Source organism: Urtica dioica, chromosome 5 (assembly GCF_054948205.1).
Source record: "Urtica dioica subsp. dioica isolate 48M chromosome 5, U.dioica_male_clone48M_v1_H2, whole genome shotgun sequence".
NCBI lineage: Eukaryota > Viridiplantae > Streptophyta > Magnoliopsida > Rosales > Urticaceae > Urtica > Urtica dioica.
Genome location: NC_142760.1, coordinates 22,429,639 through 22,573,817, shown reverse-complemented (window position 1 = coordinate 22,573,817; position 144,179 = coordinate 22,429,639).

The following is a 144,179-nucleotide window of genomic DNA, read 5'->3' as shown; positions in this document are numbered from 1 at the left end:
ACGGAAAATGAGCCAAACATGATTGCCTACTGGAAAAAAACAAACTCAAAGCTCGACACCTTCTCTTGGTTTGAGATTTTCTAGATCTCGAGAAAAAAAACTAAGAGGCGGACGCTCTCGTACACCTCGGGTCTGGCTTTGACAAAAGAAGAGTTGGGAACTGTCCCAAACGAGTCAATATCTCGACCGTCTATCTCACGAAACGAAGTTGGGGTACTCGAAGATACACCTCAGCATACTTGGATGAGCCTAACAACAGAATTCATGCAAAGAGGGGGAGTCCTTGAAGACCACAATGAAGTCGATAAACTGAGACACCTAACATCTAAGTACACACTTAAAGAAGACGCACTCTGTTGTCGCTTGTTTTTGGACAACTATTTAGGAGCCCCTAAAGAGGCCGGCACCGGAAGAGGCGCGCCGGCCCTGGGCGGCGCCGTCTGAGTTGAGACCGGCACTGGAGGAGACCCCTCCCTAGCAGGGCGGGGGTGTTTGGCTGCACGTGGGCAGCGCCGGCAGAACGCGCGTCTTGGGCGGAGCCGCTCTGGGCGAGGCGGGCACCGGAGGAGGCACGCCGGCCCTGGGCGGCGCCATCTAGGCTGAGGCCGGCGCTGGAGGAGAACCCCCCCAGCCGGCCGGGGGTGTTTGGCTGCACACGGGCCGCGCTGGCAGAGCGCATGGCCCGGGCGAAGCCGCGCTCGGTGAGGAGGGCGCCGGAGATGGTGCGCTGGCCCTGGGCGACGATGCCTGGGCTGGTCTAGGCGTCGGGGGAGGCCCCAACCGTCCGGGTGGGGTTGTTTGGCTGACGGCGGGCAGTGATGAAGGCCCGAGCGACTTGGGCCTGGCCGTGCCCGGAGAGACGCGCGCCGGTGGAAGGTCGCCGGCGCCGGGCTGCACCGTCCATGAGTGCGTCGGCGCTGGGGAGGAGGCGCGCCGGCTGGCTGGCGCCGGTCATATGGTGGTGGCCAGCCTGGCCCCCATGCTAACCCTAGATCTAGGCGGGTCGGGCCTATGTGAGGGGGACCCAACTTGCCATGGGTTGGGCCGAGCTACTGGGCCGGATACAGATAAGGAAGGGAGCCCGACCGGCCCAAAGCCGAGCGGACGCGAGGAAGGCCCATCCGGGCTGAGCCTATACGAGGGTGGCCTGGTCGCCCAGGGGCCAGACGCGCGCGAGAGGCCCGTGGCCGGGCTGGCCATACGGGAGACGAGCTCCGCCGACCCTCAATCGGTTGAAGGCCATCACTTCCACTTACCACCTGATGATGAAGTTCCCGACTGACAAAGGGATAGCCATGATGTTGGGAGACCAATCAATGGCAAGGATGTGCTACATCCAAGGCGTGGACGGGAAAGAAAAGGGAAAAATGGTGAGCACCGTCTTCCAACTCGGGGACAAGTTCCCGTGCGAAATAGAGAAAGGAGGAATCTTCGGAGAACTGGACCAGAGGGACGATATCGAGCGTCGAAAGGTGGAGACACCGGACGACCTTGTTCCCATCGTTTTGGACGACGCCAAACCCGACCAGGTAGTCAAGGTAGGCGCCCAGCTCCCGTCCGAAGTCCGAGACCAGCTCGCCACTTTCCTTCGCAAGCACAAGGACGTCTTCGCGTGGACACACGCCGACATGCCGGGGATCGACCCCGCGATAATGGTTCACCGTCTCAACGACGACAAGAGAGTAGCCGAACGCGTTCAACCGCGGCGGGCATTCAGCGGAGAGAGATACCAAGCCATCGGTGTAGAGGTCGACAAACTTCTCGCCGCCGACTTCATCAGGGAGGCGGAACACCCCAAGTGGGTCTCCAACGTGGTGATGGTCAAGAAGCCAAACGAGAAATGGCGGATCTGTATCGACTATAAAGATCTCAACAAGGCCTGCCCGAAAGATAGCTTCCCCCTCCCGAGGATCGAGCAGCTTGTGGACGCTACGGCGGGCCACGAGTTGTTGAGCTTCATGGACGCCTACTCAGGCTACAACCAGATCCGCATGCACGAGCAGGACCAGATCAAGACCACCTTTGTTACGAACCGCGGACTCTACTGTTACAAGGTCATGCCCTTCGGCCTCAAAAACGCGGGGGCGACCTATCAAAGGTTGGTAAACCGAATGTTCGCCAATCAAATTGGCAAAACCATGGAAGTCTACGTAGACGATATGCTCGTCAAAAGCCTCAAGACCCACGACCACGTTCGAGACCTGAGAGAGATGTTTGCGATCCTGCGGCACTACAAGATGAAGCTCAACCCCAACAAGTGCGCTTTTGGGGTCGAGTCCGGAAAATTCTTAGGCTACATGGTTAGCCGCCGCGGGATCGAGGCTAACCCTGAGAAGATTAGGGCGATCTTAGAGATGAGGTCGCCGCAGAAAGTGAAAGAAGTTCAGAGTCTGACAGGAAGGATCGCCGCCCTGACGCGATTCGTGTCCAAGGCCACCGACAAGTGCCAACCGTTTTTCAAGGCACTAAAGAAGACCGACGGGTTTGTGGGGACGGAGAAGTGCGAGGAAGCTTTCCGCGAGATGAAAGCGTATTTTGCCTCCCCCCCGTTCCTTGCAAAGCCAAAGAATGGCGAAACCTTATACATCTACCTCGCGGTTTCCGACAGGGCCGTGAGCGCGGTTCTCATACGCGAAGAAGACAAGGTACAATGGCCGGTCTATTACGTTAGCAAGGCGCTCCTCGACGCCGAGACTCGATACCCAGAAATCGAGAGATTGTCCCTCGCCCTTGTCATGAGCGCGAGGAAACTCCGACCCTACTTTCAGGCGCACCCCATTATGGTCCGCACGGGGCATCCCATCGAGAAGGCCCTTCAAAAAGGACCTCCTCTCGAATGGCCGTGTGGTCCCAAGAGTTAGGCGAGTACGGGGTCGAGTTCCAACCGAGAACCGCCATCAAGGGCCAGGCCCTCGCCGACTTCATCACCGAATTCACAAGCGCGCCCCTGACCGACGAGGGCGACGAGAGTAGTAAGAACACGAAAGACAAGGAGGACGACCACAGCGAGTCGTCAAAGAAGAGGACCAACGGCCCGATAGGGCCGGTCTGGGACTTGCACGTAGATGGCGCGTCAAACGCCTGGGGGGCTGGCGCCGGCGTTGTACTCACAAATCCCGATGGGGAAAAACTGAGATATGCCCTGTGGTTTGAGTTCAAGGCTTCCAACAACGAGGCGGAGTACGAGGCTCTGATCGTTGGCTTGGAGCTGGCGAACAGGCTAGGCGCCCGAAACTTGCGCATCCATTGCGACTCGCAGTTGATCGTGAACCAAGTTAAGGGCGACTACGCCGCTAAGGAGCCGAACATGGTCGCGTACTTATCCAAGACCCGAAAGAACCTAGAGGCACTGTCATGGTTCGAGATCGTCCAAGTTCCCCGAGAAGCGAACATCGACGCTGACGCCCTAGCTCGCCTCGCGTCCGGGATAGACGAGGAGGGCGAAGGCAGCGTCCCGATCGAGGTGTTGACCCGACCCTACGTCTCGAGAGGCGACGTAGGGGTAGTTGACGAGGCTCCGCCCCCCTCATGGACGACTCCGCTCGTGGAATTCCTTAAGTGAGGAGTCGTCCCCGAAGACAAAGAAGAGGCCAAGAAGCTGAGAAGCTTGGCGCCGAAGTACACGATGAGGGAGGACAACTTGTTCAAGAGAGGCTACTCTATGCCCCTCCTCCGCTGCCTGACCGAGGTCGAGGCGAAGGAAGCACTCCGCGAAGTGCACGAAAGGGGTGTGCGGAAACCATGCCGCCGGGCAATCCTTGGCATTGAAGCTTCTAAGGCTCGGATATTTTTGGCCAACCTTGAAAAAGGACTCCCACGAGTGGGCCAAAAAATGCGACAAATGCCAAAGGTTCGCTCACATCCCGCACCAGGCGCCTGCCCCGCTATGCCCGATCATCGTGCCGCGACCCTTCGCAAAGTGGGGAATCGATCTCATCGGCGAGCTACCTATGGCTCCGAGGCAGTACAAGCATGCGATCGTGGCGATCGACTATTTTACGAAGTGGGTAGAGGCGGAACCGCTGGCAAAGATCACGGAAACAAACACAACGAACTTCATCTGGAAGAACATTGTCTGCCGCTTCGGGATCCCCGCGTCGATTGTGACCGATAACGGAAAGCAATTTGACAACGCGCGCCTCCGAGAAGTATGCGAGTAGTTGGGCATTAGCAAGACTTTCTCTTCCCCCCGCCATCCTCAAGCCAACGGTCAGGTAGAGGCGGTCAACAAAACGATCAAGGAGAATCTGAAGAAGAAGCTGGAGAAGAAAAAGGGGACTTGGGCCGACGAGCTCCCCATGGTCCTATGGGCGTATCGAACCACCGCGTGAAACGCGACCGGCGAAACCCCTTTCGCTCTCGCATTCGGCGTCGAGGCCGTGGTGCCCGTCGAGACCAAGTTGCCGACCCTGCGCATCAAGGAATACGAAGAAGCCACTAACGACAACGCGATCAGGCTCGAGCTGGACCCCATAGATGAGAGGAGGGCGGACGCGCTCACCCGCCTTGCTGCACAAAAGAGGAAGGTCGAAAAGTACTACAACTCCAAAGTCAAGCTGCGGCAGTTCGCCGACGGAAGCCTCGTCCTCAGGAGGGTGTTCCAAAACACCAAAGTGCAAGGGGCGGGAGTCTTGGGCCCCACTTGGGAAGGTCCGTACCGCGTGCGCCGGGCCATCCACAACGACACATACCAGCTCAAGAACCTGGACGGACTCGTATTCACGCACCCTTGGAACGCGGAACACCTTCGGCGGTACTATCAATAGATGCCCATTCCCGCTTACCCTATGTTTTGTTATGTCATTTCATTTTCAATATTTGCAATGAAATTTTTAAATCTCAATTATGGCCAGACGACCGGGGAATGTAATCTTTTAATTATTCAACGTTGTAATAGAATTACACTTCGCTTCGAAAACTTTGCTTTATTTTGTAACAATTTCTCGTCTTCTCTGCGAGTACCCGAGAAACTCGGGGGGCTAACGGATTGTTGGGACTTCGACTTCGCCTGGCCGAGCTCGTCACTTCGCCCAGTCGAGCTCGTCACTTCGCCCAGTCGAGCTCGTCACTTCGCCTAGTCGAGCTCATCACTTCGCCTAATCGAGCTCGTCACTTTGCCTAGTCGAGCTCGTCACTTCGCCTAGTCGAGCTCGTCACTCCGCCTAGTCGAGTTCGTCACTTTGCCTAGTCGAGCTCGTCACTTCGCCTAGTCGAGCTCGTCACTTCGCCTAGTCGAGCTCGTCACTTCGCCTAGTCGAGCTCGTCACCCCGTCTAGTCGAGCTCGTCACTTCGCCTAGTCGAGCTCGTCACTTCGCCTAGTCGAGCTCGTCACTTCGCCTAGTCGAGCTCGTCACTCCGCCTAGTCGAGTTCGTCGCTTCGCCTAGTCGAGCTCGAGTTCGTCACTTCGCCTAGTCGAGTTCGTCACTTCGCCTAGTCGAGCTCGTCACTTCGCCTAGTCGAGCTCGTCACTCCGCCTAGTCGAGCTCGTCACTTCGCCTAGTCGAGCTCGTCACTTCGCCTAGTCGAGATCGTCACTTCGCCTAGTCGAGCTCGTCACCCCGTCTAGTCGAGTTCGTCACTTCGCCTAGTCGAGTTCGTGACTTCGCCTAGTCAAGTTCGTCACTTCGCCTAGTCGAGTTCGTCACTTCGCCTAGTCGAGCTCGTCACTTCGCCTAGTCGAGCTCGTCACTTCGCCTAGTCGAGCTCGTCACCCCGTCTAGTCAAGTTCGCCACTTCGCCTAGTCGAGTTCGTCACTTCGCCTAGTCGAGTTCGTCGCTTCGCCTAATCGAACTGACCACCCAGCTCACACACGCCGACAGGCGACGACTCACGAATGGATGGCCGAAGGTCGCACCCTCCAGGCGAATCTGGTCTAGCCAGTGTCCGCGGAAAGCTTCGCCGCCAAGTGCGGCAGTAAGCCGTGCAAACCGGTTACGCTAGGTAAGGCAAGCCGGGCTCGTGAGACACGCACCAATCACAACACGCGAATCGACTACGCTAAGCATAGCAAGTCGAGAAAATAAGACGCATAACAGATGAAAAAGCTTTAACTAAGGCAAACGATGTTGTACGAGCAACCCAAAAACAAAAGTCCGGAAGAAACACATAACAAAAGTCCGGAAGAAAAACATGACGCAAGCGCTAAACAGGTGCGCGGAAAACCGAAGAAAACTCGGCTACTCCGAGCCAAAGTCGATCTGCTCTTCATCTTCCTTGGGGCAGGGGGCGCCAAGTCCGCCGATGGCTTCTCCGTCGAGTTGATGGTTCGTCGACTGGGCGGCTTCCGCGGGGGCTTGGGGGCGCAGGTCGTCCTCAGGCGGCTCGTCATCCAGAGGAGGAAACATGGCGTCAAAGAAGGAAAACGTGGGCCCACGAGACACGTTCTCCCTCACGGTCGCATCTCCGACCCGTTTGGCTGCCTCATAACGGGCCGCCTCCAGCGCGAGGTCCCAGTCATCCTCCAGGTCCGTCTTGGACTGCACGGCGTCGTCTTTCTCCTCGGCAAGGATCTGCACCTCCGCCCGCAAAGTATCCCTCTCCCTCTCGGCCTTGACCCGGGAGATCTCACTCACTGACAGCCGGGCGTGGACGATGTTCAGCTCCTCGTCCCGGCTCGAGAGCGCCGCCTGGAGCTTCTTCGTCTCCCCTAAAAAGGTGTCGGCCGCCTGCTCCGCCTTCTCCCGAGACGCCTGCCCGGCCGTGCGAAGCAATTTCTCGGTCGCCAACTACTCGCGAACTCGCTTCAGCTCCTCCTCGAGCGCTTGAAATTCTCGAGCGGTGCGGGCTCCCGCTAGAGCGTCAGCGTGGGCGGCCGCCGTGCTCTCCTTGTCCTTCTCCATAATCTGCATGCGCCGCAGCAGGTCACAGAGAATGCGACCGCTTCGCTCTTGACGTGCGAGCATCTGCAGAGACAAGTGATATACGTATAATCGAAATAAGCATAATGGTTACGCATGAGATAAGCAGGCGTATCATACCTTTCGCGCATCGCCGATCCCGTTTTGGAAATGCTCCAGATCGCTTGCCGTCAGCAAACCTTTGAAGTCCCGCAGAGAGGTCCCAAGAATCCCTCAGGAGCACTGATCCCTCAGCTCCGCCGCCTCCGTCTAGAGCATCGAATCCACGCTATCCGGCGCCGTCGATGTGTGGGCGCGCTTGTGGCCAGAGGGTGGCCCGAAGGAAGTCGACGACGATGATCGTTTGTTAGAAGAGATCGCCTCGTTCCCCGCCCACGGTGGCGACCCTCGGTGGCGAACCTCAGCTCGGGGACAAGCCGCGGTCGTAGCTTCAGCGATAGGTGCCACTTTCAGCACGTGTGTGCGCGGCCGATGTCGTCTGGGCATGGTATCTGAAAGAGAGAGAGACGAGAGTAAGTTAGAACACACACGATAAGCGTAATACGACGAAAAGCGCGATAACGCGAGAGCATGTGAACGGCTAGTACCCCCCGCGTCGGGGGGAGGGGTGGACGAACCCCCCGCCTCTGATACAGGATCCTCCATAACCTCCACGCCGAGGCCAAGACACGGAGGGACGTTGTCACAAGGCACGAACCACCCGGTCCTTGCCATCAGGTCCGGGGACTCGAACAGTGACCCCTGCTGCCTCAAATCCGGGATCGCTTTGATCACGGATACAAGTTCGGAATCTTCTACGTCCCCGACGGAGGGAAAGTCGACCGCGGGCCCAAACGTCAAGGGCGCGGACCCGAAGGCCGACTCGGAAACCCACACCCAAGGGTACCGATGCTTCGAGGTAACCTTGGTAACGATGGAGATGTGTTTCCGAGGGCACGCGCAGTAGAAGCCCGGTTTCCTCGGGACCCCGCGAACGACCACGAGATCCTGGATATCGTCTGCGGTGACTGCCCGTTTCTTTGCTCGGTAGAGCATCATATGGCACGCGGCGACCGCCCGGTAGAAGGACGGAGACATCTGCGACGCGTGCACCCCCAACCGGATCAATAGCTCTTGGATCACCGGTTGAAAGGGTAACCGTAGCCCCCCGCGAAGACTCGCCTCGTGAATGGCCGCATGTCCCTTCGGAGGGCGAGTCGGGCGATCGTCGGGCAATGGCCTCAGGATCGACACCGAATCCGGGATGCCGTAACGCTTCCTCAAACTCGTGAAACTGACGATCGAGAGCGATCTCGGGACATCAACGCCCGAGCAGTCCAGGTCACCACAGATTGCAGCCTCCTCGCGGCGGCCGCCCGAGCCAGCCGGCCCTGTCTCCCCCTTGTCCGGCCCGGTAGCGGGCCCACCGTCGGCGCACGGCCTGGCCAGAGAGTCCCCTCGCGTGCCCAGGTCACCCGGGCTCCTTGGGCTCTCGCCCGGCCCGTTTGCGCTTGCGCCTGGCCCGGCGGCATGTCCCGGCTCGCCAGATGGGACGCCACCGACCCCTAGGGCTAGGGCAACCAGCGCCTCAGCCGCCGCCCCCTAGCCGGCGCTTTCCGGCCGGCGCTCCTCGTCTCTAGCGCCGGCGCTGCCGCCAACGACGCCGCCCGCAATACGAGTATGCCATTATCGCCATTGACTACTTAACTAAGTGGGTAGAGGCCGAGCCGCTCGCCAGAATAACTGAAGCAAACACGACAAACTTCATCTGGAAAAGCATCATATGCATGCACGGTATCCCCGCCTCGATTGTGACCGACAACGGAGCACAATTCGACAACGCGCGAGTAAGAGATATCAGTGATCAACTGAAGATTAGCAAGACCTTCTCCTCGCCGCGTCATCCTCAGGCCAACGGCCAGGTCGAAGCAGTCAACAAGACTCTCAAGAGCAACCTTAAAAAGAAGCTCGAAGACAAGAAAGGCGCTTGGGCCGAGGAATTGCCGTTCGTCCTATGGGCTTACAGGACGACCGCGCGAAACGCCACTGGAGAAATGCCATTCTCCCTTGCATATGGGGTCGAGGCCGTGGTTCCGATAGAAACCGAGATACCTACGTTCCGAGTCGACACGTTCGACGAAGCGTACAACGACGAGGCCATGCGCCTTGAGTTGGACCTGATCGATGAAAAGAGAGCGGAAGCATTTAGATTCCTCGCCGCACAGAAGCGCAAGGTCGAAAGATACTACAACCCCAAGATCAAAAGGCGAACCTTTGACGTCGGAAGCCTCGTACTCAGACGAGTGTTCCGGAACACACAAGTCCAAGGCGCCGGCGTCCTAGGCCCGAACTGGGAAGGTCCTTATAGAGTCCGCAAAGTCATTCGCGACGAGACATACTACATCGAGCACACGGACGGAACTCCGATTCGCTACCCGCGGAACGCGGAGCACTTGAGGCAGTACTACCAGTAGCCAGCGCTCCCCGCATTTTTATCGCTTTTGTTGTCGGTCGTTTTCGGAAAACCCGAGACGCCAAGAAGGCACGTCGCTCAAAGGGCCGATGGTCAGGCCGGAGGTCCTGAGGAGCGGTAAATCTTCAAGCCCTCACCCAAACTCTTGACTTCTCGAGTCGAGCTTCGCTCCTCGAGTCGAGCCTTGAGTCAATCTCCTCGAGTCGAGCTTCGCTCCTCGAGTCGAGCCTTGAATTGTTCCTCGAGTCGAGCCTCGAGTCATTCTCGAGTCACTCCTCGAGTCAAGTCGCTAGTCGCTCTCGTCAAGTTGGGCCTTGAATCGAGTCACTCTTGTCAAGTGAAAATCTTCATATTTCACGTGGGAAGAATGATATTCGAAGGCCCGCAAGAACCCGGCAAGACGAGCCGTTCATCACGCACACAACACGCTACGCCGGCCGGCCGTGCAGCAGACGGCGCGCCACGCCAGACAGGCGCGCGCCGCGTGACCTGCGCCGCGCCCGGTGACCCTCGCGCCGCGCCCGGTGACCCGCACGCCGCGCCCCCTGCGCCGCGCGCCGCGCTTTGTGCGCCGCACGCGCCGTGCGCCTCCACTTGATGGCATGCGCGTTCCTAGTCCCACATGGACGAAAAAGGGACCTTCTAAGGCTCCCAAACACCTATATAAACCCCCTCCCATTGAGGGGAAAGCCATCCCATTGAATCCTATTCAATACACAAAAATTCTCTTCATCTCCTATCGACACGCTCGATTTCTTACTCTTCTCTGCTTCTCAGGATGCCATATTTGGCCTGAAGCAGACTCTCTTCTCCCTCCCTCGTTCTCAAAGGTTCCGAAGCACTCACGGGGACTTCCCGGACGTCGCTCCCTTTGACCGAACGTTCTCCGGTGCTCAAGCACGCCCCTAGGGTTCTCAACTAGAGCTACCCTCACGCGTCTAACACGCTAGACGCCTACGCGATCTCCGAAGTTCTGGGACGCTGCCGAGGACTCCTCGCGCCCCGTCTCCTTCGTCGAGCACGCCTCTCCACCAAGGCCCCGCGCCTCATACTGCGTCCTACACGCTTGAACTACGTTCTGACCTGATCCCATACATGGGTACGTAGGCAGCCGACAACCAAGGCACGGTCACTCCTCCTCCTCACCCCCTACCTCTCCCGAGAGGCGGGTTGATCGGAGAAAACCCTAGCTCGAGACTATCGAGTTCACACTCTTGGCCCGGGTGCGATCACTTGGTCCGGCCTTGGATCGAACCGCCCGAGGTTTTAAATAGTTTTTCATTTTTGTGCGACAACATTTTGGCGCTAGAAGGAGGGGACTTCCCGACCTATTCAGCCCAAAATCCCTTCTATTCATCTTCTTCTTTTCTTCTGCAAACTCAACCTACTCGAACTTGAGAAACGATGAGTAGCCAACCACCCGTACGTTCTGAGGGCGTGAACAACCCCGAAAACGTCGCTAGGACCAAGAAATACTTCTTGCGCTCCCGAGCGCATGGTGACGAAGAGTCGCTCCACGAAGAGAGCTCGACCCGCTCACCATCTCCATCTCCTGATAGCAGGGACGACCGCATCGTGGAGTTAGAGGAGAGTATCCGCCGACTGAAGTCGAGGAACGCAAGGTACCACAGCCGACTGGCTGCGAAGCAACCTATGCGTGACACGACGATCCCCAACGGGGATCCTGAGAACCTCAACGAGGAAAGCCGCGACCCTGATTACGAGGGTACTGGTGAGTCGGAGGATGTCGAGACTTCTCTCACGAAGGACGGGGAACTCCCCGCCGTGTTTGAAGCCGGTCCGTCGAATCCCTTACCCCGAACACGATGCGCCGGTAGCTTCTCAAGAGGGGAATTCCCGACGTTCAGCTCTCGACCGACTAGGTCCGAGGGAGAATGTTGCGGAAAGTCAGGGCGCGCGGAGAGCGCACCGCCGCAAGCAAAACCGACGCCTCCGTACGGCCAGCCCTGATCTTAGGGACCACCTCACTGCTCAACGCATTGGGCGTGGCAATGATCTGAGAGAGCGACTAAGCTCTAGACCCAATATCCTGCTGGCAGCCCCAACTAACGGGAACCGCCGCGCAGGACAAGGGTCTAACGAGAGGCTACAGGTGACTCCTCCCGATCAAGGGGTTACTCCAACGACCGGTCTCGATGTGGTCACTATGATCCACAACCTTCGAAATGAGTTACGAGATCTCCGAGAATACGGAATAGGTGGAAGTGCCTACGGAGTCGTTGAGGAGAACTCATCGCCTTTCACTACTCAGATACTGGCTGAGGTTTGTACGGGGAATTTCAAGCTCCCGAACCTCGCTCCCTATGATGGGAAAGCAGATCCTGCTTACCACATCCAGCACTATGAAACCTGGATGACGATGCAGGGTGTTTCTCCTGGCGCCATGTGCCAAGCTTTTAGTTTGACCCTCGCCGGACCCGGCTTTGAGTGGTTCAAAAACTTTAGGCCAGGAAGCATCCACTCGTTCAAAGACCTGAAGGACATATTCCTAGCACGGTTCGCTACGTCTATGGTAAAAAAAAAACCAAGATGTACCTGTGGTCAATCAGGCAAGAGAGTGGCGAGTCTCTTAGACGATACCTCGCCAGATTCACTGAAGAGTCAAACAAGGTCGACCGCTTTGACGACAGTGACGCAATTGCCGCTATCATAGAAGGCTTGCGCACAAGTGACTTCCTCAAGTCTGTCGTCGGCCGTGTCCCTTCCACCATGGCCGAGTTAATGACTCGAGCTAAGACCTTCATGGGAGTCGAAGACTACCTCGACGGCCGCAAGAGCACTAATCAAAGCTCTCGCCGTCGAGAAGAACCTAGCCGCGAGCAGAACGAACCTCGTAAAAGGCGAAACAAGGGGAACCAGGTTCCTAGCAACCAACCCCCTGTACCTCAGAAACCGCGACTTGCGGAAAACTTCAAAGGGTACTCGTCATTCACACCGCTGAACACGGCGCCGGAAAGGATCTTGGCTCTGGCACGTGACAAGTTCACGCCCCCGGCTCCAATGAAGAAGGATCCCGCAACTCGCGATCGATCCAGGTATTGTGAGTTCCATCGGGAATACGGTCATTTGACCACGGAATGCTACAACCTCAAAAGGCAAATCGAGGCTTTGATCCAACGGGGTGAGCTGAAGGAGTTCGTGTTGCGCATGATTGGCGCTGCGGGCCCCACCGCGAACAGACAACAGTCTGGTCAAGGAGGAGGAACAGCCGCTCCTGCCGACCGAACCACGGCTACTACCAGCGCCAACCCACAACTGCACGTGGTAACCACCATACTGGGAGGTCCACAAGATGGAGATTCAGCCCTTCAACTTAATCATCGGGCGACCCACGCTGAACCGGCTAAGGGCAATCACTTCCACGTATCACCTACTGGTGAAGTTCCCCACCGAAGGGGGAATTGGCATCATGGCTGGAGACCAATCCCAGGCCAGAATATGCTACGTGCAAGGAGTTGATGGCAAGTCCGCGGGAAAAGCGGTCAACACAATCTTCCAACTGGAAGACGATTACCCATGCAACCCAAGGGATGCAAGGAAGTTCGGAGAACTTGACCCCCATGATGAAATCGAAAGACTTAAGGTGGAAACCTCCGATGATCTTGTTCCAATCGTCCTGGACGAGTCGAAGCCTGATCAGGTTGTAAAAATCGGCACCCGACTTCCACTCGCCATCAAAACTCAGCTTACCGCCTTCCTTAGGGAGTTCAAGGATGTTTTTGCATGGACTCATGCGGACATGCCCGGAATCGATCCCGAGGTAATAGTGCACCGACTGAACGACGACCCAAAAGTCGCCGAAAAAGTGCAGGCTAGACGAACGTTCAACCCAGAACGATACCTGGCCATAAATGAAGAGGTCGAGAAACTCCTCACCGCAAACTTCATTCGAGAGGCTAAGTACCCCAAGTGGGTCGCCAACGTGGTAATGGTAAAAAAGCCCAACGGGAAGAGGCGAATTTGTATAGACTACAAAGATCTTAACAAAGCCTGCCCTAAGGACTGCTTTCCACTCCCGCGCATTGAACAACTGGTGGACGCCACGGCCGGCCATGAACTTCTAAGCTTCATGGACGCCTATTCAGGCTACAACCAAATTCGAATGCACGAGCCCGATCAAATTAAGACGACCTTTGTCACTGATCGAGGTCTCTACTGTTACAAGGTCATCCCCTTCGGCCTTAAGAATGCGGGAGCAACATACCAACGCTTGGTAAATCGGATCTTCGCCGATCAAATCGGCAAGACGATGGAAGTGTACGTGGACGACATGCTCGTTAAAAGCCTACTGGCAACCAATCACGTACGCGACCTTAGGGAGATGTTCACAATCCTCCGCCGATATAAAATGAAGCTCAACCCCAATAAATGCGTATTCGGGGTTGAATCCGGAAAGTTCCTCGGTTATATCGTCAGCCGACGAGGCATAGAGGCGAACCCGGAAAAAATCAGGGCACTCCTTGAAATGAAGTCGCCAAGACGAGTTAAAGAGGTACAAAGCCTGACCGGTCGGATTGCCGCTCTGACACGCTTCGTGTCTAAAGCCACCGACAAGTGTCAACCGTTCTTCAAAGCTCTGAAGAAGACGGACGGCTTTGAGTGGACGGACGAATGCGAAAATGCCTTCCAAGAAATGAAGGCTTACTTTGGGTCCCCACCATTCCTCTCTAAACCGAGAGAGGGCGAGACGCTATACGTGTATCTCGCCGTCTCCTAAAGAGCTATAAGTGCTGTCCTTGTCCGCGAAGAAAACAAGGTCCAGTGGCCGATCTACTACGTGAGCAAAGCCTTACTCGACGCGGAAACGCGCTACACCGAGATTGAGAAACTTTCTCTGGCTCTCGTAACGGCAGCTAAGAAGCTACGACCGTACTTCCAAGCTCACCCAATTGCGGTGCGAACTGAGCATCCAATCGATAAAGCTCTTCAAAAGGGAACCTCGACTCGAATGGCGATCTGGTCCCAAGAATTGAGCGATACGGGATTGAGTTCCACCCAAGAACGGCTATAAAGGGGCAGGCCTTAGCCGACTTCGTGGCAGAATTCTCCTACGCTCCCGATATGGGAAGAGCGGAAGCCGACCTTAGCGACAATACGCTAACTCGGAAAAGGAAGGTAGACCCAACGGGTCCCATCTGGGAGTTATACGTAGACGGAGCATCTAATGCTCGGGGGGCTGGCGCCGGAATAATCATGATTAACCCCGACGGGGAAAAGCTGCGATACGCCCTTCACTACGGCTTCCAAGCCTCCAACAATGAAGCTGAATACGAAGCGCTCATTGTAGGGATAGAGCTGGCACAGAAGCTCGGCTCCCATAACCTGCGAATACACTACGACTCGCAGTTGATCGTAAATCAGGTTAAAGGAGATTACATCGCCAAGGAGCCTAACATGGTCGCGTACCTGGCTAAGACAAACTCCAAACTCGATGCCTTCTCTTGGTTCGAGATTCACCAAATCCCGAGAGAACAAAATTCAGAGGCTGACGCGCTTGCTCGCCTCGGATCTGGCATCGACGAAGACAGATTGGGGACCGTACCCATTGAATCTCTCCCACGACCATCCGTCTCCTGAGATGAAGTCGGGACCATAGAGACGGCATCTCAGCCTACTTGGATGGACTCAATTGTCGAGTTTTTGCGAAGAGGGGAACTCCCCGAAGACCGCAAGGAAGCCGATAAACTGAGGGCCTTAGCATCCAAATACACGCTCCGCGAGGGCACACTCTATAAGCGCGGTTACTCGACACCGCTGCTCCGATGCCTCGATAGCGTTGAGTCGACCAAGGTCCTCCTCGAAATCCATGAGGGCATCTTCGGGAACCACGCCGCTGGAACTTCCCTTGCGCTCAAAGCGCTTAAGCAAGGCTATTTCTGACCTACTATGAAGCGAGATGCTTGCGAATGGGCAAGGTGTTGCGATAAATGCCAGCGCTTCGCGGAAATTCCGCGACAGCCCCCGACCCCATTAAGCAGCATCGTTGTCCCACGTCCCTTTGCTAAGTGGGGCGTGGACATCATTGGCAAGCTCCCTAGAGCGCCAAGGCAATACGAGTACGCCATTATCGCCATCGACTACTTCACTAAGTGGGTAGAGGCCGAGCCGCTTGCCAGAATAACTGAAGCAAACACGACAAACTTCATCTGGAAGAACATCATATGCCGGCACGGTATCCCCGCCTCGATTGTGACCGAGAACGATGCACAATTTGACAACGCGCGAGTAAGAGATATCTGCGATCAACTGAAGATCAGCAAGACCTTCTCCTCGCCGCGTCATCCTCAGGCCAATGGCCAAGTCGAGGCAGTCAACAAGACAATCAAAAGCAACCTGAAAAAGAAGCTCAAAGACAAGAAAGGCGCCTGGGCCGAGGAATTGCCATTCGTCCTATGGGCATATAGGACAACCGCGCGAAACGCCACCGGCGAGACGCCATTCTCCCTTGCATATGGGGTCAAGGCCGTGGTTCCAATTGAAACCGAGGTACCCACGTTCCGAGTCGATACATTCGACGAAGCGGACAACGACGAGGCCATGCGCCTCGAGTTGGACCTGATCGATGAAAAGAGAGCGGAAGCATTCGGACGCCTCGCCGCACAGAAGCGCAAGGTCGAAAGATACTACAACTCCAAGATCAAAAGGCGAACCTTTGCCGTCGGAAGCCTCGTCCTCAGACGAGTGTTCCAGAACACACAAGTCCAAGGCGCCGGCGTCCTAGGCCCGAACTGGGAAGGCCCTTACAGAGTCCGCAAAGTCATTCACGACGGGACATACTACATCGAGCACACGGATGGAACTTCGATTCGCCACCCGTGGAACGCGGAGCACTTGAGGCAGTACTATCAGTAGCTAGCGTCCCCCGCTTTTTTATCGCTTTGATTTCCCATTTTCAATAAGGCCTACGAGCCAATGTTTTAGGATTTAAATTTTCTCGCAAGTTTTTTCGCAAAAGTAATAAAACTCAAGTTTTCCGTTCCAAATTTTGTTTCATGCAAGTTTTCTGGTTATAGAACAATTAACTTATAACCCAAAAACTTGGGGGGCTAGCTATGGTAAGGAAACTCTCAAAAGAACACGCTCCACCAAAAAACGTAAGTCGCGTAAAGGCGCAACCCATAAGACGCCTACATGGCGCACTTAAGACGCCTACATGGCGCACGTAAGTCGCGTAAAGGCGCAACCCGTAAGACGCCTACATGGCGCACTTAAGACGCCTACATGGCGCACGTAAGACTCGTAAAGGCGCAGCCCGTAAGACGCCTACATGGCGCAACGTAAGACGCGTAAAGGCGCAGCCCGTAAGACGCCTACATGGCGCAACCTAAGACGCCTACATGGCGCACGTAAGTCGCGTAAAGGCGCAACCCGTAAGACGCCTACATGGCGCACGTAAGACGCGTAAAGGCGCAACCCGTAAGACGCCTACATGGCGCACGTAAGACGCGTAAAGGCGCAGCCCGTAAGACGCCTACATGGCGCAACTTAAGACGCCTACATGGCGCAACCTAAGACGCCTACATGGCGCACCTAAGACGCCTACATGGCGCACCTAAGACGCCTACATGGCGCACGTAAGACGCGTAAAGGCGCAGCCCGTAAGACGCCTACATGGCGCAACCCAAGACGCCTACATGGCGCACGTAAGACGCGTAAAGGCGCAACCCGTAAGACGCCTACATGGCGCAACTTAAGACGCCTACATGGCGCACGTAAGACGCGTAAAGGCGCAACCCGTAAGACGCCTACATGGCGCAACCTAAGACGCCTACATGGCGCACGTAAGACGCGTAAAGGCGCAGCCCGTAAGACGCCTACATGGCGCAATCTAAGACGCCTACATGGCGCACTTAAGACGCCTACATGGCGCAACTTAAGACGCCTACATGGCGCAACCTAAGACGCCTACATGGCGCACTTAAGACGTCTACATGGCGCAACCTAAGACGCCTACATGGCGCAATCCAAGATGCCTGCATGGTGCGCTTAAAACGCCTACCTAGCGCGGCCTGATACGTCCACTTGACGCAATCCGGCACACGTAAGGCGCCTACGTAGCATGGCTGACCCACAGTTGAAAATACTGAAAAACGCGAACCATCCAAGTGACTGGCGTGTTTGAAAAGGTACCCTGCTGGGGTAAAAGGATGGGCAAAACCATTGACACAAACAAATCGACCATCCAAGCATGCCACAAAAGATGAATGTGCGAAAACATTCGTAAGAATAAATAAAAAACTTTTCATAAAAGAAAGAGGCAATTGCCTCAAATCCTAGAAAACATGCGCTAAGACAAGTGCGCTAAAGGGAAAAATCCTAGTAAGCAAGCGCTAAGACAGGTGCGCTGAATGGAAAAACCTAAAAAGCATGCGCTAAACACTTGCGCGAGAAAAATAAATAAAGGAAAAGGTCACTCGGCGGGAACATCGCCTACAGGATCGGCCCCGTCGAGTGGTGGGAATAGCGAGTCGAAGAAGTCGAAGGTGACCCCCAGAGAAACATTCTCGGTAGCTGTGGCGTCCCGACACTCCACCGCCGCTGCATGCCTTGCCTCCTCGACTCCGACATCAAAGTCGTCTTGGAGGTCGGACGCAAGCTGTTCCGCCGCAACTTTCTCCTCGGTGACCCGAACCACCTCGTCCGCCAAGGAGTCGCGCTTACGCTCCGCACGAACACGGGCAGCCTCACTCGATGTAAGCTGGCCCTGAAGAATGCTAACTTCTTCCCTGTGCGATTCCAACTGACGTCGAAGGTCCCGCGCTTCGCTCCGGAAGACCTCCGTCGATCGAGTCGCCACTTCGAGGGCTTGACGTTCCGTCGTTAGCTCCTCAGCCATCTTCGCCACCGCCGCCTGAGCGCGGTCGCACTTGCCACGGGTAACTCCCAATTCCACGCGAGCCTCCTGAAGCTGCTCGCGGAGACTCGCAAACTCCGCCTTTGAGTGAGAACCTTGCTCGGCGTGGGCCAGTTGAGACTTCGCTTGAGCAAGCTCTTCCTGGGCACGGCTCATCCGCCTGATGAGATCGTGAAGGATCTTCTCGCCACAGGTCGCTCGAGCAAGCACCTGAGAAGGCAATAAGATAATTTAGCAAAAGAAAGGTTCATCACAAACGAGGCAAGGAAAACTTACTCTCTGTGCATCGGAAACGCCGTGACGAAAGAACTCCACGTCGCTGCTGGCCACGACGCTCTTCCACATCTTCATCGAAGATTGAGCGAGGCCCAGGGAACATTCCCCCCTAACCTCCGCAGCCTCCACGTCGACCATCGAGTTTACGCGCTTGGAGTCTGAAGATGTGTCGGGTAAAGCCGAGGAGGAGGGTCGCTTCAAAGAAGCGCGAGGACCACTCCCCGTCCGATGATCAGTATCGGGTTTCTCCCGACCGTTCTGAGCGGCAATCCGACAACGGACCGCCACCAACGACTTCGGGTCCCGAGAAGCCTTCGCTAGGCGCGCTCGAGCCCTTGCCCTAGCCGAAGAGACTACAAAAGCAACAAAAGTCAAAAACCTAAGCTAAAAACAAGAAGCAAGAAGTGTGAAACATCGATATACCTTGCGGATCGCCACTCGAGAGAGATGAAGCGGCACTAGGGACACTCTCGGTCCGCTGGCTAGGTGGAAATGGCGGGAACCACCCGGTAGAAGCCATCAGCTCAGGGGAACGAAATCGTTCGACGGCTTTCCGAGCCTCCGACATTCCCCGGATCTCCTTCACAAATTCGAGGTCATCGGCCCCTACGTTAGCAGAAAACTCGGCCAAGGGGCCGAACCGGAGCGGCGCGTCGCCAAAAGCCTCCGCCGAGACCCACACCCATGGTCGTCGATTATACTTCTCTGAATCGACGATCAGCTTAGTATTCCGGCGATCGCGGGCAACAAAGAAACTGGGTTGCCCGGGCGCAGGGAAGACCGCGATGAGGTTGCGAAAATCACTCACGGTCATTACCCGCTCAGTCTGGCAATGCCACTCCATGTGGCACATCGCCACTATACGGTAGAATGCCGGGCTCATCTGACATGCGTGCACCCCCAGACGGGCGAGAAGCTGCTGAACGATGGGTTGAAACGGCAGCCGTAACCCGCAGTTGAGACTTGCAACTGAAACTGCGGCAAATCCACGACGAGGCCGGAAAGGACGGTCGTCCTGTAAAGGACGGAGAAGCGCCACGGACGATGGAATGGCGAATGCCTCCCGGAGACCAATGAATGTCCGGTAGGTGAGCGAGCTCGAAGCATCGACCCCCGAACAATCGAAGTCCTCGGGAGCAGCGAAGCCCTCCTCGGGATACCACTCCGTCCTAGCAAGCGACCTCGCCGATACTAACGCCTCTGCGTCAGGGGTCTCGGGCTGAGAACCCCCTGGCTCCACGGAAGGGTCCCTGCCCTCCGACACGACCGCGGCAGCTGCCGACGGTACGTCGGGACGCTCCGATACGAGGCCTTCGGCCCCCGGACATGTCTCTGACTCACCTCCGGGATCTTCAGACTCGGGACCAAAGTCGTCCACGCAGTCTATCTCGTCGAGAACTGACTCTAGCGGAGTCACCGCATCCGCGTCCGTAACATCTCCCGGCACGCCTTGAAAGTCCAAGTCGGACGGCGGCACGTCGAGGCGGACTTTGTCGCGGACCCCCCCCCCCCCGCCAACTAAGTTGATCACGAGGCGAGGGGCAGGCTCCCCGGACGCGGGATGATAAAACCCCCCACCTGTATCGCGCCCAGTTGGCGCGCACTCTTCAAGAGGCTGAGCAGCGGGCACGGTCGCACCCAGCTCGCCTTCCTCCAGCCACTGCTCTACTCCGCTTAGATTTTCTTCCACGTGCAGAGGAACTTCCCTTAATCCCACGAAGAGATCATCCTCTGCGTGTTCAGAACCCTGAAACAAGAGAGAGAAATCAATCTCGGGACTCTCAGCTGAGAAAAGGGGAGGGACACCCATAATGCAAGCGTAAAAAAAGAAAACAAGCGTAGAGAAAAGAGAAAAAATAAAGTGAGGAATAAAGGGAAGGGGGGAGGTCTATTGATAGACTTCTAGGGGGGTAGGAGTCGAAATCCTACTCCCACAAGGAGCAAAATCGGAGTAAAAACTCCAAAAAGTCGGAGTTCTCCCGCGCGAGGCGAACCAGCCCCGCGCACGGGGCGCGCCGCGCGCCAAGCCCGCGCGCCGCGCGGGTCATGCAACAAAGACCGCACGCTGCGCCGTCCAGGGCGCGTGCCGCGCGGCCCTCGAAAAAAAAGGAAAGAAGAAAAAAGAAGAGGAAAAGACTTTTCCTCGGGGTCACAAGACACGGGAAATATTTTCCTCAAACACCCAACTAGAACAATAAAAAGTTCATCGCTGGGACGCCTCCCGAGCGACGAACTTGGGGGGCTAATGTTTTCGGTCGTTTTCGGAAAACCCGAGACGTCAAGAACGCACGTCGCTCAAAGGGCCGATGGTCAGGCCGAAGGTCCTGAGGAGCGGCAAATCTTCAAGCCCTCACCCAAACTCTTGACTTCTCGAGTCGAGCTTCGCTCCTCGAGTCGAGCCTTGAGTCAATCTCCTCGAGTCGAGCTTCGCTCCTCGAGTCGAGCCTTGAATTGTTCCTCGAGTCGAGCCTCGAGTCATTCTCGAGTCGAGCCCGAGTCATTCTCGAGTCACTCCTCGAGTCAAGTCACTAGTCGCTCTCGTCAAGTTGGGCCTTGAATCGAGTCACTCTTGTCAAGTGAAAATCTTCATATTTCACGTTGGAAGAATGATATTCGAAGGCCCGCAAGAACCCGGCAAGACGAGCCGTTCATCACGCACACAACACGCTACGCCGGCCGGCCGTGCAGCAGACGGCGCGCCGCGCCAGACAGGCGCGCGCCGCGCGCTCCATGTGCCGCGCGACCTGCGCCGCGCCCGGTGACCCTCGTGCCCCGCCCGGTGACCCTCGCACCGCGCCCGGTGACCCTCGCGCCGCGCCCGGTGACCCTCGCGCCGCGCCCCCTGCGCCGCGCGCCGCGCGCCGCGCGTTGTGCGCCGCACGCCGTGCGCCGCACGCCGTGCGCCTCCACTTGATGGCATGCGCGTTCCTAGTCCCACATGGACAAAAAAGGGACCTTCTAAGGCTCCCAAACACCTATATAAACCCCCTCCCATTGAGGGGAAAGCCATCCCATTGAATCCTATTCAATACACAAACATTCTCTTCATCTCCTGTTGTCGCAGTTTTTCGGACAACGATTTAGGAGTCGCAGACGGTTAGACCCAAGGCCGGACCAAGTGGTCTCGTCTCGACTCGAGCGTGTCGGGCTTGGTATCCCAAGCCGTCCCTTAGCTGTAGATGATCTCTGTCTCGTCCAAGCACCTGAAAAGTGAGCAAAGAAGGTGTGAACTACAAAGGGGAAACAGAGGGGTTGCCTTTGTTTACCTCTCCGACGCTCAACATTAGTAGGATTGAGGTGGTTTGTAGAGGGTTTAGTGTTTAGAGATCGAGACTTGAGAGAAACGAGCGAGGTACGAGTTCGACAGCGTTTCAGTACTCAAATTCGGATTACCTGGACCAAGGGGGGTGCCTTGTTATTTATAGGCAGCCAAGGGGTGGTATGGAGACCCCTTGGCCGAGTGAGCAAGGTTGGGCCGGCCTTGGAGGAGGGCCGGCCATGGACAGCCGGCCATGGAGGAGGGCCGGCCATGGAGAGCCGGCCATGGAGGAGGGCCGGCCTTGGAGGAGGGCCGGCCTTGGAGGAGGGCCAGCCTTGGAGGAGGGCCGGCCTTGGAGTGCCGGCCATGGAGAGCCGGCCATGGAGGGCCGGCCTTGGACGAGGGCCGGCCTTGGAGTGCCGGCCATGGAGAGCCGGCCATGGAGGGCCGGCCTTGAAGAGCCGGCCATGGAGGAGGGCCGGCCTTGGAGAGCCGGCCATGGAGGAGGGCCGGCCTTGGAGAGCCGGCCATGGAGGGCCGGCCATGGAGGGCCGGCCTTGGACGAGGGCCGGCCTTGGAGTGCCGGCCATGGAGAGCCGGCCATGGAGGGTCGGCCTTGGAGAGCCTGCCATTGTGGAGGGCCGGCCTTGGAGAGCCGGCCATGGAGGAGGGCCGGCCTTGGAGAGCCGGCCATGGAGGGCCGGCCATGGAGGAGGGCCGGCCTTGGAGAGCCGGCCAACTGACCTTTGGGCCGGCGACAAGCCGGTCAAGCATATGGCCGGCCATTGGCCGGCTGAGCATATGGCCGGCCACTGGCCGGCCGACCCTCGGCCCGGCCATTGGTTTGGGCCGGCCAAAGGCCGAGGCAAGGGTTCGCCCCTCGAGGCCTTGCACCGGTCGCGTGGGTCGAAGTGACGACTTAGTCCCCGTCGGTCCGAGACGGACCGACAACATTAGCCCCCCGAGTTTCTGGTCGAGCGTAGATCGAGTGGAAACTCAAAATCCACGCTTTCATATGGATTGGGTTTGTGTTACCGGTCCGTCTCGGTCCGGTAGATCGACGACGGCCACGCTGGCGGCCGTCCTGAGCCCGGCACTCGTCCGGGGCCGGCACTCGCCGTGGCCGGCGCTCCAAGGTCGGCCCTCCTCGGCCGGCGCTCCAAGGCCGGCCCTCCTCGGCCGGCGCTCCAAGGCCGGCCCCCCTCGGCCGGCGCTCCAAGGCCGGCCCCCTCGGCCGGCGCTCCAAGGCCGGCCCTCCTCGGTCGGCGCTCCAAGGCCGGCCCTCCTCGGCCGGCGCTCCAAGGCCGGCCCTCCTCGGCCGGCGCTCCAGGACCGGCCCTCCTCGGCCGGCGCTCCAAGGCCGGCCCTCCTCAGCCGGCGCTCCAAGGCCGGCCCTCCTCGGCCGGCGCTCCAGGACCGGCCCTCCCCGGCCGGCGTTCCAGGGCCGGCCCTCCACGGCCGGCGCTCCAAGGCCGGCCTTCCAAGGCCGGCCCTCGGCCAAGGGGTTCCTCAAACACCTCTTGCCCGCCTATAAATATGAGGGTCTCTCCCTCGACCCAGGTAATCCGAATTGGAGTACTGAAACGCTGCCGAACTCGTACCTCGCTCGTTTCTCTCAAGTCTCGACCTCTAAACACTAAACCCTCTACAAACCACCTCAATCCTACTAATGTTGAGCGTCGGAGAGGTAAACAGAGGCAACCCCTCTGTTTCCCTTTTGTAGTTCACACCTTTCTGTTCACGTTTCAGGTGCTTGGACGAGATAGAGATCATCTACAGCTAAGGGACGGCTTGGGATACCAAGCCCGACACGCTCGAGTCGAGGCGAGACCACTTGGTCCGGCCTTGGGTCTAACCGTCTACGACTCCTAAATCGTTGTCCGAAAAACTGCGACAACATTTTGGCGCTAGAAGGAGGGGATCTCTCGACCCTGACGACGCATTCCCTCTACCAGTTTTCTCCCTTTGTTCTCACGACTCTCGAGAGATGAGTCACATTCCCACTACCTCTGCGGGTACCCGAGCGACTGGCTCGAGGTACGGTCTTCGGCACCTCGCACATCGTCTTGAAGGGCAACCTCGCGATAGCGAGAGCCAGCCCCAAGACCCGATGGTTGACCCCGAGGCCGCGCTCCGAGAGGACACGGCCCGGCGGCTTGCGGAGCTCCTTGACCGCCCCGGCGTCGACGGTTCGCTCATAGCCGACCTCCTCGGCTATGACGTTGAGGATAGGTCCGCCAAAGACTACTCCGACTCCGAATATGTGGGGGAGTCGAGGACCAACGAGGCAACGCCTAGCCTCGCCCCTTCGCGGCCCGAGAGGCCCAACGACGCTTTGGCCGGACCGTCGCACATAGTGCGGCAGCAGGCACGGTCACATTCCCGGGGACTCACCCCCTCGGTTTCAAGAGGTGGCCGGACACGGCCCCTCGCCGAGGAGAGAGCGACTCTGGTAGATGATGGGGCCGACAGCCGAAGCGCCCGCCGGACGGCCCGACCAAGGGCGACCTCACCTCGCCCCGCACCGAGTGCGGACCTTAGAGAGCGCTTGACGGCGCAGAGAAACTCCCGAGGGGAGGATCTCCGCCAAAGGCTAAACTCTCGAAGGGACGCGCTCCCCGCCGCAACTCTCGGCCGACCGCAGGCCAATGTCGTGGACCAAGCGTCCAACGAACGCCAACCGGTGACTCCCGTGGCCCCGACGATCGGCCCCGCTAACGGGCTCGACATGGTGACGATGATTCAAAGCCTCCAGAATCAAATCATCGAAATGAGGGAGTCGGGGAGGCAAAGGCCGTACGGAGGGATCGAGGAATCATACTCTCCCTTCGCCGCACAAATCCTCGCGCAACCATGCGTGGGGAACTTCAAGTTACCGTCCATTCCCCCCTACGATGGACGTACGGACCCCCACTTCCACGTCCAACACTATGAGACGTGGATGACTATGCAGGGGCAGGCGGACGCCACCCTCTGCCAAGCCTTCAGCCTGACCCTCACAGGCTCGGGGTTTGAGTGGTTCCGAAGCTTGAGGCCGGGAAGCATCCCGTCTTTCCGGGCCTTGCGAGAGGCTTTCCTCGCCCGATTCGCCACCCTCGTGGCGCAAAAGAAGCCGAAGACCCACCTCCTCTCTATCCGACAAGGAAGAGACGAGACGTTGAGACAATACCTCGCTCGCTTCACCGAGGAGTCTCACAAGGTCGAAGGGTTCGACGACAGGGACGCCATCACGGCGATCACCGAGGGAGTGCGCACGAGCGACTTCCTCAAGTCTATTGTTGGCCAAGTCCCGCGTGACATGGCGGAGCTGATGACAAGAGCCCGCACATACATGGGAGTCGAGGACTATCTCGATGGCCGAGATGGCCGAAAGGCAGGAGGACAGGGGAGTCGCCGCCGCGACGATCGAGACGAAGATCGTCCCGACCCCCGAAAGAGGAGGAATAAGGGAAGCCAGGCCCCTAACGGCCGTTCCCTCCCCGGGCCAAAGCCGTCGCATGTCGACAGCTTCCGGAGGTTCTCGCCATTCACTCCTCTGAACACTTCGCCGGAGCAAATCCTAGCTCTGCACCGTGACAAGTTGGGGAGCCCGACCCCGCTCACGAAGGATCCCGCCAAGAGGGATCAAAGCAAGTACTGTGACTACCATCAAGATCACGGGCACCTGACATCCGAATGCTATCAACTCAAGCGTCAGATTGAGGCCCTGATTCAAGATGGGAAGCTGAAAGAGTACGTCCTGAGAACTATCGGGACGGCCGCGGCGCACGGAGGTCGCCCGCGGCAAGGGAAGAGAGGCCCGGCGACGGTGACCGTCACGGACCGAGCGACAAACGAAGAGCCGGAGAGCTCGCAACTTCACGTCGTGGGTGCAATCTTGGGTGGCCCGGAGTTCGGAGACTCGGCTACGCAAAGGAAGAAGTACGTGCGCGAAGTTTCCCAAGGGAAAATAGCGCACTACATCAACCACACGTACGAGGTCCCTCCTCCAGCCCCCTTCGAGTCCATGTTCTTCACCGGACAAGAAGCAACGCGAGTTCTCCATCCACACAATGACGCGATAGTCGTCTCTGCCCCGGTCGCCAACAACCTCGTCCGGAGAATCCTGATCGACAATGGGAGCTCCGCCGACATAATCTTCAAATCTGCGTTGGACAGGATGAAGCTCTCCGGGGTAAGACCGACCCCGATCTCAACCCCGCTCTTCGGCTTCTCTGGGGAGAGGGTTATGACAGAGGGAACTATCGACCTCCCGGTTACCTTCGGTACGCCGGGGGGGCTCGAGGTTACCCACATCGTGTCGTTCCTGGTGGTGGATCAGCCTTCGGCTTGCAACATCATCGTCGGCCGCCCGACTCTCAATCGGTTGAAGGCCATAACGTCCACGTACCACCTGATGATGAAGTTCCCGACCGATAAAGGGATCGCCGTGATGTTGGGAGACCAATCCATGGCGAGGATGTGCTACATCCAGGGCGTGGACGGAAAAGGGAAAGGGAAGGTGGTGAGCACCATCTTCCAACTCGGAGACAAATTCCCGTGCAAGTTAGAGGAGGGAGGCACCTTCGGAGAGCTAGACCAAAGGGACGAAGTCGAGCGTCGAAAGGTGGAGACACCGGACGACCTCGTTCCCGTCGTGTTGGACGACGCCAAACCTGATCAAGTGGTGAAGGTAGGCGCCCAACTCCCGTCTAAGACCCGAATCGAGCTCGCCGCCTTCCTCCGAGAGCACAAAGATGTCTTTGCGTGGACACACGCTGACATGCCGGGGATCGACCCCGAGATCATGGTTCATCGTCTCAACGACGACAAGAGAGTGGCCGAGCGCGTTCAACCGCGACGGGCATTCAGTGGGGAGAGGTACCAAGCCATTGGTGAAGAAGTTGACAAACTTCTCGCCGCCGACTTCATCAGGGAGGCGGAGCACCCCAAGTGGGTGTCCAATGTGGTAATGGTCAAGAAGCCAAACGGGAAGTGGCGGATCTGTATCGATTACAAAGATCTCAACAAAGCCTGCCCAAAAGACAGCTTCCCTCTTCCGAGGATCGAGCAGCTCGTGGATGCCACGGCGGGCCACGAGTTGCTGAGCTTCATGGATGCCTATTCAGGCTACAACCAGATCCGCATGCACGAGCCGGATCAGATCAAGACCACCTTTGTTACGAACCGCGGACTCTACTGTTACAAGGTCATGCCCTTTGGCCTCAAAAACGCGGGAGCAACGTACCAAAGGTTGGTGAACCGCATGTTCGCCAATCAAATTGGCAAGACTATGGAGGTCTACGTGGATGACATGCTTGTCAAAAGCCTCAAAGCCCACGACCACGTCCGAGACCTAAGGGAAATGTTCACGATTCTGCAGCGCTACAAGATGAAGCTTAACCCCAACAAGTGCGCTTTCGGGGTCGAGTCTGGAAAGTTTCTGGGCTACATGGTGAGCCGCCGCGGGATCGAGGCCAATCCTGAGAAGATTAAGGCGATCTTAGAGATGAGGTCGCCACAAAAGGTCAAAGAAGTTCAAAGCTTGACGGGAAGGATCGCCGCCCTGACGCGATTTGTTTCCAAAGCCACTGACAGGTGCCAACCGTTCTTCAAGGCACTGAAGTAGACCGACGGGTTCATGTGGACGGAGGAGTGCGAGGAAGCATTCCGCGATATGAAAGCCTATTTCACCTCCCCCCCGTTCCTCGCGAAGCCAAAGAACGGCGAAACCCTGTACCTCTACCTCGCGGTTTCCGATAGGGCCGTGAGCGCGGTCCTCATACACGAAGAAGACAAGGTGCAATGGCCAGTCTACTACGTTAGCAAGGCGCTCCTCGACGCCGAAACCCGATACCCCGAGATCGAGAGACTGTCCCTCGCCCTCGTCATGAGCGCGAGAAAGCTCCGGCCCTACTTCCAGGCGCACCCCATCGTGGTCCGCTCGGGGCATCCCATCGAGAAGGCCCTTCAAAAAGGGACCTCCTCTCGAATGGCGATATGGTCCCAAGAGCTGGGCGAATACGGGGTCGAGTTCCAACCGAGAACCGCCATTAAGGGTCAGGCCCTCACCGACTTCATCGCCGAGTTCACAAGCGCGCCCCCAACCAATGAGGGCGACGAAGGAAGTAAGACCACGGAAGACAAGGAGGACGACCATAGCGAGTCGTCAAGGAAGAGAACCAACGACCCGATAGGGCCGGTCTGGGATTTACACGTGGATGGCGCGTCAAACGCCCGGGGGGCTGGCGCCGGCGTTGTGCTTACAAATCCCGATAGGGAAAAGCTGAGGTACGCCCTGCGGTTCGAGTTCAAGGCTTCCAACAACGAGGCAGAGTACGAGGCTCTGATTGTTGGCTTGGAGCTAGCGAACAAGTTGGGCGCCCAAAACCTGCGCATCCATTGCGACTCGCAATTGATCGTGAATCAGGTTAAGGGCGACTACGCCGCAAAGGAGCCACACATGATCGCCTACTTGTCCAAGGCCCAAAAGAACTCGGAGGCCCTGTCGTGGTTCGAGATCGTCCAGGTCCCTCGAGAGGCGAACGTTGACGCCGACGCCCTAGCTCGCCTCGCGTCTGGGATAGACGAGGAAGGCGAGGGCAGCGTCCCAATCGAAGTGTTGACCCGACCCTACGTCTCGAGAGGCGACGTAGGGGTCATTGACGAGACTCCGCCTCCCTCATGGATGACCCCGCTCGTGGAATTCCTTAAACGGGGAGTCGTCCCCGACTACAAAGAAGAAGCTAGAAAGCTGAGAAGCCTAGCCCCGAAGTACACAATGAGGGAGGACAGTTTGTTCAAGAGAGGCTACTCCATGCCCCTTCTCCGTTGCCTGACCGAGGTGGAGGCGAGGAAAGCACTCCACGAGGTGCAGGAGGGGGTGTGCGGTAACCACGCCGCCGGGCAATCTTTGGCATTGAAGTTGCTAAGACTTGGATATTTCTGGCCGACCTTGAAAAAGGACTCCCACGAGTGGGCCAAGAAGTGTGACAAGTGCCAAAGGTTCGCCCACATTCCGCGCCGAGCACCGGCCCCTTTGTGTCCGATTATCGTGCCGCGACCTTTCGCGAAGTGGGGAATCGACCTCATCGGCGAGCTACCTACGGCCCCGAGACAGTACAAGCACGCGATCGTGGCTATCGATTACTTCACGAAGTGGGTAGAGGCTGAGCCGCTAGCAAAGATCACCGAGGCGAACACGACAAGCTTCATTTGGAGAAACATCATCTGCCGCTTCGGGATCCCTGCGTCAATTGTAACCGACAACGGAAAGCAATTCGACAATGCGCGCCTCCGAGAAATGTGCGAACAGCTTGGCATTAGCAAGACTTTCTCCTCTCCCCGCCATCCCCAAGCCAACGGTCAGGTCGAGGCGGTGAATAAGACGATCAAGGAGAACCTGAAGAAGAAGCTGGAGGCAAGAAAGGGGGCTTGGGCTGACGAGCTCCCCATGGTCTTATGGGCATACCGCACCACCGCCCGAAACGCGACCGGCGAAACCCCTTTCGCTCTCGCGTTCGGCGTCGAGGCTGTGGTACCCGTCGAGATCAAGCTGCCAACCTTGCGCATCGAGGAGTACGACGAAGCCGCCAACGATGACGCGGTCAGGCTCGAGCTAGACCTCATAGACGAAAGGAGGGCGGACGCACTTACCCGGCTTGCCGCGCAGAAGAGGAAGGTCGAGAAGTACTACAACTCGAAGATCAAGCTGCGGAAGTTCGCCGACGGAAGCCTCGTTCTTCGAAGGGTGTTCCAAAACACCAAGGTGCAGGGCGCGGGAGTTCTAGGCCCCACCTGGGAAGGCCCGTACCGTGTTCGCCGAGCCATCCACAACGGCACGTACGAGCTCGAGAACCTGGAGGGACTCGTGTTCACACACCCGTGGAACGCGGAACACCTCCGGCAGTATTACCAGTAGACGTTCATTCGTCCTTTTTCCGCTTTTTGTCTTCATGTAATTTTCAATTCTAGCAAAAGCAGTTTACAATTTCAAGTTTGGCCAACGGCCTGGGATGTAATTTTTGAACCACTTCGATAATTTAATAAATTACATTTCACTTCAAAACACTTGGTATCTTAGTTTCTAGCCTCCTCTACGAGCACCCAAGAAACTCGGGGGGCTAAGGGGAGGATATTTCCATGCGCCAAACGGCAACAAAACACCCATAAATCGGATCCGCGCTATGGACCTCCGACTTCGTACCCTCCCCGTGCGACGCTCTCGCACGGGTTGAGGCCGTATGCCGAGAGATAGCGAAACGTCGATGAGTTGGATCCGCGCACCGGACCTCCGGCCTCGCACGTCTTTTGCTGCGACCCTCTTGTGCACCGATGCACCTTGCGCACCAATAGGCGGCGAGTCATCGATGGATCACGTCCGCGCACCGGATTGTCGATCTCGGCAGTTAAAACCCAAAACGTGACACGCGTACCAACGAGTACCACGCTCACTGGGAGCTGCAAACCTATCCCGAGACGCACGCCGATAGGTAGCGTACTCGCCAAAGGATGAACGCGACGGCCACCCAGCTCGCGCGCGCCGATAGGCAGCGAGTCACAAATGGATGGCCGGAAATCGCACCCGCCGGATGAAACTGGTCTAGCCTGCGTCCGTGGGAAACTTCGCCGCCAAATGCGGCAGTAAGCCGTGCCAACCGGTTACGCTAAGCATAGTAGGCCGGGCTCGTAAGACACGCACTATTCAAATTGCGCAAATCGATTACACTAAGCGTAGCAAGTCGAGAAAATAAGACGCACGATGAAAAGAAAGCTTCAATCAAGGAAAAACAATATTGCGTAAACAACCCAATAAGAAAAATACGAAAGTACGACGCAAACATAGCAAGAATCCGAAAGAAAGCATAAAGCAAGCGCTAAACAAGTGCGCGAAAAAACCAAAGAGAACTCGATCACTCCGAGCCATAATCGACCTGCTCTTCGTCGTCCTCAAGGTGAGGGGCGCCCGACCCGCCAACGGCCTCCGCCGGATCGACAGTTTGACGACTGGGCGGCCTCCGCAGGGACTTCGGGAGGCAGCTCGTCCTCCAAGGGAGGAAACATGGCGTCGAAGAAGGAAAATGTGATCCCTCGAGACGCGTTCTCCTCCGCAGTCGCATCTTTGACCCGCATGGCCACCTCGTAACGGGCCACCTCTAGCGAGAGATCCCAGTCCTCCTCCAACTCCGTCTTCGATCGCACGGCATCATCCTTCTCCTCGATGAGGGTCTGCACCTCCGCTCGCAGGGTTTCCCTCTCCCTCTCGGCCCTGACTCGGGAGATCTCGCTTGCCGACAATCGGGCGTGGACGATGTTCAGCTCTTCATCTCGGCTCGAGAGGGCCGCCTGGAGTTTCTTGGTCTCCCCTAAGAAAGTCTCGGCCGCCTGCTCAGCCTTCTCCCGAGACGCCTTCTCGGCCGCCGCCTTCTCACGAGCTCGCTTTAGTTCCTCCTCAAGCACTTGGAACTCTTGGACGGGGCGGGCCCCCGCCAAGGCAGCGGCATGGGCGGCCGCTGTATCCTCCTTGTCTTTTTCCATGATCTGCATGCGACGCAACAGGTCCCGGAGAATGCGGTCGCTCCGTTCTTGGCGTGCGAGCATCTGTGGAAACAAACAACGTACATGTAATCGAAATAAGCACAACAAATCGCAAATGAGGAAAACAAGCGAGTCATACCTTTCGGGCGTCGCCGATCCCGCTCTGGAAATGCTCAAGGTCGCTCACCGTCAGGAGACTCTTGAAATCCCGTAGTGAGGTTTCAAGGATCCCCTGAGAGCATCGGTCCCTCAGCTCCGCCGCCTCCGCCAGGAGCATCGACTCCATGCCATCTAGCGTCGCCGACGTATGAGCGCGCTTGTGGCCGGAGGACGAGACGGGAAGGATCGTCGACGACGGTCGCTTGTTCGAGGAGTTCGCCTCGGTCCTCGCCCGCGTTGGAAGCCCCATATGGCGGGCCTCAGCTTGTGGTTGAGCCGCGACCACGGCCTCGGCGTCGGGCGCCACCCTCGGTGCCTGCGTGCGTGGTCGGTGTCGCCGGGTCATCGTATCTGAAAAAGATGAAAAGGTGACAGGTTAGAGTGCAATACAATGGAATATACACTAACTAGAAGCTTGTGTGCGGTTGGTACCCCCCACGTCAGGGGGAGGAGCAGACGAGCCCCCCGCCTCTGATCCGGGGTCCTCCGTAGCCTCCGCGGCGAGGCCCGAGCTCGGAAGGGCGTCGTCTCCAGGCGGGAACCACCCAGTCCTTGCCATTAGGTCTGGGGACTCGAAGTGCGGTCCTTGTCGCCTCGATTCCGGGAGCGCCCTGATCACCGCGTGAAGCTCAGAGCTTTCGATATCGCCCATAGGTGGAAAATCAGCCGCAAGATCAAAGAAGAGAGGCGCGACCCCGAAGGCTGATTCGGATACCCATATCCAAGGATATCGGTGCTTCGAATTAACGTTGCTGACGATGACGAAGCGCTTGCGATGTAGCGCTTGGTAGAAGCCCGGCTTCCCCGGCACCCCTCGTATCGTCATGAGGTCCTGGATGCCGTCGGCAGTGACAACCCTCTTCTTCGCCCGGTAAAGCATCATGTGGCACGCTGCGACCACCCGGTAGAAGGCCGGAGACATCTGTAAGGCGTGCACCCCCAGTCGAACTAGCAACTCCTGGATAACCGGCTGGAAAGGCAACCTTAGCCCACCGCGGAGGCTCGCTTCGTGGACCGCGGCGTACCCCCTTCGAGGGCGGGACGGAAGATTGTCAGGCAACGGTCTGAGGATTGACACAGAGTCCGGGATGCTGTAGCGCTTCCTGAGGCTCTTGAAGCTGACGATGGAGATCAAGCTCGGGACATCGACGCCCGAGCAGTCAAAGTTACCCCGCACGGCTGACTCTCCTACCGGGAAGGACGAGGTCCGCGTTTCCTCTTGCGCAGTAGAGGAAAGTCCCCTCGCCGCGGGTGCTGCACGACGGCTCGACGAGTCGCCGGAGTGCCCAGAGTCCGGGGCGGTGCCCGGGCGTTCGACCGGCTGCCGGCCGGCCGGGTCACTGTCATCGGGTCGGCTCGTCCTGTGGCCGGCGACGTCCTCTCCTGCGTGCGCGTCAAGCCCGAGGACCCAGCCCGCCTCCTGGCTAGGTGGCTCCTCCACGCGCGGCCCCGGCGACCTCCGGCCTTCGGCGCACGCGCCAGGCCTGTCGGCCCGGCTCGGCTCTCGGCCAGTCGAGCTTCCGGCGTTTGAGGCTTGCCCGGGCGTCCCGGCGTTCTGCCCAGGCGCGTCCTGCCCGCCGGCCTGGCCCAGCTCGCGGGTTGCTGGGCCCTCCTCGCGCGTCTGTCGCCCAGCGGCCCTGTCCGGCGTTCGGCCGGTTGGGCCCTCCTCGCGCACGTCGGCCCGGCCCGACTCCCAGCCGGCTGCAGTCTCATCACCTAGGCCCGGCCCATTGGGTCCTAGGGTTTGCAGGGCCACCAGGATGGCCGCCTCCCCCTCTCCAGCGTTGGGCGGCCGGCACTCCTCCTGTCCGGCGCCGGCGGCCCCTCCTGCAGCGTCGGCCGCCGCCGGCGGCGCCCCCCCGACGTAGACGCGCTCCAGCTCGGCTGGGGCCGACCCGCCTGGGCTCCCACGGCCGCCGACCACCTGCAACGCAGCCCCACCCGAGGGGGTGGGGTCCTCCCTGATGCCAACGCCGCCCCGGGCGGCGCTCCTCTGAGCCAGCGCGTCCTCGCCGGCGTCGGCCTCGCCAGACGCGTCGCCCGCGTCCTCCACGACCGGCTCGGTCCCCCCGGGATGGGGGACGTCTCCCCCAAGTCTGGGTTCGCCCCAGACGGCGCCGACTCGGCCGGGCCCGGCCTCCTCCACGCCGGCGTCGGCCTCCTCGGCCTGGTCGGCGTGCTCCCCGGTCGGGATCGTCGCGCGTGACTCCTCTGGCGCGATCCCGGGGCTGGGTCCAGCGCAGACGGCGCCGACCCAGCCAGGCGCGACTCCCCCGGCGTTGGCGGCGGCCTGCGCAGCGCCGCCGGTCTCCTGGGTGGTCGCCCCCGCGCGCGCGGCCTCCATGGCGCGTCCCTCGGCCAAGCCGGCCTCGTGCTGGTCGGCCCGGCCGTCCCCGGCGGCTGGTGTCATCAGGCCGGCGCTCTCCTGCCGGCGCTGGCCGTCTCCGGCACTCGCGCCCTCACCCTCGTCGGCCAGCCACGCTTCAACCAGTGAAAAATCCTCTCCGGTCATCTCAATAGCGTTGAACGAACGCGATGAGTGTCGAGTGTTGGGTGGTGTAGATGGTGGCGAAAATTGAGCCCAAAAAGCATCCAAATCCACGTGGTTTTCCTCAAACAAATCATGTAAGCCATCGTCAACGGTCCCACATCCCGGGTCAATGGGGTCCATGGCGCGAATAACGATGCGAGCACGTCGACAAAAAATATAATAATAAAAACAACATGAAAGGACGTCGGAGCATACCTCTTGACGGCGGGCTTCTCCGATGGGCCAACGTCGGACTCTGAGTTTACCACACGATTTACAATCGATGATAAACTCGGGGGGCTAATGTTACCGGTCCGTCTCGGTCCGGTAGATCGACGACGGCCACGCTGGCGGCCGTCCTGAGCCCGGCACTCGTCCGGGGCCGGCACTCGTCCGGGGCCGGCACTCGCCGTGGCCGGCGCTCCAAGGCCGGCCCTCCTCGGCCGGCGCTCCAAGGCCGGCCCTCCTCGGCCGGCGCTCCAAGACCGGCCCTCCTCGGCCGGCGCTCCAAGGCCGGCCCCCCTCGGCCGGCGCTCCAAGGCCGGCCCTCCTCGGTCGGCGCTCCAAGGCCGGCCCTCCTCGGTTGGCGCTCCAAGGCCGGCCCTCCTCGGCCGGCACTCCAGGACCGGCCCTCCTCAGCCGGCGCTCCAAGGCCGGCCCTCCTCGGCCGGCGCTCCAGGACCGGCCCTCCCCGGCCGGCGTTCCTGGGCCGGCCCTCCACGGCCGGCGCTCCAAGGCCGGCCTTCCAAGGCCGGCCCTCGGCCAAGGGGTTCCTCAAACACCTCTTGGCCGCCTATAAATATGAGGGTCTCTCCCTCGACCCAGGTAATCCGAATTGGAGTACTGAAACGCTGCCGAACTCGTACCTCGCTCGTTTCTCTCAAGTCTCGACCTCTAAACACTAAACCCTCTACAAACCACCTCAATCCTACTAATGTTGAGCGTCGGAGAGGTAAACAGAGGCAACCCCTCTGTTTCCCCTTTGTAGTTCACACCTTTCTGTTCACGTTTCAGGTGCTTGGACGAGATAGAGATCATCTACAGCTAAGGGACGGCTTGGGATACCAAGCCCGACACGCTCGAGTCGAGGCGAGACCACTTGGTCCGGCCTTGGGTCTAACCGTCTACGACTCCTAAATCGTTGTCCGAAAAACTGCGACAACAGTTTGCGTCATGAGGAATGGCCTTCGCGCGTCGCGAGGGACGACTTTTTGTTTCGGGTTGATCGTGCGTGGCTCATTTTCTCGATCTACCAATGAGGGCGTGATCGATTAGCACGGCTTTATCGCGTTGTGCGCGTCTTATTTTCTCGACTTGCCAACGAAGGCATAACCGATTTGCACGTCTTTGTTGTCTTGTGCGCGTCTTGTTTTCTCCATTTGCCCACGAAGGCATAATCGATTTGCGCGTCTTCGTTGTTTTGTGCGCGTCTTGTTTTCTCGATTTGCCGACGAAGGCATAATCGATTTGCGCGTCTTCGTTGTTTTGTGCGCGTCTTGTTTTCTCGATTTGCCAACGAAGGCATAATCGATTTGCGCGTCTTTTTTGTATTGTGCACGTCTTGTTTTCTCGATTTGCCAACGAAGGCATAATCGATTTACGTGTCTTTTTTGTATTGTGCGCGTCTTGTTTTCTCGATTTGCCAACGAAGGCATAATCGATTTGCGCGTCTTTTTTGTATTGTGCGCGTCTTGTTTTCTCGATTTGCCAACGAAGGCATAATCGATTTGCGCGTCTTTTTTGTATTGTGCGCGTCTTGTTTTCTCGATTTGCCAACGAAGGCATAATCGATTTGCGCGTCTTTTTTTTGTATTGTGCGCGTCTTGTTTTCTCGATTTGCCAACGAAGGCATAATCGATTTGCGCGTCTTTTTTTTGTATTGTGCGCGTCTTATGTTCTCGATTTGCCACCGAAGGCATAATCGATTTGCGCGTCTTCGTTGTTTTTGTTGAGCGAGCGAGCTCTAGTTTCGTTGAGCATTGTTTCCCATTAGCCCCCCGAGTTTCTCGTGTACTCGTAGAGGAGACTAGAAATTATAACGCAACAAGATAAAGACTTCGAGGTGAAATGTAATCTAATTATCATGTAGAAATAGTCAAAAATTACATCCCTAGGCCATTGGCCTTATTGAAATTCGAGATTTTCTTAAAACTGGAAATAAAATGACATAATGAGAAACGGGAGCGGGCTTCCACTGCTGTGCCAATTTCTGCAGCTTGACCGAGCTAGAGGATGGCGCTCACCATCTTTTCCTTCCCTTTCCCGTCCACGCCTTGGATGTAGCACATCCTTGCCATTGACTGGTCTCCCAACATGATGGCAATCCCCTTCTCAGTTGGGAACTTCATCATCAGGTGATAGGTGGACGTTATGGCCTTCAGCCGGTTGAGAGTCGGGCGGCCGATGACGATGTTGTATGCCGAGGGCTGGTCCACAACTAGGAAGGATACGATGCGAGTGGCCTCGAGCCCCCCCGGTGTTCCGAAGGTGACCGGGAGGTCGATGGTGCCCTCCGTCATGACCCTCTCCCCGGAGAAACCAAAGAGTGGGGTCGAGATTGGGGTCGGTTTCAGTCCGGTCAGCTTCATCCTGTCCAATGCTGATTTGAAGACGATGTCGGCCGAGCTGCCGTTATCAATCAGGATTCTTCGGACGAGATTGTTGGCGACCGGGGCCGAGACGACTATTGCGTCATTGTGCGGGTGGAGAACTCGTGTCGCCTCTTGGCCGGTGAAGAACATGGACTCGAACGGGGCCGGAGGGGGGGCTTCGTACGTATGGTTGATGTAGTGCGCAACTTTTCCTCGGGAAACCTCGCGCACGTACTTCTTCCTTTGCGTGGACGAGTCCCCAAACTCTGGGCCACCCAAAATCGAGCCCACGACATGCAGCTGTGAGCTCTCCGGTTCTTCAATCGCCGCCCGGTCCGTGACAGTCACCGTCGCCGGACCCTTCCTTCCTTGCCGTGGACGGTCTTCGTGCATCGCGGCAACCCCGACCGTTCTCAGGACATACTCTTTTTATTTCCCATCTTGAATCAGGGCCTCGATCTGACGCCTGAGATGATAGCACTCGGACGTCAGATGCCCGTGATCCTGGTGGTACTCACAGAACTTGTTTCAATCCCTCTTCGCGGGATCCTTCGCAAGAGGAGCCGGACTTCCTAGCTTGTCGCGGTGCAGAGCTAGGATCCGCTCTTGCGGAGTGTTCAGTGGGGTGTACGCTGATAATGCTCGGAAGCTATCAACGCGCGACGATCTTGAATCGGAGAGGGGGTGACCGTTAGGGGCCCGGCCTCCCCGGCTCCTTTTCCTCTGAGGGTCGGGACGGTCTTCGTCCTGTTCGTCGCGGTGGCGACTACTCTGTCCTCCCGACTTTCGGCCATCTCGGCCATTGAGATAGTCCTCGATTCCCATATGTGTGCGGGCTCTCGTCATCAGCTCCGCCATGTCTCGCGGGACTTGCCCGACAATGGACTTGAGGAAGTCGCTCGTGCGAACTCCCTCGGTGATCGCTGTGATGGCGTCCTTGTCATCGAAGCCCTCGACTTTGTGAGACTCCTCGGTGAAGCGAGCGAGGTATTGTCTCAATGTCTCGTCTCTCCCTTGTCGAATGGAGAGGAGGTGGGTCTTCGACTTCTTTTGTGCCACAAGCGTGGCAAAGCGAGCGAGGAAAGCCTCTCGCAAGGCCCGGAAGGACGGGATGCTCCCAGGCCTCAAACTCCGGAACCACTCGAAGCCCGACCCTGTGAGGGTCAAGCTGAAGGCTTGGCAGAGGGTGGCGTCCGTCTGCCCTTCCATCGTCATCCACGTCTCGTAGTGTTGGATGTGGAAGTTCGGGTCAGTCCGTCCATCATAGGGAGGGATGGACGGCAATTTGAAGTTCCCCACGCAAGGCTGCGCGAGGATTTGTGCGGCGAAGGGAGAGTATGACTCCTCGATCCCTCCATATGATCTTTGCCTCCCCGATTCCCTCATCTCGATGATTTGGTTTTGGAGGCTCTGGATCATTGTGACCATATCAAGCCCATTGGCAGGGCCAATTGTCGGGGCCACGGGGGTCACCGGTTGCCGTTCGTTGGACGCTTGGTCCACGACATTGGCCTGAGGTCGGCCAAGAGTTGCGGCAGGGAGCGCGTCCCTTCGAGAATTTAGCCTTTGGCGGAGATCCTCCCCTCGGGAGTTTCTCTGCGCCGTCAAGCGCTCTCTAAGGTCCACGCTTGGTGCGTGATGAGGCGAGGTCGCCCTCGGTCGGGTCGTCCGGCGAGCGCTTCGGCTATCGGCTCCATCGTCAACCAGAGTCGCTCTCTCCTCGGCGAGGGGCCGTGTCCGGCCACCTCTTGAAACCGAGGGGGCGAGTCCCCGGGACTGTGACCGTGCCTGTTGTCGTGCCGGGTACAAAGGATCAGCCAACGCACCGTTGGCCCTCTCGGGTCGCGCTTGAGCGAGGCTGGGGGTGGCCTCGTCGGTCCTCGACTCCTCCACGTATTCGGGGTCGGAGTAATCCTGAGCAGATCGATCCTCGACGTCGTAGCCGAGGAGACCAGCGATGAGGGAGCTGTCAACGCCGGGACGGTCAAGGAGCTCCGCGAGCCGCCGGGCCGTGTCCTCTCGGAGCTCGGCCTCGGGGTCGTTCACCGGGTCTTGGGGCTGGCTCTCGCTATCGCGAGGTTGCCCTTCAAGACGGTGTGCGAGGAGTCGGAGACCGTACCTCGAGCTCGTCGCTCGGGTACCCGCGGAGGTAGTGGGTAGGTGACTCATCTCTCGAGAGTCGTAGGAGTGGTGAAAGTGCGGAATGGAAGGGAGAGCGCGCTAAGGTTGGTGGTGCCCTCCTTCTAGCGCCAAAATGTTGTCGCAGTTTTTCGGACAACGATTTAGGAGTCGCAGACGGTTAGACCCAAGGCCAGACCAAGTGGTCTCGTCTCGACTCGAGCGTGTCGGGCTTGGTATCCCAAGCCGTCCCTTAGCTGTAGATGATCTCTGTCTCGTCCAAGCACCTGAAAAGTGAGCAAAGAAGGTGTGAACTACAAAGGGGAAACAGAGGGGTTGCCTCTGTTTACCTCTCCGACGCTCAACATTAGTAGGATTGAGGTGGTTTGTAGAGGGTTTAGTGTTTAGAGATCGAGACTTGAGAGAAACGAGCGAGGTACGAGTTCGACAGCGTTTCAGTACTCAAATTCGGATTACATGGACCAAGGGGGGTGCCTTGGTATTTATAGGCAGCCAAGGGGTGGTATGGAGACCCCTTGGCCGAGTGAGCAAGGTTGGGCCGGCCTTGGAGGAGGGCCGGCCATGGACAGCCGGCCATGGAGGAGGGCCGGCCATGGAGAGCCGGCCATGGAGGAGGGCCGGCCTTGGAGGAGGGCCGGCCTTGGAGGAGGGCCGGCCTTGGAGTGCCGGCCATGGAGAGCCGGCCATGGAGGGCCGGCCTAGGACGAGGGCCGGCCTTGGAGTGCCGGCCATGGAGAGCCGGCCATGGAGGGCCGGCCTTGGAGAGCCGGCCATGGAGGGCCGGCCATGGAGGAGGGCCGGCCTTGGAGTGCCGGCCTTGGAGGGCCGGCCTTGGACGAGGGCCGGCCTTGGAGTGCCGGCCATGGAGAGCCGGCCATGGAGGGCCGGCCTTGGAGAGCCGGCCATGGAGGAGGGCCGGCCTTGGACGAGGGCCGGCCATGGAGGGCCGGCCTTGGACGAGGGCCGGCCTTGGAGTGCCGGCCATGGAGAGCCGGCCATGGAGGGCCGGCCTTGGAGAGCCGGCCATGGAGGAGGGCCGGCCTTGGAGAGCCGGCCATGGAGGAGGGCCGGCCTTGGAGAGCCGGCCATGGAGGAGGGCCGGCCTTGGAGAGCCGGCCATGGAGGGCCGGCCATGGAGGAGGGCCGGCCTTGGAGAGCCGGCCAACTGACCTTTGGGCCGGCGACAAGCCGGTCAAGCATATGGCCGGCCATTGGCCGGCTGAGCATATGGCCGGCCACTGGCCGGCCGACCCTCGGCCCGGCCATTGGTTTGGGCCGGCCAAAGGCCGAGGCAAGGGTTCGCCCCTCGAGGCCTTGCACCGGTCGCGTGGGTCGAAGTGACGCCTTAGTCCCCGTCGGTCCGAGACGGACCGACAACATCTCCTATCGACACGCTCGATTTCTTACTCTTCTCTGCTTCTCTGGATGCCATATTTGGCCTGAAGCAGATTCTCTTCTCCCTCCCTCGTTCTTAAAGGTTCCGAAGCACTCACGGGGACTTCCCGGACATCGCTCCCTTTGATCGAACGTTCTCCGGTGCTCAAGCACGCCCCTAGGGTTCTCAACTAGAGCTACCCTCGCGCGTCTAACACGCTAGACGCCTACGCGATCTCCGAAGTTCTGAGACGCTGCCGAGGACTCCTCGCGCCCCGTCTCCTTCGTCGAGCACGCCTCTCCACCAAGGCCCCGCGCGTCATACTGCGTCCTACACGCTTGAACTACGTTCTGACCTGATCCCATACATGGGTACGTAGGCAGCCGACAACCAAGGCACGGTCACTCCTCCTCCTCACCCCCTACCTCTCCCGAGAGGCGGGTTGATCGGAGAAAACCCTAGCTCGAGACTATCGAGTTCAAACTCTTGGCCCGGGTGCGATCACTTGGTCCGGCCTTGGATCGAACCGCCCGAGGTTTTAAATAGTTGTTCATTTTCGTGCGACAACAGCTTTTATTCCCTATTTTCAATAAGGCCTACGAGCCAATGTTTAGGATTTTAAATTTCTCGTAAGTTTTTCGCAAAAGTAATATAAATCGAGTTTCCCGTTTCAAATTCCGTTTTGTGCAAGTTTTATGGTTATCAAAAATTAACTTATAACCCAAAAACTTGGGGGGGCTAGCAATGGTAAGGAAACCCTCAAAAGAACACGCTCCACCAAAAAACGTAAGACGCCTACATGGCGCAACCTAAGACGCCTACATGGCGCACGTAAGACGCCTACATGGCGCAACCTAAGACGCCTACATGGCGCACGTAAGACGCCTACATGGCGCAACCTAAGACGCCTACATGGCGCAACTAAGACGCCTACATGGCGCACGTAAGACGCCTACATGGCGCATGTAAGACGCCTACATGGCGCAACCTAAGACGCCTACATGGCGCAACCTAAGACGCCTACATGGCGCACGTAAGACGCCTACATGGCGCAACCTAAGACGCCTACATGGCGCAACTAAGACGCCTACGTGGCGCACGTAAGACGCCTACGTGGCGCAACTAAGACGCCTACATGGCGCACGTAAGACGCCTACATGGCGCAACCTAAGACGCCTACATCGCCTACATGGTGCACTTAAGACGCCTACATGGCGCACCTAAGATGCCTACATGGCGCAACCAGGACGCCTACCTGGCACGACCTGAGACATCCACGTGGCACAATCCGGCGCATGCAAGGCGCCTACGTAGCATGGCTGACTCACAGTTGAAAAAACTTAAGAACGCAAACCATCCAAGTGAATGGTGCGTCCGAAAAGGTATCCTGCTGAGGTAAAAGAATCGGCAAGACCATTGACACAAACACTTTCCTATCTAAACACGCCATAAAAGATGAATGTGCGAAAACGTTCATAAAAATAAATAATATCTCACAAAGAAAAGGGCAACTGCCCCAAAACCCTAGAAAGCATGCGCTAAGACAAGTGCGCTAAAGGGAAAAATCCTAGTAAGCAAGCGCTAAAAAAAGTGCGCTGATGGGAAAAAACCTAAAAGAAAGCATGCGCTAAAAAAATAAAGAAAAAATGTCAGTCTGCGGGATCGTCGCCTACGGGATCGGCTCCGTCGAGTGGTGGGAACAACGAGTCGAAGAATTGGAATGTGAGCCCCCGAGAAACATTCTCGGTAGCTGTGGCGTCCCGACACTCCAACGCCGCAGCGTGTCTTGCCTCCTCGACTCCGACATCAAAGTCGTCTTGAAGGTCGGACGCGAGCTGTTCAGCCGCGGCCTTCTCCGCGGTGACCCGAACCACCTCCTCCGCCAAGGAGTCTCGCGCGCGCTCCGCTCGAACACGGGCATCCTCGCTCGATGTAAGCTGGCCCTGGAGAATGCCAACTTCTTCTGTGCGCGATTCCAACTGGCGTCGAAGGTCCCGCGCCTCGCTCCGGAAGACCTCCGTTGATCGAGTCGTCACTTCGAGAGCTTGACGTTCCGTCGTTAGCTCCTCAGCCATCTTCGCCACCGCCGCCTGAGCACGGTCGCACTTGCCACGGGTAACTCCCAATTCAACGCGAGCCTCTTGAAGCTGCTCGCGGAGACTCGCAAACTCCGCCTTTGAGTGAGAACCTCGCTCGGCGTGGGCCAGCTGAGACTTCGCTTGAGCAAGCTCCTCCTGGGCACGGCTCATCCGCCTGATGAGGTCGTGAAGGATCTTCTCGCCCCGTGTCACACGAGCAAGCACCTGAGAAGGCAAAAAGACCATTCAGCAAAAGATAGGTGCCTAACGAACAAAGCAAGAGAAACTTACTCTCTGTGCATCAGAAACGCCGTGACGGAAGAAATCCACGTCGCTGCTAGCCACGACGTTCTTCCATATCTTCATCGAAGATTGAGAGAGACCCATGGAACATTCCCCCCTAACCTCCGCGGCCTCCACGTCGACCATCGAGTTCACACGCTTGGAGTCCGAGGACGTGTCCGGTAGAGCCGAGGAGGAGGGTCGCTTCGAAGAAGCGCGAGGACCACTCTCCGTCCAATGATCAGTATCGGGTCTCTCCCGACCGTTCCACGCAGCAATCCGACAACGGATCGCCGCCAACGACTTCGGGTCTCGAGAAGCCTTCGCCAAACGCGCTCGAGCCGTCGCCCTAGCCCTAGCCGAAGAGACTACAAAAGCAACAAAGTCAAAACCCTAAGCTAAGAACAAAAACGAAAAGTGCGAAACGTCGACATACCTTGAAGACCGCCGCTCGAGAGAGATGATACGGCACTGGGAGCACTCTCGGTCCGCTGACTGTCACCCCGGCTAGGTGGAAACGGCGAGAACCACCCGGTGGAAGCCATCAGCTCAGGGGAACGAAATCGTTCGACGGCCTTCTGAGCCTCCAACATTCCCCGGATCTCCTTCACGAAGTCGAGGTCATCGGCCCCCGCGTCAGCAGAAAACTCGGTCAAGGGGCCGAACCGGAGCGGCGCGTCGCCAAAGGCCTCCGCCGAGACCCACACCCATGGTCGTCGGTTATGCTTCTCTGAATCCATGATTAGCTTAGTGTTCCGGCAATCGCGGGCCATGAAGAAACTAGGCTGCCCGGGCGCATGGAAGATCGCGATGAGATTACGAAAGTCGCTCACGGTCATCACCCGCTCAGTCTGGCAATGCCACTCCATATGACACATCGCCACGATGCGATAGAACGCCGGACTCACCTGACACGCATGCACCCCCAGACGGGTGAGAAGCTGCTGAACGATGGGTTGAAACAGCAACCGCAACCCGCAGTTGAGACTCGCAACGGAAACTGAGGCAAACCCACGACGAGGGCGGAAAGGACGTCCGCCCTGTAAGGGACGGAGAAACGCCACGGACGATGGAATGGCGAATGCCTCCCTGAGGCCGATGAATGTTCGGTAGGTGAGCGAGCTTGAAGCATCGACCCCCGAACAATCGAAGCCCTCGGGAGCAGCAAAGCCCTCCTCGGGATACCACTCCATCCTAGCAAGCGACTTCGCCGATACTATCGCCTCTGCGTCAGGAGTCTCGGGCTGAGAACCCCCTGGCTCCATGGAAGGGCCCCTGCCCTCCGGCACGGCCGCGGCAGCCGCCGACGGTGCCTCAGGACACTCCGATGCGAGGCCTTCGGCCCCCGGACATGTCTCCGAATAACCTCCGGGATCTTCAGACTCGGGACCAAAGTCATCCACGCAGTCAATCTCGTCGAGGACCAACTCTAGCAGAGTCACTGCATCCACGCCCGCGATATCTCTCGGCGCGCCTTGATGGTCCAAATCGGACTGCGGTACGCCGAGGCAGGCTTTGTCGCTAACCCCCTCGCCAACCAAGTTGATCACGAGGCGAGGGGCAGGTCCCCCGGACGTGGGATGATCAAACTCCCCACCTGTGTCGCGCCCATCCGGCGCGCAATCTTCTTGAGGCAGAGCAACAGGCGCGGTCACGCCCAACTCGCCTTCCTCGAGCCACTGCTCTACTCCGCTTGGATTCTCTTCCACGTGCAGCGGAACTTCCCCTAATCCCGAAGAGATCATCCTCTGCAGGTTTAGAACCCTGAAACAAGAGAGAGAAGTCAATCTCGGGACTCTCAGTTGAGAAAAGGGGAGGGACACCCATAATGCAAGCGTAAAAAAAAAAGGAAGCAAACGTAGAGAAAGAGAGAAAAAATAAAGTGGAGGAATAAGAGAGAGGGGGAAGTCTATTTATAGACTCCTAGGGGGGTAGGAGTCGAAATCCTACTCCCACAAGGAGAAAAAACGGAGAAAAACTCCAAAAAGTCGGAGTTCCCCCGCGCACGGGGCGCGCCGCGCGGCAGCGCCAAAAAAAAAAATTCCTTATATGACGGGACTTGGAAAATATTTTCCTCAAACACCCAACTAGAAGGACAAAAAATTCATCGCTGGGAACCTCTTGAGCGACGAACTTGGGGGGCTAATGTTGTCGGTCATTTTCGGAAAACCCGAGACACCGGAAGGGTACGTCGTTCAAAGGGCCGATGGTCAGGCCGGAGGTCCTGAAGAGCAGCAAGCCTCCAAACCCTTGCCCAAGCTCTTGACTCCTTGAGTCGAGCTTAGCCCCTCGAGTTGAGACTTGAGTCGGTCTCCTCGAGTCGAGCTTCGCTCCTTGAGTTGAGCCTCGAGTCGGTCTCCTCGAACAAAGCAAGAGAAACTTACTCTCTGTGCATCAGAAACGCCGTGACGGAAGAAATCCACGTCGCTGCTAGCCACGACGTTCTTCCATATCTTCATCGAAGATTGAGAGAGACCCATGGAACATTCCCCCCTAACCTCCGCGGCCTCCACGTCGACCATCGAGTTCACACGCTTGGAGTCCGAGGACGTGTCCGGTAGAGCCGAGGAGGAGGGTCGCTTCGAAGAAGCGCGAGGACCACTCTCCGTCCAATGATCAGTATCGGGTCTCTCCCGACCGTTCCACGCAGCAATCCGACAACGGATCGCCGCCAACGACTTCGGGTCTCGAGAAGCCTTCGCCAAACGCGCTCGAGCCGTCGCCCTAGCCCTAGCCGAAGAGACTACAAAAGCAACAAAGTCAAAACCCTAAGCTAAGAACAAAAACGAAAAGTGCGAAACGTCGACATACCTTGAAGACCGCCGCTCGAGAGAGATGATACGGCACTGGGAGCACTCTCGGTCCGCTGACTGTCACCCCGGCTAGGTGGAAACGGCGAGAACCACCCGGTGGAAGCCATCAGCTCAGGGGAACGAAATCGTTCGACGGCCTTCTGAGCCTCCAACATTCCCCAGATCTCCTTCACGAAGTCGAGGTCATCGGCCCCCGCGTCAGCAGAAAACTCGGTCAAGGGGCCGAACCGGAGCGGCGCGTCGCCAAAGGCCTCCGCCGAGACCCACACCCATGGTCGTCGGTTATGCTTCTCTGAATCCATGATTAGCTTAGTGTTCCGGCAATCGCGGGCCATGAAGAAACTAGGCTGCCCGGGCGCATGGAAGATCGCGATGAGATTACGAAAGTCGCTCACGGTCATCACCCGCTCAGTCTGGCAATGCCACTCCATATGACACATCGCCACGATGCGATAGAACGCCGGACTCACCTGACACGCATGCACCCCCAGACGGGTGAGAAGCTGCTGAACGATGGGTTGAAACAGCAACCGCAACCCGCAGTTGAGACTCGCAACGGAAACTGAGGCAAACCCACGACGAGGGCGGAAAGGACGTCCGCCCTGTAAGGGACGGAGAAACGCCACGGACGATGGAATGGCGAATGCCTCCCTGAGGCCGATGAATGTTCGGTAGGTGAGCGAGCTTGAAGCATCGACCCCCGAACAATCGAAGCCCTCGGGAGCAGCAAAGCCCTCCTCGGGATACCACTCCATCCTAGCAAGCGACTTCGCCGATACTATCGCCTCTGCGTCAGGAGTCTCGGGCTGAGAACCCCCTGGCTCCATGGAAGGGCCCCTGCCCTCCGGCACGGCCGCGGCAGCCGCCGACGGTGCCTCAGGACACTCCGATGCGAGGCCTTCGGCCCCCGGACATGTCTCCGAATAACCTCCGGGATCTTCAGACTCGGGACCAAAGTCATCCACGCAGTCAATCTCGTCGAGGACCAACTCTAGCAGAGTCACTGCATCCACGCCCGCGATATCTCTCGGCGCGCCTTGATGGTCCAAATCGGACTGCGGTACGCCGAGGCAGGCTTTGTCGCTAACCCCCTCGCCAACCAAGTTGATCACGAGGCGAGGGGCAGGTCCCCCGGACGTGGGATGATCAAACTCCCCACCTGTGTCGCGCCCATCCGGCGCGCAATCTTCTTGAGGCAGAGCAACAGGCGCGGTCACGCCCAACTCGCCTTCCTCGAGCCACTGCTCTACTCCGCTTGGATTCTCTTCCACGTGCAGCGGAACTTCCCCTAATCCCGAAGAGATCATCCTCTGCAGGTTTAGAACCCTGAAACAAGAGAGAGAAGTCAATCTCGGGACTCTCAGTTGAGAAAAGGGGAGGGACACCCATAATGCAAGTGTAAAAAAAAAAGGAAGCAAACGTAGAGAAAGAGAGAAAAAATAAAGTGGAGGAATAAGAGAGAGGGGGAAGTCTATTTATAGACTCCTAGGGGGGTAGGAGTCGAAATCCTACTCCCACAAGGAGAAAAAACGGAGAAAAACTCCAAAAAGTCGGAGTTCCCCCGCGCACGGGGCGCGCCGCGCGGCAGCGCCAAAAAAAAAATTCCTTATATGACGGGACTTGGAAAATATTTTCCTCAAACACCCAACTAGAAGGACAAAAAATTCATCGCTGGGAACCTCTTGAGCGACGAACTTGGGGGGCTAATGTTGTCGGTCATTTTCGGAAAACCCGAGACACCGGAAGGGTACGTCGTTCAAAGGGCCGATGGTCAGGCCGGAGGTCCTGAAGAGCAGCAAGCCTCCAAACCCTTGCCCAAGCTCTTGACTCCTTGAGTCGAGCTTAGCCCCTCGAGTTGAGACTTGAGTCGGTCTCCTCGAGTCGAGCTTCGCTCCTTGAGTTGAGCCTCGAGTCGGTCTCCTCGAATCGAGCTTTTCCCTCGAGTCCTATCCGTCGAACGAACATCTTTGTCATAAACCCAAAATACCATGCCCACAATGGCTCAGCGGGCCCGGAAGCGAGACGATCGCGAAAAGCCCGTAGAGACGAAGCCCAGCGCGCGCCGCCCCGGCAGGGCCGCGCACCGCGCATTGAGCAGCGCTGCCCGCACGCCGTGGGTCGCGCGCCGCGCCCGGCCAAGGCCGCGCCGCGCGCTTAGCGGCGCAGACGGTGCGCCGCGGGTCACTCGCCGCGCGTTGTGCGCCGCTGCCTCTTGTGCGCCTCCTCTTGAAAAGGGGCGCGTTCCTAGTCCCACATGGACGCCAAAGGACCCCCTTAGGGTCCTCAAACACCTATATAAACCCCCTCCCATTGAGGGGAAAATGATCCCTTCATCTCCTATCGACACGCTCGATTTCTCACTCTTCTCTGCTTCTCTTGATGCCATATTTGGCTTGAAGCATCCTCTCTAGTCCTTCTCCCATTCTCAGAGGTTCCGAAGCACTCACGGGAACTTCCCGGACGTCGCTCCCTCTGACCGAACGTTCTCCGGTGCTCAAGCACACCCCTAGGGTTCTCGACTAGAGTTCCCTTCGCGCGCCTAGATACGCTAGGCGTGCATTCGTTCTCCGAGGTTCTGAGACGTTGCCGAGGACTCCTTGCGCCCCATCTCCTTCGTTGAGCACGTTTCTCCACCAAGGTTCTACACCTCATACTGCGTCTTTCACGCCTGAACTACGTTCTGACCTGATCCCACGCACGGGTACGTAGGCAACCGACAGCCAAGGCACGGTCACTCCTCCTCCTCACCCCCTACCTCTCCCGAGAGGCGGGTTGATCGGAGAAACCCTAGCTCGAGACTATCGAGTTCACACTCTTGGCACGGGTGTGATCACTTGGTCCGGCCTTAGATCGAACCGCCCGAGGTTTTCAATAGTTGTTCATTTTCGTGCGACAACAGTTCCGATCGATCAAGCACGGAAGACAAAGTTTATGCACGGTTTGAATGTTGACATCGTGAAACTGGTGGAGAGTGGAGACACTGGGCCCAGAAGCTATGCCAGTGTAGTGCAAAGGGCGTTGAGGATCGACGCTTGGCATGGAGACCTGGCGGTTTCTGCTCCAACTCCTCTGACTATAGTGCCGCCACCACAGATTGGTCCAAATACATGGAATCAATTCAAGAAGAATCGCTTCCAACAGCAGTCGGGACGCCGTAATCCGACGAACTATGGAAATCAACCCCAACAGAGGAATCAGTCGGGAGGCGGAAACTCGTACGGAAAAGGTAAGCGCTTCCAGAAAGGTGGCCAGAACATCGACAACAAGCGCGCTAGACCTGACAATAAGAACATCCCTCAATGTGCAAAGTGTGGGAACCGACATCCAGGCGAGTGTCGAGCCAATAATGTTACTTTTTATAATTGTGGCCAAGTGGGCCATTATTCCAAAGCCTGTCGAAACCCGAGACAAGGAGATGTACCAGCCAAGTCCCCCACCGAAAGCCAATGCTCGAGTGTTCACTATTCGTGAAGATGATATGCGTGCAGGGACGTCCACTACAGCTACAGGTCAGCTTTCTGTGGGAAATCATTCAGCTTATGTACTCATGGATTCATTTATTGCGTCTAGAATATCTGAAAAGTTAGGAAGTGAAAAGTGGAATTTTTCCTACCCGTTCATAATCGTCAGTCTGGCAGGACATCTGCTCGAATCCAAGTCTTGGTTGAAAAAGTACCAATTTACGATCAAGGTAGAGAGCTGATGGCTCATCTGATTGAAGTTAAAATTGTTGACTATGATGTTATACTCGGGATGGATTGGTTAAGCAAGCATCACGCACTGATTAACTGCAATAAGAAGGAGGTTAAGTTTCAAGCTCCTGGGAGTGAATCGTTCTACTTTCATGGATCATCTCGGAGACCAGCCCTTCCAATGGTGTCAGCAATGAGAGCCTTGAGGATGCTACAGAGTGGATGTGCTGGATTCCTAGCAAGCGTAAGAGATGTGTCGAAGGCACATAAGATAGAGCTGAAGGATATTCCAGTCGTAAGAGAGTTTCTTGAAGTATTTCCTGAAGATCTACAAGGGTTACCACCTGATCGGGAGATCGAATTCTGCATAGAATTGATTCCTGGAACTGCACCGATATCAAAGACACCATACCGGATGGCTCCAGCAGAGTTGAAAGAGCTTAAGACGCAGTTACAAGAGTTGTTGGATAAAGGTTTCATCCGTCCAAGTCATTCGCCGTGGGGAGCGCCGGTGTTATTCTGAAGAAAGCAGATGGTTCTCTAAGGTTATGCATTGACTACCGAGGATTGAACCATGTGACTATTAAGAATAAATACCCGCTTCCTCGTATCGACGATTTATTTGATCAATTAGCGGGGGTTGAAAATCTTCTCAAAGATCGATCTACGTTCGGGCTATCATCAGCTTAAGGTTCGAGGTGAAGACATTCTGAAGACAGTGTTCCGAACGCGGTATGGGCATTATGAGTTCTTAGTCATGTCCTTCGGATTGACGAATGCTCCTGCAGCATTTATGGATTTAATGAACCGAGTGTTTGAGGTATTTTTGGATAAGTTCGTGATTGTTTTCATAGACGATATTCTCATATACTCGAGGACTCGGGAAGATCATGAGCATCATTTAAGAATGGTTCAAGCGAAACTCCGAGAAAAGCAGCTTTATGCCAAGTTCTCGAAGTGTGAATTTTGGCTTGACAAGGTAATCTTCTTGGGTCACATTATTGCAAAGGAAGGAGTTATGGTCGACCCAACAAAGATCAAAGAAGTTAAGGAGTGGAGTAGACCAAAAACACTAACGGAGATTCGTAGTTTCCTAGGCTTAGCTGGCTACTATAGGAAATTCGTGGAAGGATTTTCTAAGTTAGCCATGCCTCTGACGCAATTGACGCGAAAAGGAACCAAGTTTGAATGGACGGATAAGTGGGAAAGCAGTTTTCAGGCCTAACAACAGCTCCAATCCTTGCAATCCCACAAGGAACTGAAGGTTTCACAATTTATTGTGATGCGTCGAAACAAGGCCTAGGAGCAGTGCTGATGCAACAAGGTAAGGTGATTGCCTAGGCCTCTCGACAGCTCAAAGATTACGAAACAAGGTATCAAGCGCATGATATGGAGCTCGCAGCTGTGGTTTTTGCACTCAAACTTTGGAGGCATTATTTGTATGGAGTGCACTGCGACATTTACATGGACCATAAGACCCTCAAGTACCTCTTTACTCAGAAAGAGTTGAACATGAGGCAGGGACGTTGGATGGAATTGTTGAATGATTACGACTTTGAGCATCATTATCACCCTGGAAAGGCGAATAAGGTGGCTGATGCCCTTAGCCGAAAGACCGCCGCAGTAGTTGTGAATCTAGTTGGACAGTCTCCTCAGCTCAAGTCAGAGATAGAAAAGTTGGAGATGCAGCTGATCATTGGAAGATTAGCAGCTCTTAGCGTTCGACCAACCTTTCTTGAGCAGATAAAGGAGTGACAATACGCAGATGATTTCTTGCTTGGGAAGATGTTTGACGCCCAAGGGAATCAAGAAGGCGAATTCAAGCTCGAAGATCGAGAAATGTTGAAATCTTGAGATAACACGCAAGGGAGCTATTTATCAAGGAGATAGTGCGCCTGCATGGAGTTCCTTTGTCGATCATTTCAGATCGAGACACTCGATTCACTTCGAGGTTTTGGAAACGTCTCCATGATGGCATGGGATCAAGATTGAAGTTCAGTACAACCTTCCACCCTGAGACTGATGGGCAGAGTGAGCGCACCATTCAGATTTTGGAAGATATGCTCCGAGCCAGTGTGTTGGATTTTCAGGGCTCGTGGAGCCGTTACCTTCCTTTGATAGAATTTGCGTATAACAATAGTTATCAAGCAACTATTGGAGTGACGCTGTATGAAGCACTCTATGGAAGGAAATGTCGATCCCCTGTCCACTGGGACGAAGTCGGAGAGAACAAGCTCGTAGGACCAGAGATGCTAGAGCAAACTACGGAAGCAATCAAGAAGATCCGAGAGAGGATAAAAGCTTCTCAGAATCATCAGAAAAGCTATACAGATAAACGTAGACGACCTCTTGAGTATCAGGTCGGAGACAAAGTGTTTCTGAAAGTTTCACCAATGCGCGGGGTAATGAGATTCGGCAAGAAGGGTAAGCTGAGCCCCAAGTATACATGACCTTTTGAGATCCTGGAGCGCATTAGAGTGGTAGCTTATTGGTTAGCTTTGCCACCGTCAATGTCTCATCTGCATAATGTCTTCCATGCTTCAATGGTAAGGAAATATGTGGAGGACTCTTCTCACGTTCTTCTAGTCCATGAAGTGGAGATTTCAGGAAATGTACAATATGAGGAGCCAGCAGTTGCAATTCTCGACATGAAAGAGAAGATTTTGAGGAACAAAGTAATCCCCTTGGTGAAAGTGCAATGGAAAAGGCACAACGTCGAAGAAGCGACATGGGAACTCGAAGAAGTAATGAAGAAAAAGTACCCATCGCTTTTCTAAGTTTCAAGGACGAAACTTCTTTAAGGGGTTAGGGGTAGTGAGACCTGACTTTTGTACACGTCAGATTCTGTAAAAATTTCCTCTCATCAATAAATAAAGGAAATTATCTTCTCTCTCCGTGTTGAATGAATTATAAAATTCACGATCTCTCTCGTTTACGTTTATTAGAGATGTTCTCTCTATATTTTATCATTTCACATTCTAAGTGGAATATTAGAATTTCGGAAGGAATTCATAATAAATTTGGATAAATCAGTAAGGAAATGATGAGTTTCGACAATCCGAATATAAGGATATTTGAAAGCACTTGAATGTTGGAATAAATTTAAGTGCTTGAGAACGAAGGAAATAATATTTAAGGGTGACTAAATTTCGGAATGAGGATATGGGAGTAAACTCGATAATTATTTTCCGAATACAAATTACTCGGAGATTTAAAAATCTCAAGAGTGAAAATACATTTCGAAATTCCTTAAATATATTCAAAGTAACGAGAATTAATGAGAATTTTCTTGGTTATTTTCCGAGAATATTTTCAATTAATCAAGGATGAAGTTGCGAGGTTTTATTTTGGAAAGACTTATGTGCAACCAAATGAAGGACAAAATTGAAAGAAAAAAATAGAAAGGGGTCATTTGGTGAGCGATGTGTCCACTTGTGGTGCAGCCCACATGTCTTCTGTGTGTCCTAATGGAGAGCTGCCATGTGGATATTTTTCTTCTCCTCCTCTAAAAATCGGCCACCTCACCATTCAGTTCTCTCTCTCTCTTTTTCTTTCTTCTTCTTCTTCTTTCTTTCTTTTCTTCTTCTCTCATTCTTCTTGTCCCGCGCGAGAAACTCACCTGCAAAACAAAGAAAAAAAAAATTCGGCCATCATCTTTGTAATAACCAATTATCACCATAATCATCAAAACCTTTCTCATTCCTTCTTCCTTTCTTCTCATCGCGCATCGTCTCGGCGAGCTCCTCCACAGCCGCGCGCTTCAACTGAGGAAAGAAACACGTCGTCGGCACCGCCGCGACGCCGGACCGGGGAAAACACGCTGGGGAAGGCGTGAGAGCTCACCAAGGAAAGTTATTCTCGTGGATTAAGGTGCGTCAAAGTACTACTTGACGAGATTCTGATGAGTTAGCTGGTGTTTCAGTTGGGGTAAGAACAATTCTTACAGATGAGGTAGAAGCTTCCTCACCCAACTTTTCTTCAAGCACAATTTTGCTTCTAGGTTTAACATCTTTCATAAAGTCCTCCTCAAGGAAACGAGCATTCATGCTAACGAAAGTCTTATCATCCTCGGGATTATAGAAAGCGAAACCTTTGGTTTCCTTTGGATATCCAACAAACAAACACAATTCTGACCTACTAGCCAACTTGCTAGTCTTTTGCCTCAGCACGTGTGCAGGGCAACCCCAAATTTTGATGCGGCCAAGATTTACTTTACGGCTACTCCATCGTTCATAAGGAGTACCAGGAACCGTTTTAGACGGAACTTGGTTCAGAATTTATGCGGCTGTTTCGAGGGCATATCCCTAAAAGGAAAGAGGGAGTGATGAGTAACTCATCATTGATCTAACCATCTCCATAAGAGTTCGATTTCTTCTCTCTGACACTCCGTTTTGTTGAGGTGTGCCAGGTGCAGTAAGCTGAGAAGCGATACCTTCTTCTTTAAGAAAGTCATCGAACTCTCCAAATATATACTCACCTCCTCGATCAGATCGAAGGGTTTTGATCACTTTGCCAATTTGCTTTTCCACTAAAGCCTTAAAGACCTTAAATACGTTAAAGGTCTCGGATTTATGTTTGAGCAAATAGACAAAACCGTATCTTGAGTAATTATCAGTGAAGGTAACGAAGTATTCGTATCCAACACGTGCCTATTGACTGAGCGGACCACATACATCAGAATGTATTAGTTCTAGCAACTCAGTGGCTCTTCGACCCTTATCAGAGAAAGGTCGCTTGGTCATTTTTCCTTCTACGCAAGATTCACAAGTAGGTTATGAACCTATTGCAGAGGCTTGGAGCGGACCGTCCCTCACAAGTCTCTTAATCCTGTCTAGACTGATAGGACCAAGTCTTAAGTGCCAGAGATATGTTGATTTTATTAGATCGGAGGATTCAAATAGTTTGATCCACTTTGGCTCCCTAACTAGATCATTATCTATTTCGGTGTCTAAAAGAGAAGGTCGAGTGAGATAGATGTAGAAAAGAGCATTTTTCATACATGCATCAGTGACAAAAGAATGATCAGGAAACGAAATACGAATTCCATTCTTAATGAACTTTAAACAATAATCTTGCTCAAGAAGACGAGCAACAGATATTATGTTCTTTCCAAAGGAAGGAACGAAATAAACATTATTCAAGTTTAAAGTGCGGTCTTCAAAAGACAGCGTCACGGATCCTACAGCCTTCGCAGACACCAGGCTCCCATCACCCCATTTGAAATAGAAGTCGCCTTCCTCTAAGCTTATGGTTTTCTTGAAACCAGTCAAGGAACAACAAATATGGTTAGTAGCAGCGAAGTCAAGAATCCATGTTGATACATTATCAGCTACTAAGCATGCTTTGGTAATTAGTACAATACTATGTTCCTTTGCTTTGAGATAGGCATGACAGTTCTTCTTATCGGCCTTTTGAGGTCTCTTCTTAGATCCAGAGGCGGAGGCTTTATGCTCAGTAGCATGTGCCTCTCCTTGATTCCTCTTTTTCTTAGTAAAACCTTCAGCAGTGTGAAGCTCCTTTATTAGCTCGGTAACTGTGTACTCTAGCATATTCATGGAGTAGTTCAGCTTGAAGGTATCAAGAGCTTCGGGGAGAGTTTTCAAGATCATATCTATTTTGGTCTCCTTTTCAATCTCGGATCCTAGGATTTCCATCTCATTCAGGTACCTAATGATCAGTATCATATGGTCTTTGATAAGAGTCCCAGCCTTCATGCGACAGTTCATAAACTGTCTGATTGCTTATTGTCTAGCCTGACGCCCTTGCCCTCCAAACATCTCGTGGAGATTGTAGAGCATGCTGGCGGATGTCTTAATGTCACGATGTTGCTGTTTCAGCACATTTTTCATAGATGCTAAGATATAGCACCTCACAATCTCATCGAAGCGTAGCCAGGCCGCCAAGGCGTCTTTGTCCTCTCGAGTCGAATCATCATTCGTTTGAGGAGGACACGGGGTGGTGAGTACCCATTTGTGCTTATTAATGGTAAGGACGATGTCGAGGTTACGTATCCAATTACCGTAGTTTTTGGTTTCGAGTTTGTTTGAGGAAAGGGTGATCGAGAGAGGGTTGAGAGACATATTGCCTAATTAAGTTGAAACAAGTTTATGATTAGTCTTTTGGTTTAGGGTTTAAGTTTGTTTAAGACTTAATAAAATCCAAAGGTGTTATAAACCAAACGATAATTTACTCCCTCAAGAGAAGGCCGCAAAAAATCTCCATTTATAAGTAAATGACACATCATTAATGCTTAGCCAAGATATCAATACACCAATTTTGACTAGCCACCTTTTAAATTGGTTTGATCACTCATATCCCTTCGCAGAACCTCAAGGGAGGATTACTAGGGATTCAGCCTAAGTGTGGAACGAACCACTTAGTCCAAAAGGTCAACTTTGAAAAAAAATCCCCCAAGAGGAGGCCTTGTCTTCATCGTATCACTCTCGAACTTAGCTCATTGAGCAATGATCGAAGCAAAAACGCCATAGAGTACTTCCATTGAAGAGAGGGCCACAAGAGTGACTCTTAGTCTCACGTTAATTGCATCTTTCATTAATGTTGGGGATAGTGGGTTACAAACAACAAGTATAACCCTCCCACTTAGTTTTTGGAGTTGACACATAGTCTTTATAAGTTCGGAAACAAATTTCCTAGTTATAGAGCGATAGAGTGGACTACTAGAAAGGAATCTTAGATTTTCATGTTCAAGGAAGAGCACTGTCAGTGCATAAAGGCACAAGGTACATACTCGGATGTTTTCCTATTTTCTATTCGGGAAAGTGCATGAGGGAAGCGTGAACTTCAACTCACTCGAACACTTGAAAGTTTGAGATTACACATCTTTATTTTTCGGCTTGTCTACATAGAGACCTCCCACTCAAATTTTCAAGAGCATATAGATTTTGAACATATGTGATATAGATATAGTTTTGAAAACATTTTGAAAACTTATTTGATTTGGATGACAAAATATTTTAAAGTTTGAAAACGAAAACGGTTTTTCTAAATTCAAACTAGTTTTGTAAAAATTCAATTTCAATTAAACTTTCAAAAATCAAAACATTTTCATCTTTCACATTATGTTTATAATCTTAAAAAAACAATTTTGCTCAAGAAAATTTTCTCATTAGATTTCTATACCTCATGGTAGTGGGGCTGAAAATTCGGAATTCTAAAAAACTGGACTTTCGGAACAGTCGCGCACCTAGGAGTAAAATCACCAGAACTGGCGGTTCTGATGTCCTTTTGACCTGAAACTAATTGCATTGGAAAGAGGAAAAACCGACATTTAATTTTATTCAAGAATCATTAAATTAAGAATTCCAAGCTGAGAGTTATGCCAGTTTTACTGCGGGTTTTCTTGAGCTCAAAGAAAACTGGAAATAATTAAAGGTCGGACTTTGAGTGTGAAAAAAAGAATCGAGTGTAACATAACGTTTTAGGAAGTTGTTAAAGCTTTTATTTGTGTTTTATCAACATGATAATAAAATGGTATAAAAGAAATAACAACAAGAGTAAAACGAATCAGTAAATAAAAGAAACTAGTACGACAAGATAACTAGTCACAAAATTTACCGAAATTTCTCAAAATTTATAAACACGTTTTTCATTATAAAAAAATTAAAAAATTTTAGAACTGATTCTAAAGTGTTTTAATAACATCTCAAACTCATAGAAAATCAACCATATTTTTAATTTAATGGCATGAGCAATAAATTAAAAAAAAATCTAAGAAAACAATTCTAACTTGTCACAAAATTAGAAAACTTTCCAAAACGATTTTAAAGCTCATAATTTTAATTACATGTACATGCAGACCATAACTCTGATACAATTTGTTGGAATTGATCTAGGGTTAAGAAAAAGTTTAACGCTTCGAGCAAGCGGTGGAATTTAAAAATTTTCTTTAAAACGAGTAAATTTTTTTATTAACCTAGACAAAGAGCAAGTACATGTAAATAAAAACTATAAATGAGCATTATGTTGTCGCCGTTTTCCGGACAACGATTTAGAAGCCGCAGGCGGTTAGACCCAAGGCCGGACCAAGTGGCCTCGCCTGGGCTTGAGCGTGTCGGACTCGGTGTCCCGTGTCTTCCCTTGGCTGTCGGTGGTGTCTGAGCTCGCCAGGGTACCTAGAAGGGATGAGATAACCGTGAGCTAAAAAGGCGAAACAGAGGGAGTGCCTCTGTTTACCTCTCCGATGCTCAACATTAGTGGGATTGAGGTGGATAATATAGGGTTTAAGTGTTTAGGGGCCGAGACTTGAGAGAAACGAGCGAAAGGTGAGTTCGGCAGCGTTTCCTTTCTCAAATTTGGATTACCTTTGGAAGAGGGAGGGCCTCTTGTATTTATAGGCAACCAAAGAGGTCATTGGTGGGCCCTTTGGCCGAGTGAAGTAAATGGCCGAGGATAGCCCATGGCCGAGGATAGCCATTGGCCGAGGATAGCCCATGGCCGAGGATAGCCATTGGCCGAGGATGGCCCATGGCTGAGGATAGCATTTGGCCGAGGATAGCCATTGGCCGAGGATAGCCCATGGCCGAGGATAGCCATTGGCCGAGGATGGCCCATGGCCGAGGATATCATTTGGCCGAGGATGGCCCATCGCCGAGGATAGCCCCTGGCCGAGGATAACATAGGGTGGCGTCACTGGTGGGCCCGTCAGTATGGGCTCGGCAGGGGATAATATAGACTGGCGCTATTGATGTGCCCCCTGGCCGAAGATAACATAGGCTGGCGTCACTGGCGTGTCCCTGGGCTGAGGACAACATGGGCTAGCGTCATTGGTGGGCCCCTTGGCCGAGGATAACATAAGCTCGGCCGAGGATGGCATAGGGCCGGGGATAGGCCTGTAGGGCCGAGGTCGAGCTCGTGAGGCCGAGGTCGAGCTGAGGCCGAGGTCGAGCTCGCCAGGCCGAGCTGAGGCCGAGGTCGAGCTGAGGCCGAGGCCGAGCTCGTCAGGCCGAGGTCGAGCTGAGGCCGAGGTCGAGCTCGCCAGGCCGAGGTCGAGCTGAGGCCGAGGTCGAGCTCGCCAGGCCGAGGTCGAGCTGTGGCCGAGGTCGAGCTCGCCAGGCCGAGGTCGAGCTGAGGCCGAGGTCGAGCTCGTCAGGCCGAGGTCGAGCTGAGGCCGAGGTCGAGCTCGCCAGGCCGAGGTCGAGCTGAGGCCGAGGCCGAGCTCGCCAGGCCGAGGTCGAGCTGAGGCCGAGGCCGAGCTCGTCAGGCCGAGGTCGAGCTGAGGCCGAGGCCGAGCTCGCCAGGCCGAGGTCGAGCTGAGGCCGAGGTCGAGCTCGTTAGGCCGAGGTCGAGCTGAGGCCGAGGTCGAGCTGGGTCTTGGGCCGAGGCCATTGGGCCGGCTTTTGGCCTAATCGGCCCAGGGGCCGATTAATGGCTAGGGCAAGTCCGATTGCCTTTTATTTTTCCCCTTGAATAGCTTCGATCGGGATCGGGCCGATAACATTAGCCCCCCGAGTTTATCGTCGAGTGAAGCCTGTGCGATAAACTCAAGATTCCCGTCATCCCCAACCCACTGAAGTGACCCATCGCGAAAAAGGTTCGACCCGAGCCTCCTTCACTTTTTAATTACCCTTCTCTGGTTGTTGTCGGTCGTTTTCGGAAAACCCGAGACACCAAGAAGGCACGTCGCTCAAAGGGCCGATGGTCAGGCCGGAGGTCCTGAAGAGCGGCAAATCTTCAAGCCCTCGCCCAAACTCTTGACTCCTCGAGTCGAGCTTCGCTCCTCGAGTCGAGCCTTGAGTCAATCTCCTCGAGTCGAGCTTCGCTCCTCGAGTCGAGCCATGAATTGTTCCTCGAGTCGAGCCTCGAGTCATTCTCGAGTCACTCCTCGAGTCAAGTCGCTAGTCGCTCTCGTCGAGTTGAGCCTTGCTCCTCGAATCGAGTCACTCTCATCAAGAGGAAATCTTCATATTTCACGTGGGAAGAACGATATTCGAAGGCCCACAAGAACCCGGCAAGACGAGCCGCTCATCACGCACACAACACGCTACGCCGGCCGACCGTGCAGCAGACGGCGCGCCGCGCGCTCTATGCGCCGCGCGACCTATGCCGCGCCCGGTGACCCTCGCGCTGCGCCCGGTGACCCGCGCGCCGCGCCCCCTGCGCCGCGCTTTGTGCGCCGCACGCGCCGTGCGCCTCCACTTGATGGCATGCGCGTTCCTAGTCCCACATGGACGAAAAAGGGACCTTCTAAGGCTCCCAAACACCTATATAAACCCCCTCCCATTGAGGGGAAAGCCATCCCAAAATATCCAATAATTTCTATTCATCTCCTATCGACACGCTCGATTTCTTACTCTTCTCTGCTTCTCTGGATGCCATATTTGGCCTGAAGCAGACTCTCTTCTCTCTCCTCCGTTCTCAAAGGTTCCGAAGCACTCACGGGAACTTCCCGGACGTCGCTCCCTTTGACCGAACGTTCTCCGGTGCTCAAGCACGCCCCTAGGGTTCTCGACTAGAGTTCCCCTCGCGCGTCTAAAACGCTAGACGCGTACGCGATCTCCGAAGTTCTGAGACGCTGCCGAGGACTCCTCGCGCCCCGTCTCCTTCGTCGAGTACGCTTCTCCACCAAGGCTCCACGCCTCATACTGCGTCCTACACGCACGGGTACGTAGGCAGCCGACAACCAAGGCACGGTCACTCCTCCTCCTCACCCCCTACCTCTCCCGAGAGGCGGGTTGATCGGAGAAAACCCTAGCTCGAGACTATCGAGTTCCCACTCTTGGCCCGGGTGCGATCACTTGGTTCGGCCTTGGATCGAACCGCCCGAGGTTTTAAATAGTTGTTCATAGTCGTGCGACAATATTTTGGCACTAGAAGGAGGGGACTTCCCGACCTATTCAGCCCGAAATCCCTTCTATTCATCTTCTTCTTTTCTTCTGCGAACTTAACCTTCTCGAACTTGAGAAACGATGAGTAGCCAACCACCCATACGTTCTGAGGGCGTGAACAACCCCGAAAACATCGCTAGGACCAAGAAATACTTCTTGCGCTCCCGAGCGCATGGTGACGAAGAGTCGCTCCACGAAGAGAGCTCGACCCGCTCACCATCTCCATCTCCTAATAGCAGGGACAACCGCATCGTGGAGTTAGAGGAGAGTATCCGCCGACTGAAGGCGAGGAACACAAGGTACCATAGCCGACTGGCTGCGAAGCAACCTATGCGTGACACAACGACCCCTAACGGGGATCCTGAGAACCTCAACGAGGAAAGCCGCGACCCTGATTACGAGGGTACTGACGAGTCGGAGGATATCGAGACTTCTCTCACGAAGGACGGGGGACTCCCCGCCGTGTTTGAAGCCGGTCCGTCGAATCCCTTTCCCCGAACAGGCGATATGCCGGCAGCTTCTCAAGAGGGGAATTCCCGACGTTCGGCTCTCGACCGACTAGGTCCGAGGGAGAATGTTGCGGAAAGTCTGGGCGCGCGGAGAGCGCACCGCCGCAAGCAAAGCCGGCGCCTCCGTACGGCCAGCCCTGATCTTAGGGACCACCTCACTGCTCAACGCATTGGGCGTGGCAATGATCTGAGAGAGCGGCTAAGCTCTAGACCCAATATCCCGCTGGCAGTCCCAACTAACGGGAACCGCCGCGCAGGACAGGGGTCTAACGAGAGGCTGCAGATGACTCCTCCCGATCAAGGGGTTACTCCAACGACCGGTCTCGATGTGGTCACTATGATCCACAACCTTCGAAATGAGGTACGAGATCTCCGAGAATACGGAATAGGTGGAAGTGCCTATGGGGTCGTTGAGGAGAATTCATCACCTTTCACTACTCAGATACTGACTGAGGTTTGTACGGGGAATTTCAAGCTCCCGAACCTCGCTCCCTATGATGGGAAAGCAGATCCTGCCTACCACATCCAGCACTATGAAACCTGGATGACGATGCAGGGTGTTTATCCTGGCGCCATGTGCCAAGCTTTTAGTTTGACCCTCGCCGGACCCGGCTTTGAGTGGTTCAAAAACTTAAGGCCAGGAAGCATCCACTCGTTCAAAGACCTGAAGGACATGTTCCTAGCACGGTTCGCTACGTCTATGGTCCAAAAGAAGACCAAGATGTACCTGTGGTCAATCAGGCAAGAGAGTGGCGAGTCTCTTAGACGATACCTCGCCCGATTCACTGATGTTGTCGCAGTTTTTCGGACAACGATTTAGGAGTCGCAGACGGTTAGACCCAAGGCCGGACCAAGTGGTCTCGTCTCGACTCGAGCGTGTCGGGCTTGGTATTCCAAGCCGTCCCTTAGCTGTAGGTGATCTATGTCTCGTCCAAGCACCTGAAACGTGAATAGAAAGGTGTGAACTACAAAGGGGAAACAGAGGGGTTGCCTCTGTTTACCTCTCCGACGCTCAACATTAGTAGGATTGAGGTGGTTTGTAGAGGGTTTAGTGTTTAGAGGTCCAGACTTGAGAGAAACGAGCGAGGTACGAGTTCGACAGCGTTTCAGTACTCAAATTCGGATTACCTGGGTCGAGGGAGAGAACCTCATATTTATAGGCGGCCAGAGGGGGTTTGGGGAACCCCTCGGCCGGGGGCCGGCCTTGGAGAGCCGGCCTTGGAGTGCCGGCCATGGAGAGCCGGTCCTGGAGCGCCGGCCCTGGAGCGCCGGTCTTGGAGGGCCGGTCCTGGAGCGCCGGCCCTGGAGAGCCGGTCCTGGAGCGCCGGCCTTGGAGCGCCGGTCCTGGAGCGCCGGCCCTGGAGAGCCGGTCCTGGAGCGCCGGCCTTGGAGAGCCGGTCCTGGAGCGCCAGCCCTGGAGAGCCGGTCCTAGAGCGCCGGCCTTGGAGAGCCGGCCTTGGAGCGCCGGTCCTGGAGCGCCGGCCATGGAGCGCCGGCCTTGGAGCGCCGGCCCTGGAACGCCGTTCTTGGAGAGCCGGCCGTGGAGAGCCGGCCATGGCGAGTGCCGGCCCCGGGCGAGCGCCGGGCTTAGGACGGCCGCCAGCGTGGCCGTCGTCGATCTACCGGACTGAGACGGACCGGTAACATTAGCCCCCCGAGTTTATCATCGATTGTAAATCGCGTGGTAAACCGCCGACAATAGGTATGCTCCGACGTCCTTTCATATTATTTTTATTATTATTTTTTTATCGATCGTGCTCACCTCGCTATTCCCGCCCATGGACCCCATTGACCACCTATCGGGGTGTGGGACCATTGATGACGGCTTACACGATTTGTTTGAGGAGAACCACGTGGATTTGGATGCTTTTTGGGCTCAATTTTCACCCCCATCAACACCTCCCGACACACGACACTCGTCGCATTCGTTCAACGTTACCGAGATGACCGGAGAGGATCTTTCATTGGTGGAAGCGTGGTTGGCCGACGAGGGCGAGGGCGCGCGTGCCGGAGACGGCCAGCGCCGGCAGGGAGACGCCAGGGGCAGCGCGCGCGCTGGAGGAGGCGCCCAGGACCGGGACGACGCCGGCGGCGCTGGAGGCATCGGGGAGAACCTGCCCAGGCCGGGAGGTGAAGCCCCTCCGCCCGCTGGTGGCCCGGGCGGCGCGCGCGTGCCGGAGACGGCCGCGCCTGGAGCGGCCGGCGCTGGAGGAGACGCGCCAGAGGAGGGCGACGTCGGGGGGGACGCGCTGACCAGGCAGGACGCGACCTGGGTCGACCCCAGCCCTGGGGAAGCCCTACCCCGTCTGGGCCGAGCCGACCAGGCGCCCACCAGGCGCGCCGACGAGGGGGAACACCCGGGCGACGCGAGAGACCCCAGGGTGGCTGCGCGCGGCGAAGCCGGCGCCGACAGGGGCGCGTCGGCCGGTCTCGGCGCTGTCTGGGCCGGTCCTGACGCGGGGGAGGCCGGTGCTCGGCTGATGGCGGCCGCCGGGCGGCCTGCAGGTGACGCGCGGGAGCATAGCCCACCGGGCCCGGCCGCGCCGGCGATGGCGTGCGCCGCTGAAGGACCGCCGGCGCCGGGAGACACCGCCCAGGGAGGGGCCGGCGCCGGGCAGGAGGTGGCGCCGCCGGGTAGCGCCGGCCAGGGGGCGGCCACTCGCCCAGCCCTAGGGCAAACCCTAGGCCCCATTGGGCCGGGCCTGGGCGAGGAGAGTGCAGCCGGCCAGGAGTCGGGCCGGGCCGGTGCGCGCGAGGAAGGCCCAATCGGCCAGAGGCCGGACGGGGCCGCTGGGCTGTGCGCGCGCGAGGAGGGCCCAGCAATCCATGAGCTGGGCCGGACCGAGGGGCCGGACGGGCTTGGGACGATCGCTGGGACTCCCGAGCAGGCCTCAAGTGCCGGAGACCCAATCGGCCGAGGGGCAGGCCGGGCCGACGGGCCTGACGCGCGCGCCGAAGGCCGGAAGCCGTCTGGACCGCGCGTGGAGGAACCACCCAGCCAGGAGACAGGCTGGGTCCTCGGGCTTGACGTGCACACGGGAGGGAACGCTGCCGGCCACAGGATGGGCCGGCCCGAGGGCAGTGACTCGGCCGGCCGGCAACCAGTCGAGCATTCGGGTAACGTCTCGGGCTCCGAACGCTCCGGCGACTCGTCGAGCCATCGTTCAGCACCTACGGCGAGGGGACTTTCTTCCACCGCGCAGGAGGAAACGCGGACCTCAACCTTCCCGATAGGAGAATCAGTCGTGCGGGGCAACCTCGACTGCTCGGGTGTCGATGTCCCGAGCCTAATCTCCATCGTCAGCTTCAAGAGTCTTAGGAAACGCTACAGTATCCCGGATTCTGTTTCAATCCTCAGACCGTTGCCCGATGATCTTCCGTCCCGCCCTCGAAAGGGGTATGCCGCGGTCCACGAGGCGAGTCTTCGCGGGGGACTAAGGTTGCCTTTTCAGCCGGTTATCCAGGAGTTGTTAGCTCGACTGGGGGTTCACGTTTTACAGATGTCCCCGGCCTTCTACCGACTGGTTGCGGCGTGCCACATGATGCTTTATCGGGCGAAGAAGAAGGCCGTCACCGCCGACGACATCCAGGGCCTTATGACGATACGAGGGGTGCCGGGGAAGCCGGGCTTCTACCTAGCGCTACATCGCAAGCGTTTCGTCATCGTCAGCAATGTTAACTCGAAGCACAGATACCCTTGGATATGGGTGTCCGAGTCAGCCTTCGGGGTCGCGCCTCTCTCCTTCGGTCTCGCGGCCAATTTCCCACCTGTGGGCGATATCGAGGATTCTGAGCTCCATGCGATGATCAGGGCGATCTCGGAATCGAGGCGGCAAGGGCCGCACTTCGAATCCCCAGACCTAATGGCAAGGACTGGGTGGTTCACGCCCAGAGGTGACGCTCCTCCGTGCCCGAGTCTCGGCGCGGAGGTTACGGAGGACCTTGAATCAGAGGCGGGGGGCTCGTCTGCCCCTCCCCCTGACGTGGGGGGTACCAACCAAACACTTGTTTCCAGTTAGTGCACGTTCCGTTGTATTGTACTCTAACCCATCATCTCTTTATTTTTTTCAGATACGATGACCCGGCGACACCGACCACGCACGCAGGCACCGAAGGTGGCGCCCGACGTTGAGGCCGTGACCGCGGCTCAACCACAAGCTGAGGCCCGCCATGGAGGGCTTCCAACGCGGGCGAGGGCCGAGGCGAACTCCTCGAATAAGCGACCGTCGTCAACGATCCTCCCCGGCTCGTCCTCCGGCCACAAGCGCGCTCATACGTCGGTGACGTCAGACGGCATGGAGTCGATGCTCTTGGTGGAAGCGGCGGAGCTGAGGGACCAGTGCTCTCGAGGGATCCTTGAAACCTCCCTACGGGATTTCAAGAGTCTCCTGACGGTGAGCGACCTTGAGCATTTCCAGAGTGGGATCGGCGACGCCCGAAAGGTACGATTTGCTTGTTTGCTTTATTTGTGATTATTATGCTTATTTCGATCGCATGTGCGTTGTTTGTTTCCACAGATGCTCGCGCGCCAAGAACGGAGCGACCGTATCCTCCGGGACTTGCTGCGTCGCATGCAGAACATGGAGAAAGACAAGGAGAACACGGCGGCCGCCCATGCTGCTGCTTTGGCGGGGGTCCGCACCGTCCAAGAATTTCAAGCGCTTGAGGAGGAACTGAAGTGAGCTCGTGAGAGGGCGGCGGCCGAGAAGGTGTCTCGGGAGAAAGCTGAGCAGGCGGCCGACACTTTCTTGGGGGAGACAAAGAAACTCCAGGCGGCACTCTCGAGCCGAGACGAGGAGCTGAACATTGTCCATGCCCGACTGTCGGCGAGCGAGATCTCCCGGGTTAAGGCCGAGAGGGAGAGGGAAACCTTGCGAGCGTAGGTGCAGACCCTCGTCGAGGAGAAGGATGACGCCGTGCGATCCAAGACGGAGTTGGAGGAGGACTGGGATCTTTCGCTAGAGGTGGCCCGTTACGAGGTGGCCATGCGGGTCAAAGATGCGACCGCGGAGGAGAACGCGTCTCGAGGGATCACATTTTCCTTCTTCGACGCCATGTTTCCTCCCTTGGAGGACGAGTTGCCAGAGGACGATCTTCCTCCCAAAGTCCCTGCAGAGGCCGTGTTGTCGGTCCGTCTCGGACCGACGAGAACTAAGGCATCGCTTAGATCCACGCGACCGGTGCAAGGCCCGCACAGCGGCTCCCGGCCGGCGGCCGCCCGGCGTATGACCGGCCCAAAGCCGGCCCCCGGCCACTGGCCGGCCCAGGCCACTGGCCGGCCCAGAGCCGGCGCCCGGCCACTGACCGGCCCAGAGCCGGCGCCCGGCCGATGGCCTTACTCAAGGCCGGCGCTGGCCAAGGCCGGCTCCCCAAGGCCGGCTCTCCATGGCCGGCTCTCCATGGCCGGCACTCCAAGGCCGGCACTCCAAGGCCGGCGCTGGCCAAGGCCGGCTCTCCATGGCCGGCTCTCCATGGCCGGCACTCCAAGGCCGGCACTCCAAGGCCGGCACTCCAAGGCCGGTGCTCCAAGGCCGGCTCCCCAAGGCCGGCTCTCCATGGCCGGCACTCCAAGGCCGGCACTCCAAGGCCGGCTCTCCAAGGCCGGCTCCCCAAGGCCGGCTCTCCATGGCCGGCTCTCCATGGCCGGCACTCCAAGGCCGGCACTCCAAGGCCGGCTCTCCATGGCCGGCACTCCATGGCCGGCACTCCAAGGCCGGCGCTCCAAGGCCGGCTCCCCAAGGCCGGCTCACCATGGCCGGCACTCCTCCAAGGCCGACCCAAACTTGCTCACTCGGCCAAGGGGTCTCCATACCACCCCTTGGCTGCCTATAAATACCAAGGCACCCCCCTTGGTCCAAAAAATCCATTCTTGAGCACTGAAACGCTGCCGAACTCGTACCTCGCTCGTTTCTCTCAAGCTTTGGCCTCTAAACACCCCTAAAACCTCTATACTCCACCTCAATCACACTAATGTTGAGCGTCGGAGAGGTAAACAGGGGCACCCCCCCTGTTTCCCCTTTGTAGTTCACGTGTTCTCTACTCCTTTTCAGGTACTCTGACGAACTCAAGGGACATCCACAGCTAAGGGACGACTTGGGATACCAAGTCCGACACGCTCGAGTCAAGACGAGACCACTTGGTCCGGCCTTGGGTCTAACCGTCTTTGGCTTCTAAATAGTTGTCCGAAAAACAGCGACAACATTTTGGCGCTAGAAGGAGGGGATCTCTCGACCTTGGCAACACATCCCCTCTACCAGTCTTCTTCTCACTTCTACGACTCTCGAGAGATGAGTCGTAGCCCCGCCACCTCCGTGGGCGCCCGAGCGACTAGCTCGAGGCGCGACCTCCAAGGCTCTGCGCACCATCTTGAAGGGCAACCTCGTGATAACGAGAGCCAGCCCCGAGACCCGGCGAATGACCCCGAGGCCGCAGTCCGAGAGGACACGGCTCGAAGGCTCGCCGAGCTCCTAGACCGCCCCGGCGTCACCGGCGCGCTCATCGCCGACCTCCTCGACTCCAACAATGTCGACGACATCAACCACGAGACCAACCTCGACCACGCTATTCACGAAAGTGGACACGCGCGCACGCTTCCAAGGGGACACCCTCGGGCGGCCGCGTCAAAGCATCAACCTTTTGGTGATCACCCACACGCGCCCTCGAGGGGACACCCTCGGGCGACCACGTCAAGGCTCCAAAGCTCACGCAATACCCGAGAACGCTCAGTCTCAAGGTCCCGAAAGGGATGCTCCAAGCTCACCGTCCGCATCCAAAACCCTTGTGATGGTGACAACGTCGATGGTCTCGGCCCCCGCCAAAGGCGTCGCCTGAATGACGCGCCCTTAACAAGGGTGATAGGGACGGCCTCTTGAGACTTGAGAGACCGCCTCAACTCTCAAAGAGAGAATCACGAGTTCGATTTGAGAGAAAAACTCGACGCTCAACGTGAGACTGCGATCGTCTTGGGGCAGCAACCACCCAACACTGATCAAGCACCCAACCAAAAGCGCGCAGCCACGCTCGTGATGCCGGCCGTTGATCCTGAGTCACGAAGGAAAAGGCGCCGGAAGGGTCAACTCCCTAACGACCACCCTTCTCCAGCCCCAAAGCGATCCTTCGTCCCGCTCAACACAACGCCCGACCGGATCCTGCGCTTACGCCGCGATGAGATGGGAAGCCCCGCTCCACTCACAAAGGACCCCGCGAAACGAGATCGAAGTCGGTTCTGCGAATACCACAAAGATCACGGGCACGTGACGATCGAATGCAAGCAGCTTAAGAAGCGAATTGATTCCCTAATTCGAGGTGGGGATTTCAAGGAATTCGTCGCGTTTGCTAGCAAGCCATGAGTATCGTTACTTCGACCCTTGAATTCACGCCCGAACTCGATCGGCTTCGTGGTCACTTTCATTTCGAAAATGTAATTTCCTTTTTTCAAAGAAGGCCAAATGCCATGACGAACTGTAACGACCCCCTTATTGCAATAAAGAGTTATTTCACACATGAAAAAATGTAGCGCATACTATTGTATACCTCTAACGCAAGAGTTTCTTGGCCTTCGTCTCACAAACGCAAGAAACTCGGGGGGCTAACAGGGATCAATGATCAATAAAAATAACTCGACAAAAAAAAATATATATATATATATATATATATAATTATAAAGTCTCGAGGGGCCGATGGTTAGGCCGGAGGTCCCAAAGAAAGACTTCTCACGTGACTCCTCGAGATGAGTTCATTCCTCAAGTCGAGCTTCGAGTCCGCGAGTCGATCGATACTCCTCGCGACGACTCTTTACGAAACTCCTCGTGCAGGCTCTACGAGAGTCCTCGAGTCGAGATCGAGTCCACGAGTCGACTGATACTCCTCGTGCCAACTCTTCACATGACTCCTCGAGATGAGTCCATTCCTCGAGTCGAGCTTCGAGTCCGCGAGTCGATCAATACTCCTCGCGACGACTCTTTACGAAACTCCTCGTGCAGGCTCTACGAGAGTCCTCGAGTCGAGTTTGAGTCCACGAGTCGACTAATACTCCTCGTGCCGACTCTTCACATATCTCCTCGAAACGAGTTCATTCATCGAGTCGAGTTTGAGTCCACGAGTCGACTAATACTCCTCGTGCCGACTCTTCACATATCTCCTCGAGACGAGTTCATTCCTCGAGTCGAGTTCGAGTCCACGAGTCGACTAATACTCCTCGTGCCGACTCTTCACATATCTCCTCGAGATGATCGAGTTCATTCCTCGAGTCGAGTTTGAGTCCACGAGTCGACTAATACTCCTCGTGCCGACTCTTCACATATCTCCTCGAGACGAGTTCATTCCTCGAGTCGAGTTTGAGTCCACGAGTCGACTAATACTCCTCGTGCCGACCCTTCACATATCTCCTCGAGACGAGTTCATTCCTCGAGTCGAGTTTGAGTCCACGAGTCGACTAATACTCCTCGTGCCGACTCTTCACATGTCTCCTCGAGATGGATTCATTCCTCGAGTCAAGACTCCGAGTCCGCGAGTCGACCGATGCTCCTCGCGCCGACTCTTCACGAAACTCCTCGTGCAGGCTCTACGAGAGTCCTCGAGTTGAGCCCGAGTCCACAAGCCAACTAACCACTCCTGGTGCAGGCTCAACAAGAGCCCTCGAGTTGAGTCCCATGTCCACAAGCCAACTAACCACTCCTGGTGCAGGCTCAACAAGAGCCCTCGAGTTGAGTCCCATGTCCACAAGTCAACTAACTATTCCTCGTGCAGGCTCTACATGAGCCCTCGAGTTGAGTCTTGAGTTCGCGCTCGCCGCCCAGCTCGTCGGCCGATAGGCAACGAGTTACAAATGGGTTCAAGGCTTGCGTCCTCCAGGGCGTATCTGGTCAAGCCAGCGTCCACGGGAAACCTCGCCACACAAATGTGGCATCGCGCTCGCCGCCCAGCTCGTCGGCCGATAGGCAACGAGTTACAAATGGGTTCAAGGCTTGCGTCCGCCAGGGCGTATCTGGTCAAGCCAGCGTCCACGGGAAACCTCGCCACACAAATGTGGCATCGCGCTCGCCGCCCAGCTCGTCGGCCGATAGGCAACGAGTTACAAATGGGTTCAAGGCTTGCGTCCACCAGGGCGTATCTGGGCAAGCCAGCGTCCACGGGAAACCTCGCCACACAAATGTGGCATCGCGCTCGCCGCCCAGCTCGTCGGCCGATAGGCAACGAGTTACAAATGGGTTCAAGGCTTGCGTCCCCCAGGGCGTATCTGGTCAAGCCAGCGTCCACGGGAAACCTCGCCACACAAATGTGGCATCGCGCTCGCCGCCCAGCTCGTCGGCCGAAAGGCAACGAGTTACAAATGGGTTCAAGGCTTGCGTCCGCCAGGGCGTATCTGGTCAAGCTAGCGTCCACGGAAAACCTCGCCACACAAATGTGGCATCGCGCTCGCCGTCCAGCTCGTCGGCCGAAAGGCAACGAGTTACAAATGGGTTCAAGGTCTGCGTCCGCAGGGCGTATCTGGTCTAGCCAGCGTCCACGGGAAACCTCGCCACACAAATGTGGCATCGCGCTCGCCGCCCAGCTCGTCTGCCGAAAGGCAACGAGTTACAAATGGGTTCAAGGTCTGCGTCCGCAGGGCGTATCTGGTCTAGCCAGCGTCCACGGGAAACCTCGCCACACAAATGTGGCATCGCGCTCGCCGCCCAGCTCGTCGGCCGACAGGCAACGAGTTACAAATGGGTTCAAGGTCTGCGTCCAAACAAAGACGTACAAATCGATTATGCCTTCGTTGGCAAATCGAGAAAACAAGACGCGCACAATACAAAAAAGACGCGCAAATCGATTATGCCTTCGTTGGCAAATCGAGAAAACAAGACGCGCACAGTACAAAAAAGACGCGCAAATCGATTATGCCTTCGTTGGCAAATCGAGAAAACAAGACGCGCACAAGACAACAAAGACGTGCAAATCGGTTATGCCTTCGTTCGCAAGTCGAGAAAATAAGACACGCACGACACAATAAAGCCGTGCTAGTCGATCACGCCCTCATGGGCAGATCGAGAAAGTAAGCCACGCACGATCAACCCGAAACAAAAAGTCGTCCCTCACGACGCACAAAGGCCGTCCCTCGCGACGCACAAAGGCCGTCCCTCGCGACGCGCGAAAGCCATTCCTCATGACACGAACCCGAGAGCGTTCATCCCGCATCCGTATAAAGGCGTAGATTTTGAGTTTCCACTCGATCTACGCTCGACCGGAAACTCGGGGGGCTAATGTTGTCGCTCCGTCTCGGACCGACGAGAACTAAGGCATCGCTTAGATCCACGCGACCGGTGCAAGGCCCGCACAGCGGCTCCCGGCCGGCGGCCGCCCGGCGTATGACCGGCCCAAAGCCGGCCCCCGGCCACTGGCCGGCCCAGAGCCGGCGCCCGGCCACTGACCGGCCCGGAGCCGGCGCCCGGCCGATGGCCTTACCCAAGGCCGGCACTGGCCAAGGCCGGCTCCCCAAGGCCGGCTCTCCATGGCCGGCTCTCCATGGCCGGCACTCCAAGGCCGGCACTCCAAGGCCGGCGCTGGCCAAGGCCGGCTCTCCATGGCCGGCACTCCAAGGCCGGCACTCCAAGGCCGGCACTCCAAGGCCGGCGCTACAAGGCCGGCTCCCCAAGGCCGGCTCTCCATGGCCGGCACTCCAAGGCCGGCACTCCAAGGCCGGCACTCCAAGGCCGGCGCTCCAAGGCCGGCTCCCCAAGGCCGGCTCTCCATGGCCGGCTCTCCATGGCCGGCACTCCAAGGCCGGCACTCCAAGGCCGGCTCTCCATGGCCGGCACTCCATGGCCGGCACTCCAAGGCCGGCGCTCCAAGGCCGGCTCCCCAAGGCCGGCTCTCCATGGCCGGCACTCCTCCAAGGCCGACCCAAACTTGCTCACTCGGCCAAGGGGTCTCCATACCACCCCTTGGCTGCCTATAAATACCAAGGCACCCCCCTTGGTCCAAAAAATCCATTCTTGAGCACTGAAACGCTGCCGAACTCGTACCTCGCTCGTTTCTCTCAAGCTTTGGCCTCTAAACACCCCTAAAACCTCTATACTCCACCTCAATCACACTAATGTTGAGCGTCGGAGAGGTAAACAGGGGCACCCCTCCTGTTTCCCCTTTGTAGTTCACGTGTTCTCTACTCCTTTTCAGGTACTCTGACGAACTCAAGGGACATCCACAGCTAAGGGACGACTTGGGATACCAAGTCCGACACGCTCGAGTCAAGACGAGACCACTTGGTCCGGCCTTGGGTCTAACCGTCTTTGGCTCCTAAATAGTTGTCCGAAAAACAGCGACAACAGGCCGCCCAGTCGTCAAACTGTCGGTCCGGTGGAGGAACCGTTGGCGCCCCTCGCCCTGAAGATGACGAAGAGCAGGTCGACTACGGCTCAGAGTAGCCAAATTTCCTCTGGTTTTCTGCGCATTTGTTTAGCGCTCGCTTTACATTTTCTTTCGGATTTCTTTTGTGTTTGACATGTGCTGTATTTTTGCACTTTTCTCGTCGGTTCGCTTGTGTAACATCGTTTTGCTTTGATGGAAGCTTTTCTTTTTATTGTGCGTCTTATTTTCTCGACTTGCTATGCTTAGTGTAATCAATTTGCGCATTTTGATTGGTGCGTGTCTTACAAACTCGGCTTACTATGTTTAGCGTAGCCGGCTGGCACGGCTTACTGCCGCATTTGGCGGCGAAGTTTCCCGCGGACGCTGGCTAGACCAGTTGTTGTTGGCCCGTCTAGGGCCAACGGGAACAAGGGCATCTGTTCGACCCACATGGCTGGTACGAGATCTTGGGCGGCGAAACCCTAACTCAACCAGGAGCCGGCCCAAACCAATGGCCAAGTCAAAACCCAGCCATGGGCCGAGTCAATGGCTCACACGGCCATTGGCTGGGTCAAATGGCTCACTCGGCCATTGGACAGTTCACTCGGCCAATGGCCGAGTGAACCCCTCAGCCACCAAGGCAGTTCACTCGGCCATTGGCCGAGTGAACCCCTCAGCCACCAAGGCAGTTCACTCGGCCATTGGCCGAGTGAACCTTCCAGCAGTTCACTCGGCCAATGGCCGAGTGAACCCCTCAGCCACCAAGGTAGTTCACTCGGCCATTGGCCGAGTGAACCTTCCAGCAGTTCACTCGGCCAATGGCCGAGTGAACCCCTCAGCCACCAAGGCAGTTCACTCGGCCATTGGCCGAGTGAACTGCTGGAAGGTTCACTCGGCCAATGGCCGAGTGAACCCCTCAGCCACCGAGGCAGTTCACTCGGCCATTGGCCGAGTGAACCTTCCAGCAGTTCACTCGGCCAATGGCCGAGTGAACCTCAGCCGGCCCAAGACCTTCACTCGGCCAATGGCCGAGTGAACCTCACCACCATGTTCACTCGGCCATTGGCCGACCCAGCCTCCTCCAAGGCCGACCCAAACATTCTCACTCGGCCAAGGGGTCTTCAAACCACCCCTTGGCTGCCTATAAATACCAAGGCACCCCCCTTGGTCCAGGTAACCCATTCTTGAGCACTGAAGCGCTGCCGAACTCGTACCTCGCTCGTTTCTCTCAAGCTTTGGCCTCTAAACACCCCTAAAACCTCTATACTCCACCTCAATCACACTAATGTTGAGCGTCGGAGAGGTAAACAGGGGCACCCCCCCTGTTTCCCCTTTGTAGTTCACATGTTCTCTACTCCTTTTCAGGTACTCTGACGAACTCAAGGGACATCCACAGCTAAGGGATGACTCGGGATACCGGGTCCGACACGCTCGAGTCAAGACGAGACCACTTGGTCCGGCCTTGGGTCTAACCGTCTTTGGCTCCTAAATCGTTGTCCGAAAACAGCGACAACATTTTGGCGCTAGAAGGAGGGGATCTCTCGACCTTGGCAACACATCCCCTCTACCAGTCTACTTCCCACTTCTACGACTCTCGAGAGATGAGTCGTAGCCCCGCCACCTCCGTGGGCGCCCGAGCGACTAGCTCGAGGCGCGACCTCCAAAGCTCCGGGCACCGTCTCGAAGGGCAACCTCATGATAATGAGAGCCAGCCCCGAGACCCGGCGAATGACCTCGAGGCCGCAGTCCGAGAGGACACGGCTCGAAGGCTCGCCGAACTCCTAGACCGCCCCGGCGTCACCGGCGCGCTCATCGCCGACCTCCTCGACTCCAACAACGTCGGCGACATCAACCACGAGACCAACCTCGACCTCGCTATTCACGAAAGTGGACACGCGCGCACGCCTCCAAGGGGACACCCTCGGGCGGCCGCGTCAAAATGTCAACTTTCTGGTGAGCACGCACACACGCCCTCGAGGGGACACCCTCGGGCGACCACGTCAAGGCATCAAAGCTCGCACAATGCCCGAGGACGCTCGACCTCGAGGTCCCGAAAGGGACGCTCCAAGCTCACCGTCCGCGTCCAAAACCCTTGTGAAGGTGACGACGTCGATGGTCTCGGCCTCCGCCAAAGGCGTCGCCTGAGTGATGCGCCCTTAACAAGGGTGATAGGGACGGCCTCCGGAGACTTGAGAGACCGCCTCAACTCTCAAAGAAAGGATCCCGAGTTCGACTTGAGAGAAAAGCTCAACGCCCGACGCGAGACCGCGATCATCTTGCGGCAGCAACCACCCAACATTGATCGAGCACTCGATCAAGAGCGCGCAGCCACGCTTGTGATGCCGGCCGTTGGTCCCGAGTCACGAAGGAAAAGGCACCGGAAAGGTCAAGTCCCTAACGACCACCCTTCTCCAGCCCCGAAGCGATCCTTCGTCCCGCTCAACACAACGCCCGACCGGATCCTGCGCTTACGCCGCGATGAGCTGGGAAGCCCCGCTCCACTCACAAAGGACCCCGCGAAGCGAGATCGAAGTCGGTTATGCGAATACCACAAAGATCACGGGAACGCGACGGTCGAATGCAAGCAGCTCAAGAAGCGAATTGATTCCCTAATTCGAGTTGGGAATCTCAGGGAATTCGTCGCGTCTACTAGCAAGCCATGATGGTCGCGACTTCGACATTCACGCCCGAACTCGATCGGCTTCGTGGTCACTTTCATTTCAAAAGTGTAATTTCCTTTTTTCAAAGAAGGCCAAGTGCCATGACAAGCTGTAATGACCCCCTTATTGAAATAAAGAGTTATTTCACACATGAAAAAAATGCTATTGTATACCTCTAACGCGAGAGTTTCTCAACCTTTGTCTCACAAACGCAAGAAACTCGGGGGGCTAACAGGGACCAACGCTCAATCAAAACGCTCTCAATCAAAACGCTCAATCAAAAAACAATTCAACAACAACTCAAAAAATAAAAATAAGAGAGACTCTACACATGTCTCCTCGAGATGAATTCATTCCTCGAGTCGAGCTACGAGTCCGCGAGTCGACCAATACTCCTCGCGACGACTCTTCACGAAACTCCTCGTGCAGGGTCTACGTGAGTCCTCGAGTCGAGTTCAAGTCCACGAGTCGACTGATACTCCTCGTGCCAACTCTTCACATGTCTCCTCGAGATGAATTCATTCCTCGAGTCGAGCTACGAGTCCGCGAGTCGACCAATACTCCTCGCGCCGACTCTTCACGAAACTCCTCGTGCAAGCTTTACATGAGTCCTCGAGTTGAGTCCCAAGTCCACAAGTCAACTAACTATTCCTCGTGCAGGCTCGACATGAGCCCTCGAGTTGATTCTTGAGTTCGCGCTCGCCGCCCAGCTCGTCGGCCGAAAGGCAACGAGTTACAAATGGGTTCAAGGTCTGCGTCCGCCAGGGCGTGTCTGGTCTAGCCAGCGTCCACGGGAAACCTCGCCACACAAATGTGGCATCGCGCTCGCCGCCCAGCTCGTCGGCCGACAGGCAACGAGTTACAAATGGGTTCAAGGCTTGCGTCCGCCAGGGCGTATCTGGTCAAGCCAGCGTCCACGGGAAACCTCGCCACACAAATGTGGCATCGCGCTTGCCGCCCAGCTCATCGGCCGATAGGCAACGAGTTACAAATGGGTTCAAGGCTTGCGTCCGCCAGGGCGTATCTGGTCAAGCCAGCGTCCACGGGAAACCTCGCCACACAAATGTGGCATCGCGCTCGCCGCCCAGCTCGTCGGCCGACAGGCAACGAGTTACAAATGGGTTCAAGGCTTGCGTCCGCCAGGGCGTATCTGGTCAAGCCAGCGTCCACGGGAAACCTCGCCACACAAATGTGGCATCGCGCTCGCCGCCCAGCTCGTCGGCCGACAGGCAACGAGTTACAAATGGGTTCAAGGCTTGCGTCCGCCAGGGCGTATCTGGTCAAGCCAGCGTCCACGGGAAACCTTGCCACACAAATGTGGCATCGCGCTCGCCGCCCAGCTCGTCGGCCGACAGGCAACGAGTTACAAATGGGTTCGAGGTCTGCGTCCGCAGGGCGTATCTGGTCTAGCCAGCGTCCACGGGAAACCTCGCCACACAAATGTGGCATCGCGCTCGCCGCCCAGCTCGTCGGCTGAAAGGCAACGAGTTACAAATGGGTTCAAGGTCTGCGTCCGCAGGGCGTATCTGGTCTAGCCAGCGTCCACGGGAAACCTCGCCACACAAATGTGGCATCGCGCTCGCCGCCCAGCTCGTCGGCCGAAAGGCAACGAGTTACAAATGGGTTCAAGGTCTGCGTCCGCAGGGCGTATCTGGTCTAGCCAGCGTCCACGGGAAACCTCGCCACACAAATGTGGCATCGCGCTCGCCGCCCAGCTCGTCGGCCGAAAGGCAACGAGTTACAAATGGGTTCAAGGCTTGCGTCCGCCAGGGCGTATCTGGTCAAGCCAGCGTCCACGGGAAACCTCGCCACACAAATGTGGCATCGCGCTCGCCGCCCAGCTCGTCGGCCGAAAGGCAACGAGTTACAAATGGGTTCAAGGTCTGCGTCCAAAATAAAGACGCGCAAATCGATTATGCCTTCGCTGGCGAGTCGAGAAAAGTAAGACGCGCACAATACAACAAAGACGTGCAAATCGATTATGCCTTCGTTGGCAAGTCGAGAAAAGTAAGACGCGCACAAAACGACGAAAACGCGCAAATCGATTATGCCTTCGTTGGCAGGTCGAGAAAGTAAGACGCGCACAATACAACAAAGACGCGCAAATTGATTATGCCTTCGTTGGCAGGTCGAGAAAGTAAGACGCGCACAATACAACAAAGACGTGCAAATCGATTATGCCTTCGTTGGCGAGTCGAGAAAAGTAAGACGCGCACAATACAACAAAGACGTGCAAATCGATTATGCCTTCGTTGGCGAGTCGAGAAAAGTAAGACGCGCACAAAACGACGAAGACGCGCAAATCGATTATGCCTTCGTTGGCAAGTCGAGAAAAGTAAGACGCGCACAAAACGACGAAAACGCGCAAATCGATTATGCCTTCGTTGGCAGGTCGAGAAAATAAGACGCGCACAACGCAATAAAGCCGTGCTAATCGATCACGCCCTCATTGATAGATCGAGAAAATGAGCCACGCGCGATCAACCCGACGCGCGAAGGCCATTCCTCATGATGCAAACCCGAGAGCATTCATCCCGCGTCCGCATAAAAGCGTAGATTTTGAGTTTCCATTCGACCTACGCTCGACCGGAAACTCGGGGGGCTAATGTTGTTGGCCCGTCTAGGGCCAACGGGAACAAGGGCATCTCTTCGACCCACATGGCTGGTACGAGATCTTGGGCGGCGAAACCCTAACTCAACCAGGAGCCGGCCCAAACCAATGGCCAAGTCAAAACCCAGCCATGGGCCGAGTCAATGGCTCACCCGGCCATTGGCTGGGTCAAATGGCTCACTCGGCCATTGGACAGTTCACTCGGCCAATGGCCGAGTGAACCCCTCAGCCACCAAGGCAGTTCACTCGGCCATTGGCCGAGTGAACCTTCCAGCAGTTCACTCGGCCAATGGCCGAGTGAACCCCTCAGCCACCAAGGCAGTTCACTCGGCCATTGGCCGAGTGAACCTTCCAGCAGTTCACTCGGCCAATGGCCGAGTGAACCCCTCAGCCACCAAGGCAGTTCACTCGGCCATTGGCCGAGTGAACTGCTGGAAGGTTCACTCGGCCAATGGCCGAGTGAACCCCTCAGCCACCGAGGCAGTTCACTCGGCCATTGGCCGAGTGAACCTTCCAGCAGTTCACTCGGCCAATGGCCGAGTGAACCTCAGCCGGCCCAAGACCTTCACTCGGCCAATGGCCGAGTGAACCTCACCACCATGTTCACTCGGCCATTGGCCGACCCAGCCTCCTCCAAGGCCGACCCAAACATTCTCACTCGGCCAAGGGGTCTTCAAACCACCCCTTGGCTGCCTATAAATACCAAGGCACCCCCCTTGGTCCAGGTAACCCATTCTTGAGCACTGAAACGCTGCCGAACTCGTACCTCGCTCGTTTCTCTCAAGCTTTGGCCTCTAAACACCCCTAAAACCTCTATACTCCACCTCAATCACACTAATGTTGAGCGTCGGAGAGGTAAACAGGGGCACCCCCCCTGTTTCCCCTTTGTAGTTCATGTGTTCTCTACTCCTTTTCAGGTACTCTGACGAACTCAAGGGACATCCACAGCTAAGGGACGACTCGGGATACCGGGTCCGACACGCTCGAGTCAAGACGAGACCACTTGGTCCGGCCTTGGGTCTAACCGTCTTTGGCTCCTAAATCGTTGTCCGAAAACAGCGACAACACCAGTTTCATCCGGCGGGTGCGATTCTCGGCCATCCATTAGTGACTCGCTGCCTATCGGCGCGTGCGAGCTGGGTGGCCATCGCGCTCGTTTCCCACCGAGTACGCTACCTATCGGTGTGCGTATCGTGACGAGCTCGCAGTTCCCAGTGAGCGTGGTACATGTCGGTACGCGTGTCACGTTTTGGGTTTTGACTGCCGGGATCGACCATCCGGTGCGCGGACGTGATCCGTCGACGCCTGGCTGCCTATCGGTGTGCAAGGTGCATCGTCGCGTGAGAGGGTCGCAGCAAAAGACGCGCGAGGTTGGAGGTCCGGTGCGCGGATCCAACTTGTCGACGTTTCGCTATCTCTCGGTCATACGACCTCAACCCGTGCGAGAGCGTCGCACGAGGAAGTTACGAAGTCGGAGGTCCGGTGCGCGGATCCGACTTATGGGTGTTTTGTTACCACTTGGTGTGTGAAAAGTGAAGTAGGCGAGCTTGTTATTCTCATCTTATCCTCCTTAGCCCCCCGAGTTTCTTTGGGTGCTCGTAGAGGAGGCTAGAAACTAGGATACAATGTTTTGAAGTGAAATGTAATTCAATATTATTGAAATGGTTCAAAAATTACATCCCAGGCCGTTGGCCAAACTTGAAATTTAAAAATTTATCTTTGCTAGAATTGAAAATTACATGGAAATAACAAAGCGAAAAAATGGACGAATGAACATCTACTGGTAATATTGCTTAAGGTGCTCCGCGTTCCATGGGTGTATGAACACGAGTCCCTCCATGTTCTCGAGCTCGTATGTGCCGTTGTGGATGGCTCGGCGCACACGGTACAGGCCTTCCCAGGTGGGGCCTAGAACTCCCGCACCTTGCACCTTGGTGTTTTGGAACACCCTTCGAAGAACGAGGCTTCCGTCGGCGAACTTCCGCAGCTTGATCTTCGAGTTGCAGTACTTCTCGACCTTCCTCTTTTGCGCAGCAAGCCGGGTGAGTGCGTCCACCCTCCTTTCGTCTATGAGGTCTAGCTCGAGCCTGATCGCGTCATCGTTGGCGGCTTCGTCGTACTCCTCGATGCGCAAGGTTGGCAACTTGGTCTCGACGGGTACCACAGCCTCGACGCCGAACGCGAGAGCGAAAGGGGTTTCGCCGGTCGTGTTTCGGGCGGTGGTGCGGTATGCCCATAAGACCATGGGGAGCTCGTCGGCCCAAGCCCCCTTTCTTGCCTCCAGCTTCTTCTTCAGGTTCTCCTTGATCGTCTTGTTCACTGCCTCGACCTGACCGTTGGCTTGAGAATGGCGGGGAGAGGAGAAAGTCTTGCTAATGCCAAGTTGTTCGCATATTTCTCGGAGGCGTGCATTGTCGAATTGTTTCCCGTTGTCGGTTACAATTGACGCAGGGATCCCGAAGCGGCAGATGATGCTTTTCCAAATGAAGCTTGTCGTGTTCGCCTCAGTGATCTTCGCTAGCGGCTCGGCCTCTACCCACTTCGTGAAGTAATCGATAGCCACGATCGCGTGCTTGTATTGTCTCGGGGCCGTAGGTAGCTCGCCGATGAGGTCGATTCCCCACTTCGCGAAAGGTCGCGGCACGATGATTGGACACAATGGGGCCGATGCTCGACGCGGGATGTGGGCGAATCTTTGGCACTTATCACACTTTTTGGCCCACTCGTGGGAATCCTTTTTCAAGGTCGGCCAAAAGTATCCAAGTCTCAGTAGCTTCAGTGCCAACGATTGCCCAGCGGCGTGGTTTCCGCACACCCCCTCGTGCACCTCGCGGAGTGCCTTCGTCGCCTCGACTTCGGTCAAGCAGCGAAGGAGGGGCATGGAGTAGCCTCTCTTGAACAAGTTGTCCTCCCTCATTGTGTACTTCGGCGCCAAGCTTCTCAGCTTTCTGGCCTCTTCTCTGTCTTCGGGAACGACTCCTCGCTTAAGGAATTCCACGAGCGGAGTCATCCACGAGGGAGGCGGAGTCTCGTCAACGACCCCTACGTCGCCTCTCGAGACGTAGGGTCGGGTCAGCACTTCAATTGGGACGCTACCCTCGCCCTCCTCGTCTATCCCAGACGCGAGGCGAGCCAGGGCGTCAGCGTCAATGTTCGCCTCTCGAGGGACTTGGACGATCTCGAACCACGACAGGGCTTCTAGATTCTTTTGGGCCTTGGACAGGTATGCGATCATGTGTGGCTCTTTCGCGGCGTAGTCGCCCTTAACCTGGTTCACAATCAATTGCGAGTCGCAATGGATGCGCAGGTTTTGGGCGCCCAACTTGTTCGCTAGCTCCAAGCCAACGATCAAAGCCTCGTACTCTGCCTCATTGTTGGAAGCCTTGAACTCGAACCGCAGGGCGTATCTCAGCTTTTCCCTATCGGGATTCGTGAGCACAACGCCGGCGCCAGCCCCTCGGGCGTTTGACGCGCCATCCACGTGCAGGTCCCAAACCGGCCCTATCGGGTCGTTGGTTCTCTTCTTCGACGACCCGACGTGGTCGTCCTTCTTCTCTTCCGTGCTCTCATTATTCTCGTCGCCCTCGTTGGTTGGGGGTGTGCTTGTGAATTCAGCGATGAAGTCGGCGAGGGCCTGACCCTTAATGGCGGGTCTCGGTTGGAACTCGATCCCGTACTCGCCCAACTCTTGGGACCATATCGCCATTCGAGAGGAGGTCCCTTTTTGAAGGGCCTTCTCGATGGGATGTCCCGAGAGGACCACGATGGGGTGCGCTTGGAAGTAGGGCCGGAGCTTTCTCGCGCTCATGACGAGGGCGAGGGACAGTCTCTCGATTTCCGGGTATCGGGTTTCGGCGTCGAGGAGCGCCTTGCTAACGTAGTAGACCGGCCATTGTACCCTATCCTCCTCGCGTATGAAGACCGCGCTCACGGCCCTATCGGAAACCGCGAGGTAGAGGAACAAGGTTTCGCCATTCTTTGGCTTCGCGAGGAACGGGGGGGAGGTGAAATAGGCTTTCATATCGCGGAATGCTTCCTCGCACTCCTCCGTCCACACGAACCCGTCGGTCTTCTTCAGTGCCTTGAAGAATGGTTGGCACCTATCAGTGGCTTTGGAAACAAATCGCGTCAGGGCGGCGATCCTTCCCGTCAAGCTTTGAACTTCTTTGACCTTTTGTGGCGACCTCATCTCTAAGATCGCCTTAATCTTCTCAGGATTGGCCTCGATCCCGCGGCGGCTCACCATGTAGCCCAGATACTTTCCAGACTCGACCCCGAAAGCGCACTTGTTGGGGTTGAGCTTCATCTTGTAGCGTCGCAGGATCGTGAACATTTCCCTGAGGTCTCGAACATGGTCGTGGGCTTTGAGGCTTTTGACAAGCATGTCATCCACGTAGACCTCCATAGTTTTGCCAATTTGATTGGCGAACATGCGGTTCACCAACCTTTGATACGTCGCCCCCGCATTTTTGAGGCCAAAGGGCATGACCTTGTAGCAGTAAAGTCCACGGTTCGTAACAAAGGTGGTTTTGATCTGATCCGGCTCGTGCATGCGGATCTGGTTGTAGCCTGAGTAGGCGTCCATGAAGCTTAGCAATTCGTGGCCCGCAGTGGCGTCCACGAGCTGCTCGATCCTCGGGAGGGGGAAGCTGTCTTTCGGGCAGGCTTTGTTGAGATCTTTGTAATCGATACAGATCCGCCACTTCCCGTTTGGCTTCTTGACCATTACCACATTGGACACCCACTTGGGGTGCTCCGCCTCCCTGATGAAGTCGGCGGCAAGAAGTTTGTCAACTTCTTCGCCAATGGCTTGGTACCTCTCCCCACTGAACGCCCGTCGCGGTTGAATGCGCTCGGCCACCCTCTTGTCGTCGTTGAGACGATGAACCATGATTTCGGGGTCGATCCCTGGCATGTCGGCGTGTGTCCACGCGAAGACATCTTTGTGCTCTCGGAGGAAAGCGGCGAGCTCGGTTCGGACTTCAGACGAGAGTTGGGCACCTACCTTGACCACTTGGTCAGGCTTGGCATCGTCCAACACGACGGGAACGAGGTCGTCCGGTGTCTCCACCTTTCGACGCTCGACTTCGTCCCTTTGGTCTAGCTCCCCGAAGGTGCCTCCCTCCTCTAACTTGCACGGGAATTTGTCCCCGAGTTGGAAGACGGTGCTCACCACCTTTCCTTTCCCTTTTCCGTCCACGCCCTGGATGTAGCACATCCTCGCCATGGATTGGTCTCCCAACATCACGGCGATTCCTTTCTCGGTCGGGAACTTCATCATCAAGTGGTACGTGGACGTTATGGCCTTCAACTAATTGAGAGTCGGGTGGCCGACGATGATGTTGTAAGCCGAGGGCTGATCCACCACTAGGAATGACACGATGTGGGTAACCTCGAGCCCCCCCGGCGTACCGAAGGTAACCGGGAGGTCGATAGTTCCCTCCGTCATAACCCTTTCCCCAGAGAAGCCGAAGAGCGGGGTTGAGATTGGGGTCGGTCTTACCCCGGATAGCTTCATCCTGTCCAACGCCGACTTGAAGATTATGTCGGCGGAGCTCCCATTGTCGATTAGGATTCTCCGGACGAGGTTGTTGGCGACCGGGGCAGAGACTGTTGGAATCGATCTAGGGTTTGAGAAAATAATTAACGCTTCGGTAAGCGGCGGAATTTTAAAAATTTTCTTTTATAAGTAAAACAGTTTTTACTAACCTAGACAAGTGCAAGTACATGTAATTAAAAACCAATATGAGCTAGAAGTTTACTAACCTTTCTTGAAGCTTGAACTTTGAAGAAGCTTGTGGAAAGTTTGCAACGCTCGTCTCCCCTCGCAGCACGTCTCTCTTTCTTTCCTCGGCACCTCGAGCAACCACGAAAGTTTCTATCACTAAATCACTCGAAAAGAAGGAATCGGTGAGTGGGCACTTTTAAACACTACGACTTAAGAACGAGTCTCGAAGTCGCAGAGCTAAACACTAGGTCGAGTGAGGACCTAGGTGCCAAGACAAGAAAAATCGAAAATAAACTTAGAGAGAGAGAGAAAGGGGCGGCAACCACAAGTTCTAGAGAGAGAAGCTCTCAATCTCTAACTTATGTGGAATGAGAAAAATGTGAGGAATGAGGCTCCTATTTATAGCAGGAGGATTACCTTCAAAAGGTAGTTTCCTCTTTTCCTATTGCCTTGGACGTCCAACATGCCTCATGAAGGCTTAGGATTTGTTTCCTCATTTGATTTCCTCTTAGTTGGCCGAAAATGCACTTTCCTTCTTAAGGAAATTTGTTTCCCCTTTTTCTTTTGGCAAGTATCTTCATACATCAATGCACAAAATAAACTCTCTTTCCCACTATGGCATGAAGGAAATTCAGCCTTATTTTCCTTGGGTTTGACGAAATTTGAGCTTCTAGAAGGAGCTTCTAGATGTTTCTTCATTTGTTCATGACAACATAAGAAAAGCCCATTAAGAATTTTCAAGTAAAATTCTATGAAATGAAATTAATCCTCAAGGCCCAATTACACTAATATGGCTGAGTAATATTTATTTCATTTGTCATCATATGACAATGTCAAAAAAATTTATTGACATTCTTTTCGTCCTATGTCCAAAAAGACAAAAATACCCTTTTGACAATTTTCGTAAAACTGTCTCGTTCTTGTTTTGACTTAGCTTCCAGTTTAACTATTCCTATCGATGTGATTCGTGACAGTGACCTCATGGACCCAAATGAACAAAGCTTGAGCTAAACACTTGGACTCAAAAGTTCACAAACCTTTTCCAAGTTTAGCTTAATGCCAACTGACTCCACTAAAGAGCTGACACTGAAAATCTCTCGGTTCAAATGAATTTGTTTTCTACTCAAGAATTCGACCTAATTATGATGAGAGGATCCACTGAATATTATCTATGTTTACCCTTCATGAATGTCATCAGCTAGTCGGGATTTACTAAATTACCATTTTACCCTTCTAGCTGTTATTTCCTCAACTCCTTTGTCGCTTGTGAATAAGTTAGAAACAATGTATTGACGAGGAGCTAACAAGTCACATTGTTTCATCCAAAAGAGTCAGGACTCAATTTGGACACTGGCCAGTTCATTTATTCACACTCCAAGGAACAAAGCATGAGGTGACATACATTGCATTTCAGCAATCTTGTACATGAATTCCATATCTATGAGAACTTCACAAAGTTACTCATGACAGACTCACATCTTAGTACTTCACCAATAGGCCTTGTTCGGAATCACATAGTGAGTCCGAACTTTGACTTTCTCAAATGAGAATACTAAGGTGTGAAATGGCATGTCTCATTTCAGGATTAAGGTAAGCATGATGCAATTCATACATAGTGACTTCGAGACATAAGAGGTTAAATGGTTTGTTCTTATATTGTCTCTAGAAGTGCACTGGTCAATTCAGTACCTTCGGAAGATACCTAGAAGAACTATAGAGTCCCCAACTCTCAATGCCTCATAACCAGACATCATAGATTCTTCTAACAATCATACTGAGGTCAATAGTCCTTTGACCCTAAGATTGCGAATATATCGTTTTAAGCAAACTACGAAGAGTTTGTTCATGCAAATCTACATTTGTCTTTTCGTAAGTTGTTAAGTTTGTTTATGGACTAAAAGACTAAGGTTTTATCATAAAGCTTCAAACAAAGAAAGAAGAATGAACGTTTCAACTTTTTATTAATGAATAAGCAATTACAAGCAAGAGTCTTCGTAAGACTATATGACATCAAATGTACATAAATAGACACTACTACTCTTCTTGTGGGCACCATTGATAACGGAGACGACTATCGCGTCGTTATGTGGATGGAGTACTCGCGCCGCTTCTTGTCCGGTGAAGAACATGGACTCGAAGGGGGCCGGAGGAGGGACCTCGTACGTATGGTTGATGTAGTGCGCTATTTTCCCTTGGGAAACTTCGCGCACGTACTTCTTGCTTTGTGTAGCCGAGTCTCCGAACTCCGGGCCGCCTAAGATTGCGCCCACGATGTGAAGTTGCGAGCTCTCTGGTTCTTCGGTTGCCGCGCGGTCCGTGACAGTCACCGTCGCCGGACCTTTCTTTCCTTGCCGCGGGCGGCCTCCGTGCGCTGCTGCCGTCCCGATAGTTCTAAAGACGTATTCTTTCAGCTTCCCATCTTGAATCGGGGCCTCAATCTGACGCTTGAGTTGATAGCATTCAGATGTCAGGTGCCCGTGATCCTGATGGTAGTCACAGTACTTGCTTTGATCCCTCTTGGCGGGATCCTTCGTGAGAGGGGTTGGGCTTCCCAACTTGTCACGGTGCAGAGCTAGGATTCGCTCCGGCGAAGTGTTCAGAGGAGTGAATGGCGAGAACTTTCGGAAGCTATCGACATGTGGCGGCCTTGGCCCGGGGAGGGGACGGCCGTTAGGGGCCTGGCTTCCCTTATTCCTCCTCTTTCGGGGGTCGGGACGATCTTCGTCTCGATCGTCGCGGCGGCGACTCCCCTGCCCTCCTGACTTTCGGCCATCTCGGCCATCGAGATAGTCCTCGACTCCCATGTACGTGCGGGCTCTTGTCATTAGCTCCGCCATGTCACGCGGGACTTGGCCTACAATAGACTTGAGGAAGTCACACGTGCGTACTCCCTCAGTGATTGCCATGATGGCGTCCCTGTCGTCGAATCCTTCGACCTTGTGAGACCCCTCGGTGAAGCGAGCAAGGTATTGTCTCAACGTCTCGTCTCTTCCTTGTCGGATAGAGAGGAGATGGGTCTTCGGTTTCTTTTGCGCCACAAGGGTGGCGAATCGGGCGAGGAATGCCTCTCGCAAGGCCCGGAAGGACGGGATGCTTCCCGGTCTCAAGCTTCGGAACCACTCAAACCCCGACCCTGTGAGGGTCAGGCTGAAGGCTTGGCAGAGTGTGGTGTCCGTCTATCCTTGCATCGTCATCCACGTCTCATAATGTTGGACGTGGAAGTGGGGGTCCGTACGTCCATCGTAGGGGGGAATGGACGGTAACTTGAAGTTTCCCACGCATGGTTGCGCGAGGACTTGCGCGGCGAAGGGAGAGTATGATTCCTCGATCCCTCCGTACGGCCTTTGCCTCCCCGACTCTCTCATTTCGATGATTTGATTCTGGAGGCTCTGAATCATCGTGACCATGTCGAGGCCGTTAGCGGGGCCGACCGTTGGGGCCACGGGAGTCACCGGTTGGCGTTCGTTGGACGCTTGGTCCACGACGTTGGCATGAGGCCGGCCGAGAGTTGCAGTAGGGAGCGCGTCCCTTCGAGAGTTTAGCCTTTGGCGGAGATCCTCCCCTCGGGAGTTTCTCTGCGCCGTCAAGCGCTCTCGAAGGTCCGCGCTTGGTGCGGGGCGAGGCGAGGTCGCCCTTGGTCGGACCGTCCGGCGGGCGCTTCGGCTATCGGCCCCATCATCGACCAGAGTCGCTCTCTCCTCGGCGAGGGGCCGTGTCCGACCGCCTCTTGAAACCGAGGGGGCGAGTCCCCGGGAGTGTGACCGTGCCTGCTGCCGCGCTGGGTGAGACGGCCCGGCCAGAGCATTGTTGGACCTCTCGGGCCGCAAAGGGGCAAGGCTAGGCGTTGCCTCGTTGGTCCTCGACTCCCCCACATACTCGGGGTCGGAGTCGTCTTGGGCGGACCTATCTTCAATGTCATAGCCGAGGAGGTCGGCTATGAGCGTACCGTCGACGCCGGGGCGGTCAAGGAGCTCCGCAAGCCGCCGGGCTGTGTCCTCTCGGAGCACGGCCTCGGGGTCAATCATCGGGTCTAGGAGCTGGCTCTCGCTATCGCCAGGTTGCCCTTCAAGACGATGTGCGAGGCGTCGAAGACCGTACCTCGTCGCTCGGGTACCTGCGGAGGTGGCGGGAATGTGACTCATCTCTCGAGAGTCGTGAGAACAAAGGGAGGAGACTGGTAGAGGGAATGCGTCGTCAAGGTCGAGAGATCCCCTCCTTCTAGCGCCAAAATGTTGTCGCAGTTTTTCGGACAACGATTTAGGAGTCGCAGACGGTTAGACCCAAGGCCGGACCAAGTGGTCTCGTCTCGACTCAAGCGTGTCGGGCTTGGTATCCCAAGCCGTCCCTTAGCTGTAGGTGATCTCTGTCTCGTCCAAGCACCTGAAACGTGAATAAAAAGGTGTGAACTACAAAGGGGAAACAGAGGGGTTGCCTCTGTTTACCTCTCCGACGCTCAACATTAGTAGGATTGAGGTGGTTTGTAGAGGGTTTAGTGTTTAGAGGTCGAGACTTGAGAGAAACGAGCGAGGTACGAGTTCGACAGCGTTTCAGTACTCAAATTCGGATTACCTGGGTCGAGGGAGAGACCCTCATATTTATAGGCGGCCAGAGGGGGTTTGGGGAACCCCTCGGCCGGGCGCCGGCCTTGGAGAGCCGGCCTTGGAGTGCCGGCCATGGAGAGCCGGTCCTGGAGCGCCGGCCCTGGAGCGCCGGTCCTGGAGCGCCGGCCTTGGAGCACCGGTCCTGGAGCGCCGGCCCTGGAGCGCCGGTCCTGGAGCGCCGGCCCTGGAGAGCCGGTCCTGGAGCGCCGGCCTTGGAGAGCCGGTCCTGGAGCGCCGGCCCTGGAGAGCCAGTCCTGGAGCGCCGGCCTTGGAGAGCCGGCCTTGGAGCGCCGGTCCTGGAGCGCCGGCCATGGAGCGCCGGTCCTGGAGCGCCGACCTTGGAGCGCCGGCCCTGGAACGCCGGTCTTGGAGAGCCGGTCGTGGAGAGCCGGCCATGGCGAGTGCCGGCCCCGAGCGAGCGCCGGGCTTAGGACGGCCGCCAGCGTGGCCGTCGTCGATCTACCGGACCGAGACGGACCGGTAACAACTGAAGAGTCAAACAAGGTCGACCGCTTTGACGACAGTGACGCAATTGCCGCTATCATAGAAGGCTTGCGCACAAGTGACTTCCTCAAGTCTGTCGTCGGCCGTGTCCCTTCCACCATGGCCGAGTTAATGACTCGAGCTAAGACCTTCATGGGAGTCGAAGACTACCTCGACGGCCGCAAGAGCACTAGTCAAAGCTCTCGCCGCCGAGAAGAACCTAGCCGCGAGCAGAGCGAACCTCGTAAAAGGCGAAACAAGGGGAACCAGGTTCCTAGCAACCAACCCCCTGTACCTCAGAAACCGCGACTTGCGGAAAACTTCAAAGGGTACTCGTCATTCACACCGCTTAACACGGCGCCGGAAAGGATCTTGGCTCTGGCACGTGACAAGTTCACGCCCCCGGCTCCAATGAAGAAGGATCCCGCAACTCGCGATCGATCCATGTATTGTGAGTTCCATCGGGAATACGGTCATTTGACCTCGGAATGCTACAACCTCAAAAGGCAAATCGAGGCTTTGATCCAACAGGGTGAGCTGAAGGAGTTCGTGTTGCGCATGATTGGCGCTGCGGGCCCCACCGCGAACAGACAACAGTCTGGTAAAGGAGGAGGAACAGCCGCTTCTGCCGACCGAACCACGGCTACTGCCAGCGCCAACCCACAACTGCACGTGGTAACCACCATACTGTGAGGTCCACAAGATGGAGATTCAGCCCGACAACGGAAGAAATTCCTTAGGGCCGTGTCTCAGGAAGACGCTGCTATGCACGTCAACTTCACATATGAAGAACCTCCGTCCGTGCCTCACGAGACGATGTATTTCACCAATGAAGAGGCCAAGCGAGTTGTGCATCCACACAATGACGCGATCGTGCTCAAGGCCCAAGTGGCCAATAACTTGGTGAAAAGGGTTCTCATCGATAACGGCAGCGCTGCCGACATAATTTTCAAGTCCACCCTAGAGCGCATGAAGCTCGGGGGGCTGCGCCCGACTCCGACCCAAACGCCATTGTTTGGGTTCACTGGGGAAAAGGTTATGACCGAGGGCATCATCGACCTGCCGGTCACCTTTGGGACCCCTGGAGGAATCGAAGCCGTTCACATGGTCCCATTCCTAGTGTTCGATCAAGAGTCGCCCTACAACTTAATCATCGGGCGACCCACGCTGAACCGGCTAAGGGCAATCACTTCCACGTATCACCTACTGGTGAAGTTCCCCACCGAAGGGGGAATTGGCATCATGGCTGGAGACCAATCCCAAGCCAGAATATGCTACGTGCAAGGAGTTGATGGCAAGTCCGCGGGAAAAGCGGTCAACACAATCTTCCAACTGGAAGACGATTACCCATGCAACCCAAGGGATGCAAGGAAGTTCGGAGAACTTGACCCCCGTGATGAAATCGAAAGACTTAAGGTGGAAACCTCCGATGATCTTGTGCCAATCGTCCTGGACGAATCGAATCCTGATCAGGTTGTAAAAATCGGCACCCGACTTCCACTCGCCATCAAAACTCAGCTTACCGCCTTCCTTAGGGAGTTCAAGGATGTTTTTGCATGGACTCATGCGGACATGCCCGGAATCGATCCCGAGGTAATAGTGCACCGACTAAACGACGACCCAAAAGTCGCCGAAAAAGTGCAGGCTAGACGAACGTTCAACCCAGAACGATACCTGGCCATAAATGAAGAGGTCGAGAAACTCCTCACCGCAAACTTCATTCGAGAGGCTAAGTACCCCAAGTGGGTCGCCAACGTGGTAATGGTAAAAAAGCCCAACGGGAAGTGACGAATTTGTATAGACTATAAAGATCTTAACAAAGCCTGCCCTAAGGACTGCTTTCCACTCCCGCGCATCGAACAACTGGTGGACGCCACAGCCGGCCATGAACTTCTAAGCTTCATGGACGCTTATTCAGGCTACAACCAAATTCGAATGCACGAGCCCGATCAAATTAAGACAACCTTTGTCACCGATCGAGGTCTCTACTGTTACAAGGTCATGCCTTTCGGCCTTAAGAACGCGGGAGCAACGTACCAACGCTTGGTAAATCGGATCTTCGCCCATCAAATCGGCAAGACGATGGAAGTATATGTGGACGACATGCTCGTTAAAAGCCTACTGGCAACCAATCACGTACGCGACCTTAGGGAGATGTTCACAATCCTCCGCCGATATAAAATGAAGCTCAACCCCAACAAATGCGTATTCGGGGTTGAATCCGGAAAGTTCCTCGGTTATATCGTCAGCCGATGAGGCATAGAGGCGAACCCGGAAAAAATCAAGGCACTCCTTGAAATGAAGTCGCCAAGACGAGTGAAAGAGGTACAAAGCCTGACCGGTCGGATTGCCGCTCTGCTTCGTGTCTAAAGCCACCGACAAGTGTCAACCGTTCTTCAAAGCTCTGAAGAAGACGGACGGCTTTGAGTGGACGGACGAATGAGAAAATGCCTTCCAAGAAATGAAGGCTTACTTTGGGTCCCCACCATTCCTCTCTAAACCAAGAGAGGGCGAGACGCTATACGTGTATCTCGCCGTCTCCGAAAGAGCTGTAAGTGCTGTCCTTGTCCGCGAAGAAAACAAGGTCCAGTGGCCGATCTACTACATAAGCAAAGCCTTACTCGATGCGGAAACGCGCTACACCGAGATTGAGAAACTTTCTCTGGCTCTCGTAACGGCAGCTAAGAAGCTACGACCGTACTTCCAAGCTCACCCAATTGCGGTGCGAACTGAGCATCCAATCGGTAAAGCTCTTCAAAAGGGAACATCGACTCGCATGGCGATCTGGTCCCAAGAATTGAGCGAGTACGGGATTGAGTTCCACCCAAGAACGGCTATAAAGGGGCAGGCCTTAGCCGACTTCGTGGTAGAATTCTCCTACGCTCCCGATATGGGAAGAGCGGAAGCCGACCTTAGCGACAATACGCTAACTCGGAAAAGGAAGGTAGACCCAATGGGTCCCATCTGGGAGTTATACGTAGACGGAGCATCTAATGCTCGGGGGGCTGGCGCCGGAATAATCCTGATTAATCCCAACGAGGAAAAGCTACGATACGCCCTTCACTACGGCTTCCAAGCCTCCAACAATGAAGCTGAATACGAGGCGCTCATTGTAGGGATAGAGTTGGCACAGAAACTCGGCTCCCATAACCTGCGAATACATTACGACTCGCAGTTGATCGTAAACCAGGTTAGAGGAGATTACACCGCCAAGGAACCCAACATGATCGCGTACCTGGCTAAGACAAACTCCAAACTCGATGCCTTCTCTTGGTTTGAGATTCACCAAATCCCGAGAGAACAAAATTCGGAGGCTGACGCGCTTGCTCGCCTCGGATCTGGCATCGACGAAGACGGATTGGGGACCGTACCCATTGAATCTCTCCCACGACCATCCGTCTCCCGAGACGAAGTCGGGACCATAGAGATGGCATCTCAGCCTACTTGGATGGACTCAATTGTCGAGTTTTTGCGAAGAGGGGAACTCCCCGAAGACCGCAAGGAAGCCGATAAACTGAGGGCCTTAGCATCCAAATACACGCTCCGTGAGGGCACACTCTATAAACGCGGTTACTCGACACCGCTGCTCCGATGCCTCGATAGCGGTGAGTCGACCAAGGTCCTCCGCGAAATCCATGAGGGCATCTGCGGAAACCACACCGCTGGAACTTCCCTTGCGCTCAAAGCGTTTCAGCAAGGCTATTCCTGGCCTACTATGAAGCGAGATGCTTGCGAATGGGCAAGGCGTTGCGATAAATGCCAGCGCTTCGTGGAAATTCCGCGACAGCCCCCGACCCCATTAAGCAGCATCGTTGTCCCACGTCCCTTTGCTAAGTGGGGCGTGGACATCATTGGCAAGCTCCCTAGAGCGCCAAGGCAATACGAGTACGCCATTATCGCCATCGACTACTTCACTAAGTGGGTAGAGGCCGAGCCGCTTGCCAGAATAACTGAAGCAAACACGACAAACTTCATCTGGAAGAACATCATATGCAGGCACGGTATCCCCGCCTCGATTGTGACCGACAACGGAGCACAATTTGACAACGCGCGAGTAAGAGATATCTGCGATCAACTGAAGATCAGCAAGACCTTCTCCTCGCCGCGTCATCCTCAGGCCAATAGCCAAGTCGAGGTAGTCAACAAGACAATCAAAAGCAACCTGAAAAAGAAGCTCGAAGACAAGAAAGGCGCCTGGGCCGTGGAATTGCCATTCGTCCTATGGGCATATAGGACAACCGCGCGAAACGCCACCGGCGATACGCCATTCTCCCTTGCATATGGGGTCGAGGCCGTGGTTCCAATTGAAACCGAGGTACCCACATTTCGAGTCGATACATTCGACGAGGCGGACAATGACGAGGCCATGCGCCTTGAGTTGGACCTGGTCGATGAAAAGAGAGCGAAAGCATTCAGACGCCTCGCCGCACAGAAGCGCAAGGTCGAAAGATACTACAACTCCAAGATCAAAAGACGAACCTTTGCCGCCGGAAGCCTCGTCCTCAGACGAGTGTTCCAGAACACACAAGTCCAAGGCGCCGGCGTCCTAGGCCCGAACTGGGAAGGCCCTTACAGAGTCCGCAAAGTCATCCCGACGGGACATACTACATCGAGCACACGGACGGAACTCCGATTCGCCACCCGTGGAACGCGGAGCACTTGAGGCAGTACTATCAGTAGCTAGCGTCCTCCGCCTTTTTATCGCTTTTATTTCCCATTTTCAATAAGGCCTACGAGCCAATGTTTTAAGATTTAAATTTTCTCGCAAGTTTTTTTGCAAAAGTAATAAAACTCAAGTTTTCCGTTTCAAATTTTGTTTTATGCAAGTTTTCTGGTTATCAAACAATTAACTTATAACCCAAAAACTTGGGGGGGCTAGCTATGGGAAGGAAACTCTCAAAAGAACACGCTCCACCAAAAAACGTAAGACGCTTACATGGCGCAACCTAAGACGCCTACATGGCGCACGTAAGACGTGTAAAGGCGCAACCCGTAAGATGCCTACATGGCGCAACTTATGACGCCTACATGGCGCACGTAAGACGCGTAAAGGCGCAGCCCGTAAGACGCCTACATGGCGCAACCGAAGACGCCTACATGGCGCACATAAGACGCGTAAAGGCGTAACCCGTAAGACGCCTACATGGCGCAACCTAAGACGCCTACATGGCGCACGTAAGACGCGTAAAGGCTCAGCCCGTAAGACGCCTACATGGCGCAACCGAAGACGCCTACATGGCGCACGTAAGACGCGTAAAGGCGCAGCCCGTAAGACGCCTACATGGCGCAACCTAAGACGCCTACATGGTGCACGTAAGACGCGTAAAGGCGCAGCCCGTAAGACGCCTACATGGCGCAACCGAAGACGCCTACATGGCGCACGTAAGACGCGTAATGGCGCAACCCGTAAGACGCCTACATGGCGCAACCTAAAACGCCTACATGGCGCAACCGAAGACGCCTACATGGCGCACGTAAGACGCGTAAAGGCGCAGCCCGTAAGACGCCTACATGGCGCAACCTAAGACGCCTACATGGCGCACGTAAGACGCGTAAAGGCGCAACCCGTAAGACACCTACATGGCGCAACTTAAGACCCCTACATGGCGCACGTAGGACGCGTAAAGGCGCAGCCCGTAAGACGTCTACATGGCGCAACCTAAGACGCCTACATGGCGCACGTAAGACGCGTAAAGGCGCAGCCCGTAAGACGCCTACATGGCGCAACCTAAGACGCCTACATGGCGCACTTAAGACGCCTACATGGCGCAACTTAAGACGCCTACATGGCGCAACCTAAGACGCTTTCATGGCGCACTTAAGACGTCTACATGGCGCAACCTAAGACGCCTACATGGCGCAATCCAAGACGGCTGCATGGTGCGCTTAAAACGCCTACCTAGCGCGGCCTGATACGTCCACTTGACGCAATCCGGCACACGTAAGGCACCTACGTAGCATGGCTGACCCGCAGTTGAAAATACTTAAAAACGCGAACCATCCAAGTGACTGGCGTGTTTGAAAAGGTACCCTGCTGAGGTAAAAGGATGGGCAAAACCATTGACACAAACAAATCAACCATCCAAGCATGCCATAAAGGATGAATGTGCGAAAACATTCGTAAGAATAAATAAAAAACTTTTCATAAAAGAAAGGGGCAACTGCCTCAAATCCTAGAAAGCATGCGCTAAGACAAGTGCGCTAAAGGGAAAAATCCTAGTAAGCATGCGCTAAGACAGGTGCGCTGAATGGAAAAACCTAAAAAGCATGCGCTAAACACTTGCGCGAGAGAAATAAATAAAGGAAAAGGTCACTCGGCGGGGACATCGCCTACAGGATCGGCCCCGTCAAGTGGTGGGAATAGCGAGTTGAAGAAGTCGAAGGTGACCCCCCGAGAAACATTCTCGGTAGCTGTGGCGTCCCGACACTCCACCGCCGCTGCATGCCTTGCCTCCTCGACTCCGACATCAAAGTCGTCTTGAAGGTCGGACGCAAGCTGTTCCGCCGCGGCTTTCTCCTCGGTGACCCGAACCACCTCCTCCGCCAAGGAGTCGCGCTTACGCTCCGCACGAACACGGGCAGCCTCACTCGATGTAAGCTGGCCCTGAAGAATGCCAACTTCTTCTGTGCGCGATTCCAACTGACGTCGAAGGTCCTGTGCTTCGCTCCGGAAGACCTCCGTCGATCGAGTCGCCACTTCGAGGGCTTGACGTTCCGTCGTTAACTCCTCAGCCATCTTCGCCACCGCCGCCTGAGCACGGTCGCACTTGCCGCGGGTAACTCCCAATTCCACGCGAGCCTCCTGAAGCTGCTCGCGGAGACTCGCAAACTCCGCCTTTGAGTGAGAACCTTGCTCGGCGTGGGCCAGCTGAGACTTCGCTTGAGCAAGCTCTTCCTGGGCACGGCTCATCCGCCTAATGAGATCGTGAAGGATCTTCTCGCCCCGGGTCGCTCGAGCAAGCACCTGAGAAGGCAAAAAGACAATTTAGCAAAAGAAAGGTTCATCACATACGAAGCAAGGGAAACTTACTCTCTGTGCATCGGAAACGCCGTGACGAAAGAACTCCACGTCGCTGCTGGCCACGTCGTGATGAAACCAGCGTCGTGACGAAAGAACGCCGTGACGAAAGAACTCCACGTCGCTGCTCTTCCACATCTTCATCGAAGATTGAGCGAGGCCAAGGGAACATTCCCCCCTAACCTCCGCAGCCTCCACGTCAACCATCGAGTTTACGCGCTCGGAGTCCGAAGACGTGTCGGGTAAAGCCGAGGAGGAGGGTCGCTTCAAAGAAGCGCGAGGACCACTCCCCGTCCGATGATCGGTATCGGGTTTTTCCCGACCGTTCCGAGCGGCAATCCGGCAACGGACCGCCGCCAACGACTTCAGGTCCCGAGAAGCCTTCGCTAGGCGCGCTCGAGCCCTTGCCCTAGCCGAAGAGACTACAAAAGCGACAAAAGTCAAAAACCTAAGCTAAAAACAAGAAGCAAGAAGTGTGAAACATCGACATACCTTGCGGGTCGCCACTCGAGAGAGATGAAGCGGCACTGGGGGCACTCTCGGTCCGCTGGCTAGGTGGAAATGGCGGGAACCACCCGGTATAAGCCATTAGCTCAGGGGAACGAAATCGTTCGACGGCTTTCCGAGCCTCTGACATTCCCCGGATCTCCTTCACAAAGTCGAGGTAATCGGCCCCTACGTTAGCAGAAAACTCGGCCAAGGGGCCGAACCGGAGCGGCGCGTCGCCAAAAGCCTCCGCCGAGACCCACACCCATGGTCGTCGATTATACTTCTCTGAATCGACGATCAGCTTAGTATTCCGGCGATCGCGGGCCACAAAGAAACTGGGTTGCCCGGGCGCAGGGAAGACCGCGATGAGGTTGCGAAAATCACTCACGGTCATTACCCGCTCAGTCTGGCAATGCCACTCCATGTGGCACATCGCCACTATACGGTAGAATGCCGGGCTCATCTGACATGCGTGCACCCCCAGACGGGCGGGAAGCTGCTGAACGATGGGTTGAAACGGCAGCCGTAACTCGCAGTTGAGACTTGCAACTGAAACTGCGGCAAATCCACAACGAGGCCGGAAAGGACGGTCGTCCTGTAAAGGACGGAGAAGCGCCACGGACGACGGAATGGCGAATGCCTCCCGGAGACCAACGAATGTCCGGTAGGTGAGCGAGCTCGAAGCATCGACCCCCGAACAATCAAAATCCTCGGGAGCAGCAAGGCCCTCCTCGGGATACCACTCCATCCTAGCAAGCGACCTCGCCGATACTAATGCCTCTGCGTCAGGGGTCTCGGGCTGAGAACCCCCTGGCTCCACGGAAGGGTCCCTACCCTCCGACACGACCGCGGCAGATGCCGACGGTACCTCGGGACGCTCCGATGCGAGGCCTTCGGCCCCCGGACATGTCTCTGACTCACCTCCGGGATCTTCAGACTCGGGACCAAAGTCGTCCACGCAGTCTATCTCGTCGAGAACCGACTCTAGCGGAGTCAGCGCATCCGCGTCCGTAACATCTCCCGGCACGCCTTGAAAGTCCAAGTCGGACTGCGGCACGTCGAGGCGGACTTTGTCGCGAACCCCCTCGCTAACTAAGTTGATCACGAGGCGAGGGGCAGGCTCCCCGGACGCGGGATGATCAAACTCCCCACCTGTATCGTGCCCAGTTGGCGCGCACTCTTCAAGAGGCTGAGCAGCGGGCACGGTCGCACCCAGCTCGCCTTCCTCCAGCCACTGCTCTACTCCGCTTGGATTTTCTTCCACGTGCAGAGGAACTTCCCTTAATCCCGCGAAGAGATCATCCTCTGCGTGTTCAGAACCCTGAAACAAGAGAGAGAAATCAATCTCGGGACTCTCAGCTGAGAAAAGGGGAGGGACACCCATAATGCAAGCGTAAAAAAAAGAAAACAAGCGTAGAGAAAAGAGAAAAGATAAAGTGAGGAATAAAGGGAAGGGGGGAGGTCTATTTATAGACTTCTAGGGGGGTAGGAGTCGAAATCCTACTCCCACAAGGAGCAAAATCGGAGAAAAAGCTCCAAAAAGTCGAAGTTCTCCCGCGCAAGGCGAACCAGCCCCGCGCCGCGCAGGCCACGCTGCCCAAACCGCGCGCCGTGCCGTCCAGGGCGCGCGCCGCGCGGCCCCCTAAAAAAAAAAAAAAAAAAAAGAGAAGAGGAAAAGATTTTTCCTAGGGGTCACAAGACACGGGAAACATTTTCCTCAAACACCCAACTAGAAGGACAAAAAGTTCATCGCTGGGACGCCTCCCGAACGACGAACTTGGGGGGCTAATGTTGTCGGTTGTTTTCGGAAAACCCGAGACGCCAAGAAGGCACGTCGCTCAAAGGGCCGATGGTCAGGCCGGAGGTCCTGAAGAGCGACAAATCTTCAAGCCCTCGCCCAAACTCTTGACTCCTCGAGTCGAGCTTCGCTCCTCGAGTTGAGCCTTGAGTCAATCTCCTCGAGTCGAGCTTCGCTCCTCGAGTCGAGCCATGAATTGTTCCTCGAGTCGAGCCTCGAGTCATTCTCGAGTCACTCCTCGAGTCAAGTCGCTAGTCGCTCTCGTCGAGTTGAGCCTTGCTCCTCGAATCGAGTCACTCTCATCAAGAGGAAATCTTCATATTTCACGTGGCAAGAACGATATTCGAAGGCCCACAAGAATCCGGCAAGACGAGCCGCTCATCACGCACACGCGCCGTGCGCCTCCACTTGATGGCATGCGCGTTCCTAGTCCCACATGGACGAAAAAGGGACCTTCTAAGGCTCCCAAACACCTATATAAACCCCCTCCCATTGAAGGGAAAGCCATCCCAAAATATCCAATAATTTCTATTCATCTCCTATCGACACGCTCGATTTCTTACTCTTCTCTACTTCTCTGGATGCCATATTTGGCCTGAAGCAGACTCTCTTCTCTCTCCCCCGTTCTCAAAGGTTCCGAAGCACTCACGGGGACTTCCCGGACGTCGCTCCTTTTGACCGAACGTTCTCCGGTGCTCAAGCACGCCCCTAGGGTTCTCGACTAGAGTTCCCCTCGCGCGTCTAAAACGCTAGACACGTACGCGATCTCCGAAGTTCTGAGACGCTGCCGAGGACTCCTCGCGCCCCGTCTCCTTTGTCGAGTACGCCTCTCCACCAAGGCTCCACGCCTCATACTGCGTCCTACACGCTTGAACTACGTTCTGACCTGATCCCACGCACGGGTACGTAGGCAGCCGACAACCAAGGCACGGTCACTCCTCCTCCTCACCCCCTACCTCTCCCGAGAGGCGGGTTGATCGGAGAAAACCCTAGCTCGAGACTATCGAGTTCCCACTCTTGGCCCGGGTGCGATCACTTGGTCCGGCCTTGGATCGAACCGCCCGAGGTTTTAAATAGTTGTTCATTTTCGTGCGACAACACTGGTTTCTTTTCGTTTTTTTCCTCGCTACACGTGCCAATGGTCCCCACTAACCATCTGTCGGGGCGTGGGTCCATTGAAGATGACCTCTTCCCTCTGCTCGTGGATCAAGATGCTGACCTAGATGATCTTTGGGCGCAATTCTTACCCCTTGTGGATACCCAGAATGCAGCGCCCCCATCAACGCCTTCGGGCGACGGGTCGGTTGAAATGGCTGGAGGCGATCCTCGTTCGGTCGATGCGCGGCTGGCCGACGCGGAGGAGGGTACGCGCACCGGAGTCGTCGCCCGAGGGGACCCCGAGGTTACCGGGAATGCGCGCGGCCTGGAGGGAGGTGCGCCCGCCGAGGCGAGTCCGTGCGCAGGCGGGTCGGCCACCATCGGCCTTGTCTGTGCTGGAGGTGTTGCCGGGAGAGGCCTAAACCGTGCTGGTGGAGCTCCCCTGGAAGGAGTCGCGTCGGCCGGGTCGGGCGCAGGAGGAGTCGCGTCGGTCCCGGGCGGCGGCGAGGGAGGCCCGGGTACTCTGGGTCCGATCTCCATCGAGGAGGGGTGCATCGGTGGAGGTCGATCGGAGACGGGCGGTGTTGCTGGCGGTAACGCCGGCACTAGAGACGAGGAAAGCCGTCCGGACAGTGCCGGCCAAAGGGCAGCGGCCGAGGCGCTGGTTGCCCTAGCCCTAGGGGCCGGTGGCATCCCACCTGGCGAGTCGGGCTGTGCCGCCGGGCCAGGCGCAAGCGCCAATGGGTCGGGCGAGAGCCCAAGGAGCCCGGGTGGCCTGGGCGCACGAGGGAACTCTCTGGACAGGCCGGGCGCCGACGGTGGGCCCGCTGCCGGGCCGGACAAGGGGGAGATAGGGCCGGCTGGCCCGGGCGTCCGCCGTGAGGGGTCTGCAGTCCGTGGCGACCTGGACTGCTCGGGCGTTGATGTCCCGAGCTCGCTCTCGGTCGTTAGCTTCGCGTGTTTGAGGAAGCGTTACGGTATCCCAGAGTCGGTGTTGATCTTGAGGCCGTTGCCCGACGATCGCCCGACCCGTCCTCCGAATGGACACGCGGCCATCCACGAGGCGAGTCTTTGCGGGGGGCTACGGTTACCCTTCCAGCCGGTGATTCAAGCGCTATTGATTCGGTTTGGGGTGCACGCGTCGCAGATGTCCCCGTCCTTCTACCGGGCGGTCGCCGTATGCCATATGATGCTTTATCGAGCAAGGAAATGGGCAGTCACCGCATATGATGTTGGAATCGATCTAGGGTTTAAGAAAATAATTAGCGCTTCGGGAAGCGGCGGAATTTTAAAAATTTTCTTTTACAAGTAAAAACGGTTTTTACTAACCTATACAAGTGCAAGTACATGTAATTAAAAACTAATATGAGCTTGAAGTTTACTAACCTTTCTTGAAGCTTGAACTTTGAAGAAGCTTTTGGAAAGTTTGCAACGCTCGTCTCCCCTCGCAGCACGTCTCTCTTTCTTTCCTCGGCACCTCGAGCAACCACGAAAGTTTCTATCACTAAATCACTCGAAATAAAGGAATTAGTGAGTGGGCACTTTTAAACACTACGACTTAAGAACGAGTCTTGAAGTCGCAGAGCTAAACACTAGGTCGAGTGAGAGAGTCTTGAAGTCGCAGAGCTAAACACTAGGTCGAGCTAAACACTAGGTCGAGTGAGAGAGAGAGCTAAACACTAGGTCAAGAAAAATCGAAAATAAACTAGAGAGAGAGAGAGAGAGAGGAGTTTCGGCCAAAGTTCTAGAGAGAGAGTCTCTCAAATCTCTTAAACTTGGATGAATGAAATGTGAGGAAATGAGGCTCCTATTTATAGGAGAGGTCTCACCTTCTATAAGGTAGTTTCCTCTTCTATAGAATATCACATATTCATGAGCTAATTTCCCTATTTCCTTTATTGAGTCACACGGCCAAACTAGGCTTCAATAAGCCTTGGATTTGTTTCCTATTTTGTTCGATGCCTTTGACTCTCTCTTGGCCGAAATTCCTAATGCATGCATATGCAAATTTGTTTCCTCTTTTTCTTTTGGCAAGTATCTTGATACATTTATGCACAAAATAATCTCTCCTATTTCTCTATATGGTAGGCGCCCAAGTCTCTCTAGAAGGAGCTTCTAGAAGCTTCTTCATTTGTTCATGACAACATGAGAAAGGCCCATTAAGAATTTTCAATAAAACTCTTATGAAATGAAATTAACTCACAAGGCCCAATGATCAAGTCATGGCCGAGTGACATTAAGTCATCAAATGAACTTGTCAAAAAATTTATTGACATTCATTTCATCCTTTGTCTCAAAAGACAAAAATACCCTTTTAACTATTTTCGTTCTTGTTTTGACTTAGCTTCCAGTTTAACTATTCCTATCGATGTGATTCGTGACAGTGACCTCATGGACCCAAATGAACAAAGCTTGAGCTAAACACTTGGACTCAAAAGTTCACAAACCTTTTCCAAGTTTAGCTTAATGCCAGCTGACTCCACTAAAGAGCTGACACTGAAAATCTCACGGTTCAAATGAATTTATTTTCTACTCAAGAATTCGACCTAATTATGATGAGCGGATCCACTGAATATTATCTATGTTTACCCTTCATGAATGTCATCAGCTAGTCGGGATTTACTAAATTACCATTTTACCCTTCTAGCTGTTATTTCCTCAACTCCTTTGTCGCTTGTGAATAAGTTAGAAACAATGTATTGACGAGGAGCTAACAAGTCACATTGTTTCATCCAAAAGAGTCAGGACTCAATTTGGACACTGGCCAAGTCATTTATTCACACTCCAAGGAACAAAGCATGAGGTGACATACATTGCATTTCTGCAATCTTGTACATGAATTCCATATCTATGAGAACTTCACAAAGTTACTCATGACATTCTCACAACTTAGTACTTCACCAATAGGCCCTGTTCGGAATCACATAGTGAGTCTGAACTCTGACTTTCTCAAATGAGAATACTAAGGTGTGAAATGACATGTCTTATTTCAGGATTAAGGTAAGCATGATGAAATTCATACATAGTGACTTCGAGACATAGTGACTAAGGTTTTATCATAAAGCTTCAAACAAAGAAAGAACGAATGAACGTTTCAACTTTATTAATGAATGAATAGGCAATTACAAGCAAGAGTCTTCATGAGACTTTATTACATCAAATGTACAAAATAAAGATTACAACTCTTCTTGTGGGCACCATTGACAACAAACTCCCACTTGACTCAAAGAAGATGTGTGTAGTCCTTCATGCCTAATCCCTCACGATGTTGGTCGAAGACCTTGTTCGCTAGGGCCTTGGTGAATGGATCTGCGAGGTTGTCCACTGTTGAGATCTTCTTCACTTCCACGTCTTCGCGCTGCACGATCTCTCCAGTCAAATGGTATTTCCTCTCAATATGCTTAGAGCGCTTATGGCTTCTAGGTTCCTTTGAGTTAGCGACAGCGCCAGTATTATCACAATAAAGGGTCATGGGCTCGTCAACGTTTGGAACAACTTCCAAATACTTAAGGAATTTTCTAAGCCATACAGCCTCTTTGGATGCTTCACAAGCAGCCACATATTCTGCTTCCATTGTGGAGTCAGCAATGCAAGATTGCTTAATACTTCTCCACACAACAGCTCCACCATTAAGGATGAACACAGATCCCGAAGTGGATTTCCTGGAATCCTTATCCGCTTGAAAATCGGAGTCGGTATATCCCGTCATAGTCAGGTCAGTACCTGAGTATGTAAGCATCAAGTTCCTAGTTCTTCGAAGATACTTAAGAACATGCTTAACAACAATCCAGTGCTCGGGTCCAGGGTTCGATTGGAAACGGCCAACTACGCCAACGGCGAAACATATATCAGGTCTAGTGCAAAGCATAGCATACATGAGGCTTCCTACGGCAGAGGCGTAAGGAATTTTCCTCATGTCTTCAATCTCTTGTGCAGTCTTGGGAGACTGGTCCTTAGAGGGTGAAACTCCATGCCTAAAGGGTGTATGGCCCTTCTTAGAGTCTTGCATCGAGAAGCGATCCATTACCTTATCAATATAAGATGCTTGAGAGAGCGACAGGGTCCGGTTTTTCCTATCTCGAAAGATTTGGATCCCTAGAATGTACGCGGCTTCTCCTAGATCCTTCATATCGAATTGCTTTGACAGCCAGACCTTAACCTCAGATAACTTACCCACGTCATTACCAATGAGTAGTATATCATCGACATATAGTACCAGAAACACAACTTTACCTTCGTGTATTAACTTGTAAACATAAGGCTCATCTATAGACTGTTCAAAGCCAAAGCTCTTTACAGTTTCATCGAATCTAATATTCCATGACCTAGATGCTTGCTTTAATCCATAAATGGACTTAAGCAAGTCACAAACCTTGGTATCTTGACCTTCTTCCACGAAACCGTCTAGTTGAGCCATGTAAATGCGCTCGTCAAGATTGCCATTCAGAAAGGCTGTCTTGACATCCATTTGCCAGATCTCATAGTCGAGAGCTGCAGCTATGGATATGAGTATGCGGATGGATTTAAGCATCGCGACTGGCGAGAAGGTTTCTTCATAGTCAATCCCTTCTTGTTGGGTATAACCCTTCGCCACAAGTTGTGCTTTGAACGTCTCGACGTTCCCATCAGGACCCCTTTTCTTCTTGTATATCCATTTACACCCTACGGGTTTAATCCCTTCAGGAAGGTCTACAAGTTTCCAGACATTGTTGACATACATCTAGTGCATTTCAACTTTCATGGCGTCAAGCCAAAGGTTTGATTCAGAACAAGCCATCGCTTGGCTATAGGAAACAGGATCATCCATGTCAGAGACGGCTACAAGAGAGTCTCCATAAGACATGTACCTGTCAGGCTTTTGAGTAGCCCTCCCACTATGTCTAAGTACTACTTGACGAGATTCTGATGAGTTAGGTTTTGTTTCAGTTGGGGTAAGAACAGTTCTTACAGATGAGGTAGAAGCTTCCTCACCCAACTTTTCTTCAAGCACAATTTTTCTTCTAGGTTTTGCATCTTTCACAAAGTCCTCCTCAAGGAAACGAGCATTCGTGCTAACGAAAGTCTTATCGACCTCGGGACTATAGAAAGTAAAACCTTTGGTTTCCTTTGGATATCCCACAAACAGGCACAATTTTGACCTACTAGCCAACTTGCTAGTCTTTTGCCTCAGCACGTGTGCAGGGCAGCCCCAAATTCGGATGCGGCCAAGATTCACTTTAGGCCAGTCCATCGTTCATAAGGAGTACCAGGAACCGTTTTGGACGGAACTTGGTTCAGAATATAGGCGGCTGTTTCAAGGGCATATCCCCAAAAGGAAAGCGGGAGTGATGAGTAACTCATCATTGATCTAACCATCTCCATAAGAGTTCGGTTTCTTCTCTCTGACACTCCATTTTGTTGAGGTGTGCCAGGTGCGGTAAGCTGAGAAGCGATACCTTCTTCTTTAAGAAAGTCATCGAACTCTCCAGACATATACTCACCACCTCGATCGGATCGAAGGGTTTTGATCACTTTGCCAGTTTGCTTTTCCACTAAAGCCCTAAAGACCTTAAATACGTAAAAGGTCTCGGATTTGTGTTTGAGCAAATAGACAAACCCATATCGTGAGTAATCATCGGTGAAGGTAACGAAGTATTTGTATCCTCCACGTGCCTGTTGGTTGAGCGGACCACATACATCAGAATGTACTAGTTCCAGCAATTCAGTGGCTCTTCGACCCTTATCAGAGAAAGGTCGCTTAGTCATTTTTCCTTCCATGCAGGATTCACAAGTAGGTCGTGAACCTATTGCAGAGTCTTGGAGTGGACCATCCCTCACAAGTCTCTTAATCCTATCTAGACTGATATGACCAAGTCTCAAGTGCCAGAGGTATGTTGATTTTGTTAGATCGGAGGATTCAGAAAGTTTGATCCTCTTTGGCTCCCTAATTAGATCATTATCTATTTCGGTGTCTAAAAGAGAAGGTTTAGTGGGATAGATGTAGAAAAAAGCATTCTTCATACATGCATCAGTGACAAAAGAATTATCAGGAAACGAAATACGAATTCCATTCTTAATGAACTTTAAACAATAATCTTGCTCACGAAGACGAGCAACGGATATTAAGTTCTTCCCAAAGGTAGGAACAAAGTAAACATTATTCAAGTTTAAAGTGCGGTCTTCAAAAGACAGCGTCACGGATCCCACAGCCTTCGCGGACACCAGACTCCCATCACCCCATTTGAAACAGAACTCGCCTTCCTCTAAGCTTTTGGTTTTCTTGAAACCATTCAAGGAACAACAAATATGGTTAGTAGCAGCGGAGTCAAGAATCCACGTTGATACATTATCAGCTACTAAGCATGCTTCGGTAACTAGTACAATACTATGTTCCGTTGCTTTGAGATAGGCAGGACAGTTCTTTTTATCGGCTTTGTAAGGTCTGTTCTTAGTTCCATAGGCGGAGGCTTTTTGCTAAGTAGCATGTGCCTCTCCTTGATTCCTCTTTCTCTTAGTGAGACCTACAGCAGTGTGAAGTCCCTTCATAAGCTTGGTAACAGTGTACTCTAGCTTGTTTATGAAGTAGTTCATCTTGGAGGTATCAAGAGATGCGGGGAGAGTTTCTAAGATCATATCTATGATATTCTTCCCATCAATCTCAGATCCTAGGATTTCCATTTTATTCAGAAAACTAATGATCAGTATCATGAAGTCTCCAACAGGAGTCCTAGCCTGCATATGACAGTTCATAAACTGTCGGACTGCTTGTAGCCTTGTTTGACGCCTTTGCCCTCCAAACATCTCAAGGAGATTGTAGAGCATGTCAGCGGCAGTCTCGATGTCACGATGTTGCTCTTTCAGCATATTGTTCATAGATGCCAAGATATAGCACCTCACAATCTCATTGGATCGAAGCCTGGCCGCTAAGGCGTCATTGTCCTCTTGAGTTGAATCATCATTCGTCAGAGGAGGACACGGGGTGGTGAGTACCCATTTGTGCTTGTTAAAGGTAGGTTTTATGTCGAGGTTACGTTTCGAATCTACGTAGTTTTCGTTTTCGAGTTTGATCGAGGAAGGAAAGATAGAGAGATGGTTGAGAGACATATTGCCTATAAAAGTTGAAACAAGTTTATGATTAGTCTTTGCTTTAGGATTTAAGTTTTATTAAGACTTTTATAAAATCCAAAGGTGTTATAAACCAAACGATAATTTACTCCCTCAAGAGAAGGCCGCAAAAAATCTCCTTTTATAAGTAAATGACACATCATTAATGCTAAGCCAAGATGTCAATACATCTATTTTGACTAGCCACCTTTTAAATTGGTTTGATCACTCACATCCTTTCGCAGAGCCTCAAGGGAGGATTACTAGGGATTGAGCCTAAGTGTGTAACCAACCACTTAGTCCAAAAGGTCAACTTTGAGAAACAATCCCCCAAGGGGAGGCCTTGCCATCATCGTCTCACTCTCGGACGTAGCTCATTGAGCAATGATCGAAGCAATAACGCCTTGGAGTACTCCCTTTTAAGTGAGGGTCGCAAGAGCGGCTCTTAGTCCCACGTTAATTGCTTCTTTCATTAGTGTTGGGGATCGTGGGTTACAAACAACAAGTATAACCCTCCCACTTAGTTTTTGGAGTTGGTTCATCGACTCTTATAAGTTCGGAAACAAATTTCCTAGTTGGAGAGCGATAGAGCGGACAACTAGAAGAGAATCCTAGATCGACATGTTCAGAGTAGTATTAGTGCATAAAGGCACAAGGTACATACTCGATCTTTTCCTGTTTTCTATTTCGGGAAAGTGCGTGAGGGAAGTGTGAACTTCAACTCACTCGAACACTTGAAAGTTTGAGATCACACATCTTTTTATTTTTCGGCTTGTCTACAAAGAGACCTCCCACTCAAATTTTCAAGAGCATATAGATTTTGAACATATGTGATATAGATATAGTTTTGAAAACATTTTGAAAACTTATTTGATTTGGATGACAAAATATTTTCAAGTTTGAAAGTGAAAACGGTTTTTCAAAATTCAAACTAGTTTTGTAAAAACTCAATTTCAATTAAACTTTCAAAAATCAAAACATTTTAATCTTACACATCATGTTTATAATCATATGAAAAACATTTTTGCTCAAGAAAATTTTCTCATTGGAGTTCTATAACTCATGGTAGTGGGGTTTGAAAATCCGGATTTCTAAAAAACTGGAGTTTCGGAACAGCCGCGCACCTCAGAGTAAAATCGCCATATCTGGCAGCTCCAATGTTCTTTTGAGCCGAAACCGGTGGCATTGGACAGAGGACAGACAGATCTTTAATTTGATACAAGAATCATTAAATTTAGAATTCTGAGCAGAGAGTTATGCCACTTTTAATGCGGGTTTACTCCAGCTCGATGAAAAAGAAATAATTAAAGCTTGGTCCTTTTTAGGTGCGAAAAAGAATCGAGTGTAACGGAACGTTTTATGAAGGTTGTTAAAGCTTTTATTTGTGTTTTATTAGCAAGGTAATAACAAGGCATAAAAGAAATAACAACATGCATAAAATGATTCAAGTAAATATAAGAAACTACCAAGATAACAAAACTAGTCACAAAATTTTACTCGAAATTTCTCAAACCTTTAAAACACGTTTTTCAATATAAAAAATTAAAAACTTTTAGAACTGATTCTAATGTGTTTTAAAAACATCCCAAAATCATAGAAAAACAACATGGCTTTTAATTTAAAGGCAAGAGCAATAAATTAAAAAAAATCTAAGATAACAATTCTAACTTGTCACAAAATTAGTAAACTTTCGAAAACGATTTTCAAGCTCATATTTTTAAATACATGTACATGCTAATCTTTGACCATAGCTCTGATACCATTTGTTTGAATCGATCTAGGGTTTAAGAAAATAATTAACGCTTCGGGAAGCGGCGGAATTTTAAAAATTTTCTTTTACAAGTAAAAACGGTTTTTACTAACCTAGACAAGTGCAAGTACATGTAATTAAAAACTAATATGAGCTTGAAGTTTACTAACCTTTCTTGAAGCTTGAACTTTGAAGAAGCTTTTGGAAAGTTTGCAACGCTCGTCTCCCCTCGCAGCACGTCTCTCTTTCTTTCGTCGGCACCTCGAGCAACCACGAAAGTTTCTATCAATAAATCACTCGAAATAAAGGAATTAGTGAGTGGGCACTTTTAAACACTACGACTTAAGAACGAGTCTTGAAGTAGCAGAGCTAAACACTAGGTCGAGTGAGGACCTAGGTGCCAAAACAAGAAAAATCGAAAATAAACTAGAGAGAGAGAGAGAGGAGTTTCGGCCAAAGTTCTAGAGAGAGAGTCTCTCAAATCTCTTAAACTTGGATGAATAAAATGTGAGGAAATGAGGCTCCTATTTATAGGAGAGGTCTCACCTTCTATAAGGTAGTTTCCTCTTCTATAGAATATCACATATTCATGAGCTAATTTCCCTATTTCCTTTATTGAGTCACATGGCCAAACTAGGCTTCAATAAGCCTTGGATTTGTTTCCTATTTTGTTCCATGCCTTTGACTCTCTTGGCCGAAATTCCTAATGCATGCATATGCAAATTTGTTTCCTCTTTTTCTTTTGGCAAGTATCTTTATACATTTATGCACAAAATAATCTCTCCTATTTCTCTATAGGGTAGGCGCCCAAGTCTCTCTAGAAGGAGCTTCTAGAAGCTTCTTCATTTGTTCATGACAACATGAGAAAGGCCCATTAAGAATTTTCAATAAAACTCTTATGAAATGAAATTAACTCACAAGGCCCAATGATCAAGTCAGGGCCGAGTGACATTAAGTCATCAAATGAACTTGTCAAAAAATTTATTGACATTCATTTCATCCTTTGTCTCAAAAGACAAAAATACCATTTTAACTATTTTCGTTCTTGTTTTGACTTAGCTTCCAGTTTAACTATTCATATCGATGTGATTCGTAACAGTGACCTCATGGACCCAAATGAACACAGCTAGAGCTAAACACTTGGACTCAAAAGTTCACAAACCTTTTCCAAGTTTAGCTTAATGCCAACTGACTCCACTAAAGAGCTGACACTGAAAATCTCTCGGTTCAAATGAATTTATTTTCTACTCAAGAATTCGACCTAATTATGATGAGCGGATCCACTGAATATTATCTATGTTTACCCTTCATGAATGTCATCGGCTAGTCGGGATTTACTAAATTACCATTTTACCCTTCTAGCTGTTATTTCCTCAACTCCTGTGTCGCTTGTGAATAAGTTAGAAACAATGTATTGACCAGGAGCTAACAAGTCACATTGTTTCATCCAAAAGAGTCAGGACTCAATTTGGACACTGGCCAGTTCATTTATTCACACTCTAAGGAACAAAGCATGAGGTGACATACCTTGCATTTCAGCAATCTTGTACATGAATTCCATATCTATGAGAACTTCACAAAGTTACTCATGACATTTTCACAACTTAGTACTTCACCAATAGGCCCTGTTCGGAATCACATAGTGAGTCCGAACTCTGACTTTCTCAAATGAGAATACTAAGGTGTGAAATGACATGTCTCATTTCAGGATTAAGGTAAGCATGATGCAATTCATACATAGTGACTTCGAGACATAAGAGGTTAAATGGTTTGTTCTTATCTTGTCTCTAGAAGTGCACTGGTCAATTCAGTACCTTCGGAAGATACCTAGAAGAACTATAGAGTCTCCAACTCTCAATTCCTCATAACCAGACATCATAGATTCTTCTAACAATCGTACTGAGGTCAATAGTCCTTTGACCCTAAGATTGCGAATATATCGTTTTAAGCAAACTACGAAGAGTTTGTTCATGCAAATCTACATTTGTCTCTTCGTAAGTTGTTAAGTTTGTTTATGGACTAAAAGACTAAGGTTTTATCATAAAGCTTCAAACAAAGAAAGAATGAATGAACGTTTTGTTGTCGGCCCGTCTAGGGCCGATGAGGACAAATGCATTTCTTCGACCTGCGTGGCTGGTGCGAGGTCTTGAACGGCGAAACCCTGACCCAACCAGGGGCCGGCCCAAACCAACGGCCAAGTCAAATGCCTTGCCCAGCCATTGGCCGAGTCAATGGCTCACTCGGCCATTGGCCGAGTCAATTGCTTACTCGGCCAACCAGCAGTTCACTCGGCCATTGGCCGAGTGAATCCTCCAGCAGTTCACTCGGCCAATAGCCGAGTGAACCTTCCAGCCGCCCAGGCAGTTCACTCGGTCATTGGCCGAGTGAACCTTCAAGCAGTTCACTCGGCCAATGGCCGAGTGAACCTTCCAGCGGCCGATGCAGTTCACTCGGCCATTGGCCGAGTGAACCTTCCAGCAGTTCACTCGGCCAATGGCCGAGTGAACCTCATCACCATGTTCACTCGGCCATTGGCCGACCCAACCATTGAAGGGGTCAATGGCCGACTCAAGCATGCTCACTCGGCCAAGGGGTCTTCAAACCACCTCTTGGCCGCCTATAAATACAAGGGTCTCTCCCTTGACCCAGGTAATCCATTCTTGAGTACTGAAACGCTGTCGAACTCGTACCTCGCTCGTTTCTCTCAACTCTCGGCCTCTAAACACCTAAACCCTCTATATCCACCTCAATCCTACTAATGTTGGGCGTCGGAGAGGTAAACAGAGGCACCCCCTCTGTTTCCCCTTTGTAGTTCACACCTCTTTCTGTTTACTTTTCAGGTGCCTGGACGAGATTGACACCACCAACAGCTAAGGGACGGCTTGGGATACCAAGCCCGACACGCTCGAGCCGAAGTGAGACCACTTGGTCTGGCCTTGGGTCTAACCACTTTGGGCTCCTAAATAGTTGTCCGAAAAACATCGACAACACGTTTCAACTTTATTAATGAATGAATAGGCAATTACAAGCAAGAGTCTTCATGAGACTTTATTACATCAAATGTACAAAATAAAGATTACAACTCTTCTTGTGGGCACCATTGACAACAGACGATATCCAGGATCTCGTGGTCGTTCGCGGGGTCCCGGGGAAACCGGGCTTCTACTGCGTGTGCCCTCGGAAGCGCATCTCCATCGTTATCAAGGTTACCTCGAAGCATCAGTATCCTTGGGTGTGGGTTTCCGAGTTGACCTTCGGGATGGCGCCCTTAACGTTTGGGCTCGCGGTCGACTTTCCCTCCGTCGGGGACGTAGAAGATTCCGAACTCGTATCTGTGATCAAGGCAATCCCGGATTCGAGGCGGCATGGGTCACTGTTCGAATCCCCGGACCTCATGGCGAGGACCGGGTGGTTTGTGCCTCGCGGCAACGTCCCTCCGTGCCTCGGTCTTGGCATGGAGGTTGCGGCGGACCTTTTATCAGAGGCGGGGGGTTCGTCCGCCCCTCCCCCCAACGCGGGGGGTAGTATCCGTTCACATGCTCTCGCGTTATCGCGCTCTCTGTTGTTTTAAGCTTATTGTGTGTATTCCAACTTACTGCCATCTCTCTCTTTCAGATTTCATGCCTAGGCGACATCGGCCGCGCACACACGTGCCGGCAGCGGCACCCATTGCTGAAGCCACGATCGCGGCTTGCCCCCGTGGGTCGTCGCCGCAGGCGGGGAACGAGGCGATCTCCTCTAACAAGCGATCGTCGTCGTCGATTCCCTTCGGGCCACCCTCCGGGCACAAGCGCGCTGTCGGAATCGATCTAGGGTTTAAGAAAATAATTAACACTTCGGTAAGCGGCGGAATTTTAAAAATTTTCTTTTACAAGTAAAAACGGTTTTTACTAACCTAGACAAGTGCAAGTACATGTAATTAAAAACTAATATGAGCTAAGAAGTTTACTAACCTTTCTTGAAGCTTGATCTTTGAGAAGCTCTTAAAAAGTTGCAACGCTCGTCTCCCCTTGCAGCACGTCTCTCTTCCTTTTCTCAGCACCTCGAGTAACCACGAAAGTTTCTATCACTAAATCACTCGAAATAAAGGACTTAGTGAGTGGGCACTTTTAAACACTACGACTTAAGAACGAGTCTTGAAGTCGCAGAGCTAAACACTAGGTCGAGTGAGGACCTAGGTGCCAAAACAAGAAAAATCGAAAATAAACTAGAGAGAGAGAGAAGAGGGGCGGCAACCACAAGTTCTAGAGAGAGAATCTCTCAATCTCTAACTTATGTGGAATGAATAGAATGAGAGGAATGAGGGTCCTATTTATAGGAGAAGGGTTGGCCTTGGAAAGAAGTAGTTTCCTCTTATTTTCCAAGCCTTTATGAGCAATCTTTATTGCCCATTCCCATCCAAGTCACACGGCCAACATGTGTTGGAATCGATCTAGGGTTTGAGAAAATAATTAACGCTTCGGTAAGCGGCGGAATTTTAAAAATTTTCTTTTACAAGTAAAACAGTTTTTACTAACCTAGACAAGTGCAAGTACATGTAATTAAAAACCAATATGAGCTAGAAGTTTACTAACCTTTCTTGAAGCTTGAACTTTGAAGAAGCTTGTGGAAAGTTTGCAACGCTCGTCTCCCCTCGCAGCACGTCTCTCTTTCTTTCCTCGGCACCTCGAGCAACCACGAAAGTTTCTATCACTAAATCACTCGAAAAGAAGGAATCAGTGAGTGGGCACTTTTAAACACTACGACTTAAGAACGAGTCTCGAAGTCGCAGAGCTAAACACTAGGTCGAGTGAGGACCTAGGTGCCAAAGCAAGAAAAATCGAAAATAAACTAGAGAGAGAGAGAGAGGATTTTCGGCCACAAGTTCTAGAGAGAGAGTCTCTCAAATCTCTTAAACTTGGATTAATGAATTGTGAGGAAAAGGGGCTCCTATTTATAGGAGAGGTCTCACCTTCTATAAGGTAGTTTCCTCTTCTATAGAATATCACATATTCATGAGCCAATTACCTCTTTTCCCACTTGAGATGCTCGGCCAAGGATGCCTTCTAGAAGGCTTGGATTTGTTTCCATTTTTGTTCCCTGCCTTGCCTTGTCTCTCTCTTGGCCGATTCCCACTTTCCTCTTGGAGGAAATTTGTTTCCTCTTTTTCTTTTGGCAAGTATCTAAATACATTTATGCACAAAATAAACTCTCTTTCTCTTAGGTATTTGGGCGCCCATTCTCATCTGGAAGGAGCTTCTAGAAGCTTCTTCATTTGTTCATGACAACATGAGAAAAGCCCATTAAGAATTTTCAATAAAATTCTTATGAAATGAAATTAATTCACAAGGCCCAATAATCAAGTTATGGCCGAGTGACATTAAGTCATCAAATGAACTTGTCAAAAAATTTATTGACATTCATTTCATCATATGTCTCAAAAGACAAAAATACCCTTTTGACTATTTTCGTTCTTGTTTTGACTTAGCTTCCAGTTTAACTATTCCTATCGATGTGATTCGTGACAGTGACCTCATGGACCCAAATGAACAAAGCTTGAGCTAAACACTTGGACTCAAAAGTTCACAAACCTTTTCCAAGTTTAGCTTAATGCCAACTGACTCCACTAAAGAGCTGACACTGAAAATCTCTCGGTTCAAATGAATTTATTTTCTACTCAAGAATTCGACCTAATTATGATGAGCGGATCCACTGAATATTATCTATGTTTACCCTTCATGAATGTCATCAGCTAGTCGGGATTTACTAAATTACCATTTTACCCTTCTAGCTGTTATTTCCTCAACTCCTTTGTCGCTTGTGAATAAGTTAGAAACAATGTATTGACGAGGAGCTAACAAGTCACATTGTTTCATCCAAAAGAGTCAGGACTCAATTAGGACACTGGCCAGTTCATTTATTCACACTCCAAGGAACAAAGCATGAGGTGACATACATTGCATTTCAGCAATCTTGTACATGAATTCCATATCTATGAGAACTTCACAAAGTTACTCATGACAGACTCACAAATTAGTACTTCACCAATAGGCCTTGTTCGGAATCACATAGTGAGTCCGAACTTTGACTTTCTCAAATGAGAATACTAAGGTGTGAAATGGCATGTCTCATTTCAGGATTAAGGTAAGCATGATGCAATTCATACATAGTGACTTCGAGACATAAGAGGTTAAATGGTTTGTTCTTATATTGTCTCTAGAAGTGCACTGGTCAATTCAGTACCTTCGGAAGATACCTAGAAGACTATAGAGTGCCCAACTCTCAATGCCTCATAACCAGACATCATAGATTCTTCTAACAATCATACCGAGGTCAATAGTCCTTTGACCCTAAGATTGCGAATATATCGTTTTAAGCAAACTACGAAGAGTTTGTTCATGCAAATCTACATTTGTCTCTTCGTAAGTTGTTAAGTTTGTTTATGGACTAAAAGACTAAGGTTTTATCATAAAGCTTCAAACAAAGAAAGAGTGAATGAACGTTTCAACTTTATTAATAATGAATACGCAATTACAAGCAAGAGTCTTTGTAAGACTATATGACATCAAATGTACATAAATAGATACTACTACTCTTCTTGTGGGCACCATTGACAACAAACTCCCACTTGAATCAAAGAAGATGTGAGTAGTACTACATGCCTAATCCCTCACGATGTTGGTCGAAGACCTTGTTCGCTAGGGCCTTGGTGAATGGATCTGCCAGAGATCTACTTCACCTCCACGTCTCCGCGTTGCGCGATCTCTCGAATCAAATGGTATTTCCTCTCAATATGCTTAGAGCGCTTATGGCTTGTAGGTTCCTTTGAGTTAGCGACATCCCCACTATTATCACAATAAAGGGTCATGGGCTCGTCGACGTTTGGAACAACTTCCAAATACTTAAGGAATTTTCTAAGCCATACAGCCTCTTCGGATGCTTCACAAGCAGCCACATATTCTGCTTCCATTGTGGAGTCAGCAATGCAAGATTGCATAATACTTCTCCACACAACAGCTCCACCATTAAGGATGAACACAGATCCCAAAGTGGATTTCCTGGAATCCTTATCCGCTTGAAAATCGGAGTTGGTATATCCCGTCATAGTCAGGTCAGTACCTGAGTATGTAAGCATCATGTTCCTAGTTCTTCGAAGATACTTAAGAACATGCTTAACAGCAATCCAGTGCTCGGGTCCAGGGTTGGATTGGAAACGGCTAACTACGCCAACGGCGAAACAGATGTCAGGTCCAAGGTTACCCATGTCATTACCAATGAGTAGTATATCATCGACATATAGTACCAGAAACACAACTTTGCCTTCGTGTATTAACTTGTAAACACAAGGCTCATCTATTGACTGTTCAAAGCCGAAGCTCTTTACAATTTCATCGAATCTAATATTCCATGACCTAGATGCTTGCTTTAGTCCATAAATGGATTTAAGCAACTCACAAACCTTGGTCTCTTGACCTTTATCCACGAAATCGTCTGGTTGAGCCATGTAAATGCGCTCGTCAAGATTGCCATTCAGAAAGGCTGTCTTGACATCCATTTGCCAGATCTCATAGTCGAGAGCTGCAGCTATGGATATGAGTATGCGGATGGATTTAAGCATCGCGACTGGCGAGAAGGTTTCTTCATAGTCAATCCCTTCTTGTTGGGTATAACCCTTCGCCACAAGTTGTGCTTTGAACGTCTCGACGTTCCCATCAGGACCCCTTTTCTTCTTGTATATCCACTTACACCCTACGGGTTTAATCCCTTCAGGAAGGTCTACAAGTTTCCAGACATTGTTGACATACATCGAGTGCATTTCAACTTTCATGGCGTCAAGCCAAAGGTTTAATTCAGAACAAGCCATCGCTTGGCTATAGGAAACAGGGTCATCCATGTCGGAGACGGCTACAAGAGAGTCTCCATAAGACATGTACCTGTCAGGCTTTTGAGTAGCCCTCCCACTACGTCTAAGTACTACTTGACGAGATTCTGATGAGTTAGGTTGTGTTTCAGTTGCGGTAAGAACAGTTCTTACACATGAGGTAGAAGCTTCCTCACCCAACTTTTCTTCAAGCACAATTTTGCTTCTAGGTTTCGCATCCTTCATAAAGTCCTCCTCAAGGAAACGAGCATACTTGCTAACGAAAGTCTTATCGTCGTCGGGACTATAGAAAGTAAAACCTTTGGTTTCCTTTGGATATCCTACAAACAGGCACAATTCTGACCTACTAGCCAACTTGCTAGTCTTTTGCCTCAGCACGTGTGCAGGGCAACCCCAAATTCGGATGCGGCCAAGATTCACTTTACGGCCAGTCCATCGTTCATAAGGAGTACCAGGAACCGTTTTAGACGGAACTTGGTTCAGAATGTAAGCGGCTGTTTCGAGGGCATATCCCCTAAAGGAAAGCGGGAGTGATGAGTAACTCATCATTGATCTAACCATCTCCATAAGAGTTCGGTTTCTTCTCTCTGACACTCCGTTTTGTTGAGGTGTGCCAGGTGCGGTAAGCTGAGAAGCGATACCTTCTTCTTTAAGAAAGTCATCGAACTCTCCAGACATATACTCACCACCTCGATCGGATCGAAGGGTTTTGATCACTTTGCCAGTTTGCTTTTCCACTAAAGCCCTAAAGACCTTAAATACGTTAAAGGTCTCGGATTTGTGTTTAAGCAAATAGACAAACCCATATCTTGAGTAATCATCGGTGAAGGTAACGAAGTATTCGTATCCTCCACGTGCCTGTTGGTTGAGCGGACCACATACATCAGAATGTATTAGTTCCAGCAACTCAGTGGCTCTTCGACCCTTATCGGAGAAAGGTCGCTTAGTCATTTTTCCTTCTATACAGGATTCACAAGTAGGTAGTGAACCTATTGCAGAGTCTTGGAGTGGACCGTCCCTCACAAGTCTCTTAATCCTATCTAGACTGATATGACCAAGTCTCAAGTGCCAGAGGTATGTTGATTTTGTTAGATTGGAGGATTCAGAAAGTTTGATCCTCTTTGGCTCCCTAATTAGATCATTATCTATTTCGTAGTCTAAAAGAGAAGGTTTAGTGGGATAGATGTAGAAAAGAGCATTCTTCATACATGCATCAGTGACAAAAGAATTATCAGGAAACGAAATACGAATTCCATTCTTAATGAACTTTAAACAATAATCTTGCTCACGAAGACGAGCAACGGATATTAAGTTCTTCCCAAAGGTAGGAACAAAATAAACATTATTCAAGTTTAAAGTGAGGTCTTCAAAAGACAGCGTCACGGATCCCACAGCCTTCGCGGACACCAGGCTCCCATCACCCCATTTGAAACAGAACTCGCCTTCCTCTAAGCTTTTGGTTTTCTTGAAACCATTCAAGGAACAACAAATATGGTTAGTAGCAGCGGAGTCAAGAATCCACGTTGATACATTATCAGCTACTAAGCATGCTTCGGTAACTAGTACAATACTATGTTCCTTTGCTTTGAGATAGGCGGGACAGTTCCTTTTATCGGCCTTGTAAGGTCTCTTCACAGTTCCAGAGGCGGAGGCTTTTTGCTCAGTAGCATGTGCCTCTCCTTGATTCCTCTTTCTCTTAGTGAGACTTATAGCAGTGTGAAGTTCCTCCATAAGCTTGGTAACAGTGTACTCTAGCTTGTTAATGGAGTAGTTCATCTTAGAGGTATCAAGAGATGCGGGGAGAGTTTCTAAGATCATATCTATGACATTCTTCCCATCATTCTCAGATCCTAGGATTTCCATTTTACTCAGATGACTAATGATCAATATCATAAAGTCTCCAATAGGAGTCCTAGCCTGCATATGACAGTTCATAAACTGTCGGACTGCTTGTAGCCTTGTTTGACGCCTTTGCCCTCCAAACATCTCAAGGAGATTGTAGAGCATGTCAGCGGCAGTCTCGAAGTCATGATGTTGCTCTTTCAGCATATTGTTCATAGATGCCAAGATATAGCACCTCACAATCTCATCGGATCGAAGCCAGGCCGCTAAGGCGTCATTGTCCTCTTGAGTTGAATCATCATTCGTCAGAGGAGGACATGGGGTGGTGAGTACCCATTTGTGCTTGTTAACGGTAGGTATTATGTCGAGGTTACGTTTCGAGTCTATGTAGTTTTCGTTTTCGAGTTTGTTCGAGGAAAGAATGAAAGAGAGAGAGTTGGGAGATATATTGCCTATAAAAGTTGAAACAAGTTTATGATTAGTCTTTGGTTTAGGATTTAAGTTTGTTTAAGACTTTATAAAATCCAAAGGTGTTATAAACCAAACGATAATTTACTCCTTCGAGGGAAGGCCGCAAAAAATCTCCATTTATAAGTAAATGACACATCATTAATGCTTAGCCAAGATGTCAATACATCAACATTGACTAGCCACCTTGTAAATTGGTTTGATCACTCACATCCTTTCGCAGGGCCTCGAGGGAGGATTACTAGGGATTGAGTCTAAGTGTGTAACCAACCACTTATTCCAAAAGATTGACTTTGAAAAACAATCCGCCGAGGGGAGGTCTTGTCATCATCGTCTCACTCTCGGACGTAGCTCATTGAGCAATGATCAGAGCAAAGCGCCCTTGAGTACTCTCATTTAAGAGAGGGCCACGAGGGTGACTCTTAGTCCGGCGACAGTTGCACTTTTCATTAGTGTTGGGGATCGTGGGTTACAAACAACAAGTATAACCCTCCCACTTAGTTTTTGGAGTTGGTTCATCGACTCTTTTAAGTTCGGAAACAAATTTCCTAGTTAGAGAGCGACAGAGCGGACAACTAGAAGAGAATCCTAGATCGACATGTTCAGAGCAGTATTAGTGCATAAAGGCACAAGGTACATACTCGATCTTTTCCTATTTTCTATTTCGGGAAAGTGCGTGAGGGAAGTGTGAACTTCAACTCACTCGAACACTTGAAAGTTTGAGATTACACATCTTTTTATTTTTCGGCTTGTCTACAAGGAGACCTCCCACTCAAATTTTCAAGAGCATATAGATTTTGAAAATATGTGATATAGATATAGTTTTGAAAACATTTTGAAAACTTATTTGATATGGGTGACAAAATATTTTTCAAGTTTGAAAGTGAAAACGGTTTTTCAAAATTCAAACTAGTTTTGTAAAAACTCAATTTCAATTAATCTTTCAAAAATCAAAACTTTTAATCTTTACACATCATGTTTATAATCATATGAAAAACATTTTTGCTCAAGAAAATTTTCTTATTAGAGTTCTATAACTCATGGTAGTGGGGTTTGAAAATCCGGATTTCTAAAAAACTGGAGTTTCAGACAGCCGCGCACCTCGGAGTAAAATCGCCATATCTGGCGGCTCCGATGTCCTTTTGAGCCGAAACCGGTGGCATTGGACAGAGGACAGATAGAGCTTTAATTTGATTCAAGAATCATTAAATTTCGATTTCTGAGCAGAGTGTTATGCCACTTTTAATGCGGGTTTACTCTAGCTCGAAGAAAAAGAAATAAATTAAAGCTTGGTCCTTTTTAGGTGCGAAAAAGAATCGAGTGTAACGGAACGTTTTATGAAGGTTGTTAAAGCTTTTATTTGTGTTTTATTAGCAAGGTAATAACAAGGAATAAAAGAAATAACAACAAGCATAAAACGATTCAAGTAAAAATAAGAAACTAGCAAGATAACAAAACTAGTCACAAAATTTTACTCGAAATTTCTCAAACCTTTAAAACACGTTTTTCAATATAAAAAATTAAAAACTTTTAGAACTGATTCTAATGTGTTTTAAAAACATCCCAAAATCATAGAAAAACAACATGGTTTTTAATTTAAAGGCATGAGCAATAAATTAAAAAAAATCTAAGATTACAATTCTAACTTGTCACAAAATTAGTAAACTTTCGAAAACGATTTTCAAGCTCATAATTTTAAAAACATGTACATGCATATCTTTGACCATAGCTCTGATACCATTTGTTGGAATCGATCTAGGGTTTGAGAAAATAATTAACGCTTCGGTAAGCGGCGGAATTTTAAAAATTTTCTTTTACAAGTAAAACAGTTTTTACTAACCTAGACAAGTGGAAGTACATGTAATTAAAAACCAATATGAGCTAGAAGTTTACTAACCTTTCTTGAAGCTTGAACTTTGAAGAAGCTTGTGGAAAGTTTGCAACGCTCGTCTCCCCTCGCAGCACGTCTCTCTTTCTTTCCTCGGCACCTCGAGCAACCACGAAAGTTTCTATCACTAAATCACTCGAAAAGAAGGAATCAGTGAGTGGGAACTTTTAAACACTACGACTTAAGAACGAGTCTCGAAGTCGCAGAGCTAAACACTAGGTCGAGTGAGGACCTAGGTGCCAAAGCAAGAAAAATCGAAAATAAACTAGAGAGAGAGAGAGGATTTTCGGCCACAAGTTCTAGAGAGAGAGTCTCTCAAATCTCTTAAACTTGGATTAATGAATTGTGAGGAAAAGGGGCTCCTATTTATAGGAGAGGTCTCACCTTCTATAAGGTAGTTTCCTCTTCTATAGAATATCACATATTCATGAGCCAATTACCTCTTTTCCCACTTGAGATGCTAGGCCAAGGATGCCTTCTAGAAGGCTTGGATTTGTTTCCATTTTTGTTCCTTGCCTTGCCTTGTCTCTCTCTTGGCCGATTCCCACTTTCCTCTTGGAGGAAATTTGTTTCCTCTTTTTCTTTTGGCAAGTATCTAAATACATTTATGCACAAAATAAACTCTCTTTCTCTTAGGTATTTGGGCGCCCATTCTCATCTAGAAGGAGCTTCTAGAAGCTTCTTCATTTGTTCATGACAACATGAGAAAAGCCCATTAAGAATTTTCAATAAAATTCTTATGAAATGAAATTAATTCACAAGGCCCAATAATCAAGTTATGGCCGAGTGACATTAAGTCATCAAATGAACTTGTCAAAAAATTTATTGACATTCATTTCATCATATGTCTCAAAAGACAAAAATACCCTTTTGACTATTTTCGTTCTTGTTTTGACTTAGCTTCCAGTTTAACTATTCCTATCGATGTGATTCGTGACAGTGACCTCATGGACCCAAATGAACAAAGCTTGAGCTAAACACTTGGACTCAAAAGTTCACAAACCTTTTCCAAGTTTAGCTTAATGCCAACTGACTCCACTAAAGAGCTGACACTGAAAATCTCTCGGTTCAAATGAATTTATTTTCTACTCAAGAATTCGACCTAATTATGATGAGCGGATCCACTGAATATTATCTATGTTTACCCTTCATGAATGTCATCAGCTAGTCGGGATTTACTAAATTACCATTTTACCCTTCTAGCTGTTATTTCCTCAACTCCTTTGTCGCTTGTGAATAAGTTAGAAACAATGTATTGACGAGGAGCTAACAAGTCACATTGTTTCATCCAAAAGAGTCAGGACTCAATTTGGACACTGGCCAGTTCATTTATTCACACTCCAAGGAACAAAGCATGAGGTGACATACATTACATTTCAGCAATCTTGTACATGAATTCCATATCTATGAGAACTTCACAAAGTTGCTCATGACAGACTCACAACTTAGTACTTCACCAATAGGCCTTGTTCGGAATCACATAGTGAGTCCGAACTTTGACTTTCTCAAATGAGAATACTAAGGTGTGAAATGGCATGTCTCATTTCAGGATTAAGGTAAGCATGATGCAATTCATACATAGTGACTTCGAGACATAAGAGGTTAAATGGTTTGTTCTTATATTGTCTCTAGAAGTGCACTGGTCAATTCAGTACCTTCCGAAGATACCTAGAAGAACTATAGAGTCCCCAACTCTCAATGCCTCATAACCAGACATCATAGATTCTTCTAAAAATCATACTGAGGTCAATAGTCCTTTGACCCTAAGATTGCGAATATATCGTTTTAAGCAAACTACGAAGAGTTTGTTCATGCAAATCTACATTTGTCTCTTCGTAAGTTGTTAAGTTTGTTTATGGACTAAAAGACTAAGGTTTTATCATAAAGCTTCAAACAAAGAAAGAATGAATGAACATTTCAACTTTATTAATGAATGAATAGGCAATTACAAGCAAGAGTCTTCATAAGACTATATGACATCAAATGTACATAAATAGACACTACTACTCTTCTTGTGGGCACCAATGACAACAACATGTGCGTTAATGACACCTTGGATTTGTTTCCTCTTTTATTCCATGCTCTCTCCTTGCTTGTGTGGCCGAATTTCCTTATGGCAAGCATAGGAAATTTATTTCCCCTTTTTCTTTTGGCAAGTATCTTGATACATTTATGCACAAAAATATTTTCTCTCTCTTTGGGTATGTTGGGCGCCTATGACCTTCTAGAAAGGCTTCTAGAATTTTCTTCACTTGTTCATGACAACATAAGAAAAGGCCCATTAAGAATTTTCAATAAAATTCTTATGAAATGAAATTAATCAACAAGGCCCAATGATCAAGTCATGGCCGAGTATTATTAAGTCATCGAATGAACTTGTCAAAAAATTTATTGACATTCATTTCATCCTTTGTCTTAAAAGACAAAAATACCCTTTTGACTATTTTCGTTCTTGTTTTGACTTAGCTTCCAGTTTAACTATTCCTATCGATGTGATTCGTGACAGTGACCTCATGGACCCAAATGAACAAAGCTTGACCTAACACTTGGAATCAACAGTTCACAAACCTTTTCCAAGTTTAGCTTAATGCCAACTGACTCCACTAAAGAGCTGACACTGAAAATCTCTTGGTTCAAATGAATTTATTTTCTACTCAAGAATTCACCTAATTATAATGAGCGGATCCACTGAATATTATCTATGCTACCCTTCATGAATGTCATCAGCTAGTTGGGATTTACTAAATTACCATTTTACCCTTCTAGCTGTTATTTCCTTAACTCCTTTGTCGCTTGTGAATAAGTTAGAAACAATGTATATGACGAGGAGCTAACAAGTCACATTGTTTCATCCAAAAGAGTCAGGACTCAATTTGGACACTGGCCAGTTCATTTATTCACACTCCAAGGAACAAAGCATGAGGTGACATACATTGCATTTCAGCAATCTTGTACATGAATTCCATATCTATGAGAACTTCACAAAGTTACTCATGACATTCTCACAACTTAGTACTTCACCAATAGGCCCTGTTCGGAATCACATAGTGAGTCCGAACTCTGACTTTCTCAAATGAGAATACTAAGGTGTGAAATGGCATGTCTCATTTCAGGATTAAGGTAAGCATGATGCAATTCATACATAGTGACTTCGAGACATAAGAGGTTAAATGGTTTGTTCTTATCTTGTCTCTAGAAGTGCACTGGTCAATTCAGTACATTCGGAAGATACCTAGAAGAACTATAGAGTCTCCAACTCTCAATGCCTCATAACCAGACATCATAGATTCTTCTAACAATCATACTGAGGTCAATAGTCCTTTGACCCTTAGATTGCGAATATATCGTTTTAAGAAAACTACGAAGAGTTTGTTCATGCAAATCTACATTTGTCTCTTCGTAAGTTGTTAAGTTTGTTTATGGACTAACAGACTAAGGTTTTATCATAAAGCTTCAAACAAAGAAAGAATGAATGAACGTTTCAACTTTATTATTAAATGAATAGGCAATTACAAGCAAGAGTCTTCGTAAGACTATATGACATCAAATGTACATAAATAGACACTACTACTCTTCTTGTGGGCCCCATTGACAACAAACTCCCACTTGACTCAAAGAAAATGTGAGTAGTCCTACATGCCTAATACCTCTCGAAGTTGGTCGAAGACCATGTTCGCTAGGGCCTTGGTGAATAGATCTGCCAGAGATCTACTTCACCTCCACGTCTCCGTGTTGCGCGATTTATCGAATCAAATGGTATTTCCTCTCAATATGTTTAGAGCGCTTATGGCTTCGAGGTTCCTTTGAGTTAGCGACAGCCCTACTATTATCACAATAAAGGGTCATGGGCTCGTCGACGTTTGGAACAACTTCCAAATACTTAAGGAATTTTCTAAGCCATATAGCCTCTTTGGATGCTTCATAAGCAGCCACATATTCTGCTTCTATTGTGGAGTTAGCAATGCAAGATTGCTTAATACTTCTCCACACAACAGCTCCACCATTAAGGATGAACATAGATCCTGAAGTGGATTTCCTGGAATCCTTATCCGCTTGAAAATCGGAGTCGGTATATCCCGTCATAGTCAGATCAGTACCTGAGTATGTAAGCATCAAGTTCATAGTTCTTCGAAGATACTTAAGAACATGCTTAACAGCAATCCAGTGCTCGGGTCCAGGGTTCGATTGGAAACGGCTAACTACACCAACGCTGAAACATATGTTAGGTCTAGTGCAAAGCATAGCATACATAAGGCTTCCTACGACAGAGGCGTAAGGAATTTTCGTCATGTCTTCAGTCTCTTGTGCAGTCATGGGAGACTGGTCCTTAGAGAGTGAAACTCCATGCCTAAAGGGTGTTTGGCCCTTCTTGGAGTCTTGCATCGATAAGCGATCCATTACCTTATCAATATAAGATGCTTGAGAGAGCGACAGGGTCCGGTTTTTCCTATCTCGGAAGATTTGGATCCCCAGAATGTATGCGGCTTCTCCTAGATCCTTCATATCGAATTGCTTTTCCAGCCAGACCTTAACCTCAGATAACTTACCCACGTCATTACCAATGAGTAGTATATCATCGACATATAGTACCAGAAACACAACTTTACCTTCGTGTATTAACTTGTAAACACAAAGCTCATCTATTGACTATTCGAAGCCAAAGCTCTTTACAGTTTCATCGAATCTAATATTCCATAAACCTAGATGCTTGCTTTAATCCATAAATGGACTTAAGCAACTCACAAACCTTGGTCTCTTGACCTTCTTCCACGAAACCGTCTGGTTGAGCCATGTAAATGCGCTCGTCAAGATTGCCATTCAGAAAGGCTATCTTGACATCCATTTGCCAGATCTCATAGTTGAGAGCTGCTGCTATGGATAGGAGTTTGCGGATGGATTTAAGCATCGCGACTGGCGAGAAGGTTTCTTCATAGTCAATCCCTTCTTGTTGGGTATAACCCTTCGCCACAAGTCGTGCTTTGAACGTCTTGACGTTCCCATCAGGACCCTTTTTCTTCTTGTATATCCACTTACACCCTACGGGTTTAATCCCTTCAGGAAGGTCTACAAGTTTCCAGACTTTGTTGACATACATCGAGTGCATTTCAACTTTCATGGCGTCAAGCCAAAGGTTTGATTCAGAACAAGCCATCGCTTGGCTATAGGAAACAGGGTCATCCATGTCGGAGACGGCTACAAGAGAGTCTCCATAAGACATGTACCTGTCAGGCTTTTGAGTAGCCCTCCCACTACGTCTAAGTACTACTTGACGAGATTCAGATGAGTTAGGTTGTGTTTCAGTTGGGGTAAGAACAGTTCTTACAGATGAGGTAGAAGCTTCCTCACCCAACTTTTCTTCAAGCACAATTTTGCTTCTAGGTTTCGCATCCTTCATAAAGTCCTCCTCAAGGAAACGAGCATTCGTGCTAACGAAAGTCTTATCGTCCTCGGGACTATAGAAGATGAAACCCTTGGTTTCCTTTGGATATCCCACAAACAAGCACAATTCTGACCTGCTAGCCAACTTGCTAGTCTTTTGCCTTAGCACATGTGCAGGGCAACCCCAAATTCGAATGTGGCCCAAACTTACTTTACGACCAGTCCATCGTTCATAGGGAGTACCAGGAACCGTTTTAGACGGAACTTGGTTCAGAATGAAAGCGGCTGTTTCGAGGGCATATCCCTAAAAGGAAAGAGGGAGTGATGAGTAACTCATCATTGATCTAACCATCTCCATAAGAGTTCGGTTTCTTCTCTCTGACACTCCGTTTTGTTGAGGTGTGCCAGGTGCGGTAAGCTGAGAAGCGATACCTTCTTCTTTAAGAAAGTCATTGAACTCTCCAGACATATACTCACCACCTCGATCAGATCGAACGGTTTTGATCACTTTGTCAGTTTGCTTTTCCACTAAAGCCCTAAAGACCTTAAATACGTTAAAGGTCTCGGATTTGTGTTTGAGCAAATAGACAAACCCATATCGTGAGTAATCATCGGTGAAGGTAACGAAGTATTCGTATCCTCCACGTGCCTGTTGGTTGAGCGGACCACATACATCAGAATGTACTAGTTCCAGCAACTCAGTGGCTCTTCGACCCTTATCGGAGAAAGGTCGCTTAGTCATTTTTCCTTCTATGCATGATTCACAAGTAGGTAGTGAACCTATTGCAGAGGCTTGGAGTGAACCATCCCTCACAAGTCTCTTAATCCTATCTAGACTGATATGACCAAGTCTTAAGTGCCAAAGGTATGTTGATTTTCTTAGATCGGAGGATTCAGAAAGTTTGATCCTCTTTGGCTCCCTAATTAGATCATTATCTATTTCGGTGTCTAAAAGAGAAGGTTTAGTGGGATAGATGTAGAAAAGAGCATTCTTCATACATGCATCAGTGACAAAAGAATTATCAGGAAACGAAATACGAATTCCATTCTTAATGAACTTTAAACAATAATCTTGCTCACGAAGACGAGCAACGGATATTAAGTTCTTCCCAAAGGTAGGAACAAAATAAACATTATTCAAGTTTAAAGTGCGGTCTTCAAAAGACAGCGTCACGGATCCCACAGCCTTCGCGGACACCAGGCTCCCATCACCCCATTTGAAACAGAACTCGCCTTCCTCTAAGCTTTTGGTTTTCTTGAAACCATACAAGGAACAATAAATATGGTTAGTAGCAGCGGAGTCAATAATCCACGATGAGACATTATCAGCTACTAAGCATGCTTCGGTAACTAGTACAATACTATGTTCCTTTGCTTTGAGATAGGCAGGACAGTTCTTTTTATCCGCTTTGTAAGGTCTGTTCTTAGTTCCAGAGGCGGAGGCTTTTTGCTCAGTACCATGTGCCTCTCCTTGATTCCTCTTTCTCTTAGTGAGACCTAGCAGTGTGAAGTCCCTTCATAAGCTTGGTAACAGTGTACTCTAGCTTGTTTATGAAGTAGTTCATCTTGGAGGTATCAAGAGATGCGGGGAGAGTTTATAAGATCATATCTATGATATTCTTCCCATCAATCTCAGATCCTAGGATTTCCATTTTATTCAGAAAACTAATGATCAGTATCATGAAGTCTCCAACAGGAGTCCTAGCCTGCATATGACAGTTCATAAATTGTCGGACTGCTTGTAGCCTTGTTTGACGCATTTGCCCTCCAAACATCTCAAGGAGATTGTAGAGCATGTCAGCGGCAGTCTCGATGTCACGATGTTGCTCTTTCAGCATATTGTTCATAGATGCCAAGATATAGCACCTCACAATCTCATCGGATCGAAGCCTGGCCGCTAAGGCGTCATTGTCCTCTTGAGTTGAATCATCATTCGTCAGAGGAGGACACGGGGTGGTGAGTACCCATTTGTGCTTGTTAACGATAGGTATTATGTCGAGGTTACGTTTTGAATCAACGTAGTTTTCGTTTTCGAGTTTGATCGAGGAAAGAAAGATAGAGAGATGGTTGAGAGACATATTGCCTATATAAGTTTAAACAAGTTTATGATTAGTCTTTGGTTTAGGATTTAAGTTTTATTAAGACTTTTATAAAATCCAAAGGTGTTATAAACCAAACGATAATTTACTCCCTCAAGAGAAGGCCGCAAAAAATCTCCTTTTATAAGTAAATGACACATCATTAATGCTAAGCCAAGATGTCAATACATCTATTTTGACTAGCCACCTTTTAAATTGGTTTGATCACTCACATCCTTTCGCAGAGCCTCAAGGGAGGATTACTAGGGATTGAGCCTAAGTGTGTAACCAACCACTTAGTCCAAAAGGTCAACTTTGAGAAACAATCCCCCAAGGGGAGGCCTTGCCATCATCGTCTCACTCTCGGACGTAGCTCATTGAGCAATGATCGAAGCAATAACGCCTTGGAGTACTCCCTTTTAAGTGAGGGTCGCAAGAGCGGCTCTTAGTCCCACGTTAATTGCTTCTTTCATTAGTGTTGGGGATCGTGGGTTACAAACAACAAGTATAACCCTCCCACTTAGTTTTTGGAGTTGGTTCATCGACTCTTATAAGTTCGGAAACAAATTTCCTAGTTAGAGAGCGACAGAGCGGACAACTAGAAGAGAATCCTAGATCGACATGTTCAGAGTAGTATTAGTGCATAAAGGCACAAGGTACATACTCGATCTTTTCCTGTTTTCTATTTTGGGAAAGTGCATGAGGGAAGTGTGAACTTCAACTCACTCGAACACTTGAAAGTTTGAGATTACACATCTTTTTATTTTTCGGCTTGTCTACAAAGAGACCTCCCACTCAAATTTTCAACAGCATATAGATTTTGAACATATGTGATATAGATATAGTTTTGAAAACATTTTGAAAACTTATTTGATTTGGATGACAAAATATTTTCAAGTTTGAAAGTGAAAACGGTTTTTCAAAATTCAAACTAGTTTTGTAAAAACTCAATTTCAATTAAACTTTCAAAAATCAAAACATTTTAATCTTACACATCATGTTTATAATCATATGAAAAACATTTTTGCTCAAGAAAATTTTCTCATTAGAGTTCTATAACTCATGGTAGTGGGGTTTGAAAATCCGGATTTCTTAAAAACTGGAGTTTCGGAACAGCCGCGCACCTCGGAGTAAAATCACCATATCTGGCAGCTCCGATGTGCTTTTGAGCCGAACCCGGTGGCATTGGACAAAGGACAGACAGAGCTTTAATTTGATTTAAGAATCATTAAATTTAGAATTCTGAGCAGAGAGTTATGCCACTTTTAATGTGGGTTTACTCCAGCTCGAAGAAAAAGAAATAATTAAAGATTGGTCCTTTTTAGGTGCGAAAAAGAATCGAGTGTAACGGAACGTTTTATGAAGGTTGTTGTTACCGGTCCGTCCCGGCCCGGTACGGCAGCGACATCATATGGCGGCTTCCCCGAGCCTTTCCCGGCGCACGGCCACCTTAAGGCCGGCCATGGCCGAGTCAGAGCCGGCCATGGCCTCCACGGCCGAGTCAGAGCCGGCCATGGCCGGGTCAGAGCCGGCCATGGCCTCCACGGCCACCTCAGAGCCGGCCATGGCCTCCACGGCCGAGTCAGGGCCGGCCATGGCCGGGTCAGAGCCGGCCATGGCCTCCACGGCCGAGTCAGAGCCGGCCATGGCCGGGTCAGAGCCGGCCATGGCCTCCACGGCCGAGTCAGAGCCGGCCATGGCCGGGTCAGAGCCGGCCATGGCCGGGTCAGAGCCGGCCATGGCCGGGTCAGAGCCGGCCATGGCCTCCACGGCCGAGTCAGAGCCGGCCATGGCCGGGTCAGAGCCGGCCATGGCCTCCACGGCCGAGTCAGAGCCGGCCATGGCCGGGTCAGAGCCGTCCGTGGCCGGGTCAGAGGCGTCTCTCGGCCAAGGGGTTGTCCAGGACACTCCTTGGTCGCCTATAAATACCAAGGTACCTCCCTTGGTCCAGGTAATCCGAATTTGAGTACTGAAACGCTGTCGAACTCGTACCTCGCTCGTTTCTCTCAAGTCTCGACCTCTAAACACTAAACCCTCTACAAACCACCTCAATCCTACTAATGTTGAGCGTCGGAGAGGTAAACAGAGGCAACCCCTCTGTTTCCCCTTTGTAGTTCACACCGTCTTTGCTTGCTTTTCAGGTGCCTGAACGAGACAGATACCACAGACAGCTAAGGGACGGCTTGGGGTACCAAGCCCGACACGCTCGAGTCGAGACGAGACCACTTGGTCTGGCCTTGGGTCTAACCGTCTGCGACTCCTAAATCGTTGTCCGAAAAACTGCGACAACATTTTGGCGCTAGAAGGAGGGGATCTCTCGACCTTGACGGCGCATTCCCTCTACCAGTTTTGTCCCTTTGTTCTCACGACTCTCGAGAGATGAGTCACATTCCCACTACCTCCGCGGGTACCCGAGCGACAAGCTCGAGGTACGGTCTTCGACGCCTCGCACATCGTCTTGAAGGGCAACCTCGCGATAGCAAGAGCCAGCCCCAAGACCCGATGATTGACCCCGAGGCCGTGCTCCGAGAGGACACGGCCCGGCGGCTTGCGGAGCTCCTTGACCGCCCCGGCGTCGATGGTACGCTCATAGCCGACCTCCTCGGCTATGACGTCGAAGATAGGTCCGCCAAAGACTACTCCGACTCCGAATATGTGGGGGAGTCGAGGACCAACGAGGCAACGCCTAGCCTCGCCCCTTCGCGGCCCGAGAGGCCCCACGACGCTTTGGCCGGGCCGTCGCACCTAGCGCGGCAGTAGGCACGGTCGCATTCCCGGGGACTTGCCCCCTCGGTTTCAAGAGGCGGCCGGACACGGCCCCTCGCCGAGGAGAGAGCGACTCTGGTAGATGATGGGGCCGAAAGCCGAAGCGCCCGCCGGACGGTCCGACCAAGGGCGACCTCACCTCGCCCCGCACCGAGTGTGGACCTTAGAGAGCGCTTAACGGCGCAGAGAAACTCCCGAGGGGAGGATCTCCGCCAAAGGCTAAACTCTCGAAGGGACGCGCTCCCCGCCGCAACTCTCGGCCGGCCGCAGGCCAATGTCATGGACCAAGCGTCCAACGAACGCCAACCGGTGACTCCCGTGGCCCCGACGGTCGGCCCCGCTAACGGGCTCGACATGGTCACGATGATTCAAAGCCTCCAGAATCAAATCATCGAAATGAGGGAGTCGGGGAGGCAAAGGCCGTACGGAGGGATCGAGGAATCATACTCTCCCTTCGCCGCGCAAATCCTCGCGCAACCATGTGTGGGGAACTTCAAGTTACCGTCCATTCCCCCCTACGATGGACGTACGGACCCCAACTTCCACGTCCAACACTATGAGACGTGGATGACTATGCAAGGGCAGGCGGACGCCACCCTCTGCCAAGCCTTCAGCCTGACCCTCACAGGCTCGGGGTTTGAATGGTTCCGAAGCTTGAGGCCGGGGAACATCCCGTCTTTCCGGGCCTTGCGAGAGGCTTTCCTCGCCCGATTCGCCACCCTCGTGGCACAAAAGAAGCCGAAGACCCACCTCCTCTCTATCCGACAAGCAAGAGACGAGACGTTGAGACAATACCTCGCTCGCTTCACCGAGGAGTCTCACAAGGTCGAAGGGTTCGACGACAGGGACGCCATCACGGCGATCACCGAGGGAGTGCGCACGAGCGAATTCCTCAAGTCTATTGTTGGCCAAGTCCCGCGTGACATGGCGGAGCTGATGACAAGAGCCCGCACATACATGGGAGTCGAGGACTATCTCGATGGCCGAGATGGCCAAAAGTCAGGAGGACAGGGGAGTCGCCGCCGCGACGATCGAGATGAAGATCGTCCCAACCCCTGAAAAAGGAGGAATAAGGGAAGCCAGGCCCCTAACGGCCGTTCCCTCCCCGGGTCGAGGCCGCCACATGTCGACAGCTTCCGAAAGTTCTCACCATTCACTCCTTTGAACACTCCGCCGGAGCAAATCCTGGCTCTGCACCGCGACAAGTTGGGGAGCCCGACCCCTCTCACGAAGGATCCCGCCAAGAGGGATCAAAGTAAGTATTGTGACTACCATCAGGATCACGGGCACCTGACATCTGAATGCTATCAGCTCAAGCGTCAGATTGAGGCCCTGATTCAAGATGGGAAGCTGAAGGAGTACGTCCTTAGAACTATCGGGACGGCCGCGGCGCACGGGGGCCGCCCACGCCAAGGAAAGAAAGGTCCGGCGACGGTGACTGTCACGGATCGCGCGGCAACCGAAGAACCAGAGAGCTCGCAACTTCACGTAGTGGGCGCGATCTTAGGCGGCCCGGAGTTCGGAGACTCGGCTACGCAGAGGAAGAAGTACGTGCGCGAAGTTTCCCAAGGGAAAATAGTGCACTACATCAACCATACATACGAGGTCCCTCCTCCGGCCCCCTTCGAGTCCATGTTCTTCACCGGGCAAGAAGCGGCGCGAGTACTCCATTCACATAACGACGCAATAGTCGTCTCTGCCCCGGCCGCCAACAACCTTGTCCGGAGAATCCTGATCGACAATGGGAGCTCCGCCGACATAATCTTCAAGTCGGCATTGGACAGGATGAAACTTTCCGGGGTAAGACCGACCCCGATCTCAACCCCGCTCTTCGGCTTCTCTGGGGAGAGGGTTATGACGGAGGGAACTATCTGTTGGAATTGATCTAGGGTTTAAGAAAAAGATTAAACGCTTCGGGAAGCGGCGGAATTTTAAAAAATTTATTTTCAAGTAAAAACAGTTTTTACTAACCTAGACAAAGAGCAAGTACATGTAATTAAAACCTATTATGAGTATAGAAGTTTACTAACCTTTCTTGAAGCTTGAACTTTGTAGAAGCTTTTGGAAAGTTTGCAACGCTCGTCTCCTCGCAGCACGTCTCTCTTTCTTTCCTCGGCACCTCGAGCAACCACGATAGTTTCTATCACTAAATCACTCGAAATAAAAGGAATCAGTGAGTGGGCACTTTTAAACACTACAACTTAAGAACGAGTCTTGAAGTCGCAGAGCTAAACTCTAGGTCAAATGAGGACCTAGGTGCCAAAACAAAATCGAAAATAAACTAGAGAGAGAGAGAGGAGTTCGGCCAAATTTCTAGAGAGAGAGTCTCTCAAATCTCTTAAACTTGGATGATGAAATGTGAGGAATGAGGCTCCTATTTATAGGAGGAGGATTACCTTCAAAAGGTAGTTTCCTCTTTTCCTATTGCCTTGCACGTCCAACATGCCTCATGAAGGCTTAGGATTTGTTTCCTCATTTGATTTCCTCTTACTTGGCCGAAAATGCACTTTCCTTCTTAAGGAAATTTGTTTCCCCTTTTTCTTTTGGCAAGTATCTTCATACATCAATGCACAAAATAAACTCTCTTTCCCACTATGGCATGAACGAAATTCAGCCTTATTTTCCTTGGGTTGGACGAAATTTGAGCTTCTAGAAGGAGCTTCTAGATGTTTCTTCATTTGTTCATGACAACATAAGAAAAGCCCATTAAGAATTTTCAAGTAAAATTCTATGAAATGAAATTAATCCTCAAGGCCCAATTACACTAATATGGCTGAGTAATATTTATTTCATTTGTCATCATATGACAATGTCAAAAAAATTTATTGACATTCTTTTCGTCCTATGTCCAAAAAGACAAAAATACCCTTATGACAATTTTCGTAAAACTGTCTCGTTCTTGTTTTGACTTAGCTTCCAGTTTAACTATTCCTATCGATGTGATTCGTGACAGTGACCTCATGGACCCAAATGAACAAAGCTTGAGCTAAACACTTGGACTCAAAAGTTCACAAACCTTTTCCAAGTTTAGCTTAATGCCAACTGACTCCACTAAAGAGCTGACACTGAAAATCTCTCGGTTCAAATGAATTTATTTTCTACTCAAGAATTCGACCTAATTATGATGAGCGGATCCACTGAATATTATCTATGTTTACCCTTCATGAATGTCATCAGCTAGTCGGGATTTACTAAATTACCATTTTACCCATCTAGCTGTTATTTCCTCAACTCCTTTGTCGCTTGTGAATAAGTTAGAAACAATGTATTGACGAGGAGCTAACAAGTCACATTGTTTCATCCAAAAGAGTCAGGACTCAATTTGGACACTGGCCAGTTCATTTATTCACACTCCAAGGAACAAAGCATGAGGTGACATACATTGCATTTCAGCAATCTTGTACATGAATTCCATATCTATGAGAACTTCACAAAGTTACTCATGACAGACTCACAACTTAGTACTTCACCAATAGGCCTTGTTCGGAATCACATAGTGAGTCCGAACTTTGACTTTCTCAAATGAGAATACTAAGGTGTGAAATGGCATGTCTCATTTCAGGATTAAGGTAAGCATGATGCAATTCATACATAGTGACTTCGAGACATAAGAGGTTAAATGGTTTGTTCTTATATTGTCTCTAGAAGTGCACTGGTCAATTCAGTACCTTCGGAAGATACCTAGAAGAACTATAGAGTCCCCAACTCTCAATGCCTCATAACCAGACATCATAGATTCTTCTAACAATCATACTGAGGTCAATAGTCCTTTGACCCTAAGATTGCGAATATATCGTTTTAAGCAAACTACGAAGAGTTTGTTCATGCAAATATACATTTGTCTCTTCGTAAGTTGTTAGGTTTGTTTATGGACTAAAAGACTAGGGTTTTATCATAAAGCTTCAGACAAGGAAGATTGAATGAACGTTTCAACTTTTTATTAATGAATAAGCAATTACAAGCAAGAGTCTTCGTAAGACTATATTACATCAAATGTACATAAATAGACACTGTTGTCGCACGAAAATGAACAACTATTTAAAACCTCGGGCGGTTCGATCCAAGGCCGGACCAAGTGATCGCACCCGGGCCAAGAGTGTGAACTCGATAGTCTCGAGCTAGGGTTTTCTCCGATCAACCCGCCTCTCGGGAGAGGTAGGGGGTGAGGAGGAGGAGTGACCGTGCCTTGGTTGTCGGCTGCCTACGTACCCGTGTGTGGGATCAGGTCAGAACGTAGTTCAAGCGTGTAGGACGCTGTGTGAGGCGCGGAGCCTTGGTGGAGAAGCGTGCTCGACGAAGGAGACGGGGCTCGAGGAGTCCTCGGCGGCGTCTCGGGACTTCGGAGATCGCGTATGCGAGAGAGAATGTGTGTTTTCTCTCTTTTGGAGACGTGGGAGACTCTAAGTCAAGAGTTCCTTGTTGTGGCGGAGATTCCGGACGCGTAGGCGATTCCTAGTTGGAAATGGCGGACGCGTAGGAGATTTCTTGTCAGAAATGGCGGACGCGTCTAGGGGGCTAGACGCGTAGGCGATTTTCAGTAGAAAACCGTTAGAGCACTCGTGGGCTCAAGATTAATCGCTCGATCAAGAGAGGCGGCACTCGGGAGTCCCCGAAAAGCGCTTCAGAATCTCCGAGAGCGAGAAATCGTGGAGAATCCGCTTCAGGCCAAGGATGGCATCTAGAGAAGCGGAGAGAAGTCTCAAGTTCCTTGAGAAAGAATGGGATGGCTCTCCCCTCAATGGGAGGGGGTATTTATAGGTGTTTGGGGGCCTTAGAAGGCTTCTTTTTCGTCCATGTGGGACTAGGAACGCATGTGGCATCAAGTGGAGGCGCACGGCGCGCGGCGCAGGGGGCGCGGCGCGCGGGTCACCAGGCGCGGCGCGCGATGCGCGGCGCTGGATGTGCGGCGCGGGCGTGTCATCGCGCGGCGCGCGGTCTGCTTGGCGCGGCGCGCGGCCTGTCTGGCGCGGCGCGCGGGCTGCTGTGCTTGGTTGGCCGACGCGGCTGCGCGCGCGGCGCATGGCCCGCCTCGTCGGGCTCTTGCGGACCTTCGAATACCATTCTTGCCACATGAAATATGAGGGTTTTTACTTGGCGAGAGTGACTCGATTCGAGGAGCGACTCGAGGCTCGTCTTGAGGAGTGAAGCTCAACTCGAGGAGACCGACTCGGGGCTCGACTCGAGGAACAACTCAAGGCTCGCCTCGAGGAGCGAAGCTCGACTCGAGGAGATTGACTCGAGGCTCGACTCGAGGAGCGAAGCTCGACTCGAGGAGATTGACTCAAGGCTCGACTCGAGGAGTCAAGAGTTTAGGCGAAGGCTTGAAGACCTGCCGCTCTTCAGGACCTCCGGCCTGACCATCGGCCCTTTGAGCGACGTGCCTTCTTGGCGTCTCGGGTTTTCCGAAAACGACCGACAACATTAGGCCCCCAAGTTCGTCGCTCGGGAGGCGTCCCAGCGATGAACTTTTTGTTCTTCTAGTTGGGTGTTTGAGGAAAATAGACTTTCCAGAGCTTCACTGTTGCGAAGCCTTTGTGATTATAAAGAATACTCTCACAATTGTAAGTGCTCTTTCTCGCTTTTCCGTCTTTGTCGACACGAGTGTGTGATCGACACGTGGAGGAGGATCCAAGCGGATAGGAGACGTAGCTCGACGTGGGCGAGGCAAACGCGTTGGCGTCCGTCGCTCTAGCCCCGGAGCAATGGGGATATGCGTGCACAAGTAGGGCGTGCATTTATGTAGAGGCGTGCCGGCGTGTCGCGGCTTATTGATCTTTGGGCGAGGTCATGCCCACGTCTATCTTCGATGGCGTTTTGTTTGATGATATCATCAACCCGGAGTCCATGGGACTCGACGGTGACTAGCAGGGTGACGATTGTGTAATCGTGACCTATTAGGGGAAGATCATGGCTTCCGTCTCGGCCAGCTTGGAAGGCGACTACACTTTTGCATTTTGCAAAGGCGTGCTCATTCCGAGGTCTCGAAGACGGAGGTTGATGCTGCGGGCTGATGCTTCGAGAAGACGGAGTGGCACCTGGCGGAAGGCTCTGCCGCACCGGAGGGCTTCGACTGCTCGGGGATAAACGCTAAAAGTTTGACCACGCATCAAGCATAAGTCGGCCTCACGGGGCATCCGCCATTCCCGCCTTGGTGACGCTTCTTCGTCTGCTTTCGGAAGATCGGCCCTTATTCCCCAGGCGCGAGCGCGGGTCTCTACCTTGGCTGACCTATTCTTCAGGTCGCTCCAGGCGTTTGTTCGAGGAGTGGGACTCGACTCGAGGAGACTGACTCAAAGCTCGATTCGAGGAGCGAAGCTCGACTCGAGGAGACTGACTCAAGGCTCGACTCGAGGAGCGAAGCTCGACTTGAGGAGACTGAATCAAGTCTCAACTCAAGGAGCGAAGCTCAACTCGGGGAGCCGACTCGAGTCTCAACTCGAGGGGCTAGCCTCGACTCGGGGAGCCGACTCAAGTCTCAACTCGAGGGGCTAGATTCGACTCAAGGAGACTGGCTGGACATTAAGGAATATGACTCTACTCGAGGAGCGATGCTCGACTCGAGGTGTATGACTCAATTCGAGGAGCAAGACTCAACTCGCGGAAAATGACTTGATGAGAGGGGTGATGCTCGACTCGAGGGGGATGACTCGAGGAGAGTGACTCGACTCGAGGAGCATGGCTCGACTCGAGGAGGGCGTGACTCGACTTGAGGAGGATGTCCTGACTCGAGGAGCAAGGCTCGGTTCAAGGAGAGCGGCTCGACTTTAAGGAGCGATGCTCGACTCAAGGAGAATGGCTCAACTCAAGGAGCGAAGCTCGACTCGAGGAGGATGACTCGAGGAGAGTGACTCGACTCGAGGAGCATGGCTCGACTCGAGGAGGGCGTGACTCGACTTGAGGAGCAGAGCTCGACTCGAGGAGAATGGCTCAACTCGAGGAGCGAAGCTCGAATCGAGGAGGATGACTCGTCTCGAGGGGCAGAGCTCGACTCGAGGAGAATGGCTCAACTCGAGGAGCGAAGTTTGACTCGAGGAGAATGGTTCGATTTGAGGAGCAAGGCTCGACTCGAGGAGAGTGACTCGGCTCGGGGAGCGAGGCTCGACTCAAGGGGAATGACTCGACTCGAGGAGCGAAGCTTGATTCGAGGAGAATGACTCGACTCGAGGAACGAAGCTCGACTCGAGGAGAATGACTTGACTCGAGGAGCGAAGCTCAACTCGAGGAGACTGACTCGATTTGAGGAGCAAGGCTTGACTCGAGGAGAATGACTCAACTCGAGGAGCGAGGTCTCAGCTGGTTCAGGCCGAGCGAGGTTCTTGCTCAGAGGCGGGTGTGATTGTGCTTAGTCGGCGGTGGTGAAGATGACATGAGTTGCGCCTTGTATGGCTGTTCAGGTGCGTTCCGATTAGTCATCATACACAGCGCCTTGCGGTGACTCAGAGCGCGTCATTAGAGACGGCTGCGTGCGTTGTTTTAGGCATCGTAGGCACGTCATGAGGGATGGCCTAGATGCGGCATGTAGGTTACTTAGGTGTGTCACGAGGGACGACTTGGTTGCGCCATGTGGGTGTCTTAAGTGCGCCATGTAGGCGTCTTAGGTGCGTCACGTAGGCGTCTTACGTGCCCCATGTAGGCGTCTTAAGTGCGCCATGTAGGCGTCTTATGTGCGCCATGTAGGCGTCTTATATTGCGCCATGTAGGCGTCTTACGGGCTGCGCCTTTACGCGTCTTACGTGCGCCATGTAGGCGTCCTAAGTGCGCCATGTAGGCGTCTTAGGTTGCGCCATGTAGGCGTCTTACGGGCTGCGCCTTTACGCGACTTATGTGCGCCATGTGGGCGTCTTAGGTTGCGCCATGTAGGCGGCTTTGGTGCGTCGCGAGGGACGACTTTAGCCTGCATCTCTGGGATGTCTCGTGGGCGCGCCGCAGGGGCGTCTTTAGCCTGCATCTCGGGGATGTCTCGTGGGCGCGCCGCGGGGGCGTCTTTAGCCTGCATCTCGGGGATGTCTCGTGGGCGCGCCGCGGGGGCGTCTTTAGGCTGCATCTCGGGGATGTCTCGTGGGCGCGCCGCGGGGGCGTCTTTTAGCCTGCATCTCGGGGATGTCTCGTGGGCGCGCCGCGGGGGCGTCTTTAGCCTGCATCTCGGGGATGTCTCGTGGGCGCGCCGTGGGGGCGTCTTTAGCCTGCATCTCGGGGATGTCTCGTGGGCGCGCCGCGGGGGCGTCTTTAGCCTGCATCTCGGGGATGTCTCTTGGGCGCGCCACGGGGACGTCTTTAGCCTGCATCGCGGGGATGTCTCTTGGGCGCGCCGCGGGGGCGTCTTTAGCCTGCATCTCGGGGATGTCTCTTGGGCGCGCCGCGGGGGCGTCTTTAGCCTGCATCTCTGGGATGTCTCGTGGGCGCGCCGCGGGGGCGTCTTTAGCCTGCATCTCTGGGATGTCTCGTGGGCGCGCCGCGGGGGCGTCTTTAGCCTGCATCTCTGGGATGTCTCGTGGGCGCGCCGCGGGGGCGTCTTTAGCCTGCATCTCGGGGATGTCTCGTGGGCGCGCCGCGGGGGCGTCTTTAGCCTGCATCTCGGGGATGTCTCGTGGGCGCGCCGCGGGGGCGTCTTTAGCCTGCATCTCGGGGATGTCTCGTGGGCGCGCCGCGGGGGCGTCTTTAGCCTGCATCTCGGGGATGTCTCGTGGGCGCGCCGCGGGGGCGTCTTTAGCCTGCATCTCGGGGATGTCTCGTGGGCGCGCCGCGGGGGCGTCTTTAGCCTGCATCTCGGGGATGTCTCGTGGGCGCGCCGCGGGGGCGTCTTTAGCCTGCATCTCGGGGATGTCTCTTGGGCGCGCCACGGGGGCGTCTTTAGCCTGCATCTCTGGGATGTCTTACGGCGCGCCACAGAGGCGTCTTACGTGCACGCTTGCTCCCGTTTTGTGTTCGGGTGTTTTGTTTTGATGGAGCGTGCTTTCTTTTTGTGGAGCGTACTTGCTTGAGGATTTTGAGCGTACTTACCATTGCCTATGTCACTAGCCCCCCGAGTTTTGGGTTTACAAGCGTAATCTTTGATGATTGAAAATCTTTGATAAAGTGGATTTTGAAACAAAAACATCGAACTATATTAATATTGCAAAAAAATTTGAAATCCTAAAACGTTGGCTCGTAGGCCTTATTGAATGTTTAGAAAGCAAAGAAATAAAATGGGGGGATTGCTGGCTAGTGGTAGTACTCTCTTCCAGTGTTCCGCATTCCACAGGCGATAGATCGGTGTCTCGTCAATGTATGACCTGGTAGACCGTGTGGGGTCCCTGATGAGGACACTGTTACCTTGCACTTGGGTGTCATGCAGGTGTCTTTATGGACTTCGCGGAGGACCTTGGTCGACTCGACGCTATCTCTGAGCTGAGAGATCGTGTTAACCGTCTTTTTAGCGGTCTTTCCATCGATTCCCTGGATGTAGCATATTCTGGCTTGGGATTGATCTCCAGCCATGATGCCGATTCCATCCTTGGTAGGGAACTTCACCAGTAGGTGGTATATTGAAGTGATTGCCCTTAGCCGGTTCAACGTGGGTCGCCCAACGATTACGTTGTAGGGGGACTCTTGGTCGACCACTAGGAATGGGACCATGTGAACGACTTCAATGCCTCCGGGAGTTCCGAAGGTGACCGGCAGATCGATGACGCCTTTAGTCATGACTCTCTTCCCAGTGAACCCGAATAGAGGCGTTTGGGTCGGAGTTGGGCGTAGCCCCCCGAGCTTCATGCGCTCTAGGGTGGACTTGAAAATTATGTCGGCAGCACTGCCGTTGTCGATGATAACTCTTTTCACCAAGTTATTAGCTACTTGGGCTTTGAGCACAATTGCGTCATTGTGAGGATGCACAACTCGCTTGGCCTCTTTGTTGGTGAAATGCATCGTCTCGTGAGGCACGGACGGAAGTTCTTCATACGTGAGGTTGACGTGCATAGCAGCGTCTTCTTGAGCCACGGCCCTTAGGAATTTTTTCCGTTGTTGGGCCGAATCTCCATCTTGTGGACCTCCAAATATGGTGGTCACAACGTGGAGTTGTGGATTGGCATTGGCAGTAGCCGTGGTTCGGCCGGCAGAAGCGGCTGTTCCTCCTCCCCTGCCAGACTGTGGTTTGTTCGAGGTGGGGCCCGCAGCGCTAATCATGCGTAACACGAACTCTTTTAGCTCGCCCCGTTGGATCAATGCCTCGATCTGCCTTTTAAGACTATAGCATTCAGAGGTCAAGTGACCGTATTCCTGATGGAACTCACAATATTTAGATCTATCGCGAGTCGCGGGATCTTTGTTCATTGGAGCCGGGGGAGTGAACTTGTCACGCGCTAAAGCTAGGATTTGCTCCGGCGTTGTGTTCAACGGTGTGAACGACGAGTAGCCCTTAAAGTCTTCCGCAAGTCGCGGCTTCTGGGGCATCGGAGGTCGTCTATTAAAAGTCTGACCTCCTCTGTTTCGCCTTTTACGGGAGTTTCCTTGCTCGTTGCTAGGCTCGTCTCGGTGGTGAGGGCTTTGATCATTGCCCTTGCGACCATCGAGGTAATCTTCGACTCCCATGAAGGTCTTGGCTCGAGTCATTAACTCGGCCATGGTAGAAGGGACACGGCCGACGATGGACTTAAGGAAGTCACTTGTGCGCAAGCCTTCAGTGATGGCGGTGATTGCGTCTTTGTCGTCAAAGCGGTCGACCTTATTTGATTCTTCAGTGAATCGGGCGAGGTATCGTCTAAGGGACTCGCCATCCTCTTGCCTGATTGACCACAGGTACATCTTGGTCTTCCTTTGGACCATAGACGTAGCGAACCGTGCTAGGAACATGTCCTTCAGGTCTTTGAATGAGCGGATGCTTCCCGGCCTTAAGTTCTTGAACCACTCGAAGCCGGGTCCGGCGAGGGTAAGACTAAAAGCTTGGCACATAGCGCCGGGAGTGACACCCTGCATCGTCATCCAGGTTTCATAGTGCTGGATGTGGTAAGCAGGATCTGCTTTTCCATTATATGGAGCGAGGTTCGGGAGTTTGAAATTTCCCGTACATACCTCGGCCAATATCTGAGCCGTGAAAGGCGAGGACTTCTCCTCAATGACCCCATAGGCACTTCCGCCTATTTCGTGTTCTCGGAGATCTCGTACTTCATTTCGAAGATTGTGGATCATTGTGATCACATCGAGACCGGTAGTCGGAGTAACTCCCTGTTCGGGAGGAGTCACCTGTCGTCTTTCATTTGACCCTTGACCCGTTCGGCGGTTCCCGTTAGTTGGGGCTGCTGCGGGGATGTTTGGCCGAGAGCTTAGTCGCTCCCTTAGGTCATCGCCACGCTCAATGCGTTGGGCGGTGAGGTGATCCCTAAGATCTGGGCTGGTCGTTGGGAGGCGCAGGCTTCGTCTGCGACGGCGCGCTCTCCGCGTGCCCTGACTCTCCTCAACGTTCTCCCTTTGACCTAGTCGGTCGAGGGCCGAGCGCCGGGAGTTTCCCTCTTGAGAAGCAGCCGGCGCGTCGCCTTTCCGGGGTAGGGGATTCGAAGGACCGGCTTCAAACATGGCGGGGAGTCCTCCGTCCTTCGTGAGAGAAGTCTCGATATCCTCCGGATCGCAAGTACCCTCATAGTCAGGGTCACGGTCGTGGCTTTCCTCGTTGATGTTCTCAGGATCCCCGTTGGGGGTCATTGCGTTATGCGCGGGTTGCTTCGCAGCCAGTCGGCTGTGGTACCTCGCGTTCTTTGCCTTTAGTTGGCGGACGTTCTCCTCCAACTCCATGATGCGGTGGTCCCTGCTATCTGGAGATGGAGATGGTGAGCGGGTCGAGCTCTCTTCATGGAGCGACTCTTCGTCACCATGCGCTCGGGAGCGCAAGAAGTATTTCTTGGTCCCAGTGACGTTTTCGGGGTTGTTCACGCCCTCAGAACGTACGGGTGGTTGAGTACTCATCTTTTCTCAAGTTCGAGAAAGTTGAGTTTGTAGAAGAAAAGAAGAAGATGAACAGAAGGGATTTCGGGCTGAACAGGTCGGGAAGTCCCCTCCTTCTAGCGCCAAAATGTTGTCGCACGAAAATGAACAACTATTTAAAACCTCGGGCGGTTCGATCCAAGGCCGGACCAAGTGATCGCACCCGGGCCAAGAGTGTGAACTCGATAGTCTCGAGCTAGGGTTTTCTCCGATCAACCCGCCTCTCGGGAGAGGTAGGGGGTGAGGAGGAGGAGTGACCGTGCCTTGGTTGTCGGCTGCCTACGTACCCGTGTGTGGGATCAGGTCAGAACGTAGTTCAAGCGTGTAGGACGCTGTGTGAGGCGCGGAGCCTTGGTGGAGAAGCGTGCTCGACGAAGGAGACAGGGCTCGAGGAGTCCTCGGCGGCGCCTCGGGACTTCGGAGATCGCGTATGCGAGAGAGAATGTGTGTTTTCTCTCTTTTGGAGACGTGGGAGACTCTAAGTCAAGAGTTCCTTGTTGTGGCGGAGATTCCGGACGCGTAGGCGATTCCTAGTCGGAAATGGCGGACGCGTAGGAGATTTCTTGTCAGAAATGGCGGACGCGTCTAGGGGGCTAGACGCGTAGGCGATTTTCAGTAGAAAACCGTTAGAGCACTCGTGGGCTCAAGATTAATCGCTCGATCAAGAGAGGCGGCACTCGGGAGTCCCCGGAAAGCGCTTCAGAATCTCCGAGAGCGAGAAATCGTGGAGAATCCGCTTCAGGCCAAGGATGGCATCTAGAGAAGCGGAGAGAAGTCTCAAGTTCCTTGAGAAAGAATGGGATGGCTCTCCCCTCAATGGGAGGGGGTATTTATAGGTGTTTGGGGGCCTTAGAAGGCTTCTTTTTCGTCCATGTGGGACTAGGAACGCATGTGGCATCAAGTGGAGGCGCACGGCGCGCGCGGCGCACAAAGTGCGGCGCACAACGCGCGGCGCGCGGCGCGCGGCGCAGGGGGCGCGGCGCGCGGGTCACCAGGCGCGGCGCGCGATGCGCGGCGCTGGATGTGCGGCGCGGGCGTGTCATCGCGCGGCGCGCGGTCTGCTTGGCGCGGCGCGCGGCCTGTCTGGCGCGGCGCGCGGGCTGCTGTGCTTGGTTGGCCGACGTGGCTGCGCGCGCGGCGCATGGCCCGCCTCGTCGGGCTCTTGCGGACCTTCGAATACCATTCTTGCCACATGAAATATGAGGGTTTTTACTTGGCAAGAGTGACTCGATTCGAGGAGCGACTCGAGGCTCGTCTTGAGGAGTGAAGCTCAACTCGAGGAGACCGACTCGGGGCTCGACTCGAGGAACAACTCAAGGCTCGCCTCGAGGAGCGAAGCTCGACTCGAGGAGATTGACTCGAGGCTCAACTCGAGGAGCGAAGCTCGACTCGAGGAGATTGACTCAAGGCTCGACTCGAGGAGCGAAGCTCGACTCGAGGAGTCAAGAGTTTAGGCGAAGGCTTGAAGACCTGCCGCTCTTCAGGACCTCCGGCCTGACCATCGGCCCTTTGAGCGACGTGCCTTCTTGGCGTCTCGGGTTTTCCGAAAACGACCGACAACAGACACTACTACTCTTCTTGTGGGCACCATTGACAACAAACTGCCACTTGACTCAAAGAAGATGTGAGTAGTCCTTTATGCCTAATCCCTCTCGATGTTGGTCGAAGACCATGTTCGCTAGGGCCTTGGTGAATGGATCTGCCAGAGATCTACTTCACCTCCACGTCTCCGCGTTGCGCGATCTCTCGAATCAAATGGTATTTCCTCTCAATATGCTTAAGAGCGCTTATGGCTTCTAGGTTCCTTTGAATTAGCGACAGCCCCACTATTATCACAATAAAGGGTCATGGGCTCGTCGACGTTTGGAACAATTTCCAAATACTTAAGGAATTTTCTAAGCCATACCGCCTCTTTGGATGCTTCACAAGCAGCCACATATTCTGCTTCCATTGTGGAGTCAGCAATGCAAGATTGCTTAATACTTCTCCACATAACAGCTCCACCATTTAAGGATGAACACAGATCCCGAAGTGGATTTCCTGGAATCCTTATCCGCTTGAAAATCGGAGTCGGTATATCCCGTCATAGTCAGGTCAGTACCTGAGTATGTAAGCATCAAGTTCCTAGTTCTTCGAAGATACTTAAGAACATGCTTAACAGCAATCCAGTGCTCGGGTCCAGGGTTGGATTGGAAACGGCTAACTACGCCAACGGCGAAACAGATGTCAGGTCTAGTGCAAAGCATGGTATACATGAGGCTTCCTACGGCAGAGGCGTAAGGAATTTTCCTCATGTCTTCAATCTCTTGTGCAGTCTTGGGAGACTGGTCCTTAGAGAGTGAAACTCCATGCCTAAAGGGTGTTTGACCCTTCTTGGAGTCTTGCATCGAGAAGCGATCCATCACCTTATCAATATAAGATTCTTGAGAGAGCGACAGGGTCCGGTTTTTCCTATCTCGAAAGATTTGGATTCCCAGAATGTACGCGGCTTCTCCTAGATCCTTCATATCAATTGCTTTGCTAGCCAGACCTTAACCTCAGATAACTTACCCATGTCATTACCAATGAGTAGTATATCATCGACATATAGTACCAGAAACACAACTTTGCCTTCGTGTATTAACTTGTAAACACAAGGCTCATCTATTGACTGTTCAAAGCCAAAGCTCTTTACAGTTTCATCGAATCTAATATTCCATGACCTAGATGCTTGCTTTAGTCCATAAATGGATTTAAGCAACTCACAAACCTTGGTCTCTTGACCTTTATCCACGAAACCGTCTGGTTGAGCCATGTAAATGCGCTCGTCAAGATTGCCATTCAGAAAGGCTGTCTTGACATCCATTTGCCAGATCTCATAGACGAGAGCTGCAGCTATGGATAGGAGTATGCGGATGGATTTAAGCATCGCGACTGGCGAGAAGGTTTCTTTATAGTCAATCCCTTCTTGTTGGGTATAACCCTTCACCACAAGTCGTGCTTTGAACGTCTCGACGTTCCCATCAGGACCCCTTTTCTTCTTGTATATCCACTTACACCCTATGGGTT